We start from the raw sequence: 144179 nt of genomic DNA on the forward strand, positions 1-144179 counted from the left end.
GCCCTATAGCACCCCGTAGCAGGCTATACCAGCTATTAAAGGCCTGCTCCAGCATTAAAGGTTCGAGCCAAAGGCGAGGGCCTTTAACAAGGGGGCGGGACTTTAATAGCCGGTATAGCCCAGCTACAAAGGGCTATAAGGCTATTATTAAATTCTGCCACTAGAGGGTAGAATGTTCTAACAAATAAATCAAAGACATATCAGAGCCCGATGGGGTTTAAATCCCCTCAGGCTCCGGGAGGCCTTTGTGAAAACAACATTGGAATGTTGCTTTGCGAGTCTTTACCGGCCCTTAGAAGCACGGTGCACTCCATTGTCTTCAATGGAGTGCTCCACATTCCAATGTTCTAATATACCATAAAGTGCAAAACTGAAGTTATCTGAATGCAGTGGAGAAGTTAACCGCATGCGTGCGGGCGGAATTCCGCCCGTACGCTGGGATTTACTCATTCCCATGTTTCATGACGAGCTGGGCTCGTCATGAGCGTGCCAGGAGGCTACCTCATGACGAGCCCAGCTCGTCATGAGCGTCGAAGGGGTTAAAATAGTGCAGAATGTGAAGTGGCACCAGGGTCCATGGCTGCTCGGGCCAACAGAACTCTAATTAAGGCAGTTTTAAACATCAAAATAAGGGATTGGTGGATCAATTTTCAATGTTTGCATTGGAGTCCATGGTATCTTTGCTCCACCATTGATTGGATACAGTGATATATGGCGCCATAATTTATGCCTTCCTTGATATAAAAAGTAGATTGTTGCGCCTGTATTTGCAGATTTTTTAGTACGTATGGTCACAATGCAATACACAAAACGGTAAAATTCTAGATATTGGAAGCTACAGGGCCACTAGTGTACATAGTTCTTCTGCGTTTCAGAACTCATGAGGGAGTCTTTGAGGTGCACACAAGACAAAAAGAAATGCATTAAGACTCACAAAAAGGCGGAATCGGACAACTGCAAGTTTTCCAACAAATTACAGACTAACATTACAAATCTAGTGGTGTCACTGGGAGGAGTGGATGGTGGTGCCAGTAGAGCACCTGTAAATGTCTTACCGCACACCCCCACCCCCATGTGCACCATCACTGGCGATAGCTGCAGCCAGAAAAAACAAAACACTTCCCACTAAGGCTGGAAACAGAGACAATTGTTCCACGTTCACATTATACTTACTAGAGGTGGGAGAGCCAAGAAATTACAGGAAGAGTAGAGCCAGGTCCAAGGGTCTGGCTTGGCTTTTAGCGCCCGTGCACGAGCCAAGCTCTGTAACTTTTTGTCATGTAATGATATAACAACCATCACTTAAAAGTATGATAAAGGCTGTCTCTTCCAAAAAGAAATTTGGGGGTGTATTTTTTTAACAAGTGGCATGTTTTCACCTTAGAATATAATACTGTCACTATATAGAGAGGCATTGACAATTTTTAAATGTGAACTCAGAAACATTCATGCCGGACCCTGCCCAGAGGACAATGCCTTTGCAGAAATTAAAGAAGTATATTGTAACGTGTACCTATATGTGACCCAGTTTCTGATTAGAGCAACATTATAGTCTAGTAAATGAAATACAACGTCTCGTCAGGGGTAGTAAGCGCTATATAAATGCAATTACAATACAAGAAAGGGTTTTAGACAGGGAACATCCTGTACTCACGCATTTTAAGGTGCTCTCTTAAGTGATAAAAAGGGAGGCTCAGAGAAATAAATAGCCAACTTGGATCACACAACAAGCAGGAAAGGAGGGACTGTTCCCACCCAGATGTTCTAGTGTTGCATTGTGTATTTCTGCAAATAGAGCTCTACTGTTCTCCTGTTTTACATCAAGGATTACTGTGATTTTTTTACTCTTGTGGCTTGAGGATAGAGTGTGGGTGCAAGCAGAAGCCAAATGAATGCTCAGCTCATTTTGGGCTCGAAGGTCCAAGAAGACCTCAAGCTGAGCCACAGCTAGGCATCTGGCTCGAGTCTGGCTTTGGCTCCGAGTAGCTGGCCCACATTTATTACTTACTCTTGCACTCCCTACGAGTGTTTGCTTTCTCCAGGAATGTGCATTTCTGTAGTTTTTTCTTGCAACATTTTACTCATGTAAAGTGCGTAATGTGAAAAGAATTACTCCTACTTAGCTGTATGAGTTCAGGTTGTAGGTGGTCCGCGATTGAGGGCTGTAGACTTCTGGCCGAACATAGTGAAATTTCTCACAATGCCTGTCAATGGGCCATAAAGGGGTGTGGAATACATGTTCATCCAATCTTAGGCCTCTCTGCAGACCAATGGTCAGGTGTGCCAATTGTAATTATATGCAGAAGTGTATGAAGGAGGTACGCAGCTGTAAAAATATTGACAGGGTGAAAGTTAAAGAAAATGCAGTGCGTACAGTTGAGTGGTTGCATTGTGTGTGGGGGGGTCTAGTGGGGACTGGTGAAATTAAGGAGGTGTAAGGCAGTACATTCAGGAGAGAGTGAAAGGATGGTGCTGAAGAGGAAAGAGATGAGATACGAGATGTGCAGATGGACTGTTTCAGAAAGATATGAGGAGAAAAGTAGCATAAATGTCTAACAAAGAGCTGCAGAAGAGAGTAGTGTGAAGAGAACAGGAGTGACTGAGACTGCGAAAACCTTGCTCCTTCCACAGTAATGCTATGTTCACTCAATGATGGAAAATTACACCCTTTTCTCCACGTCTCCTTTATCTGCATGCCCTACACCTCATCTATTACTTCTTCAGCAATCTCTTTTCACTCCTCCCTGCAACCACTTCCTTGCGTCTTACCACCATACAACAAACATAAAACGCATCCACTCACCGGAAAGAACTGCAATTTCTTTTATTTTAACCTTGTCAGTATGTTGGCCACTGCATACCTTATTAAGACACATTTTCACAAAGTCACAATTGCAACTGAAATGTGTGACCACTGCTCTCTGCGCTCTGCAAAAAGGCCAAGGAGTGGATGTCCTTGTATTTTGAACACCTTTTTGACCCACTGACAGTGTCTTCCGCCAGAACTCCAAACCTTTCAATCGTGGCCCATTATAGGCATCTAGAGTCGACTCAGTCCAAAGCTTGCACTATACAAGAGTAAGGTGCTACATCTGGGAAACAGCTAACACTTTTTAGCAAATTCAAAATTACGTAAAATATGTGAAATATAAACAGAAACTACATCGGTGATCTGAATTACCTTAACGTTTTTTATATTCATTATTAGGAAATTATAGTTTTAACAGTAAAGTTACAGACGATGATATTAGGGCCCCACAGGTCACCGTTTTAGTGCCCATTCCTCATTACTGCCAGGTCTGAGACCAGGAGGGACCTGGCTCACTTAAAGCTGTGTTCCATAATCGCCCGGTGTGCGTTGCCTCGACAGTTTTGTTCGTGCCCCTGCCGAACCACCACAAGCATCATTTGTAAAGGCGTCAGTCACTATACAAGCCTAGAAGAGACCACTTATTGCACTTCCTTTAGTCCCAGTCCTTCACTGGGGCATTACTGCAGTAAACTGCTTTCTCGGTCTTACATTGCATTCAGCCCATGACCCCGGAGCTCGGGTCAATGTGAGATACTATGCTACTACCGGCACGGGGGGACAAACCCCACACTCCTCGCCTTTGAACGTCAGCAGCCGGTGACAGCAGCAGCTGCTCCGTGCACAGCTCTGCCGGCCGCCCTGCAGTTCCATGCCGCTGCGTGCACCACCTGCACGCCGGCTCCGGTGCCAAGCTGGCCATGGGACCCGGACAGGTCGCAGGAGGTAGGGAAGGCACGCTCGGGCAGGAGACAAGGGAACGGGTCACTGCCACAGCAACGGGTGATGCCTCCCGAGCCTGGGTCTGGCACCGCCTCGGGAGGAGGAGACGGAGACAGCCACGTTCACCACCCCAGGCCCCTCTACGCAGCAGGGTTTTACCTTGTCCCATTTCAGCCAGTCCTGGGCGGCCTGGTCCAGCGCAGCATCCCCGGTGCTCTTTCTCTTCTCCATGTTGCTTCTCTTACCAACCCTTCCACCCACGGACCGCTGTCAGTCGGAGGAAGAAGAAGGCTGCTGTTCCGGGGGGAGGGACAGTAACATCCAAGCCGCTGGGAGGGGTTATGCACAGCCCTGCCCAGCTCCGCCGCGCGAGCAGAGAGCGCGAGCATCCCACGGAGGAAGGAGGGTACTCGGGCCACGCTGAGAGCAGGGAGCACGCAGGAGAACATCCGAGAGAGCACAACTACTGTCTTAACAAGCTGAGGATCGCCGGGCGCGAAACTGTGCGGTGACACAGCACGAGAGCAAGTCGCCGTGAGCGTGAACGGAGGCTGAGGATCACCGAAGAAGAGTCTGCCTACTGCCGAGACTGACCCGAAGAGCCCGGTGAGTTTGGGGGGTCGTGTGTGTGTGTGGTGGGGGGTGTGTGAGTGTTGGGGGGGAGAGAGGATGCCTGTGTGTGCCTGTAGGTGCGCGTCCACGGTCTCTAGCGAGACCTAATTAACGGCACAAGCTGTTCACTGTGAAGCGCGTTCACAGACCTGGGTCGGCTCGTGCCCAGGTCTGTATCGGCTCGCTCACAGCTCTGACTCCCTTGGCAGGGAGGAAGGCGGCTATAAGTCTCGTTGGCGGCTGCGCTTCGCGCTGCAACGCCAGCAAGACCTAAAAAGCAAAGATTGAAGATGAAGTTTTCTTTTACAGGCTGTTCTTTAAGGTTGGATCAAGTGAACCATGCAACTTTATCGTTGATCTTCAATGAGCTAGGATGGGCCTGGGTTTTGATATTAGTGACTCCTCCCAGGCTAGCAACCTGGCCCAGATGTTTTTGTATTTGTAACCAGCCCCCTGCTTTTGACTGTTTTCACTCAATATGACCATTTGCTTGTTTAGTTTTAGTTCCTATCACAATAATCCCAAGCACCAGTGTTCAATTCACATAGGTTGATGTAGATGTATTCTTCCTTTTATTTAACGTGACTGTCAACCCATAGGGCACGCCTGTGAATTTTTATGAAGCACTTTCGGTAAAGAAATGCGTGATTGTGGACAATAAATTTGTGTGAATTTGACTGAAGTACACTAGTTTTGATGTGGGTTGGTAGCCACGTTAAATACATTTTGAAAGACACAATATATTTTTTTTGTGCATGCATCAACAGTTTGTTCACTATTGAATCATTAGCCCTGATAAACTATTTGGTATATCGACCATAGGCGAAGCATGTGTTGTATACATTTTATCGCTTTTCACATTTGATGTATTGGATGCATATGAAGAGTGAGAATAAAGGAAGAGTACATCAACATCAACCTATTGTAGGAATATTGTGCTTGAACACTGGTGCTTGGGATTATTGTGATTGTAACTGGGGAGCAGTGTGGAGGAGTGTGGCTCAATGGTTAGAGAGGCAGACCCTGATGCAGATTTCTGGCCAGGGACCAGGGTTAGATTCCCGCCTCGGCGAGGTCTCTGGCTCAATTTCCTCGGACCTGTTAATTCTCGCCTCAGTGCCTATTCTAATCACGGGCCCCACGCTGAAACTCTGGGCAATAGCTTGCTTAGACTCCACACCAGCCCCAACAGCACTAAGGATGCCAGGCTTCACCCTGGGGGTGCCCAGGAGTGGACACTTCACAGGGAAAGCCAGGAGGGGGTTCCACAGCGGTATGAGTATCAGCGCCAGGAAGCCGAATAGGCGACACCGCAAGGTGACCGTCTGGTGACAGTGCGCTCCATAAGTACCATGACATTTGACATTTACATTTGTATTCCTGTAGTAACAATTTGAAATGTTTGCTTTATTATCCTATGTGATTGTACATCGAGATTACCCTGCCACACCACTGTTTAATTTTAGTCTGTGTTTCTTTTATATTTCATGAAACAAGAGTTCAAACTTTGCACAAATGTGTATAGGTAATACAAGGCCCTGCCAGGGCAAGATGTTTTGTGATCCTAACCTTGTGGCTGTTTTATCCACAACTCAATATGACCAATTGCTTGTTTAGATAGTTTTAGTTTATGTTAATTTAAAAATGTATAGAACAGCTGTTCATACTTGACACAGCTGTGTGCAAGCAATACAAGCAATGAACTCAAGGATCTCCAAGGAGCCAGGATAGCCCATGGGTTTTGATAATGGTGACTCCACACCAGCCAGCAGCCCGGCCCAGATGTTTTTGTGTTCATGACCATCCCCCTGCTGGTGGCCGGTTTCACTACAACTTAATGCACTTGTTTAAATTTCATGAAACGACAATTCAGAGTGGGGTTGTCGGGTTCTAACCAGGATATAACATCCTGTCTGCATGTACGAAACCCTTTACTTATTAATGAAGTTTTCAAGAGACACATACTCTCCACTCCTATCACAGGGCAATGCAGGTCAGGGGCAGGAGGTTCTCTTTGCTTGAGTGCTTGCAATGTTCAACACTCCATCCATCATCCCCTTTGGTTTTGCTTTGTTCGCCCTAAGTTGGCAGGGTATGCCCAGATGTGGGTCCCTTGCTCACTTTGCCACTGGATTCAAGCAAGCCCGGCTGAAGATGGCTGATTAGCCAGAAACCGGTCCCAGGACTCTTGTTTCCGATCCAGGGAAGACATGGCTTGGCTGTTTGGGCTGGAGTGTTGCCTTGTGGATCAGGGTCAGACTGATTTTCATATGGCCATGTCTGAACTGGGGTGGTAGAGTGAGCTAAAGAATGATGATGGATTAAACCCAGATCAGTTGACTGGGGGTGAGTGATTGCAATGTTCAATGCTCCGTCCATCATCCCCTTTGGTTTTGCTTTGAGCTGCAAACGTTGCATGCTCTGTGGTGGGTGTATAGCCATGTATGTTTTCTTTCTGCTAGTGTGCATAGGTGACCCAAATGTCACTGTAGAAACTTTAATTTCAAATTAAGTGAGTTTGATCCGGCTAATTATGGCACTCCTTGTAGCTTTGGGTAGCTGTAGTTGACTGTCCAGTCGTAGATTCTTTTAGGAAGCTCCTCTTTGGCTTTTAGGAGGTAAGTATTGGCCATTGCAGAATTGACTGTCTTTTTAAAGGCCTTATATGACAGGGGCAGATCTCAGAAATTCCCAAGGTTCAAGTTTCCTAAGGCTTGAACTAGATACACTTTGAAGTTGCTTGTTTACGTACAGCTGCCCAGATTGTTGATTGCAAACCACAGGGTGTTGTTTTAAGTGTTGGGCTCTGCTGTTTTAATTTAAACCAGGACTAAACAAATGAGTCTTCCATGCGATTGATTGCCCCATAAAGCTTTTCTCCAGCCAGATTTGACTTAGAGAATAACTCTTTGCTAGATTTAGCACATAATGAAAGACTTTAGATTTTTAGTTGAAGCTTGTCCAATAGGGCTGAGTCACGGCCGAGAAGAGCCTCACTGCAGTAGGTTAAAGTTGGCACTAGTTTTGCCACTATTTCAGAGTGAATCAAGTGTTGGGCCTTTCAATTTCTGCCCCAGGGTGTTAAAAGTGACAGTTAAGGTGTTAATTTTGTTTGTGGTGGCGCAGGATATATTGTTGTGAGGTAACACTGAATACTACACAAGAATTTCCTAGGTCTACATATTTCTGTTTGAATGCATGCCTTTATTATTTCTAGGCCTAGCCAGAGTTCGTGAAGTTCCGCTATGTGGAACTCCACGAAGTGACAAGTGACAAAAAATCTCCAGTGCGATCAGCGGATTCAGTGAGGGGCGGTGTATATTAAAGTCACGCCATTCGGTGTGTTTTTCGGGGCCGGGTGTTTATCCTGCACTATAAAAAATGGCGAATGGCACCTTGCTCAGAGCAAGAGGGCTTATCTTCCTTGCTGGTGCTTGAGTACATTTTCTACTTGAGTGCCAGCTTTCTCCACGTTAATGGAAGAATTGCAATGTGAGCAGTGGCGACCAGCCACGACCACTCGCTTTGAGAAATCTGACAGCCTACATTGAGATGCATCCCCAGGAGGTTGATTTTCCTCCCTCGTGCTCACCAACTTGACGTTGACATGCGCGAGAAAGGAAAAATCTCGCCAATAGGTGGATTTTCCTTGTTGAGCTTAAAGTGTGGAAAGATCCACACACTCCACGAACGGAGTGGAGTTCAGTGCCCAGGCCTAACTATTTCTATGGTTTCCTATTTTCAGCAACCATTATGTTCACTTTTGATAAACAAAATTTTACTACACCCTGAAAGCCATGTCTAAAAGCAAGATATTTCAGATATGTGAGCTCAGCTAAAATTCTAGTAATCGGTCAAATGTTTCTGTAGAGATGTGAAATTGACACAAGTTATATGTACTTTTGTGAATGTGTAACTAAAACCAGAAGCATGCCATTCTAAAGAACTGTTTCTTGTCCTTAGGTACCAAATCTACTGCAGTGTAGATGGATCCCAGCTGTATGAACAGTCATAGTGACCATAATCAGTGCCTGTCTTTTGCTCTTTCATTCCATTCCCAGTTCACTGGGTTCACTGCTGCTCAGCAAAATATATTTGCAGGGCTGTTAGTGATGTCAGAGGATTACAATCTTTCCTGTTTCATCTAGTTCGCTAGGTGTTTGCAAATGTAATGCAATATCAAAAGGTAAACGTTCAATTAAGTAAATGTGTATCTGTAAGTTTACTTTTGAGTATGTTTACTACTTTTGGATATTCATAATAAAGTTACTCACACATTTAGACTTTAATGTCTCCACCCCAGGACACAGGAAATGGATCCAAATGCGTAACTTACTACAGTAAAAAGGAGCAGTAGTAAGTACAGCACCACACCAAACCTTCTGCTGACCCTGTAACATCCTCAAATAGAAAATAAAGAAGGGCAGGGCCTGACAATAAAGCCCCATAGTTTTATAATACATTTTTTAACTTTTAAATAAACACACAAATTAAATGGAATGGTAAATCATTATATTTGAAAAATAGATAAAATTTAGTGATAAATATTTGAATGCTATTTCTTATTCTAAAAATAAACTTCATGTTTTAAAGAAAAAATTAAATGAATTTCATTTACTTCCATACATAATATTTTGCAAATATTAATACATAGAAAGTAGATACAAACATTTTCCTTTAGGTGTGATGTAAGAAAAAAATGTAAGGTAATTTAATATATGTAAATTAATTAAATAATGAGCAGCACAGAGATATCTCTATAGGAAAGAATGTAACACTCTATTATACTTTTGAAAAAAAGAAAATATATTTAAATTATTCATATTAAACAAGGGTACCTATATGGTCTAACAATAGAACAATATAAACACACTGCCACAACATTAACAACAATTCACAAGTAATTTTTTTTATTAAGTTCAATTAAATTATAATTATTATATCATTCAAAATTGCACCTAAAAGGAAAATACTATGTTGGTTTATTGTGATTACAAATTATTCAAAGTGAATAATCATAAGTAAGTGCATTATATTCTAATCAAAATTAATGTTACATTACTTTTTAAATGCAGGAAATGGTTATTAAACAAAGTAACATTTCAAATGAAATGTTTTGTCGATATTATTTTAGTATTAAATTAAATGCATTTATATTTTTACTACTGTGAATTATTTATTTTGTTTTAACATTATTCATAAATATACTACAATGGTAAATTTCGAATTACAGTTTGTGTATATGAATGGAATTACTTTTTTTTGCGGGTGGGTGCACATTCCTCTCCAAACACCTCTTACTCCTCCCTTAAGCACTCACATTTTACAGGGGGGTGTTTGCCATTTTCCAGTGATTTGTCTCTGCCCTTACACATTTATTACTAAAATGTATACTGACTTGTTTGGAAACTGCTTTATTGGGCGGAGATCTCTGCGCAGAAAAGAAGGAAGAATTGGAGATGGACCTTGGCACAGAGGGTTTCGAATAGCATTTTGTAGCATGTTAGTAGTACCATTGCAGTTCTACAAACATACTACAAAATGCAGTATGTGAAAAGTCCTCAAAGAATTTAACTTCATATTTCATGTTTCTCTCCCTTTTCCCCCATCTGCGTATACCGGCCACGACGTAACATCTGCGTAGGCTGGTATAGGCGGAACGGGGCATGGGGTATCATCATCGCTCCTGCAGCAACACTGCTTGGAAAGAAGGTTTATGTTCTGAGTTCTGCTTATATATTGGTTGCTCTCATTAATGGAGTCACAGATGATTTGGGAGCACTTACCAGTTCTGGTCACCTGATTTCCATTCAATAAATAATGTGATAACATCTGCAATAAAAAGTTTATTGAAATATGTAAACATGTGTCTCTATATTACAAATATAATAATTACCACCTTAATAGAAACAATCATAATTATTTCTAAATGTCAATATTGTGATTGTGTTCTTTTGTTTGAGCACTCTTCAGACATCCTTCACATCAAAATAAAACAGCTTCATTACCCTTCATCACATACCCATGCAGTCCACACACAAAAGAGTCCTATTTTTGTTTCATTCATAGCTCCCTGCAGGTTACAGAAGTGACACTGGTTCTGCAACATATGTGATTTGATATTGTAGAGACAAAAATTGGCAAAAAATAGATGTTTACAATTTTTGGCAAAATACATATTTATATTGAAAAATGTAATGTTGATGTACACCATGATATATGTACATTTAATAAGAAACTTGCATCTTTGATGTTGAATTCACCCAGTTTGTGGGCCTCCCAGTGGAAGCCTGCCCAGAGAAATGTATTTATACTTGGCTTTATGGAATCCTACCAGCTGACCAGATGTGCCACTGCTTCCACTTTGAATGGGCCCAAAGAGCGTTAACTCAGTGTCCACCTCTGTGGGGCAAGCCTAGTGTAAACATCAACCGTTACCTCAATTACCATGAAAGAGACATGTTTCTACACATGGCCAGACTCAAAGGGGACACCTCATATAAGTCCTCAAATATCTTGATTTTTGAGGATTACGGTAGATCAGCCCACCCACAGCATAATCCTTTGAGCAAGTGTGAGACTTGTTATAATCAAAAGAGAGAGTAAGGGATTGTCCACTAACAAGTGAGACCAGGATAACTCCTATTCCCCTGGGGGGAATATTTTTGAAATAAAAGAAGGAGTATCCCCTACAGAATATAAGAAAAATAGTCTGGAGGGTAGACTTTTTGGCAAATAAGGAAAAAATATATCCTTTTATTTGAATAAAAGGATATATTTTTTCCTTATTTGCCAAAAAGTCTACCCTCCAGACTATTTTTCATATATTCTGTAGGGGATACTCCTTCTTTTGTTTAAAAAAAAAAACAAGTGTGAGACTTGCCATCCTTAGTGTGATCTATCCGGATCTTTTTGTTCTTAAATCTCCAGTTTTGCTGGCTTTAGGACTCTGTAGACTTTGTCACTGCTACCCAATGTTACAATGTATGTGCTCCTTCCATAAAACATGATAACATGATGACCCAATTGGCATATTTATTATACTTGTATGTCTTTAGTAAAGTGCAGCGCATATGCCAGGGCCTGTAACTGCTCCTAGTGGGCCCATAGCACTGATTGTGCCACCTTTTAAATACCATTTAAACATGCCTCAGACCTGCCATTGCATAGTCTGTGTATGCAGTTTTCGCCTGCCATATTGAACTGCCAAAACAAACCTTTTTCCAGGCCCAAACCATACATATAAGTCATCTAAAGGTAGGCCCTGGACAGCCAAGAAGGCAGGGTGCAATGTATGTACAGAGTAGGACACATATTGTTATGTTTTGCATGCTCTGGAAGTGAAAAACACTTAAATTCATTTTCATGACTGTCTCTCTCATACAATAATAATGGAGTTGCCTTATTACGTTTTATACATGTATTTTCCTAACTGGAAGAGATGACCGGTTCATGTCCAGTGTTTCTGCAATCCTAATTTAAAATCCTAATTCATGGCGAAGTTGGTTTTTAAATTGTAATTATTTAAAGGCTATCTATAGAAAGTTATACAAAAAATGGGAGGGGTTTGGTCCAGAAGGGGAAGGAGGGGGGTAGGACCCAAAAATCAGTAAAGAGAAAATTTACCCACACCTCCATTCATTTAGGATCGAATTTACGACTCTGAGTTGGGAATACACAAAACCCGAACTCGAAACGCGTCGGCATTATGAGATTTGAATCATAACTAGATTGCATAACACCTATGAATTTGGATCAGTAACTTATTGGGTGTCAAAAACTTGTTTTCGAGTTGTTCAGATTTAAATCACAATTTGATGAATTTGAATGTATATAAATAATTTGTTTGGATAACAACTTTTTGTGACATACTCACAATTTTGAATGTATCAATATTGATGTATTGTTTTTGTTATCTGTGTGTAATTTTATCATTAATTCTAGTAGAGATTTGTGTATAGTAGGTAACAATTGTGTTTTGTAATTATTAGGTTCACATCGATACGATTTTCTGTGTAATTGATGGTGTGTTTCGGATGTGGCCTCAAAAAGTATTGAAAAACTTTTTTCTACGAAATTAAAAATAAAATAGGCAGAAGTCATTGCCGCGAGAGACATAATTGATTTGGTCTTTCTTGGTTGTGATCGTAAATTCGATCCTAAATGAATGGAGTTGTGGGTAAATTTTCTCTTTACTGATCTATAGAAAGTTGGCATTTTCTTGCCTTAGTCATTTGGTGCCTGCAGCCTGTCTCTGGTCACATGACTGGGTGTAGTTGACAGTTGGCCTTTTTATATTACTTCTAGACAGCCACACACAATGGGAGCTTAGGTGTGACTGGAGGAGCCATCACTGACAGTATGGGAGAGAGAAGCTGGGCCAAGCCTCACTTAGATATGAATAGGCTTTGTCCTGTCTCCACACAACCGGCTGCATACATCCTGCAGTTAGTCTGGAAACAGGGCATGGGAGGCATGGCGTCTGTACACTTCGAGGGCATGCTTTGAAAAGCTTCTTACGCGCTTCAAAGGCACAACTGTGTATAAAAGATGGACCTAAGATGCCACCACCTCAGCACATTTTGTACCTGTGCATACTCTGTCAGGAATAAAGACTGCTGTGCTGGTTCAAGGAATTCCAATCTGCTGGACTTCTGCTCTAAACAAACTGTTGCTTTGCCTTCATCGTGCCTGAGGAAGAAGAATTAGACCTGCAACTTCATCTTGAACCCATGATCCCCAGAGTGGCTCACCAACAGCTCCCGGACCCATCTTCATTGACTTCCTTTCTCCCAAGGGGTGACTCTCAGGTCCTGGTCCCTTGGTGTGGCTTTTAGGCTCTTAAAATCAAGCCTTTGAGCTCCTTGCGACTGCAAAAGAGCCTGTATGTACAGCAAACGAGCAACTCACATGCAAATTCAGAGCAAGGAGCGACTAGCCTGTCTCTTCACACAGGAAGTCTCAATCACTGTGGAGAACTACCAATGCGAAGCTCTAGCCCACTCGGTTAATGATACATGATCTGCTCTACGTGCCACGCAGACGCAGATGTGAAGAGGTATCTTGGCAAACAACTTTGACAAGATAAAACTTCAGTGGACCTAATTTTGGACTGTATCAGAGCCACTCTCCATCACGGTCAGTCTGAATGTATGACTTTGACCACTTTTGGTACTATATTGCAGTTTATTTTTTAAACCTTCAGAACTCCGATTCTCAATGGGGTCGCAAAATGCAAGGCTCATGAATATTTATGAGCCACTCTCAATTTGCGACCCCATTGAGAATGGCTGGCCTGCTGGGCTCTGCAGACCTCCATGTCTGGGACTGCTTGTCAACAAAGCAGTTTTTTTGATTTTTAAATTCAGCCCGTTTTCCTTAAAGAAAAATGGGATGCATTTTTTACAAAAAAATTAAACGTTTATTTGGCATTTTTTAAGGGCAGGTAGTGGTCCCTGAGACTACTGCCTGCTCTTAAAAAATATTTTTAGAGACATTCACAAAGCCCTGTTTCCATGCACTCTTGTTTGTGTGCAATATAGTTTCATCAATTGTCTGTACAAATTTAGAAATCATTTAAATGGGAATGTATTGCCTGTAAATGACATTGTACTAACACACATTGGGGTCGATTCCGATCCTGGAAAAAAACTACCCGTATGATTCGTATCCGGAGCCATCTCCGTACGAATCGTACACATCCCGTACGACCTGGCGAGTACGATCCGGACCGGGCAACCAGTACGCGATTCGTACAGTCCACGTCAGGTAGGTAAGATTCGTACAGAAAAGCGCACAATCTCATACAAACCGTACGGGACGTACACCCCTGCGATCAAGGGGTGTACGTACAGTTCCTGGGGGGGGACGGTCCGTACCTGTTTCGAGGCGAACTCTGCTTTTACCTATGTTTTTGGCTCCCGTAAAAAAAGCATTGTACGGTGCGTACCCGGCACGAATCGTACTTGCCGGGTCGGGAATACCAGCCACGGAGCATCCGGATGTCACGTACGCGGGAGAATCGTATGGGGATTCGAGTCGTACTGTCTCTGTACGATTCGTACGGAGTTCAGCTCCTGGTACGAATCGTACTTTGTCATTCGTATAGGAACGTTGAAGGTGTACGATTTGTATGGGAAAAATGCTCCGTACGGCTATACGGAGCTGGTTTTCCCGAATCGGAATCGGCCCCATTGTGTTTATTACATTATAAAATTGCCCGCGTCATGTCCATTAACGCTAAGTGGTTTGTCAAACTTTGGTATACTAAAACGTGGGTCTTAGTTTTGGTAAGCACTGATGAAGACAATTCAATGGCAGCAAACCTTATGAGCAGTTAAGGGGTGACTCTACCATGCACTGTAAGACAACACTAAATGCTGGTATATTTTCTTTGGATGGTTTAATTCACTTGGGTACCCAGTAACACAAATGTCATTTCTTTTGCCCAAGACACACAAGGCGCATGGAGACCATGAAAAAGACCTATAGTGGCCAGCACTGGCTGTTTCACTGCACAGATAGTAAATTATGTAAAAAGGTTCTTGTTTCCATGTGTTGAAAATGGGAAACGATGTTCGCAATGCAAACAGAACTATGCAGGCACTACAATGAACACGTCATTACCACGCATTCCATTACAATGCAAGTTGTTACAATTACTTTCTTTAGGCAATTCCCTACTGTTGCACAGACTATAGTTGGAATAGTAAAATATACCAATCCAAAGTCCAGCGCTTCCCTTAGGCAAGTGGTTGTAACCACTTGTGTGGTAATGGCACGTTCGTTGTAATGGCATGCTTTGTAAAAGCATGTGTGAATGCATCTGTTGAAAATCAACTCCTTTACATCAGTGATTCCATGTATGTTCAGAACAGGTAAAATGATTTACTCTTTGTAGAGGAATATTGTCTTGTGATACTAGGTTTCATATTCATATATAAGTGTGTCGAGCATTCAGAAGGATTAACCAGTTGTATCTGTTTTACAAGATAGTTCAGCCCTATTCTACTTGCATAAATAGATATAAAAATCACCTTGCCTGCCCACTTGAAGTCTGAACACATTAATTAAGCAAAAATCAGGAAAAGAGTGATATTACCATGCATGTGGCAACAGATCTCTTAATCGCAGCGACGCCCTAATGCTATAACCCCTCTGCAATATATGGAGCTTTTTAGACCGTTGCACACATACAACAGTGTGACGCTTGTGACAGAAACCAAAATTGTGATGTCATTGCAGGTGTACAGTGCAATCATGAGAAGCAAATAAAAGGTTTTGAAAAGTGATACAAATATTATAAACTTCGCTGAGCTGGCCACTTGAGAATCCTCGCTTATTGCAGCCAATCACAAGAGAGAGGCTAAGGACACCAGAGGCCATTTGGTCTGTGTAGCCATACTTAATATGGGCAAACAAGATGGCGTCCGCAAAAGAAACATTTGGGGTATATTACCAAGCAATAGCGATAATTATCGCTATTGCTTGGTTAGAGAGAAAATTTTACCGCTAAGCTGCGGCGATTTTTACCGCAGATAAGCCTTGGTATTACCAAGGTTTATCGCAAATGCGATAAAAAACGGCCGCAATGCATGAATATCGCTGAAAAGTCCGCGATATTCATGCATTACCGAGCTAATGCTCTTAGCCATGTTATCCACCTACCATTGGATAACATGGCTAAGAACTGCTCAGGGCAGGTGTTAGCTTTTGGAGATATTTGCGCTTAGCGCGAATATCTCCAAAAGTTGGTAATAGGAGATAGCGATGTTAGCGACTGTTTGCAGTCGCTAACATCTCGGCACGCCCACTTTGCATGTCATTAGTGATAAATATCACTGACATGCAAAGTGGGGCCCAAGACGGTCGCTATCTCCTACTAGCTGTCGCTAACTGGTGTTAGCGACAGCTAGGTAATAGGGAGATAAGCCCCCTTGATAATATGCCCCATGGTGCCTTATGTCATGGTAATGAGAGCTTAAATGTGGTCTTTTTGTCGATCATGCTATGCTCCTTGATATGATGGATTGTGACCGTAACAACAATGTCTTTCTGTTTGATGCTTATGGACTATTGCTTCCACTTTTGGGATCATAATGTGGCTTGGGATCAATGATTTGAGACGAGGGGAAAGAATATTGTTTTTTGATTTGGGTATTTTGAAGGCCTGCCTCTAATTTGATTGAAGGGAATATAAAAGCCTTCTCAATGTTAATCATTTCAATATATGTTTCAACTCTGCTTACAGCATCAGGCAAGTGGAATACCTGGATTGATTATTATTTCATGGAAAAAGAATGGACACAAAGTGAAATGGTTGAATTTCAACTCTACCAATCTAGTATTACATGCTCACAATTATAATTCCCCAAACTAATGGAAAGACTGGCTATCAAAGGTTGCAGCTGTGAAACTTTAGTAGAGAGAGCTGAATTATGTACGCTGCCTCCTAGTAGCAACACTTTGATAGCACCTAAAAGTAAACAGCATTCGATGAAAGGCAAACAAAGATTCATCACAAAATTCATGAATAAGAACAAAGAATTACCAAATATTTGAAATACATATTGAAACAATGTATATTCTGATCCAAAGATACAGGAAGAGGTTTCCCAAGCTCCAATGTTCACATACAAGAGGTTGCCTCAATTGGTGAATTGATTACTTGTGGTCATTTTCTCTTTTAAGTTGGAAGGATAAAGATTATTAACATTAGATGTAGGACAATGAGTGTACAATCAAGTAAAACAGTGTGGTTAGAAGAAGTACAATAAAGTAACTATAGATAATAAAAGATTAAATGGAAAAAGATCAAATATCCTATGATTAATAAGTAGAAACATTATCAGTGCTAAAACGTAAGAGATAACGATGCATTAACATTGAAATATATAATATTTGTACATAACAGTAATAAGAAGTCTTGGAGCGTTTGGGTATCTCTTCAGTCCAAGGATTATGTGTGTTGCTAGATTGTGCTGAAGACTCCAGGAAAGTTGTCACAGGTAGCCAAAGGATGTCTCTTTTCATAGCAAGAGATATTGGGTTGGTATATTCTCTGTCGAGGCTAGCCTGTGAATATAACAAGCACCATAACACCTCGTTTGAAAAGATGTATTAGAGGAGTCTTTCCATATCTTGGTGATCTGTTGAAATGCAATTCAAAAAGTAAATCCAAATATCAACCTTATCATGATGAGAAGACCAATCCTCTGAGATACTGCCTTACAATATATTTTTAAATTAAAAGGGATTTGGGTGTTAAAAATAGTGTTTTTCTGTTTCCAGACTTTCAACTGAAATTGATATGCAGATGTGCATTCATATAGCATATACTTAAGGCTAGGTGAAGAGAGATTGCGAGACCAACAGGATGTGTGATCTATTTTATGTAAAGTGGTTGGAGTAATCAATAGCCTGTTATAAATAGAAAAAGAAGCCTGAATAGTATTAGCTTCTCTGGAGGATTTCCGTAAATTAAGCCAAATTCTATTCCATAAGGGAATTAGGATGGACATGTGCAAGTCACGTTCCCATTGTAATTCCACATCAGTCTTTTATTGATCTTCTGGAGGAGCAGTGAATATATTGTAATTTGTGATGCTGAGGAAAAGGATAGCAAAGATATCACCAATTTGTTGATATTGAGTAATCTTTCAAAAGCGGAAAGGAAGAAGGGTGTTGGGCTTATGCAAAAAAAAAAAGAGAATAGTCATTATTAAAAGTTGATTAATACATTTTAGGCCTTTTATTTGCTAGGACTTCAAAAATAGTTTTATTATTGATTTTAACATATTTATTAAGCCAGATTGAACAATGAAAGAATATAGGACTTAGACGCGTACATGTATTTTGTAGGATAAAAATTGACATAGTAAACAATCTCTGTAATGCTCTAGATCTTCGACTACATGCCCTCACCTCTGATAAATCCAGGCAGTCTTATTTCATGGAAGTACTATCAGAACCATTAAAGTTTGAATATTAGAGCATTGACATACATTCTAGAATATTGATGGGAATTATCTTGTGTTACACTGTAATTTGGGGATAAATGTGCCACCAACTGAGCTCCTATTAAAGTGTTACTGTTAAATAAGAAAACATACAAGGACCATGGAGGCAACAGGGAATAGAGATTACACCATATGGAAAGCTGGCTGTTTTGAAATTATGTATTAAGTCACCTGGACGAGTTACTACAGAAGAGGAACTACATGCATTTATGTAAATGTGAATTTAGCAGCGTACTAGGAACCTTGAAATTTGGCAGGAAAGCCATGATACCATGAGCAGTTTGCATAATTTTTTTAGCAGACCCCAGAAATTGGGTGTTTCCACGTGTGCATAGACACTACTATAGATTACATGCTGTTTTTTTGTCCTTTCTGGAATGTTGTAGAATGGACATTTGAATGGATTTTTGACAATATTGGCAATGTATGTAAAGGTAAATGTAACGGTATAAACTGTTTATATGTGGTTTTGCTACAATAAAGTGAATTAAAGTCCAGACGTTACTATGTAAACACAAGTGTTGTGTTATAATCCATTTTAGGAAATGTGCTTTGACTTTACATCTCTGTGATGTTTGCACTACTTAAAGTCCTCCTCTAAAATTGCTGAAAGTGCCATCCTGATTTGCATATGGCTGGGTACAAACTGGAATTACATGGGAAGCAAACAAACAATGTTTATATGTTCAGGTCTCTGTAGTGGGGTGAATATATGGCATTGTTCTGCATTGTGGCCATGAATTGTTCTTTTTGCATCTGTCACCCTGAGTGGGACAGCTGTGCCCAGATGTGGGTCCCATACATTCCCTGCCACTGGAGTCAAGCTATCCTGGCTCATGAGGGGTAAAACGCTTAAACCGGTCCTAAGACGCTTGTTTCCAGTCCAGGGAAGACCTGGCCTGGCAGTTCGGGTTGGACTTTTCCTATTGGATGCAGGGTCAAGAATGATTTGGATATGGCTGGATCCAAACTGGAATTGCATGGGGAGCAAAACAACGATAGATATAGGCCCAGATCTCGGTGCTGGGGTGCATGTATGACATTGTTCGGCATTCTGTCCATAAATAGTTTTTTTTTTAATTTGTCAATGGGAGTGAGACGGGCATGCCCAGTTGTGTGTCTTCTGTTTTACTTGCCATTAGAGTCAAGCTATCCTGGTGAAACTCCACAACCGGTCCTAAGATACTTAATTCTAGTCCAGGCAGGACCTCTCCTGGCAGTTCAGTCTGGACGGTTGCCATTGGGTGTAGGGTCTAGGCTGATTTCCATATGACTGGATCCAAACTGGAATGGCATGGGAAGCAAAACAAAACAATGAAGATAGGCCCAGATCTCTGTACTGGGGTGGATGTATGACATTGTTCTGCATTCTGTCCATCAACTGTTCCTATTGCATTTGTCACCCTGAGTGGAACGGTTATTACCAGACATGGGTCATGTGCTTTCCATATCACTATAGTCAAGCTATCCTGGCTGATGAGGGGTGGAAACTCAAAACCGGTCCTAGGATGCTTGTTTTCAGTCCAGGGGGCCTGAGCTGGCAGTTCCGGCTGGACTGTTCCCAGTGGGCCCAGGGTGAATGCTAATTTGCATATGACTAGGTCCAAACTAGAATGTAATTCGGAGGAAAAAAATAATGGGCATAGGCCCAGATGTCTGTACTCTGCATTCTGTCCATCAATTGTTCTGTTCGCATCCCTCTCATAGCAGCTGGCCAGAATGGGTCAGGAGGCCTTTTTCACATTTTACACGTTGCACCATGCACATTAAAGTTCAATAAATGCATTAACATTTCCTCTCCTGAAGATGAAGGGTATTTTTTCTGAGCCCAGTGCCCTTCTGATGCTGAAAAACAAAGATGGAGCTTGAATATTGAGATGTTCTGCTGCTATTGCTGTTTAACATGTTCAGTGAGGATTGGTACTTGCAAAGCAGTAGCCTGGCAGGAACATTGGTACTTGTTAACCCAAACAGTAAATAGGAAATGTACAACTGCAAGACCAGAACACATGGGACCATGTTTACCAAAATGTTGTGTCATGGTTGAATCACTTTTGTAACGCTTCCAAGACGCAAAGTGCCAGAAGATATGTGGGAAGTCCTGCAAGGGGTGATTTGCCCCCCATTGCATGGCTTTATAAAAAAAATGCAATGCAATGAAGTGGCTTGCACTCCAATGCATTACATGGGTGGAACATGGGAGTTTTGATGCATTCATCCATGAATTCCAGGCAATCCCAGATTTAGAAAGGTTTGTACACCTGGGATTGGGTGAAATTGCTATGCTTCACAAAGGATGGCGTAACAAGGAGAAACATATTTGTCCTCCTCATTATTTCATCTTTTTAAGGGTGCTGTAATCTGAAAAACACATGGGGCCCAGTTCCGATGTCCGCAGAAAGGGCTCCGACCATCGTTCGGAACCCTCCTGCCCGCATCAGAACATGCCATTCGGATTCCTTTCCAACAGAGCCATTCTGATGGGCTCGGTCAGAAAGGAATCTGACTTGGTTTTCCAAATGGCTTACAACCGGCTTGGAGAGCCCGTCTGCCATTCGGAAACCCTTTATTAGTCCCTCGACCTCCTCTTTCCAGCCGAGGAAAAACGATGGCAGTTTCCCACTGTCTTTTTGTGCTGGTCTTTCCTGCACAAAAAGGCAGTGGGAAATTGTCTTTGGGAGCCCCCAGTAGGGCCCCAATGGGTGTGAGGCCATCAAATGGTGGCCTTGGGGGAAGCTATGGTGCCCCCCTGTTGATTCCTGCACCAATCTACAGGCACCTTGAGGTGCCTGTCACAGGGTGCAGGGATGAACTGCACCACTGCAGTTAACAATGCGAGCATGCATTCCGTTCGGAATGCATGCTCCCTTTGTTAAGTATAGGACTGCGACCAAACAGGGTTCAGTCGCATTTTACTTGCAGGTCTGTAACTGTGAACAGGAGGTCGATCGGTTACAGTTCCTGACGGATGTCAGACGGACTATGGTCCTTCCGACATCGGAATCGGGCCCATAGAAAGAGAAAAATGTCTCAAAAGATTGTTTTTGTGCAGAAAGGTATACCTCCTTGCACAACAACAATTCTCCTTATAATGTAGGCACCCTTACACCATGGTACAAGGACGCCTGCATTGGCTCTAGGTTGCCTTAAATGCACCAGCGCAAGGAGAGGGGAGAAATGCTCCATATCTTAGAAAATGTGGCCCCTCCCTTTCATGCAAGATAGCGCCTCAACATTGATTGCTTTCGAGCCTGGCGTAAATAATTTTGTAAACATGCCCCGTGGTTCCATTAATGGACTATCAAAGGGCAGATGGTAGCTGAACATCTACTGCATATCTGCTATGGATGCCATGGTCATTTAATGTCATATGCGTATACTGGATGTAATGTGCAGTTTACTAGTTCTCAGAATGGCATATGGAAGGTGAGGGAGTACCATCTTGCAAGTCTTCAACTCTGATGGCATGGACAGTGAATTCACACTATGGAACACTGCAAAAATACATCACCTGGTACATAGCATGTGAATTGAACTAAAAAACAAAGACATGCTAAACAACACCATATTGGAATAAAGCTGCCTATAGTATTAGGGAAAATTTGAGCCTGTAAGAATTGCAAACATTCATGATAGATTTATCAATTAGGTCTTCATATATTTTTCACTTACATACATCTGCATTTCCAAAACGTTTACTGGAGCCTTTTGACTTGCAATACTTGTAATGTTTTCTTTTAGGTTTGTTTGCTTTTTCTTTTGTTTTTGTTTAAAGGTGTTACTGTTCACAGACATAAGTGCTTGCTCCTTGTTTTTGTGTGACTCTCGTATGTCCAAAGACAAAGACTACTATTATTCTGGGTCCATTTTCCAATTTTGCAACACTGCTGACTTAGGCAATGTTTGGTCACATAAATATTGTTGAAGGTGGACTATTCCTAATTGGATGCAATCTATAACAGATACTTTTGTTAAATGTTACTATTTCCACTATCTTTTTAGTCTTAAAAGACAAATTAGATAAACAAATTTGCCCCAACACTGAATTGCAGAATGTGTGAAACTCCTGATGACTGTGTAGCTAAAATGTCTCTTATGCTGGATACCTTCAACATCAGGATTCCTCCTCAACTTGTCAACAAATGACAGCAGAATTATTGATAAACTGAAGAAGAATTGTTATAAATACTACTAGAGAACAAACGGCATATTATTATTTAAAGAAACATGGGTTGAATATTTTACAACTACATGCTACTAACACTTCTAGATGTCCCAGTTCTTACCCCTTCATTCACGACTCCTTCACTATTTCCAATTATTGTCATGAGTTTTCCAACCAGTACAAAAGGCTAATGAGGGATGTAAACAAGACATATGGCTGCACACTGATATCAAAAATGAATAAAGATGTTGTCAATAGGTTTCATAATTACTGGGACAATTTTCTGATGAAGAAGAGCTATCGGCACTGCCAAGTGGAAAGATTCATATTCTCATCTCACCAGCAAAAAGTTTTTCATATAAAGAGCAATGTTTTTCTTTACCTAAGTTTTCATTGAGTGATATATACAAATCTGGGCTTGTTCTCAAAGTTCAGAATCCTGCACAACTGGATTTTTTTTTTTACGCACTCACTTCCACCTGACTAACCACCTTGCCTCACCACTTTTATAGCAATATAAACTTGAGGGGCTCCAGTTACTTGATTCCACCCCAATGAAGTCACTTACTGCCAAACATAGTGCTAAATAAACCTATTTCCAAAATACTCTATTTGGGCAGACCTCAAAAGAAACAACTTTCAGATCCCAATCGTCTGAATCTGGATAAATATTAAACCAAGTTATTCCAAAGCATGTGCACATCAATGGGGAATTTCCTAATGACATCCTTGATATCAAATCTGTGAGACGAAAAAAGTTAAAGAACTTCCTATGTCAAATGTATTTCTAAAATATCTAAATATTCTTAAATCAATACAAAAAGATAAATGTGTACTTCACTTTTGAAAGGAATCATATAACGTGTAATCTTTTTTTCTCTTCAGATACAGAAGAATGCATAAAATGTCCAGATGACAAATGGCCTAATAGTAAACATGACCAGTGCATCCCAAAAGTGATAGAATTCCTTTCTTTTGATGAGCCCCTTGGACTTACACTCTCCTTTGCTGCTGCCTTCTTGGCTCTCACAGCTGCTTGCGTGCTAGGAATCTTTCTTAAATATGGTTCCACTCCTATTGTCAAAGCCAACAACCAAAGACTCAGTTACCTGCTTCTCCTCTTCTTAAAGCTCTGTTTCCTCTGTTCCTTCATATTTATCGGTCGACCCACAAAACTGTCATGCATGCTGCGCCAAACTATCTTTGGTATTATTTTTTCCATCAGTGTCTCCATGGTGCTTGCCAAGACTATACTTACTGTTATTGCTTTTAAAGCCAAACGTCCCAACAGCCGGGCTAGAAAGTTGTTGGGAGGAAAAACTCCAAGTTGTATAGTCTCTCTTTGCTCTCTGATACAAGTTGTTATTTGTGCTCTTTGGTTGGTGAAATCCCCTCCATTTCCAGAGCCTGACCTTAAGTCATATAATGAAAAGATAATTGTTGAATGTAATGAAGGCAAACATTTCTTCTACTTCATGCTGGGATACATGGGTCTCCTGGCCACAGTCAGCTTTATAGTGGCCTTTGTCTCAAGGGATCTCCCTGGAACCTTCAACGAGGCCAAGCTGATCACCTTCAGTATGGTGGTGTTTGTCAGTGTGTGGATCTCTTTCATCCCGGCGTACCTGAGCACACAAGGGAAGTACATGGTGGCCGTGGAGGTGTTTGCCATCCTGTGCTCCAGTGCTGGGCTGCTGGGGTGCATATTCTTTCCCAAGTGCTATATCATTCTGTTCAGGCCCGATATGAACAACAGACATAATATTATTGGAAGAAAAACTGTTGGTACTATCAGAAAACAACATGAGCACAAAAGAAGAAGGAGTTAGCTGGTGAAGGCATGGGCAGAATAAGCCTAAACTACATACTAACAATATCAATAATAATAATAACGCTGCAAGAGGGATTGTGACTACAGACTCAGATAAATCAGTCTATCCGTAGACTAGAATCCAGTAATGCAACCCCTCAGTGGACCTTTCACAAGGTAATAGAAGGCAGGAGGAAGATATTGATGAGTATGCCTAACAACATGTCATACAAATGTATACCACAGCACATTTAGATGTGACTAATGCAAACAGAGCCTTCAGCAATCTTTCAACATTGAACATTTCTAAATTGGGGTTGTGCAATGTTGTGATACTACATGATAACTAAATTCACTTTGCAAGGATTTAAGAAAAACTGGGCAAATTACAGGCTCCTGCCAGCAGTGGAAAATGTCTCCACTGCCAGCAGAATCCAGCCCGGGCAACGGTAGAGCTGACTATTTAGTAGATGCTTGCAATTTGTCATAAATTAGTGTTTTTGTGCAAAAAGGTGTGTTGTTGTGTAGCTTACATTTAGTTTTCATTTAATTTTAGGTTTTAACTTAGCATTGTTTTCTAATGGTAGTTTACACATGTTTTTCCTAATGTGACAATATGCCCTGCACACTTTTATTTCTGATAGTCATTGTCGTCCTGTAGTCTGCACATTTAGTTCCAGGGTCGCACAACTCAGAACACAAAGCTTTGTTTAATCTTTTTTGTTTTGGTTGTAGGGAACAACTATTTCTGTCCAGACTCATTATAGATTCTGTTCTATACCTCTGAGACAGTGTGATAAGATTGACACTTTATTATTTAGACAGTGTCCATGCGAAGGTTGGTGAGAGATCCCCTTTCTGTCAGGGTCATCAAAAAAGCTTCTGTGAAATGTAGTTCCGCTGCACCTGACCTTCATGCTGAGAAGAAAGGTAAACTTGTGAGAGAGGTATACAGGCATGCAACCTCAGACAGTGATCTATTTGTTAACACTCTGAGACAGGCGTCCTGACATACAGCACCAAGGTATGGGGTTAGCTCATTTCAAAAAGCCCGCAGATGGGTACTCTCGACATGCTCTCTTTAGCATAGAGAAATTAGTAATAGATATGAGTATTGTTAGTAACATTATGAACAATTAACATGGTTGAATTGTTTGGGTTTTTCACCATTCTAATAATGTTTATAACAATGATGTGTCTCATCTTTCTGATATTTGCAGTTCATGTTTTATTTACAAAGATTAGGGCTTTTTAATAAACGCTTAAAAATGTATTCTTGTACCTTTACTTTATGACACCTTAGGCATCCAAGAATGACAAATGAAAGGGTTAGATCTGATTCCATGCATTCCTTAGGAAATAAGGGGCATATGTACAAGAAAATGCCCGAGCCCTGTGCTATTCCAAATGTGACCGCGCTGTACCCTGACATTTTTTAAACTCAGAGATGCGCCATATTTACTAAAATATGGTGCACCCCTGTGTTTCTCCTGGTGCAAAAAAAACTGCCTTGGGCCAGACAAAGTACCCTGCCGCCATGTTGCGAGGGTCCTGTGCTGCAGGGACACCGTTCTCCGCGTAAACCATAAATAATGGCGATTTGCTCTTTCTATGTGTGCTTCAGAATGCAGCATACAACACATAGAAAAATGCCCCGTTAGGTAGGGATAGTCTATCACAATTAAAATATCAAGGTGTCTCCCCTCTAAATAATCCATTGTTTCCTGTGATTAAACCAGATCATTCTTATTGTATAGACTTAGACTACAGACAATTAAACAGTCACACATGCACTTGTGCTGTACAAAATTAATTGAGCACAGGCTTAACATCATTGTTTGGAAAAGATACTGAACTACATTGCCTGATAATTTTATGACAAATTGATTCAAAGGAGTTGTCATAGGTTGATGAAATTTTCCTCAAATATGATGATTTAAGCACACATTTGGCAAGAGTGGATTGTATTTTTTGGGATTTGCTGACTATATAGCTATAAATTCCATTTTCCAAAACCTAAAATTTACTTTCTTATGGTCCTGTTTTTGGGATACAAGTTATCAAATGAAGGTAAATGTCTATCACCACATTTCCAAGAGAAATGTGCTCACTTGCACATACCAAATACATTGTAAAAGCTTCAACCATTTGCAGGATTTCTAAACCGTGGTAGAACTTACATACTAGACCATGCACAATGGGTTAAACTGTTGTACAATTTAATTTGTTCAGATTTGTCCAATACACATTGGACTACTGAACACACCACTATTCTCAGAAATGACAAACAGAAGTGCTTGTTTCTAAACACATACATTCTCATAATAATACAACCAAATTAGTGATCTGCATAATTGCAGGTTCCAGTGGCTACACATACCTTTTATTCAACAAAGGAGAAACAGTGCCAAATTGCTTATAAATGACATTAATATTTCACTGAGTAAATGGATTTTGCGTCAACAAAAAAAACTAAAAGTAAATGTCCATTGGCTCAAGAAATGCATAATTTAGGTATCTCTTGTTTCAGCTTTAGAGGCTGCCACCAAGGCCTGCATTCCTTCTAGGAAAGCCTTACATAAAAGTTTGATCCAGGCTACGTCCTTGACAGTCTCTAGTGTATATTATGTTTTTCCAGTATGAACAAGATTACCATGTGCCCAGTGCAACTATTCCTTAAATGTATAGAGTTTCATAACATATACTGATGAATGTATGATGTTACAATGCATACATTTACAACGCATCCCTTTACAATGCAGTTTTTACACTGCAACATCTCTTACAACGCATACATTTACATTGCATGCCCTTACAACAAATTGTTTAAAACTACATTTACAACGCATTCCATTTAATTAATATAGACCTTTACAATGCATACCATTAAACCCCATACCATTACATTGCATTTAAGGTATGTGTTGGATAGTGTAGGGGTAAAAATTACTATTCTAAGTCCAGGGGGAGCAATAGTAGGGAAAGTGTTGGGTAGTGTAGGGGTAGAAAATACCATTTTAACTCCAGGGGGTGCAATAGTATGGTAAGTGTTAGTTAGTGTAGGGGTACTATGCGTTGTAATGTTATGCGTTGTAATGACATGCGATGTAATGCCTGCATTGTAGTGACATGCGTTGTAGTGTCAAGCTTTGTAGTGACCTGCAATGTAAAGGCTGCGTTGTTGTGACATGCGTTGTAAAGGCTGTTTGTTTTCATATACTGATGGTGATGAACATGGTTGGTACTAAGTACAAGTACTCAGCTACATTTGATGTAGTAAAAGGTGCCATAAAATATGGTGTATTTCAGGCTCCATAAACACATATAGAACCTTTAGGTAACTCCACCGCTCACCTATAATTGGAAGCTCTGGTTCCGGTTTTGTAGAATATGGATTCCGAATTCCCCCACATTTATAGTGAGTGATTCCTATTACAACATCTAGGCCATTAATTAAATGTACCCTATTGGTGATTGAATAGATTCACTTCTTCAAAAGAAATAATTATAAAGCATAGGTTTTTATGGGGGTAGGTGGAGGCCCTCAAGGATACTCTGCTATGGGCTCATGGAATTCATACATATTGTTGCACACATTGCAGGGAATTAAATGGCTGATGACACTGCCATGGCAGTTGTTCGGGCTGCTGTAGTAACTGTGATTCCTCGTTAACATATGAGCATTGAGGATTTTTGAAGTCTTCAGAAAATTCTGAGATGACTTTCTTCTCAAGGTGAATTCTCCAAGCGCCATGGGAAGAATTCACTTTGAGAAGAGAGTCATCTCAGAATTTTCTGGATACTGGGTACTCTACAGAGCTTTACTAAATTCCTCTACGCCCTTTATAGAGGATTTTTGTTTTTGACTAGCTGAAGCTTCTCGTGGGCTAAAGTTTTATAGCTTTTGTATCAAATGAGACATGAAGAAAACTGGCAAATCTAGTCTGCCAACCTGAAGTACAGTGGATGTCCTTTGATTCTGAGGCCTAATAAAACTTTATCACATGGGGTGCCTTAACTGGCAGCAGCCATCCCTCTCACATGCTCCCAAACCGGTCCCTGAGGGCAGTGCTGCATCCACCCGAGCAAGCTCTGGGTCGGGTAGCCTAGCCGCCTAAAATCACATCCCAAACAGGCATACAGCTCTGCAAATATATCTACTCCACATGAGTGAGTATCGGTTTCCAGCCGACACCAAAGCAGGACACACTAACTTGTCACTGGCCGCAGCAGCGCTAGTGACTAGCCAATAGCACAGGTGATTCGCTAACCAGGAATATTTTTATTTGGTGCCCGTGCCTATTTACCATTCTAGTATGATATTAAAGGATGATCAGTTGCTGCAGTGTGGCTTTTATTTGATTTTACAGCAAGCTTCTCCAAAATCCCACCAATTCCACTTCACTTTTCCCCAACTTGGTACATTTTGGGTTCAGTCATCTGTTTAGATCAAGATAACCACACGTGCCTTCGTATCAGTCTTCAGGAGACAAGGCCAGGAGCAGTTCACTTATAGGGAAATATAAGATTACACTTTATATAATCTATCCTGTGCTGTGATAGACTTTTTGTGATGATCCGTGGCGCAGAAGCCTGCGTGATATTTATCAGGCAGCACTAAGCCACTTTTTTTGGCTTAATGCCGCCTGATCAATATCAGTCCCATTAAGGCAGTGTTCTGCGTTAAAGCGGCATGCAATGGGTGTTAATGGGGGCGTTCCCAGCAACACCCATGGCCTTTTGACTCTGCCCCTGATTTACGAGAAATCGTAAACCTGAGGCAGCGCCAAAAGCTTACGCTATGGAGGTGCAACGGGGAGAAATATCTTTATTTCTTCTCTTTTTTCCTTTTTCTATGTGTGCTGCATTCTGCAGCACACATAGAAAGAGGAAAAGCCTCTTGTGATGATTTTTTCTCAGAAAGGTTTCCCTGTCGGTACAGAAATAATCATCCCGGCAACGCAGGCACCCTTGCACCATTGTGTAAAGGTGCCTGTGCTGGTGCAGGCAGCCAATTAAGCGCTGCCGCAGGAGAAAAGGACAGGAATTCACCATATCTTATAGATACGGCACATTCCTGCCCTTTTCTTTTGTTGTAGGGAAGCTCAGCAGGAAGGGCGGCTGCTCTTCCCTACGGCAAAACCATAAATGAGGCCCCTTGAATCTAAATGGGGACATTTATGGAATGGTGTTTTCTATTTAGGAAATAAACCCTTGACAAAGATCTCATTGTATATCAGCACTGAGAGGGGGAGAGATAAAGAGTAGGTCACATGGAGCACCAAAAGACAAAGGGATCCCATTCATGATTCTGTGAGCTGAAGTATTCCTTAGCTGAGCGACAATTGGACGCTGGTTTACAGGTCAGTTCCCTGCGGAGCAAGCTTATCTCACGATGACATAGCCTCATGCCTTCAATGAGTTTACTTTCCTCTCCAGTCAGTTTCAACCCTCAAAAGATGCTAATCTTTAACAAGTCATTTTTCTGTGAGAAAAGGTATGCATATTTGAAGCACCGGATGTCTGTGAGTCTCTGATGTGCTATGCAAATTCTGCACCAGCGAGCTTGGAAGAACAGGTCAGATTGGAAATATGTTGGCAATGTCAGTCCAGTGAAGTATTCGAAATAAATTGTCCACCTGCCTCTAAGGAAATGTGTTAAAGTAAGAATGCGAAGCAACAATGTCCTCAAGTGGCCATTTGAAGAACATTATGAGGTCGCCTAACTGCAATTGTTAGTATCAAAGTACATAATGGGCCGTGAACTTCGCCCGCTCATGGAAGTCTGTGGAATTTCGCTAAGTTTTCCTACAACTTTGCAGAATTCCATGACGTGAAACTCTGCAAGCTCTACCCAGGCCTAATAATCGGAGGTGCTGGGCGAGAAAAGTGAGTAAAGTGGGACTAAGTGCCTGATTTGATTTCAACTTAAAGTTTGGCATATGGGATACTCTGTGACGCACGTGCCAAATATAATGTATGTAGCCCGTTGCTTTCTCTGTAGTGCTGCGCATCAAGGCAGGAGATAGTGGGCCGTTTGCAGCACAAGAGGCTGGACTTCATCCACCTTTAACATTAGACAGAATCTATGCTGACAATGTGGGAAAATTCCTCATATGTTTCTTCCCCAAATCTAGGGCAGCACCTGCTCCATGTTCATTCTGTATCTGTTTGAGTACATCTGCTAAGACATTCTGTGACAGATAGTATAAAAAGTAGCAGAAATTGTCCCCCAGGTGGTACAGTCTCCAATACCAGAAACCATTCCATTAGGTAAGCACATAAACACTGTGTTCCGGGTACATGGAACATAGTGATCGGCCGTGAGGAGTTCTAGCATACACGCTTTAGATCTCAAATTGAATAAACGACCACTCAAACATGGATTTCCCTCACGGCACCTCCAACCCTAAGAATAACCATTACCATGGTTACTTATCGTTTTTGTCCAGCACTCCAGGACTTCGTTTGGGCCAGCCGAGTGAATATTATTACCGGAAGAGCTGCATTTTTAGAGACAGTAACAACTGCTGAAATTGTTTAGCCCAACCAGATTGGAATTATCACCGGCTGAGTGACTACAACGACTCTTACTCCTTCATGCAGCCCTGAGGAAGTTGCAGAATTAATTTCCACATGTGACAAAACACATGTTGGCTGGTTTCTTTTTTGGCTCAATGTAAACTGAATTAAAGACAAAGTAACATCCTACCTACAAGAATATATTTCATTGTTTCTATTATGATTAAGATCTTGTTGTTATATATATACTGTTTGATTACTCTTATGTGTGCCTAGGTTTTGTCAGAAATCTGTAACTGTCAGGGATTTTCCCATATGAAATTGAGGGGTATAGGGCTTATCCCCTCACCTAGCAGCACCATACAAATATTTTTTCCAATGTACACGTGCGCTAACTAGCAGAGCGCCTATCTCTCTCTGGCCACTAAAAACCCTTCGTCAGAGACCCACATCTCTGGTCAGCGTGTCAGCTGGAAAGTCACGGTCTCCTCTGTCTGCCTAAGAAAGACATGATGTATATATACCCACAGATTTACCCAGGGGTCCTACCTCGCTGTGTTACTGCGTCAGCCTAAAGGTTGATGTTAGGCTTGAAATTTATACATAGATATTATACAAGAGATGTTCATCCTGCCATCAGTCTTGCTGTGCTTCCAAGAAGCCTCATACATAATGTATGAGTTTTGAACTAGGGAAAAACCCGTGTTCTGAATGCAGTGTTGTATCTAGGTAATAGGTCAGGCCCTATGAACCGTTTTGTATGTAAAGTAGGGAAGGATATAGGTGAAAGGTTGCAGCGTCACCTGCGCCTATGTAGGGTACCTACAGTATGCAGCATCCTCCTCCACAACTAAGATAAGAAGACCGCCCATATTAGGAAGACCATGTTGCATAAAATGTGCATAAATGGCCATTCTGCAGTTTAACTGAATGGCTAAAGGCTGCTCAGCCATCATAAAAACAGAAATGGAATCAAAGTGGAATACAAACTGGTTTCAAACCTTTTAATATACAAGTTTGAAAAACTAACAGATATAGATACTTCACAAACAGTGAGGAGGATACATCACCAACACCACAGATGTCTCTGGTAAAAAGTGCAAGGGTACTGTGGATGTGCAAAACACTACTCAGGAGACCTGCAAATAAATACCAGACCAATGCTGGTGGTGCCATGATGCAGGGATTCTGCTCCGGAACAGATTTATGCTTGGAACCATAGAACATCAGCACGTAGAGACTGAATCACCATACCTCATCAGTATCTTTGATCCTGAATATAGTACCTGACTTGCCCCCTAACCTTTCCAGAGAGTCAAGTGATTTGACACCCCAGAACACAACCCCCCTGGCCCTCATAGGGATCCCGGTAGCAGGTCACCCCCTATTATTCTCCTACTCATACTTGTCCACCATAAAATAGAAAAGAGATATGAAGGAAGTTTAGAATATTTATTTAAACTATTATACTCTGATATGCAATAAGTGAGTCACAACTACAAAACAAATACAGGTCAGTTATGTCATAAGCATGATTAGCAGACCACATACAATAAAAATCCCTGTTGTATTGTCTGACAGATTTACTTAAACCCACCCTCACTACAGAAGCTAAGTGATTTTAGAGTATAGATCTCTAGGCTCAGTGGTGGACCCCATGACTTTGCATACATAGATAGTTGCTCTACATATCAGCTGTTGCAGCACTCTTATCTCAATACCGTTGCTCTTTCTGTATTTTTGAGATCAAAAAATTTGTAGGTTCAAAAACAACAGCTTGCTTTCTCTATTTTGTCTAAGTGCTAGTGCCTGACCACAGAGAATAAGACGGAGCAATGTATTTTCACCATGCCTAGGTTGTTTCGACTAAATCCCAGAAAAATAACAAAATACAGAAACATGTGCTTCTTATGGGCTGATTACGATGTAGTTTGGAAACTGTTCCGAATGAATCGTTTCCGTACTAATTGGGTCCTGCGAGTCCAAACAACTGATTACGATGCTTCCCAACATCATTCGGTCGGACTGTCATTGACTTCGATGGGAGCCTGTATTCTGAATGAGAACACAGGCTCCCATAGAAAAAAGGGGTGGTTGGGGAAACCCTTGCACCCTCTAGCGTGTACCACATGGTGCCTGCCACATTGTGCATGGTTGAGAAGAGGGGTCCCTTGAGTCACACCCACCTGCCCCAATCAGATGCATCCGGTTGAAGGGGGTCCGCAACGGGCCCCAAAAGACAGATTCTAACAGATGCTTCATGTTGGGCAGTACAATTATGAACGGCTGTCCGAATCAATCATCCTAATCGCTCATTCGGTAACCGCATCCATCGAGCTGTGGGATTCGGCTACAAAGGCCTCGGGCTGTCCGAATGCCTTTTGGAACCGATTCAGACTACCTGAACGGTTTCCAGGCATCGTAAGGTCATTGGGAAATGTGCACAATTTGTTCAGAAAGAAGGGTTCTGAATCAGATTCTGCAATACCGAATCCCATCCATAGCCTTTCTGAACGGCATTGTAATTAACTGCAATGTGTGAAATTACAATGTAGTACTAAAACTAGTGTGATATTTATTAGTGTGTGCAAAGCAAACGCAGCCTAAAATGTGCATAATTAGGCAAATATAGGGAAAAAGACAATAGGAAATATAGGAAACACATGACAATGGAGCATTTCTGCTGTCTCCTTTTAAAGCAACACTGTGCAACAAGTTACATTGCTGCGCCCCATTGTGTGAAAAAAACATGAAATGTGGCACTAGCTGTCTGTCCTTCTGCCCCTTCAGAGTATAACTGTCATGGGACTAAAGAGAATAATGCTGCCAATGCTGCCCAGTCACTTCCTCATGATAACAAGAGTACCAATGACAGGCGACACAGAAAAACAATAGAAGGCAGCAACATCTTGTGTGTGTTTGATAAAGAATCTCGTAAGGTGACACACTTGTGAGCACCTGCAGATACATTCTCTGCAATATAAACATGCAGGCATCATGAAGATATGTGCTCATCATTACTACATTTACACTACATGTATGCTTCACAACTACAGAAGGATCACAAACAAAACATCATATGGGCAATAGCCAATCGATCACAAATCAGGTATTGGCTGAGCAATGCCTGATGGGTCACAAATCAGGCATCAACAGGGTAATACAGTGAAATATAAATCCCTAGACAATTATGGAGTTACTATTGTTACAAATCTCCAAATATATACATCAATTAGATACACATTAGTTGTGAAATCAGTGTAACATTCAAGTAAAAAAAAAAATAATAATAATTTTAATTTGAGGTAGTTAAAACATAGTTTATTACAATGTTGAAGTCAATTCATGAAATATTTCTTCATACTATATTTTGTATGTAGTTAACATGTGAGTTCATGACAATACAAACACTTGGTTACAAAAAAACAAACAGTTATCTTCAACCAATTACATAAAATGCACCGACTTAAACCGTGGCAACAAAACAGGTTTTTGTCTTCTACGCGTGTTTCGAAGCAATCTGCCCCTTTGTCAGGAAATGTCACACATTTACCTAAAACATCATTGTTTTTATGTAACCAAGTATCTGTTTTTTAACCCCTTCGCTGCGGGGGTAATTCCACCACGGCGCGGGGGGGGGGGTGCACGGCCCTGCAGTGCTCGTTACGAGCCCAGCTCGTCGTGAGGCACAGTGGAGCTGTGCTCATGACGCATGGAAGGGGTTAATGGATCCACATGTTAACTACATACGAAATATAGTATGAAGAGTTATTTTATGAATTGACTTTTTTTTTTAATGTTACACTCAGTTCACAAATAAAGTGTATCTAATTGATGTATGTATTTAGAGATTTTAACACTAGGAACTCTATATGCCTAGGGATTTATATTTCACTGCATTAGTGCCCTGCCATAGGAATTGCTGTATCAATTCGACAGGGGGTCCTTGTTATTTTCACTAGATCAACTGGGTAATAGCCAATGGGTTACAAACTAGGCATCCTTTGGGCAATAGCCTATGGTTTGCAAATCAATCATTGGCTGGCAATAGTCGATGGGTAACACATCAGGCATCACCTGGGCAGTAGCCTATGGGTCACAAATCAGGCATCGTCTGGGTAATAGCCAATCGATCAAAAAGCAGACATTGTTTGGACAATATCTGATGGATTACAAATCAGGCATTAGCTGGACACTTACAGATGGGTGATAAACCAGTCATCGTCAGGGCAATAGCCGATGGATCACTAATCAGGCATTAAACATGCTAAACAAATCAGTAATATAGTAGCATCAAAACATGTATCATGGATATCCAAACATGTTTAAAAAACATCAAACCTTTATAAGAACAAGAACACATCATTAATATTTTCAAATCAGTATTAACTCACAATGAAGACACCTTAAAATGATATCCTTCCACCAACCAAAAAGAGTCCATTGATGAACGTGTGCTAGGAATTTCACATACAAAGTAAATACTGAACTTTCAAAATAAATGAGATTAGAAAGTCCACAAATGGAATTAAGGATGCTGAAGAAGCCCCTCTTCCTATGGAATAAATCCTTTTAGTGTCAAAAGAACCTTGTTGTAACTTTGGATGAGCTGCCAGCTGCATTCTAGCGTGACTAAATATGTGAAAGGAGTCTGCAACAAGATAAAAAAGACTCCAGCCTTGTTTTGTGGCTGTTTAATCTGCCACCCTCGGCTGATCGAACTACCTGTGCACCACAATAACACTGGCAGGCAGTAATGTTTAAACTCATTGCATTCTAATTTTATTTATTTATTTTAGAAACCAGAAAAGTAGAAACAGGCTAAATATTGGTGCATACACAGGGTTATTCTTCATAAAGTTCAGTAAGTATAATATGGGTCTTCTGTGTACTTCATTGCACAACTTTATTTTTTTTTGTTTAATGTGCAACAGTATTTATATTCAATGCACAATGTTCTTGATAACAGGGTATTTAAAAAAATATTTGCAGTACTCGACAATTGTACAAGACTTTTGTAACTACGACTTTATCAGTAAAACTTGTTTCTTCTCAATCTCACAAATTCGTCATGAAATGGGCAACAGCACATCAAACAGAAATGAAGCTTTGACAACATTGGCATTGGAATACCAGATGGATCATGAATCAGGCATCAGACTTGAAACAGCACATGGATCCTAAATCAGGTATTAAATGGATAGTAGCTGATGAATCTCAAACCAGGCATCCGCTGGTTAGTAGCAAATGGATTATGACTTGGGCATCAGTTGGTTCATAACAAATGGATCATGAACCAGGCTTTGGCACGGGAATACCAGATAGATCCCTAAAAATCATCTTCTATGGAATACCAGATGGATCCCAAATCAGGCATACATGTGGTTTTAGAGATTTATCACAGATTAAGGATCCGCTTGTAAATGGTAGTTGGATGAAGAATCAGGCTTTGATTGGGGATTAGCAGATGGATCGCAAATAAGGCAATGTTTGGGCATTAGCCTGTGGATCACAAATAAGGCCTTGGCTGGAGACTAACAGATGGATCACAAATCAGGTATCATCTGTCAATTAGCAGATGAATGAAGAGCTGGTCATTGGTTGGGAATTTGGAAATTGATCACAAATTAGGCATCAGCTAGATTATAGCAGATGATTGAAGGATCATGCATCAGTTGAGGATTAGCAAATGGACCACGTATAAGGCATTGGCTGGGGAATAGCAGACGGACCATGAATAACGCATTGGCTGGAGATTATTAGATGCAACATGAATAATGCATCGGCTGGGGATTAGCCAAAGACTCCGAAAAAAATGCATTAGCTGGGAATTAGCAGATGGATCACAAATCAGGCATAATTTGGGGATTATCAGATGTTTCCCAAATCAGGCATTGGATGTGGATTAGGAAATTAATCAGGAATTGGCAGGGTATTATCAGATTAATGAAAAATCATGCCTTGGTTGGGGATTAGGAGATTGAACACTAATTAGGCATCAACTAGATGATAGCAGAGGACTGTAGGATCAGAAATTGGCTAAGGAATACCAGATGGATCATGAAAGAGGTAGTGGCTGGGGATTGCCAAATGGATCCAAAATCAGGCATAAGCTGGGGATTAGCAGATGAACCAAGAATAAGGCATTGGCTGGGGATTAGCAAATGCACCACAAATAAGGCATTCCCTGGGTATTAGCAGATAGAACATGAATAAGGCATTGGTTGTGGAAGAGCAGGTTTTATTGTGGACATATGAGTACTAGGAAGATGAGCTGCCCATTAAAAAAACAATGATGGAAACAGAAGTAAAGAACCTACTAAGAATGCAAGAAAAACAAATGCTCAAGTGGGGAAAACAGAGTGTGAGCTGGATTGATAGTGAGTGGGCCCACCAAATAGAATGTCTCTTGCCATCTAGGAATGGGCTAACTTGTGTCTGCAGTGCCTGGCTCAAGTTCTCTTGACCCGCCCCACACCGTCATGAGCTGCCCTAGGGGCTGGCTAATGGATACGCCCTCACGCTCTGCTCCAAAGACTCTTACATTGGAACTGCAAGAACCAACCTGCATTTCCTGACATGTACTCTTTTCCATATCTCTACCAAAGCTCAACGTTTAAAACACAACGCAGGAGAAGTGTCTTCTTGGGTATAGATTTCTACTGCTCAAGGAGGTATCCCATTTAGTGTTATTACTACTTACTTTTCATTTCTGTGAATACTTTTGCGTAGGGTTGCAGAATGTTTGTTGTAGGTCTCACAATAAAACACTTTTTCTTTATATTGACCATTTTATTATAAATCATTGTAATGAACCTCAGAGTCTGTTAAAAACATGAATTAAAGCGTGATACATAGAGTCCCTGTAATAATTAGCAAGCATAGCGCTATTGCTTTTCTGTCCTTATTTGCACTATACCTGGAGGTGCGTGTGAAACAAAAAACAGAAGTTTCTATTGACTTCTAACAATAGCCTTCTATCAGCATTTATGTCTCTTTCCAATTCCCCTTTCTCCCATGAAGTTCTCTCTGTTCTCCTGTCCTAAAGATGATCATTGGAGCTCCAGAAGAGTGAGATAGATAAGGGTCCAGACATTCTGAATCATAGAGGCGGTCAGTGATGCTGAATCAACAGATGTTTGCACAATGATTTACTTCCCACGTGATGAGCACTCCCTCCTACGTCAGAAGCTTCCTTTGGAGTGGGTGGTAAGTGACACCGCCATGCCCGCAAGTAGACCTCTTTCTGGAATGAATCAGTGAATATGATGGATTTCTTAAGTGAGGCCCTGGTACTTGAGTATTCTAGAGAGCTGCTAAAAATGAGCATGTTAAGGAGAAACTTCCCCTATTCCACATGGATGAGACGTCTCATCTTGACAGAGGGAAATCTTTACAACATTTGTGATCAATGTTTCTATGGTCACTTTATGTAGCATACATGCACTTGCTAGGTCTTGGAGAGGGAAACAAACTTTACAACGCAACTTTTACAACACACTACCATTACAATGAAACTTTTACAACGCAACATCCATTACAACGCATGCATTTACAACACAACCATTACAACGCATGACACTACAACGCACACCACTACAACGCATGCCATTACAACTCAGTCATTACAACGCATACCATTACAACGCATAATATTACCATCCAACACTTACCCTACTGTTGCACCCCCTGGAGTTAGAATAGTAATTTTTACCCCTATACTATCCAACACTTACCCTACTGTTGCACCCCCTGGAGTTAGAATAGCAAATTTTACCCCTACACTATCCAATACTTACCAAACATGCAATGTAATGTAATGCGTTGTAATGGTATGTGATGTAAAGGTATTATGCGTTGTAATGGAATGCGTTGTAAATGTCGTTTTTAAAATTTCGTTGTAATGGCATGCGTTGTAATGGAATGCGTTGTAATGGATGTTGCGTTGTAAAAAATGTATTGTAAAGGTATTCGTTGTAAAAGTGTGCATTGTAATGTCATACATCCGTTGATGCTGGCAATTGTGGCAAAGTGGTCGGTGAGGGCAGTATTTGAGGTGTCATGCCATGTATGTAAGGCAGAAGATTATTAGTCAGTGTACTGGACAATTTCGAATACGGTTTCTGTTAAATGAAGGGGCATCAACTTCATCACCTCATATTCAACCTTTGTGGCTGAAATTTTTTTATGTAGACAGGCTACTGTGGCAGTTTGAAAACTGCAAAAATGTTGTGACAGCAGTTTCAAAAACGCTGAAGGAGGAATGTCAGTCATAGTGTGTCAACAGCGCTGATGCATGGTAGTCAGATTACCAAAGAACAAGCTGTGAGACCACCTTAGTTTTTCCAAGCTGGGGTAACTCTTGTGAGAAAAAGTGTTTTGAAGTGGTCTGTGGTGTACTTCAGTTCTCCCAGAGCTCCATCCAGACCCTGATCACTGGTGCAGCATTGATTCTCTAACCCTTCCTTAGTGAACAACATCAGGAGATGTGCCTTAGTATAATAGTTCTGAGATTTCAGTGGACATGTTTAATCCTGGTCTTGGTAGATGTTGGCATGGATAGCAGAAGGAGGCAGTTTTAGGAAATTCACTTACATCTGGTCATGGATGACAACTGGAGTTGTCCAAGTCCAAAACTAAAGGTTCAACCACAAAGTTTGTTAAATGCAACAATCTTTGCAAAAAGGCACCTGTGCAGGAAAAAGTCTTCCAAATGCTTTTACTGAACAGCATTTTTCTTCAAAGTTCTTTTGCAAAAAAAAACCTTCCAGCTAAAAGTGTGTTGTGTGTAGCCTGTTGAAGGAGGTGCTGTTAAACATTTATACACCATTAATGACAGTTAGGCACTTCCCAACTGTTGAAGTGTTGTTATCGTTAGTGACTTTGTAATCCATCTGATTTTTTCTACATATAAATGTAGGAGTCCATATTAGTTTGAAATAAATAATGATGATAGAAAGGGGATTGGGAGGATGCCTGTGGTTCGTTATGAAAGGAGGGAGCATGATTTGACATAATTGACCATTTTCATTCTTTTTTAAAGTTTTCCTTGGAATGAATGTAGAGGGGTGATTGGCTCCAGGATGACATATCCTAACTTCTCTAACCTGTCCAGGACAAAACAAGACTGAGGACCGCCTTATTTTGTGAAGCAAAATGATGACCTACCAGCACTATGATAATGTTGCTCTTATTTGTTAAATCCGGGATGCCACACCATAAGACGCTTCATAAAGCTGAGTCTCTTTCGACCAACATACAGAAGGATTGTGTTAGACAAGTGTCGGAAAGTACCCTTTTTGTACAGTCACCCCCACACTTTTTTCCCCAATGTTGATGGTTTTGACTTTGAAAGTGCACTGGAGCTTGGTATTCAAACCCCAGGGCCAGTACCCTCTCCCTAAAATACATAAACATGTAAAATTGTAATCCCGAATTGCCAAGGACTTTAACCCCCTTATAGGTTCCTGGGAAGTAGTACCAGCGAAAACCGGGGCATGGGATTTAAAGGGGTCAACATGGCCTTCAGCAGAAATTGTGCCACCCGTAGTGTCCCAAGTAAAGAAATGACGGCGGTCCTGCCATTGTGCACTGCATGAGCAGTGCAAACTGCTCAAACTTCTACAGAAGTGCCATTTATGCCAATCACCCCTAAAGGCATCAAATAACTTGTCCCATCAAATCTGACTTTTTCCCAAAGTCAGATGTGATGTGGCATGCACCCAGGTGGATAGCTTAGAAATTGCCCACCTGGTTGCTCCAGTCTTTCCTGTTTCTTGCCTGACAGCTTGCAGCTGCTGCCGCCAAGGGATGTGACCAAGGGGGATGTGAACACTCCCAGTAGTCAGAAAGAAAAGGCTGCCTGGGTAGCAGGTGTCACCTCCATCCCTGAAAGGATGGCTAATGAAGTGACACATCAAGTTACCTCCGTAAAGCAACTAGGCTGCCTCCTAAAGGAGAAAACAGCCAATCCCTGGTCCCGAGGCATGTTTGTACCCAGGCAGGTGGGACAAGTAGGTTGTCAGGAGGCATACATCCCCAGAAGGCTAAACACATCCCTACCATGGGCAACCTGGTCTGTACAGCCAAAGATGGCTTCTGCAATTTTTAAAAGTGGCAGAATAGAGGGACCTGGGTAGAAAATGTGGTACACACCACCAGATGTGATCACCTCAGGGGTAGAATATTCAGTGGGGCTAGTAGCCTACTGGTTATTTGCAACCACACTCTTAACACCCTTAAACCCTAGCACTAGAGCCTCAGACCTGCTTGAACTGCAACCCAGGACAAACAAGAGACCCGGGTCTGAGACTTCCGGACCTGCACAATGCAAAGGGGCAATAACATGCACCCGTGGCAACCGCCCAGCAACTGCATGATTGCTACTCGTCCCAGACCGGGGACCAGTTCCATGGTCACTGCAGGATTGTTTTGGTATATAGGAGTCTAATCACAAAAGCATTTACAAATCTAGGAAGCAGCATTACAGGAGTACGCTTTCACATACTCTTCCACAGCTTTAAACATCCAACGCTCTATTAGAAAGAATGCAAATAGGATACAGCCATTTATATTTGAACTACCTGTATACGAACATTCCCTGATGATTCACATTTTAGATGTTTAGAAACTAATTCACAAAAAGGCATGTAAGTGCGCCTAAAAATACTTCAGGAGTAGTAATTTACTCTAATATGCCTTTGTGAATATGCCCCACTGTGTCAAGAACGCCTTCCTGCTAAGGCGGAACACGGTGGCATCCTGCTGACCTGTACTCTTCCAGACGTATGCACTGTACAGTGATTCACGTCATCATTCTAAATTTGAAGGTTCTAATGAGCCATTTCAACCAGAGCTTATCTGTATTATGTTGAATGTGTGTTCTGTTGGGTAGAAATCCAGATATTCTGCTTGCTAAGGCTAGAAAGATGTGTAAATATAATGGGTGTGATTCGCAAAGTCTAACAGCCAGATTCATGAAAGGAAATCCGGCTCGCAAAGGGCCAGATTCTGAGAATCTGGCCCTTTGCGAGCGCAATTTTTGCATTTGGGATTCATCATCCCAAATGCAAAAATCGTAAAATGCGAAATCGCTATATTGCGAAGAATTGCATTTAAGGAATCTCTATTTGAGATTCCTTAAATGCAATTCATGAACCAATTTTGATTTGCGAAGTCTGACTTCGTGGTAAATAGCGAAAACTTTGGACATGTGTGTGCGCAACATCAGTCTACATTTATATTTCAGGGGTGCTACAGGGTGTCCTTAGGACACCCCTGGCACCCTTGAAATCGCATACTTATTTGCGATTAGCAAATTGCTAATCGCAAAAAAGGAAGCTGTAGATATCGTAATTTTTTTTGCGATTTCTACATGAATCCCGTTTTGCGAGTCTTTAATAGCGATTCCTTAATAATCGCTATTAAGGACTCGCGAAACGTGACATTGATGAATCTGGCTGTAACTGTACAATTTCTTGGTATTCACAGAGGTCATTTACGAGTCGTATATTTACTTCTGTAATTGAACAGGAGTCTCCGGCTTTGGCAGTACTTTCTGTACCTGGGCCATACTCCCCGGCTCAGGCCGCATGAAGTGTAAGCAATGGGTCCATAGTCAATTACAAAGTACCAGACTGGCCAGGGGGGCAGCAGAGTATTAGGAGGGGTACTTATCACAGAAGGCACAGTAATCACAGAGTAGGAATACCGCCAAACAAGTGAAAAGCATGGTGACCTGCAATCAGATGACATGAGTTGGAGTCACCCAGTTACTTGCAGGCAAGGATGGTGCCTAACACTGTATATACACATTTTAGGAGCATGGCAGGGAGGGGGATAGTGATGGAAGATGGCTGTCTGATTACAAACTGCACATCTTTTAAATGCCAATATTTTACCTATTACACCTCTCTTAGAGAGTCCAGTGTTTTTGTTGGGGCTCGGGGACCCCTGCTATTTATAGTTTATAAGAGTTTATGAAGATCCCAGGAGTTCCAGACACTGTATGTCTGTCCATGATGTAAAATGAAACTGTGTGAAGAAATGTATACCCTTAATCCATTTGTGTGAAATATTATTTCCAGCTAAAGCTGTTCACTTATATCGTTAGAGTTCACCAAGAGCAGTCCTTTTTACTAGACATTCATCTGGACCACTGATGCCCTGGTGTTATCTTCCAAATAGCCCTTTTGGATTCCTGACAAGGGGGCACTGGTACCCCTAAGTCATCCTATCCCCTCAGCTGTCCTAAGTCAGCAGCCATTGTGTTTATGGCACAAACTCTAGTGCTCACCTTGATGTTACAGGAGGTCCTGACCCTCTGGAGCTCCACCCCCTGCATGTGCAGCACCTGCTCGTGCAGGACATTGTTCTCCATGCCTGTGAGATGCAAAAGAGCTGTGACGAGGTATGGTATGGCATTGGTACCTGCACAATGCAGGCTAATACAGAGCATTCCAAAAATGCTTCATCCTAGGAGGATGTGACACAGGAAGTGAGCAGAGAAGATTGTACCATACTTCAGGGTACCTGACTGCTACATTCCTGCAGACCGTGATGCCTAAGGAGGAACAATTCCTTGTGCAACGCAGGGTAATGAGGCTGCTGAGCTTGTGGACTACCTACTCACTAGGTATTCCTAGGAGGCAACAAAAGAGATGGTGCTTCTATGAGGTCATCTGTGGCACCCTCCCGGGTCCGTTGCACAGACAAGGTTTGTGCAGTTGCATGCGCTTTTCCGCACAAAATAACTCAGCACAGGACTTGGATTGCCAAGTGGGGGTTGGTAGCAGGGACTTGCATTCAACCTGTTGCCCACACATTGCATGGCCAGGAGAGGGTGGCCACAAAGCCTTTGGGCATAGGCAGCAGGGGATGTCCCCAGGGCCACACCCACAACCAGGCCGGGCACTCAACCTAGCCTAGGTTCCCACTCCCCAGTCCTCATCATAGAACGGGGCTGGTTTTCCTATGTTTAGATATAGTCTGTTTCCCTTCTCTAAATTTTAACTGTACGTTTTATGAATTGTATGTAGCAATGTATTCTCTTATTATAATGTGTTTTTTTAAGACCTTGTATTTAACTGTATGTAATATGCTTTTTATGGTATTTATGAAATAGCGGAATAAAGGACTTTGATTGATTGACCTTCCTCTTGAGGCAACCCACCACAGACAGCCTCTTGCTCTTCTTCTAGTGCAACAGATTGCTCACAAGTAAGCAATTTAATTAACTTAGTGGACTTACTTTTTCTGTTTTTTGAGACTTTTTCAAATGCATTTTAATGTAAACTTTTTTAACTGTTTTTTCATTCACCCTGTTTTTAACTTTTTCTGAAAATGTCTTACCATTTTCTTTCCAGTGTCTGTTGGTGGTGGAGAAGGTGGTGTGGTTAGTTTACTCACTCAACCAATTGTTTGGTTTTAGAGAAAAGCAGCCTGTGGCAAACATTTGGAGATGTGGGTTGGACTGCTCTTGATTTTATCTTGCTACTTCATGGTCCATAGTTTCTTCCTCATCCTGGCTTCCTGAGAAAAATTTTAAAGGGAAGAATGGCTTACAGAAGTTTTATATTCCAGTTACTCTGAATGAATACACTCTTTGAGGCCTCTCTATAACACCTGATCACAAGGAGTGCATTCATCTCACATGAATTCAATTTGGGCTGTTGGACTTCATCTGGATGTTCTTGCTATCTCTACATCTTCTGTCTCTACAACAAGAGCCTGATAGAAGTTCCAGGAGTTTCAGATTGAGCCTGTTGTTTCTTGGCTCTGCTGGATATTTTCCTGGGATAGCTTTTCTTAAGCAGGTTTGTTATGATGAATCAAGAGAGTACCTGTCTATTGAGAGGGTGAAACAAAATGATGTTAGCACGAGGGGGGGGTCCTTTCTACTTAAGGGTAGGAGCTTGTGCTTTGAAGGTCTCATCTGTGTTTCACCAGTCAGACCTCGCTTTCCTGTTTTCTGGATGCTTAGGGAAAGTGGTTCCATTTGATGTCAGAAGGTGGGACTTCTCTTCTAAATATAACAGAACCAGGAGTGTCCAGTTTTATATGAAAACAAACTGTGGGTGGTGTTTGAAAGAAGGCCCAAGGTAAGAGCACTAAAACAGACATATAAGTGCATGATATTTTTTTACAGCAATAAAGAAGCATAGGACTATTTTGGGAATTGTGACTCTTGCGCCACTGGACTATGAATGAATTAATTTAATTTGTATTGCAGAGTTACTTAAAACCATTTGCAATATAACATATACATAAAATGTTTGTTAAAAAAACAGAATTACAGTTCATACAAAATGAGTTCACTTTGGGCTCATCTAATTCCAATAGTAAAAGAAAAAATAATATACATTTACATTTAAAAGGAAAAAGGTTACCAGTTCAACATTATAGCAAAATTAATATGTCTTCCTAAGGTGAGTATTTAAAGCAGGCAGCTGCAAGACTAATTACTGGAGGCTGACTTTTTATCAGACAAAGGGCCTTCGTAGTTGCCAAGACCATCTCCTTCAATAAGCCTAAGACGCAGCTCAGCCGTATATCTCCCAAATCTAGCCAAGTCTGACGGTAGGGTGCAAGAAAATAAAACGACAGCCGCTTCTTCCACTGTCCGGGCCCCATTGCGTAGCCATATTTGTTTTAAAAGCTTCTGACGGGGCTGTAGCATGCCAGGACAACAACAAATCAAATGTGGCAGGGACTCTGATTCAAAGCTGCAGATTCTACATTTGATTTTAAGTTCAAGGGATTTCCACCCTGGATTTAATTCTTTATAGTTTGGCCCACCGAATTGTGATGTATTCCTATAGGTTCTGTATCGATCCCCCTATTCCTGACCCTGTTCTGGTTAACAAGTTAACTAGCAGCCATCCCATGATGCAGAAACCATTATCTGATTACGCCAGACCACGGCACAGGAGCGCGTTATCTGATTAGGTCATAACGCTTGCCATCTAATTAGACAAGCGATATTCCTCCAGCCCCTGATAAGGCATACGGAGTTCTCAAAACAAATCAAACCTATGACAACCTGGGAAAAACCCTGCGGCCATTGTTTTGATTTCATCGAGAACTTCAGCAAAAGAATGTGCTAACGACCAAGTCGTATGACATCCTTATTGACGTATCTATGTCCATCCTTACGTCAATCTCGGCACCTTACAGGTATAAATATTATCGGTATTGCCTTAAGCAAACACACGCGGTGGTGACGAGATCGGAGCAGCCAGACTTGCCGAAGCCCAGAGCAGAGCAGACCCCGCTGGCGCAGCCCCGCCTTCCTGACGCGCTGAGAACGAGACGCTGCTTTCTCCTGCGGAGAAATCCAGCTCCGGCGCTTCCGGTAGCCCTCGCAGGCAGCCTGGAATATCGAGACCAGAGACGAGAGATACCATCCCTCATTCATCCTAAATTCCAGGTACAGAACTGAATAACCCCTCGCAGAGAATTCTTGAGTCAGTCACTTGGCAAAACAAACTTAACTTAAACTGCTAACTTTCTATTCCCGCCCACGTATTAGGCTTAGGTCAGGTACACCGGGGTAGGCGTAGTTAGAAACACCAGTTGAGTACGATTAGTCAAATGTATATATGTATGTATCTATTTTATCAATTTTAAACCACCTTATGGCTTAGAAACCATATAAATGTTTTTACAGTATTATTTTATACTTCTGCTTTTATTGTATGCACTTTACTTAACCATAAGTATTGCGATAATATCGATCCATTTCTCTTGTATGAGAAAAGAGACTGATCAATAAATACCATCTTTTATTGAACACGCCCGTCTCTTCCTTTTCTCTACAATCTGGTGAGACTAAGAATGCACGTACTGACTGAGTAAAATAAGTTGACTTTTGTTTTCACACGACTCTAGAGATACACTCTTGATTAGGGGAGAGCAAAGTTGTCATGTTCTATGGTTGTCAGAAACTAAATCCCTTCTTGTCTATCCAGGGAGGTTCAACTCCTCCTTGCCTATTTGAGAAAGTTTCTAGTGAACTCTGAGCTAGCTGGCAAACCCAAAACTTTAAGTCTAATATCGACAGTAGAAGACCTAGTTAACGTCTGGTCTAGGCCTACACTATTGAAGGTATTATTCCAATGCGCAGAGCCTATTGGGATAATAGGAACTACACTACATGGCGCCCAAACGTTTGGAAAGGCGATAAAACTAACGCAAGACATTAGAGTAACTCAGTCGTGCTTTTTCACTCAGACCCCTTTTTCCCATAATACTCCAAAGACGTCTGGAGTGGGTGAAAGGTCATATCCGCCAAACCTCGCAGGAGGAAACTCCTATGTATGGTTCTTGGTTTAGTCAACGTTGAAGGATACACTGTTCCAAAATATTGTGCATCTAATCTTTGTTTCCATAAGAAACCTGATCTGCAAACAAACAAAATAACCTTCCTGACAGTAGAATGTCAGATACTGAAGAAGAAAGAGAGATAGCTAGAGTAGCAGCTGAACTCGTAGCAGCTGATAATACTATGCAAGAAGCAGACCCGGATTTAATACTCATCCCGGTCAACATAAGGAAATCTATAACTTTAAAACGTATAGAAAATGGACTGACACCTAGAGGTGGCACAGTCATATTCGTAACAGAGGCACACGAATATCGGCAGACAGAGGTATTCTATTCATGGATAAACTTTCCAGCAGCAAACGCTTTTTTGTGCTTTTCTCCCCACAGCTTGACTAAGGTACGGCTGGGATTGATGCTCTACATATGCTGTAACCATTTCGTAGTCTGCTAAATGATGATAAATTGCGGGGCATATTATCAAGGGGGTTTATCTCCGCTTTTATGGCTTTAAAAGCCAAGAAAGCGGAGATAAAATGATCTCCCTATTACCTAGCTGTCGCTAACACCGGTTAGCGACAGCTAGTAGGAGATAGCGACCATCTTGGGCCCCTCTTTGCATGTCAGTGAAATTTATCGCTAATGACATGCAAAGTGGGCGTGCCAAGATGTTAGCGACTGGAAACAGTCGCTAACATCGCTATCTCCTATTACCAACTTTTGGAGATATTCGTGCTAAGCGCGAATATCTCCAAAATCTAACACCTGCCCCTGAGCAGTTCTTAGCCATGTTATCCAATGGGAGGTGGATAACAGAGCTAAGAGCATTAGCTCGGTAATGCATGAATATCGCTGACTTTTCAGCGATATTCATGCATTTCGGCCGATTTTTATCGCTTAGGAACCTTGCTATTATCAAGGGTTATCTCCTAAGCGATAAAAATCGCCGCAGCTCGGCGAAAAAAATATTGCCGCTAAGCCAACATAGCGATAATTATCGCTAGTTGTTGGTAATATGCCCCTGTGTTTTTAATGGCCAGATTGTTTCTCTCTTTCTGATCCCAATTTTGTATTTCTAAACCCAGTTTTTCTACTGCGTCCTCCATATAATGTTGCCATGGGTTGCTTGACCGCCTCCCCCCCCCGTGGATCGGTTCCAGCAAGCTCTTTAAGCTTCCTGCAGGGTCTGTAAGTACTTGGTAGTAGTATTTCGCCTACATACCCAAACATTGTTTATTTTGTTGCCTCATACCAAATTCCAAGCAAATCAGGCTGTTGCTGGTGTATTTTGGCAACTTGAAAATGCGTTTGTATGCCTGGCATTGTGCTTTTTCTAACATCGATTCCATTTTACCTAGGTACCCCGCAATTGCCCTGATTTTGGCTTATAATACTTTTCTGATGGCAACTGTCGTTGGGCCTTGCATTATCTTCTGTAGTTTGCCCAGGGAATAGATTGTTGACTGTACTTTGGCTTTCATTTTATACAGATGTAGCGTCGCTTTACCTGTTTTGCTTAGCCAGCACCCAATGTGGTTATAAGATTTTGCAGCCGAAATAATCTCTTTGCCCACGTGTCATTTATAGTAATGCTTTTTTTGGACAATGACCGGAAATTACTACTTTAGTCTTTTGAGCATTTATTATTAATTCATTTCTTTCATTATAATTGTTAAGGGCGTTTAGGCCCCTTTGAAGTCCAATTTTCGTGTGGTCCATCACCACTAAATCGTTGGCGTATTGTAGTATTTGAAGTTTGTTGGCTCCGATTTTGGGGACTGCAAGATTGGCATTGTGAAGCATCTTTCCCATATCTTCAGTACATAGGTTGAACAATGTAGGGGCAAGTAGGCATCCCTGTTTTGGTCCATGATTTGTGAAGTACTTATTTGTTGTGGTGTTGTCTGCTAGTTTTACTTTAATCCAAGTATCACTGTACAGCGAAATTATGGCATTAACCCCTTGCATGCTGATGACGGCCCCCGTCCGTCATGCACTGCGGTGCTCGTGTGGTTATGACAGCTGGGGGCTGTCATAAAGCCGCCCACTTGCGATTTGGCCGCACAGGCACAGAATCGCAGCCGCATGCAAGGGGTTAAGGAGACCTACTGGAATTTGCCAGTTGTGCAATTTATCCCGAAGCTTATATCAAGGCACCACATCAAAAGCAGTGGAGTAGTCTCCAAAGCACGCAAATACAGTTTTTTTGTTTCTTACATTTGCTTGCTGGCTTAGGTACGACATGGCCACAATATTATCAACTGCAGAGCAGCCTCTGCGAAATCCAGTTTAATATGGAGGGATGATTTCATTCTCTTTGATCCATCAATTTAATTCTATCAACAGGGTACTTGCGTAGGCTTTTCCTTTAACATCCAAGAGGGCAATTAATCTATAATTTTTCGGAACTGTATTATCTCCTCTCTTGCACCACTATGATGACAGGGCATTCTTCCTGTGGTTCCTTGAAAGCGTTCCCCAAACGCCGTCATTCTTTAAAAAGTCAAGTTTGATTGAGAGACCAATTCTTCTAATTAGTTTGCAAGTAGTCGTAATGGTATTGGTCACAATCCTAGACTCACATTTTCATTTTTGCACATTTTCAGCCCTCTAAGTTTGATTAGTTTCTGCAGATGTTTTCATCTCCATTTAAATAGCTCTTCTCTATCAGAAGCAATTTCCACTGTACAGGTTAGCAACATACGAGATTGTAGAGTTTTCTTGAGTTTAGGAAAGCTAAACCTTTGGTTTCTTTACAATTGCTTCTGTTCAAGAAGTACAGGAGGTTAGAAAACAAGTGGAAGAGAGGTAAGAAGAAACTGAACAACTGGAAGGTGTTAAAATTGGGGCATATTTACAAGCCCCTAGCACAACCACAACATCACTTTTCACGATGTTGTGGTCGCTACAGTGTTAAGCCACGTAATATGGCTTAGTGCTGTCTTGTATATAGGACCCCCTTTCACACTTTAAGTAGAGTGAAAGGGGTGGCAATGCTTGTTGTGGTGGGCGTTCCACTGAAACACCTTTTGATTTTGAGGCTGCCACCTATTTAATAGAGGGGCTTAAATGGGCGGAAGCGCTAAAATAAAGACCCGTGAAAACCTGGTCTTACCCTGGCAAAATGAGGAAAATACTTTATTTCTCCTCGCTGTTTTTGTTTCTATGTGTGCTGCATTGTGCAACACATATAAAAACATCAAAACACTTTGTACGATAAGGTGTCCCTTTCTGCACATAAACAATCTGTTTAAAAACGAAGAGTTGCAACTTCTGTGTGTACTGAACAAAGCAGCACACATAGAAGTTATGAATCAGCATTTAGGATTGCTTATCTGGAGGAAGGTACACCTTCATGCACATAAACAATTATTCCCTACAACGAAGGCACCCTTGCACGATGGTGCAAGGGTGCTTGTGTTGGGGCTAAGCAGCTGAAATTAGCACCAGCACAGGGGGAAACGCAGGGCTGCACTCTTAAATACAGTGCAGCCCTGTGTTCACGAAGTAGCGGAGGGCTGAGTTAAGTCAAGAAGGCTAACACTGCGCTCCATCACTTCTTTGTAAATATGTCCCTCAGTGTTCCAAGTTATCAGCAGAATGTATCCGTTGGATACTTTTCACCATTCCATCTGGTGAAACACTTTGGAGTACTGCTATGTATCATTTTAGGACCCTATTGAAATTTTCCAGATTCATGCCCTTATATAGGTATAAATCAATCATGGTATTTGTAAATCACTATGAGGCATATGTTGTAGTATCGTGTCTCAGCAAGGCCTAGTTATGCCGCTAAAAACCCTCAAACCTTTAGAATTGAAGTTGGCACGTAAACTGGATTAGAAAAGACAAGTTTATTAAGACATGATGAGGTGGAACCACATCCATACAGTACTCTTAGGCAATGCATAAAGCACACTAAATGGAAGGCACATAGTCCTTTTATACCCGCACAGGGGTTCAAAAAGTAGGCGGTACATACACAAGACGACTTTTATGTACATATAAGGACATTTTCAGCGCACATTCAACAAGTGGGAGGAGCTAATGGTTTGACCAGTTTGGGGTAAACCCATATCGACAGTGATTTATTGGAAACAGATGTGGCTCAACTGAGCATGCATGTATTTGGCAGAGGCTAAATATAGCTTGTTTCTAGGCAGAATATACAAGCAGCTAGCAGAGAGGTAGGACAAAGCACATAATGAGCACAAGGTAGTGCATGGCATACAAAATGGCTGACAACAATACAAAATGGCTCCCAAGAAAAGGGCAAGATAGCATTGAAAAACAGATTGGCTGCAGCAAATGCTAACCTACTCGCTGTCAATTTACGACAATGTAGGAAGCTGTTTGCGATTTGTAAACGCCGGAATTGGTAGGTATGGGCCACATAGCAAAATAAAGAATAGCAAAAATTGCGATTCCTTATTTTGCTCAAGCATTTAAGTGCTATGTAGGGGTGCCTTGCAAATTTAGAATTTAGCTTAAGGAATCACAAAATACCACCTACTCCAAGTAGATGGTATTTTGCGATTTCCTGTCAAAATGCATTTTTTTTTAATTCAAATTGCCATGTGGTGCACAGACATGCCCTTAGGGCATGTATGTGAGCCACATGTACTTACAGGCACATTCCAGGGGTGCAACAGGTGTCCTTTGGACATGCTGAATATAGAACAGTGAGCAACCCAAAATACCCTTGAGGGCTTGGGTTATTAAGTAGAAAGGTATAAGTGCCTTCAAGGGAATTTGTTTAAATAAAAACTTAGTGATTTAGACTAACTTAATAGGATAAATTAATGATCCTTGCAGAAATAATTCATCAAAGTGGAATATTGATTATATATAGCCGCAGCTAATCAAAACACATGTACAAATAGAATTTATCAAGTAGTAAAAAGGTCATTGATTTCATATACAGATATAGACAATTCAAAATTGATTAGGTCTGCAGGTACAAGAAAGATGTATTGATATATGACTCAACAGAACCTAAAAACACCTATCCACAATCTAAATAAATGAGACAAAGCGAGGATGAGGTGGAAGTCGACATTTTGGTCTCCTACATAACACTTTCTGAGACCATCTTCAGGACCGGTGTCAATTGTATACTGTATAAAACCAAGTGTAATCTCAAAGCCAGATGCTGGAAATCATTAGTTTTCAAATGCGACCACAATTCCGTATGGAGGAGAGATACAGCTACTCCTAATATCGAGAGGAACCACCACCTATGTTAATTCGGGTAGAGAAGCCGCAAATGTCGAGGCTAAACACCGAGGATCTTAAAATCCATGTGGGAAACGCGTAATCCAGAAAAAACGTTGCGTTAATATCGTGAGTCACGGAATAGAGATGAGCATTAAATGAATCTAGATTCAAAATAGGTCCGGTGCAACAGGGGGTCGATTGAAATCATACAGGTCTTCCAATATTTGGTGTGAATCTTCAGTATCACCATGTAGTAGGCAATAGAAAACCAGGCGGCAAGCTTGCTGCCTACTACATGGTGATACTGAAGATTCACACCAGATTCACCCTGCGCAGTGCATTATTAAACGCGCCAAAATCAGAGGTGCCCACAGCTGCATATGTGTTATGTCTAGAACGTGCGCTGATCAGACCGAACAACAACCACTGTGTTGAAATAACCTTGAAGGCCTCGGCACTCACTGTTCAGACACAGCTTACCAAGCAAAGCTGATACAATAGGAAAACATATTCTCGTGTGAAGCAAAATATTCTACTAAACATTTAGAATATTGTGTGCCGTGTGCAAAAGCAGTACCAAGGACAAAATGGCGTTTAAACTTCTAATAAGCTCATGCTAACTTAACACAGTGTAAAGGCAAGGCCCATCTCCATGGCACTACCATTGTTAAAGCTGGGGGGGTGGAGGCAATGTAGACCTTCTTTTTTATACTTACAATTTTTAGATAGTACCTTATCTGTATGTGTCATGACTGGATAAGGAAAAGTTTAAATAGTTAAACTTATTCAGAAAACAAACTGAATGTATTAATCTTGTAGGTTAACCGGCCTTTCCTAAATGTACTCTATGGTGATGAAGTTATATGGAATAAGCTGTTTTATATCGAGCTGTGGAATTTATATGCTCTTTTAACCTTATTGTATATATGAAATGTTTTTATCTTTTGAATCTGCTTGCTTTAGTGATTTTAAACGTCTAAAATCGAATAATGCTTATTTTGAATTTGAACTTGATTTGTTTGTGTGTCACTTCTCCTTCTGGTATCCTTTCACTCCTTCACCAGCCTCCCTCCTTAGATACCTTATAATCTTTTTATCACCTTTTTCCTCAATCGCATCTCTGAAATCTTCAAAAGTCTCTTTCCATGCAGTCCTTCTATTGCCAATATTGTGTTTTTTGGCAGTATCAAATGCCGTTGGCGATTTTAAGAATGCATCAGCTATATATACATTGGACAACAGTAGTGGGCTCTCAGACAATTCATTTTCAACTTGATAAGGCAGAACTTCTGTAGTGCCTTGTGGTGTGGTGACTGCTGGGGTCATCATTACTAACAATTGCCGCTTGGATCTTGCCTTGCTCTCCTTTGGAGCTCTATACTTGATGGCTGTCTGGGAAGTTGTTCTGGGGCCCTGCGCTGCAGCTTTGGTCGGGGGCCACTTCTTCTGGGACAACTCACCATGCATAATCCCGGAACCTCAGCTGGTGTCACTACAAAGCACATTGTGGCACAACTATTGATGAATGGCTTTGTCAAGTAAACATTGTATTCTTCTAGTTCATGAAAGCAGATAGTGTTATGATTTTTGGTCAGGTTTGTGCTTACATGTTTCTTCACAACCGCCTGGTTAATCTCAAATTTGTAGCAAATTAATTTCAACTTTATTTTTACTGAAGTATCATGCTGCTCTTGTAACCTGGTTGCATACACATTTAGCGCTCCTACTCTGTATGGCATATGGCATTAATTTGCAAACTGGCTCAGTTCCTTTTATTTGTGGCCATTTCGTTTCGTTCCTGGCCGCCGACATAAAGACTTTCACTCTCACTTTCTTTATCTTGAAGTGTTTATAGAGCTGGTGTTGCACTGAGACTTCACCGGTGCCAGCTCCACTTCGACAGCAGCACAAATGGCATGCACACGCAGTTTACAAGACATTGGCAAACGCTTTGGAACGCCGTTTATAGTGTACAAGCTTCAGATTCCCTATCTCATCACCAGTTGAAGTGTCCTGCCAGCCTAGGTACTCTCTAGTGTGTATGCCGCAAATGGAGACTAGTTGTACACATTTTTATTCTGTCGCGTGCCAGTCAGAACTCAACATTCTAAGCCTGCCTTCAACTCATCCCTCAAACGCTTACGTCAGTAGCCCTATGCTGTAAAGCAAAAACCAAAAAAGTTCCAGCTAACTTTTATTACAAGACACTACTGAAGGATGAATCAGACAGGCCAGAAGGGCCAAATATAGAATTTTCAAGATAAGAACTATTGGTGTTGCCCTTGCATGATAGAAAGGTATCTTGGAATTTGCTTTCTAAAATTGAAAAGTCATTTCAAGATTACTAGTCATGTGTGTGCATGCGTTGTGATCCATGCACATGCTTGAAGTTGATAAAGAACCATTGGCAAATCAACTGCATAACTTTTTTAAGCTTTGACCTTTTGGTTTGCCAATGACTGTGTAATGCCAATATGAGTAGCCCCTGTTTTGAAATTATAGGTGAGTAAAACTCAGATCTGAGACTACGTACAAACTCTTCTGAAGTTTATGGTATCTAACATTATATTTCACCTCCTAGCCTCTTTTCCTTCTACATTCCCCCCCTCTTCGCCATCCCTACACCTCCTGAAGCATCAACATGCTGTTATATGTTTTTATCTTCATAGCGCTTGGTAAAGGGACATAGACCTGTTGCACTATTATATTTGTATGGGTATCTCTCATTGTTCTCTGTAAGGCACAGTAAAGTAAATGCCAATCTAATCAAAAAAGAGTGATTGAAAAATGTTGAATAAATAAATAAATACTGACAATAATACATAATGATTCACTAAGTGTATCATCAATAATTATTCCCACACATTGGAAACTTGGCACCACTTCAAGATGTACATTATGTAAATGAGAATTACATTCAAAATTTGTCTCGCAAAATGGTCAGATTTGGGTATTATTCACAGTCACTTTGGGGTCACCCGTGGTGGAATAAAGTAGCAATACATATATTTTTCTGATTTCTGAATTACAGACCTTTGCCTTCATTACAGCTGCTGCCTTCAGCTGTGATTATCAGAAACCATACTTTCCCTAGTGATTTTTAATGCCAGAGTGGAAGGCCCCAGGGTTTCAGCATAAACATACTGCTGTAATGACAGCTCTCCCACCCCCATCTAGACCTGATGCCAGCTGATCCTGGGCATATATTATAAAGGATGCCCACCTTCAGAGACAGCACCCAGAGGTGTCCCTGAACAATGCCAGCATGTATATGTGAGTGTAGTTGCCTCCAGGATCTTGAGGGGAGTGCTGTTGCTGCAGGGGGCCGCCACGGATTTCTGTAGCGACAGCCACGTCGCCAGATGTTGATGATAAACCAGATCTTACCATGTGGGTCTCAGAAGTGGCTTGTTAGTTCAATGGCTTCTCACCTCCCCATAGCCCTGCTCCTCCTTGCCTTTGGGAGGGGTCGTGCTCTAGAGAAAGGCTGCAGACTGCAGGCCTGGACCCAAGGTTCCTACTCCCGGGGCGGAGATGTGCTCCTGGGCGGAGTGTTCATTGTTCACTCGGAATCCACTTCCCGTGGGCTCACATTCCAGGAGCATCCACCGCTGGCGTCCTGTGACGGGTAAGGGCAGCAGGCCACATGGTCCATGGCTGGGCTGTAGCTGGGAACTGTAGTGGCAAGAAGCAATCCAAGCAATGTGAAGTGTCTCCAATCCGCATCTTGGCTCTAGTGAGTTAAGGCCAGAGCTACTTATCCAGAGTGCCCTAGCTTTAGGTGTGAGGGGGTTGTTGGGGGGAGGTTTGGGGTGTTACATCCCCCAATAAATGTATTTTGTGATTAATAGTTGGGTACAGGTGCTGTCAGTTGGGTATGGTGAGGTGTCTGCCATAGTTCACCAAGAATGTTCACACACAGACAAAACCGCACACACTCCTTATCCCTGTTTAGAAGTCTTCATAAATGTAGAGAAAAAAAATCAAACCTGTTTCAAATCATTAGACAATGCAACAATGCTGTATTTAAAAAGCAGATGTAACTAAAAAGAGCACATTTTGATAATAAATGTTTATTAGCAGACAATAGCAATCTTAAGAGGCATTGCATAGCTTCATACACACGTTGAACCCAATCATCACAGTCAGTCTCTCTCTCTCTTAGTCAGTCTCTCTCTCTCTGACGTCCTTCTGTCAGTCAGTCAGTTTCTCTGCCAGTCAGTCAGTCTCTCTGTAAGTCAGTCTCTCTCTCTCTCTCAGTCAGTCTCTTTCCCAGTCAGTCTCAGTCAAATAATCTCTCTCGCTCAGTCAGTCTCTCCCAGTCAGTCAGTCTCTCTCTCTCTCACTCTGTCAGTCTTCCTCTCTCTCTGTCAGTCTCTCTCTCTATTAGTCTGCCTCTCTCTCAGCCAGTCAGTCTCTCTCTATCAGTCAGTCTCTATCTGTCACTCTCTCTCTCTCTCTCTCTCTCTCTTTCTCTGTCAGTCTCTCTCTCTATCTCTCACTCTGTCAGTCTGTCTCTCGTAGTTAGTCTTTCTCAGTCTCAGTCAGTCAGTCCCACTCTCTCAGTCAGTCAGTCTCTCTCCTAGTCAGTCAGTCTCTCTCTTAGTCAGTCTCTCTCTAAGTCAGTCAGTCTCTCTCTGTCAGTCAGTCTCTCTCAGTCAGTCTCAGTCAGTCAGTCTCTCTCCCTCTCTGTCAGTCTCCCTCTCTCTATCAGTCAATCTCTCTCTCTGTCAGTCAGTCTCTCTCTGTCATTCCCTTTATCACTCTCAGTCAGTCAGTCTCTCTCTCAGTCAGTCTCTCTCTCTGTCAGTCTGTCTCTCTCTATCAGTCTGTCTCTCTCTCAGTCAGTCTCTCTCTGTCATTCTCTCTCTCTGTCAGTCTTTCTCTCTGTCAATCGGTCTCTCTCAGTCAGTCTCTCTCTCTCTATCAGTCAGTCTCTCTCTCTTTCTCTGTCTGTCTCTCTCTCTCTATCAGTCTGTCTCTCTCTATCAGTCAGTCTCTCTCTCAGCCTGTCAGTCTCTCTCTATCAGTCAGTCTCTCTCTGTCAGTCAGGCTCTGTCTGTCTGTGTCTCTCTCTCTCTCTCTCTCTCTCTCTCTCTCTCTGTCAGTCTCTCTCTCTGTCAGGTTCTCTCTCTCTATCTCTGTCAGTCAGGCTCTCTCAGTCAGCCAGTCAGTTTCTCTTGGTCAGTCTCAATCAGGCAGTCTCTATATCAGTCAGTCAGTCTCACTTTCTCAGTCAGTCTCTCTTAGTCAGTTAGTCTCTCTCTCTCAGCCAGTCTCTTTCTAAGTCAGTCAGTCTGTCTCAGTCAGTCAGTCTCTCTCTCTCTCAGTCAGTCGCCCTCTCTCTGTCAGTCAGTCGCTCGCTCTCTCTGCCAGTCTCTCTCAGTCAGTCACTCTCTCTCTCTCAGTCATTCAGGCTCTCTCTCAATCAGTCTCTCTCATAGTCAGTCAGTCAGTCAGTCTCTCTATCTCTCTGTCAGTCAATATCTCTGCCAGTCAGCCAGTCTCTCTCTCTCAGTCAGTCTCTCTCTTTCTGTCAGTCAGTCTCTTTCTGTCTCAGTCAGTCTCTCTCTGTCAGTCAGTATCTCAGCCTCATAGTCAGTCAGTCCCTCTCTCTTCTCTCTGTCCACTCTCCTTCCACTCACTCTCCCTCAAATGTCTCTCTCCTCTCTCGTCTCTCTCTCTCTCCACTTTCTCTCTCTCTCAACTGTCTCTCTCCACTTTCTCTCTCTCCACTCGCTCTCTCCACTCTCTCTCTCTCTCAATCTCGCTCCATTCTCTCTCTCCCGCTCTCTGGGGTGCCTTACATGCAAGGTCTGCAGGCCAGCATGGAAGGCCTGCCAGGCCCCTGGCGGCCCGCGGGCCGTACTATGACTGCCACGGTTCTAGACCTTTGAAATGTTGGTGATCCCAGAATTCCATAAACTACAAGCAGTCCAAAGTAAATCTACTTGTGTCCCTGCTGTGGCGACACTACATAAGGGACAAGAGCCTTTGTGGTTTTGGCCGGACACTGCTTCTTCTGTCTGGACTATATAATTCATGCCGGAGGAAGGGGAAAATGTCCGCACCATCAGCCATTGGTTCTCATTAGTGTCATTTACATGTAGCTCAGTCTTTCATAGGTTGACTGTGACTGCTAATCATTGTGCCTGTGCTCCAGTACAGGCCACTTTATTGTAACAGGAAGTAGATGAGGATGGGAGTCCTTCTTCCTTTTCCTTGTGTTCTGAAGCGAGGTGGACAACATGTAAAAATATCAGAAAGTCCATGATTATTCCATTGTCAGGCATCTTCAGTCCCATCATTTGCTGGTTCTGGCTGCCAATTAGGTAGAAGAAAAGAAATTCTATAACTGAACAAAAAACAGGATGACCTTTCATTGTTCAAGGAAACTTTCTTCATTGGTCAGCTTTGGGAGATTTTGTAATCCATTGGGATTGTCTGAGGAAATACTGCTCAGCATTTCATTGGATCTGGAATGCTCGAGCACTTGCTGGATGCAGTGACCTACACTGAGAGTAGGACTCCCTCAAACTTCCATGACTGACATCTAGGGATAACAGGAGCTGGGCGTGATCAGCATACATGCACAATCTGAGGCTTTTCTTGGAGAGGGCCATTGCTGAAGGCGCCATATACTTTTTGAAAATATACGCAAAGCTAGTACTGGAAAACTTCTGGGCAGAAAAGCAATCCAGGTTAGCTGCTCCATAGACCAATTCCACCAATACCAACAGCCTGAGGCCAGTGACCGAATGCGTGAAAGGTAGCGGAAACCCCATAGGATGGGTCGACTGTTTCCATCCCACTTTCATAGACCGGATCTCATGGGATGGGTCGACTGCCTCTATCCCACTGCCAGAGACCAGATCCCATTGGATAGGTGGACTCCTTCTATCCCACTGCCAGAGACCAGATCCCATTGGATAGGTGGACTCCTTCTATCCCACTGCCAGAGACCAGATCCCATTGGATAGGTGGACTCCTTCTATCCCACTGCCAGAGACCAGATCCCATTGGATAGGTGGACTCCTTCTATCCCACTGCCAGAGACCAGATCCCATTGGATAGTTGGACTCCTTCTATTCCACTGCCAGAGAACAGATCCCATTGGATAGGTGGACTCCTTCTATTCCACTGCCAGAGAACAGATCCCATTGGATAGGTGGACTCCTTCTATCCCACTGCCAGAGACTGACCAGTCCTATAAGCCATACCTGGCAGACGACTGACAGCCCAGCATACTCCCACCATGTTAAAGAAGGCATGGAGTGGTGAGCTCTGCGCAATCATGCAATGCACCACACATTTTTAGAAAATTAGCCGTTTACCTCAAGCATCGAATTAGGATTTGAAAGTAAAACACTTGTTTTCAAGAAAGAAACACATTTAGATTGTGTCAAATATGTGGAAAATCGCACAAAAACCATAGGATCCAGAAACAGAAAAGACATCATTCCAACCTGAAATCATTTTTTTTTTAATCTCTGAACTGTTTAAGAATGTCCAGACAACCACATTGTTCGTGCAAAATACCTTGTGTCATAATTACCTTGAATGGGACTCCCCCACCCAACAGACACCATGGCCCTCCCAAGAGTCTCATCAATTTTACAGGAACAACTGTAGCCCTTCAACGTCCCTCTTGCCCTCACTGCTCAGATATCAAGTTGAAATACTCCTGAATTACTTTACAGAGTGGCCCATTTTGCACATTACCTGTTTGAGTGACCTATGCCACTTACTAAGCCTACTACTGCCTTATTATGCACACCTCCAGTATGTTATGGGTGCTTTATCTCACATTTGAGTTAGTTAAATTGTTAATGTTAATATTACTAACCCAATTAATGAAAAATCAAAACTAGAGCTGATTTTAACATGTTGATCTAAATATTTAAATAGGTGGGATGCCTGGACATAGTAAAGCTTAGGTGAATCTGCAAACACTGTGTCCATTGCACTGTCCAGCTTAAAATGTGTTTGTAAAATGTATTCATTCCGTATTAATTGCATCACCAATCCAGATTTAACTTGGTTTTATGTCCATGAAAACAACTTGGCGGATATGTACAACAGAAGTGGCAGAGTGAGGCATTAGACGTCATGGCTTAACGCCTCACTTCGCTACTTCAGAAACGCATGCTTATTTACAACAATATGGTGCAGCCTTGCATTTCCCCCTGTGTTGGCGCTACACTTAGCAGTGTAGCGCCAATGCAGGATCCCTTGCATTAGAGTGCAAGGGTGTCTGCGTGCAAGGAAACATTGTTTATGTACAGGAAGGCCTCCCTCTCTGTCCATGAACAATCTTGAAAGGCTATTTCATTTTGTCACTTCTATGTGTGTTGCTTAATGCAAAAGACATGGAAGTCACAAAATGTCATTTTTTAAGGGTTGTTTGTGTGCAGGAATGGGGACCTTCCTGTACATAAACAATAAAAGGCTTTTTGCTTTTTTCATGTGTGCTGCACAAAGCAGCATACATGGAAAAAGCAAAAACGAGGAGAAATATTCCTTTTCTCCTCGTTTCGCCAACTTAAGGCTAGGTCTTAATTTTGGTATTGCCTCCTATTTACGCTGCCCTTGGAAGTAGGGGCAGCATCCAAATCTATGCGTGTTGCAATTGAACACCCACTGCAACACCCACTGCCCACCCATTTCTTGCAAAGCATAGCGTGAAAGGGGGACTTATTTACATGGCAGCGATAAGCCACATTAAATAGCTTAAAACTGCCTTGCAAATCAGGTGAAGCCGCTATTGCATTTTCCACAGAAATGTCAGGTGTTTGCATAGCAATAGGGGCTTGTATATATGGCCCCTAATGTCGTCAAAGAGTGAGATCTGAATTCTTCTGCGGCCACAGTGCACATGAAACTAACCCCCAGTTGCTTCACCCTGCAGGTTCCATGTCCGCTACTACCGGGACGTCCTGGCAATGGTCTTCGCCGTAGAAGAAATTAACCAAACTCCAGACCTGCTGCCAAACATCACCCTTGGGTTCCAGATCTATGATTCCTGCTTTTCGCAGATCAAAGCCATCGGAGGGGTCCTGGATCTGCTCTCGGGGAACCAGCGGCCAGTCCCGGGGTACCATTGCCAATCCGGGGCAATGCCTGCTGGAGTCATTGGAGAACTCATGTCCTCCATTTCAGTCCCAATGGCCAGGATTTTAGGTCTGTTCCATGTTCCACAGGTACACAGAACACAACTCTGGGATTGAGATGCTTGGTGGGTGGGTGCACAAATGATGGGTGGACTAACATTAAGACCAAGATGGTTAGAAGAAACAGTAAATAAATCAAGAAGAGCATGTGGTCAAGCAAGAGCATTCAGGATGTTGGAATCCCTGATCCTCTAAATTTGGCCATAATAATTGTGGGTGCCAGCAGCATATCCATCACCAAGATAGCTGCAGGTGAATGGGTGGATACCGTCCACCACCAAGGTCCTCTACTGCTGGCTTCAAGCGAATGGTTGGCGGAGGAGGCACAGCTCTACCCTCCACCTGAAATAGTGCTTGTTGGACCCTTGCAGACTGGTATTGAGAACAGACCCACTTCTAAATTTTGAATAAAGAGTGTCACGGTTTCATAGGCCCAGTTCTACTTGGGATCTGCAGCCTGAAGAACAACAACTGTGTAGGCGTATTTTAAGGAGGTTTCTGGTTAGCACCACCACTTAAGCGGGTAGGTCAGATGGCAAACAGGGCAGATCACTGTCACTATTGTTTCTTGTTCCAGCCTTTAAACCATTAGATACTTACATCAGGATGCAGGGAAGCTGGGCAGTTGTGAATGGAAGAGGGTGCTGTGTGTGGAGGATAGGCTTTGAAGACCTTTTGAAGCTTCCTTGTCTATCCTTGTTAAAAAAAAACACAAATTAGCATACTGCCCCCTGACACAAAAGAGGGCTGCTTTGTGTGAAGCTGGTCTCCTTGTGAAAGGGAAGCATGACAATAACTCAAAGTATAGTCAGCCAGTGGGTGAAGGGTGCTGACCAATTGCCACATGATGCATGCTGTAGCAGCTGAATAAAAATGTGAATGACACAACTACTGACTAATGGATGAGGTTGTGCGGAAATCCCCAATAAGTAACTATGTTATATATGTAATTTTAATATGAATCAAAAAATCTTTGCTAACACCAGGACTGAAAAGGCCAATCATTCTGGCATTCGCTGCCATCACCTGACCTTTACTAATGCTTTTTGCATAATACTCAGAGACACAGAGATAGGATTTGATGGGTAGATAGATCATGTTATACATGACACCGTTAGTGTTGTATTCCCCCAGACATATTGCGTTCATTCACAGTTTTCCTCTGAACTTGATTTTGCTTACATTAGGACTCTTTGCACTTTACCCCTGCTAACCAGTAGTAAAGTGTGTGTGCTCTCTTCCTTAAAGCCAATTTCTATTAACCCAATTTGCAATTTTTACTTACTCATATGTCCATAGTATATGGTAGTATATGTACCCAGGGCCTGTAAGTTAAATGCTAAAAGTGTGCTGCAGCACTCATTGTGCCACCGTCTAAAGTAGCACTGCAAGACATGTCTCAGGACTGCCACTGCTGCTTGTTGTGCACTTTCATCTACCATGTCGACCTGGCAAAAAAATAATGTTGCCAAGCTTCAACCTTCCTTTCTAATGACCATAAGGCATCCCTGAGTTAATCCTTGAAGGTTCATATGGCAGAGTGTATGGAATCTAAAACGTAGGACATTTGTACTTAGGTTTTACATGTCCTAGCAGTGAAGAATTGTTAAAGCCATTTTTCAGTATATCATTGCTACCTCTCCCATAGACTAATACTGGGTTACCTTAGTACCCCTGATAATTGACAACATTAGTTTGGGGGCAGATAGAGAAATACTTCTTCCCCTCATCTGAATTGTAATGTAAAATCCTCGTTAATGGTAAACTTAGATTTTATGTTAGTCACAAAAGGAGGAGGTAGCACACTGCTTGGCATACCAGCACATAATTAGCTTATATGCATTTTAGTAAATGTTGTGCATGAAAACAGTCTTCGGTATTCACTATTGTTGGTGTAACCAGTGCTGTGTATCCATGGACCCATGCTTCCCGGCTGCTGTCCTTCTTCAGCAGAGAGTAACAAGTGAAATATGTGAGTGCTGACAATGCTGCTCACCGTCTTCTCAGTGTTAGTGCCACTCCCAGGGCACAGGTGCATCCCAGAGCTCATCAGTCCAATGACCCGGCAAGGAGCCAATCACAAAAGGAAGAGGGAGCGCGCTGCCTCACATACCAGCCCACAGGCCAGATGCATTGTGGTAGGTGAAATGCATGATATCACACACTTCAGTTGAAATCCTTTTTATTATTCACCATTGTTGGTGTAGTACATGCTGCTATTGAAATCCACAGCACCAAAATTTGTGAATACTGGAGACCTTCAACTGACGTGTTCTTATCAAGCACTGCATTTGCCACTGTGCATCCGGCCTAATGGTGTGCTGATCAGTGGCGTAACATTAGCCCCCGCAGCCCTTGCGCTGCGGTTGAGCCTCTCCAGCACTGTGCACAGGCAGCAGGTGCCTACATGAAAGCTCCTCAATGGGCCGGGCCCCCTGCAGGTACTCAGCAGGGGAGCCCCCCCTCAAGTTTTGTTATGACAATGGAATGCTTTGTACTTTCTGTCTACATAGTTGCACTGTAAATATTTTTATATCTCTTAGAATTATTCTCAAAGCGCTGTGTGCTCTCGAATCAGACTTGTATTCACATCTCTATTGCAAATATGATAATTGTGTCCTATTGCACCTACACTCACTTTATCACACCTTCATAGAGCCATGGCAACTTGTCCATGTCTTTCCAGAGAGAGTTAAACACTTACGGCCACATGCATCAAACGATTTTGGCGTCGCAAACGGTGCGAATTGGAAAATTCGGCCGTTTAAGGAATCGCATTTGTGTGATTCCTTAAATGCAATGCATGAATGTTTTCAAAATTGTGAATTCTGAAATAGGAGGTGCAAATTAACACGAGGTTGACCCTCGTGTTAATTTGCGAAATCTTTCAAAAATGCTCAAATAAGTATTTTTGAAAGTGTCATGTTACACACACACACATGTCCTTTGGACATGTGTGTGTGAAACTTGCACTTAAAAAAACATTTCAAGGGTCCCCCCTCAGCACCCTTGAAATGCATCAACAAATTGCGATTCGCAAAAAAAAAATTTGCAAAAAGGCATTGAGTCCTATGGGCCTCTAGGCCTAGGAATCAATGTAATGCCATTCCTTAATTGCGATTCGCAATTAAGGAATCGCAAATACCGAAAAATAAGAAATCCCAAAAAAATGTAGGATTTGTTGATGCATAGGATTTTGCAATTCCTAAATTGCGATTCCTTAATTTTCGCAATTTAGGAATCGCAAAATCATACAATGATGCATGTGGCCGTTTGTGAGTCAAGGAGTTGATTCTGGACCCCAGAATCCCCAGTTTTAGAGTGCTGATGGACCATCACCAGCAGTAGGAAAATAAAGGTTCCTTTCCCCAAAGAAATGTCCTCAGGCACCTTACATCCTTTTATGAAATTAGGGGCATACTATCAAGCCTCTTTTCGCCGGGTCATCGGCACTTTTCTGCCAATAACGCGGCGATATTTGCATCGCCCTATTATCAAGGCAGCCTTAAGTCAATTAACGTGGTGTTAAGCCACGTTAATTGACTTCACGTTGCCTTATTAATAGGGCCCCTTTCACGAAAAACTCATCGTGAAAGGGGGCGTGCAGTGGGTGTTCACTTCGACGCTGCCACCTATTATCGAGAGAGGCAATAAGAGGTCGCAGCGCCGAACTAAAGAACAGGAAAGATCTGTTCATAAGGAGGCGAAACGTTTTTGCTTTTTCCCTGTGTGCTGCCTTGTGCAGCACACATGGAAAAGGCTAAATGCCAAGGTTTGTTTATGTACAGGAAGGTGTCCCTTCCTCTACATAAACAAACCTCTTTTTTAAAATGCCAATTTGTAACTTAAATGTGTGCTGCATGAAGCAGCACACATGTAAGTTACAAAATGGCATTTAAGCTTTTTTTATGTGCAGGAAGGAACTTCTTCCTGTACATAAACTAACCTTCCTTGCCTGTGCTGGCGTTAAGTTGTAAAACCTATCGCCATCGCAGGGGGAAACGCTGGGCTGCACCATATCCTTGGTAATATGGTGCAGCCTAGCGTTTCCGAAGTGGCGATGAGAGGCATTAAGCCAAGGCGGCTAACAGCTCTCTTCGCCACTTTGTTGGTAATATGCCCCTTAGTCTCTATATCTTTCCATATAGTGCTTATATGCTAGCTAATGAAGATAACTTTATGAAGTTAACATGTTTTATTCTATCTTATATGTTCTAATGCTGCTGCTGTTGTACCGTATATTTGAGCTTAGTATAATTTTGAAAGGGTGTGACAATAGAATTGTTGACCAACTACAATGTTTATGTTTACAAGAAAATGGACATCCATGCTCCACTAGGGAATGCTCCAAAGTTGGAAACCAACAATATGTTGCTTAACAGGAGAAACTAGGGGACATATTTATAAAATAGTGGCGCAGTGCATCACTGAGAAAGGGCAAAAATACACTGAATTTAAGGCATCAGCTCATTCCTGACTATTCCCTATGCACTGATGAAAAATCTGCTGCCGAGCACCAATCCAGGCATCCCTGCACCAGGATGCAAGGGTGCCCGCATTGCATGCAGGATTTGTTTTGTAAAGAAAGATACAACTTCTTGCACAAAAGCAACCCTGAGAGGCATTTTCCTCTTTCTATGTGTGCTGCAGAATACTGTACACATGGCAATAGGAAGTAACAAGGAAATATAATTATATTTCTCCTCATTACACCTCTCCTGTGGAGGCGTATCTTTTTTTGGAGGAATTCCCATGTTTACAAAGTCGTGTAAATCTGGCAAGGCATCAAAAACCATAGGAGTTGCATGGCAAAACCCATGCAATGCCCGTGGAATGCTTTCCCACTGCAAAGTAAAGCAGCGATTTGCTCTACTCCAGATTTTTGGAGCCGCTCAAAGCCACGCGTAGTGATTTTGCTTGGCTTCAAAAATCTGACTTAAGGGTTGCATCGCTCTTGCACCTCATTGCAATTCGAATCATAAATATGGCCCCAGATGTTTGGAGTAAGCTGCCCTTGGAGCAAGAATGAGTGGCTGGAAGAATGTATGTAGTTTGTGATCTGAGGAAAAAGTGTAGGTTTCAGCTCTCAAACATCAAATATATATTATATATGAAGCTTATTGTCAGGATTCTTTGGTCCTGCTGTTGAGTGGCACTACTTCTCTTCTCTGAGCCTGCAGCCATGGTGAACTTTAGTTTGGAACTTGTGGTGAACTTCAGTGTTCATTCACAGACTTTACAAATCCTTTTGGAAATCAGATCCCCCTACAGATCCCATTCCATAGTTTATCTATCAACTTGTGATGCATTGTGGTACTTGTATACCTTACTTGAGTGGGAAAGACTTTTGGCGAATGTTATTATTCGCTTAAATCGGTGTTATCCCTTCCAGCATGCCCATACGCAGTTTGGTGCTTTCGGCATTTTTCTTGCTTCCCAGTCTCATGTTTCTTTCTGTCTATTGTTTCTAACTTAATATCCTTATGTCTATGATTTCCTTAGTGGGCTTCTGACAGCATATCCACTGATTTGGCTATGGTTTCGATTGCCTGCTTGTTCTGATTTGCGGTTCATATGTTTTTCTTTGTATCTACAGTACTTGTTCCAGTGCTTGTTGGGTACAGCTTTGAGTTCATTGCTCTGAGCCCTAGTTGAAGTTTCCATTGACCAATGGTGCATTATTTGTCCCAGGGCCTCTTGAGTGGGACCTGCTCTTGATCCCTGAAGCCCTGTTCATAATTCCTTGTCTTTGTCTCCTCACTGCCTCCTTGCTGTCCTGTCATCTGGTTATTCTTTCCACTCTGGTTTTCTGTTCCATTTCAGCATACTATGTGACCTCTTTCTTGGTCTTCATTCTGATCAGGTCCATTGGAGTCTTACCTTAATGTATTAGCATTTGTCTGGCTATGTGCCCCTTGTTTTATCCCTGTTCACATCATATAAATATGTATTGCTTTTCAGTGTTTCATTCTTTGTGATTCTGATTGACTAAGTCATTCATTTTGAGTTGCTCAAGTTGATTGGTTCTACATGTCAATGTTTAGTACATAAAAATGCATTAAAACAAATTTTACCTTTCCTTAAATCATCCCCTTGTTGGCCTTTGACCTGTAGTAACTTTCTAAAAGTGTAATTCAAAAATAATAATTTAGAATCAGACTTTACCATTAAAATAAGTTTGAAATATGATTACATTGAGTAGAAGAAGCCAGTCTGTAGATGTGCCCAAACTGAAGTTATGCATAATAAGGAGTTATAATGTAACTCAGCACCTTTCTATAGGAGAGGCAGCCTTGCTGCTGAGAAAAATAACTTTGTATGTTTTTCACTTCCTGGATGTATAAAAACGTAACTATGCTTGTTCTACTTTTTATATACGATTGATCTTTCCTATTAGTTATGAAGGCTTACTATTGTACAATTCAGGGATAGGACTTGTGCCAGATTCCTCCAGATATTTGTCTTCACTGAAACATATGATGCCTCTTTAATCTGTGTCTTGCTTCTTTAAACCAAAATGCTACATAAAGTTGTTAAAAAAGGAAGGTTTTGACCTTGAAAATGGTTTGGTTTGGCAGGTCACAATTGTAGCTTAACACTACATACAGAGGTTCCGAATCCAGGTGTGAAGACATGTTTTACAGTGTACTCTAGTGGGTCCTGGACCCTACTGGTAATATTTCAATGATGGGCCTTCAGTAAGGGTAATACCATATACTAGGGACCCATAAATGAAAGGTTCCATTCACATGTATGTCAGGTTTACCATGTTTAAGAGGGAGAGCAAAGGGAATTTACCAGTAGTTAGAAGGGGTAAAGTGAATGAATGAATGAAACAGACTTGTAGAGCACAACAAATGGCAATGGCGTTAAGGCGCTGATACCGGATTAATCTTTGGAAAGGGGCACTGAGAATGAACTAACTGTTGACCATTACAGAGTGAACACCCAGGTCTTTAAAGCCTTGCAAAATAGGGCGTGAGATTGAAGACTGGAAATTAAAGGGGGAGCGAGTTCCACCATATTGGGCTCATCCACCCAGAAAGCTCTGCCTCCCCATTTCCTATACCTAGGAATAGTTAAGAGATCTTTTTCGGAGGATCCCAACAATGTTGGAAAAGATTCCTGAGTTGTTTAGAACCTCTGTTGTCAAGGGCATTATGAAACATGCAGAGAGCCTTAAAGGTAATTTGCTTGGACATAGGAAGCCAGTGAAGTTTCCAGATCCCCTCAGAAACCGACTAGTATTTCAGGATGTAAAGAATCAGTTTTGCTGCAACATTCTGAACAAGCTGCAGTTTGGCAAGGACAGTCTTATTAATGTCCAGGTAGAGGGCATTACAGTAATCTACCCTGGACATGATGAGTGCCAGACCCACTTGTTTACGTGCCTGAAGGGTGAAGAAATTAAACACTTTCTTTAGGGATTTAATTATCCAAAAACAGGTGGAGACTGTCCTGTTAACCTGTGATTCAAAAGATAGATTTGTATTGACCAGTACTCCAACATTTTTTGCAGAGTCTGTTGGAGTGGGTAAGGCCCCCAACTTGTCCGGCTACCACCGATTGAACCACACAGAGGGTTGTCCACCAAAAATCAGGACCTCCTTCTTGTCCCCATTCAGGTAGTTTCTCTCCATCCATATGGCCACAGACTGCATACAGTTTTTAAAGTTGGAGGCAGTTGCATCGCATGAATGTCCCTCGAGATAACCATGATGATTTGGGTGTCATTATCATAGGAGAGGGCATGGATCCACAAAAGATCTAATCAATTTTTTCCAGTGGAGAGATAATACAGGTAGAAGAGGGTTGGGCTCACAGATGAGCCCAGTGGGACCTCACATCGTTATGGGCTCCGAGCAAAACTGATCCACCTTGACCTGTCACTAAAAAAATGTGCCAAAAGTTTAAGTGCCAAGTCTGCAACCCCCAGCTGCTGCAGCCACTGGATAGGATGGGTCGGGAGATCGTGTCAAAGGTTGCAGATAGGTCCAGAAGGATAAACATGGCATCCTCCCTGGTAAGGGAAGAGGTGCGGCACTGCCATTGTGCAACATTACGTCCATCATCTTGTTTGTTTTGCTGTTCACCCTATGTGGGAAGGGTATGCCCAGACGTGGGTCCCGTACTCACTACGCCACTGGAGTCAAGCTATCCTGGCTGAAGACGGCTGATAGCAAGAAACCGGTCCTAGGATGCTTGATTCCGGGAAACATCCTTTACAACGCAACTTTTACCACGCAGTGCCTTTACGACGCAACTTTTACAACGCAAACCATTACAACGCATTGCGCTGGGGGGCGCTCTAGGATACGGAATAGGTTTAATTTACTGTTCAACACCTTCTCTACTATCCACGGGGACTGGAGTTGGAATAGTAAATTAAACTATGCACTATCCAGCGCCCCAAAGCACTATGCGTTGTAATGGTATGCGTTGTAAAAACCGCGTTGTAAAAGCATGCGATGTAAAAGTATGTGTTGTAATGTCATACATCCCTTGATTCCGGTCCAGGGAAGACATGGCTTGGCAGTTCGGGCTGGACTGTTCCCATGAGGCACAGGGTGAAGACTGATTTGTATATGGCCATGTCTGAACTGGGGTGGCTTGGTGAGCAAAATAACAATGGATTAAACCCAGATCTGTGACTGGGGGTGAATGTTTTGCCATTGTGCAACATTCTGTCCATCATCTTGTTTGTTTGACTGACACTGGATGCTAGGTCTCACGGTTCGATCCCCGGCACTGGCGGCAGGTCAGCCCAGCACCATGTGACTCTGGGCAATATCTCGCTTAATCTTCCCGACGGCCCCCAGTTCCGGGATTCCTCTGGGTAGCTGTGCTCTTTACAAACACTGGATTTACATTTAAACACTGAGGTGTGGATTTTATTGACTGCAGATTCTAGTGCTTTCTCTGTCCCATGGTTACTCCAAAAGCCAAATTGGGAGGCATCTAGGAGTTGGGATTGTTCAAGAGAGCTCATAACCTGCAGGTCCAGATGTTTCTCAAGGATTTTAGTGAGTACAGGCAGGAAGGAAATGTGGCAATAGTCTTTGGGTTCTGTAGGATCCAAATTGGCCTTTTTGAGCAAAGGCTTAACTACCACCTTCTTCCAGTTTAGAGGAAAGCACTCAGTTTCAATCACCTTGTTCAGAGTTTCAGTAGGATGAGGGACTGTACACTTAGCTCCTAACTGCAATATGTTGTGGGGACAGGGATCTAATGGGGAGCCCAATTTAACACCAAATAGATAATGTTCTGTCTGCTGTTGTGTTAACAGAGTAAAACATGAAAGGCTTTCTGTAGGGTTGTCTAAGGTGGACAGATTCGATTGAAGGCCATATATGGCCTGAGACTCTACATTCAAGGCATTTGAGAGCTACGAGTTGTGAAGGTCCAGATATTTGTATATCTTCGTCACTTTGGAATAGAGGTAGTTAGCCAGTCAACAGCAGAACACCTGGGAATTCTCTTTGAACAATGGGGCTAAAGAAACAGATAAGAGGTTGATTAACTTAAAAAGACATTTTGTGCATTTCGTAGATGCAAGCTCATTGGTACAGTACCACAACTTTTTCTCCTTTGTGGCTGTTTTATATTTGTCCAATATGGCCTTATAGCTTGGCAGGATGGAGATAGGATTTCCACCTTACTCGTTTCTGGCGACGACAACCCTGCCTAAAAAGTCTCAGGGGCATATTACCAAGGGCAAGTATCGCCGCTTTCTCGGCGAATTGTGCCGAGAAAGCGGCGATACTGCCAGAGCCCAATTAACAAGGGCATTTTAAAGCCTGCCCCAAGCCCACTTTGCATGTCAGCGATAAACATCGCTAATGACATGCAAAGTAGGCATTCCCACATCCAACCACATGAAAAATGTGGTTGGAGGTGGGAACACCCTATTACCAAGGAAGGCGATGGGTGGAAAAGACCTGCGATGAACTCATTTATCGCAGGTCTCCCAACGCCTGCTCTGACCAGGCGTTAGGCATTGATAACATGGGGGTGTGGATCATAAAGCGGAATCCACCCCCCCATATTATCAAGGCACACATTAGCGCATGAAAACAACGTTTGTTTTCATGCGCTAATGTGCCATATCGGCGACTATCGCCGGATTTCTATTCCCCTGCCTGATGCGCATTGATAATAGCGCGCTAAAAAGGTGATGAAATCCGGCGATAGCCGGCTATACGGGAATGTGCGTTGTGCATTTCCCAACGCACTCCTCGGTAATATGCCCCTTAGTTTTTCTGAAAACCTTGTTGATATGGGTATCTTTCTTCATGGGTGAATTGCCTTGAGTGGGGCAACTATATCCATAGATACTGTGAGCCATGAAGAAAATTATGTGGCCACCAACAGCAACCTTATAATCAGTCCATGTACAGTTGTTCAGGGTCTGGGATAAGGTATCTGCACTGAGCCCTTTCGAGTACTTTTAAATAATGTGTTTTTGCTATTCGTAGTACGTCTATGGAAAGAGGACCAGGAGAAGAAAAAGAGAACAGCATAATGGTCAGTAAGGGAGAAAGGATTAACAACTTTGAGCCGGGCGTCATAGTAAAAATGCCATCCAAGGTGTGGCCGGCTTTGTGAGTGGCAGTCATAACTATTTAGTACAGTCCACAGCATGACATTTTCTTGAAAGCAAAATTGTCCTTTAGATGAAGTTGAAATATCCTACCACTGTGAGATTGCTTTTACCCAAATGAGGTTCTAGTACAAACTTGGAAAACAAAGGTTGATCTGAATCCAGTTGGCCTGTAAGCTAGAATACCTGAAAAATATTAATTTGGGCCATTTTTCATAGAAAAAAGTAGTGCTTCGCAAAGCTCTGAGTTGTGTTCTGGGTTAAACAAACTAGTACACTTGCATTTATTTAGAACTGCTAGCCCCCCCGCCTATTTTATCTGCTCTGTCGTGTTGTTCAATCAGGTATGGAGGGACGGCATCCACCAGTTCAGGGCCAGAGCTATCCTTATGCCAAGTTTCTGTGACAAAGACCCAGCCAGGCTCATGAACAGTAACAAACTCTGCTGTTTTAACTTTGTTTTTGATAAGGGAATGAGCACTGATCAGAAATCCCACATGATCATGGCCCATTAATCAAAGGGGGGAATGCAGGGCAAGTTCCTGGGCCAAAGTATAAGAAGATATTGAGGGACTGAACTGAAATTGGCACTAGGGGCATTTATTAGTCTTGTTATAGTAAAGTGAGTTAAAACTAAGGGAAGAACAAACTGGTCCATTGTGGTGACTAATCAGATTTAGAAGCTGGTTCTGGTATAAGAGAGCCCACTGGCCTCTTTGCTTATAAAAAGGACCATGGGTTCTGGTGCATTCATGGTGAGGACAGGCACAGATGGGCGTGCTGGTGTCATGTCCGCTGTGCATCTGCTCATGCATCTAATATGTATGCCTTCACCCCTGTGCACCACTACCCAGCTAACCCGGCCGTGAGTATTTTAACTCGGAGGAAAGTGTGCAATAGCTACCTCCAGGCAATCTCCATACAGGCGAGATGGAACGGAGAAGGACAACCAGGTAGGAATTGAAAATGTAAGAAAATAAGATTGCAATTAAAAGAAAGCAATTTAAAAATCATCTGAGAAAGCAGTTAAATGATTGAAACTGTAGCAGCCTGCTACAAGACTGTCCCTGCATAGAATCCTCATGCCAGCAAAATCGGGTTCACCTAAAGAAGACAAAAATCTAGGGTGATCCTGCAGAACAGATTCCATTTACATATATCTGCACATTATAAACACACCATAAACCTAAACACTTATATTATTACCTGCAATTCTAAGGTATATGGATTATAATTAATTAATAATTGTAGTCTAAAATAGAACTCCTATGAGAACGAATAGGGGATTAGTACAGGTGAATACCAACAGTGTAAACAATATAAAAACACTAAACATTGTATGTGCAGACTAGACGGACTGATTGTCAGCCTCAAATATGCAAAAGTTCATCGACAGATGGATGGTCAGCATGAATGTCCTTTGGAATTTATAGAGCGCAACTGATCACCCCAGAGGTTATGCGGGCGCTAAGGTGCTGCTGGTCTCAGTCAAAAAGCCAGGTCTTGAGTTCCCTTCTCAATTCCACCAGAGAGGCTGATGTTTGTAGATGGAGAGGTTGGTCATTCCATTCCTTGGCGGCGAGGTAGAAGAAGGAACAACCTCCACTGTGATTATGGCAAATGCGTGGATCCCTGTATCATGCTGTCCTTTTTCTTAAGTTCGCTGGTCAAGACATGGTTGTTATAATAGATCCAGACAGTAAAAGAGAATTGCTAGATATCAGGAGTCCTTAAGTCGGAATATGACAATATGGGAAATGCACCTGGAGAAATACCGGTGAGAGGGCAGCCACTGGAACTAATGAGTATTGGAAAGACAGACATATAGCAACTGAATTTTTATAGTCATTTCTTGGTAAAAAAGCAAAAAAAACAATGACATGCAGCATCTCTTCAAATTATGATCACGTAAAGCATGAACACATTAGAACTTAATACAAACTAGTTGGTATACACGGTCTTCAGGTATATATGTCAGAGGTTATACATAATGGGTGAAAAGCACAGGAACCCTCCAGAGATATATGGTCATTCAAGAGCTGTCCAAGGACTTGGGAGTTAAAGTTAAATAGAGTCTGCAAATTCAGTCTCTACTGAGTTAACATTTTGACCTTAGTGGCCTTAAATGTATACAGGATCATTAGGCATATTTTCACATCAGAAAGATAGCTGCCATTATTATTGTGTTACATTAAGAGTTGATATTTTATATTTCTATTATACACCAGTTTGAATAGCCTAAACCAGTCCCCAAGGTCACTTAACGGAGCTAAAAAACAAGCAAAAGACAGGGAAGGGAATGTGCTAACCCAATGTAAATAGGGTTGGGTTCAGCCAGGTCTAGGAAGTCCTACATCTGGCAGTAAGAAATCCCTGTCCATGGAGTGGAAGATTTAACTTTCTTGACCTGATCACATTCCCTATTGAGTGGAATCATTTCACCTGCCTGATTATGCATTCTTTGTGCAATGTTTGTAATTTGTGCAATGTTTTAAGGAGGCTGTTTTCTACTGAATTGCAATGGCTCAGATGTGTATTCAGTGGTTAATATGTAGGACTAGGAGTTGTTTCTTAAGGATACAGAGAGTTGAATGGTTGTTTCCTTGACCAGCACATTGATTTAAGGTTGAAGACTGAATCTAAAATGACCATCATGTTTGGACTGTATTTTCAGTGGGGTGCCCATACTCATCAAAGTGGCTCAACACTGACCCACCACTTAAAATGCAGATCCAGTCTTGATTCAACTCAAACAAAAGACTATTTCTGCACCCAGTTGGTGATTTGATCTAACTGCTTTGTGAAGTGTGCAGAGGGTCATTCCTGATTGCCTCCCTGTACCTAAAGCCTCTCTAAGAGAATGTTGGGATGCACTGTGTCCAATGCTAACATCAAGGCTTTTAACTTACCTTCAATGGTGACAAGGAGGCCTTCTTTGTAATGCCAGAAACCGGTCCCCGGAAGCTTGTTTCCTTCCCAGTGTAAGAATTGGCTTTTGTAGTCTGGTCTGCCCTGTTCCCATGATGCACTGGGCCAGGGACAGACTAATTTGCATACAGCCAGGTTCTGAAACTGGGATGGTGCAATGAGCTAAAAAACGGTGTTGGATCTAGCCCTGATCTCTTGACTGGGTGAGAGTACTCTGCTTAATTCAGAGACTCTGTCCATCACCACCCCTTGTTGTAAATAATTTTGTCCACCCTAAGCGTGGAAGGGTATACTCAGATGTGAGTCCCTTGCTCATTGCACCATCAGGATTCAAGCAAGCCGGGCCGAAGACGGCTGTAATGCCAGAAACCGGTCCCCGGAAGCTTGTTTCCTTCCCAGTGTAAGAATTGGCTTTTGTAGTCTGGTCTGCCCTGTTCCCATGATGCACTGGGCCAGGGACAGACTAATTTGCATACAGCCAGGTTCTGAAACTGGGATGGTGCAATGAGCTAAAAAACGGTGTTGGATCTAGCCCTGATCTCTTGACTGGGTGAGAGTGCTCTGCTTAATTCAGAGACTCTGTCCATCACCACCCCTTGTTGTAAATAATTTTGTCCACCCTAAGCGTGGAAGGGTATACTCAGATGTGAGTCCCTTGCTCATTGCACCATCAGGATTCAAGCAAGCCGGGCCGAAGACGGCTGTAATGCCAGAAACCGGTCCCCGGAAGCTTGTTTCCTTCCCAGTGTAAGAATTGGCTTTTGTAGTCTGGTCTGCCCTGTTCCCATGATGCACTGGGCCAGGGACAGACTAATTTGCATACAGCCAGGTTCTGAAACTGGGATGGTGCAATGAGCTAAAAAACGGTGTTGGATCTAGCCCTGATCTCTTGACTGGGTGAGAGTACTCTGCTTAATTCAGAGACTCTGTCCATCACCATCCCTTGTTGTAAATAATTTTGTCCACCCTAAGCGTGGAAGGGTATACTCAGATGTGAGTCCCTTGCTCATTGCACCATCAGGATTCAAGCAAGCCGGGCCGAAGACGGCTGTAATGCCAGAAACCGGTCCCCGGAAGCTTGTTTCCTTCCCAGTGTAAGAATTGGCTTTTGTAGTCTGGTCTGCCCTGTTCCCATGATGCACTGGGCCAGGGACAGACTAATTTGCATACAGCCAGGTTCTGAAACTGGGATGGTGCAATGAGCTAAAAAACGGTGTTGGATCTAACCCTGATCTCTTGACTGGGTGAGAGTACTCTGCTTAATTCAGAGACTCTGTCCATCACCACCCCTTGTTGTAAATAATTTTGTCCACCCTAAGCGTGGAAGGGTATACTCAGATGTGAGTCCCTTGCTCATTGCACCATCAGGATTCAAGCAAGCCGGGCCGAAGACGGCTGTAATGCCAGAAACCGGTCCCCGGAAGCTTGTTTCCTTCCCAGTGTAAGAATTGGCTTTTGTAGTCTGATCTGCCCTGTTCCCATGATGCACTGGGCCAGGGACAGACTAATTTGCATACAGCCAGGTTCTGAAACTGGGATGGTGCAATGAGCTAAAAAACGGTGTTGGATCTAGCCCTGATCTCTTCACTGGGTGAGAGTACTCTGCTTAATTCAGAGACTCTGTCCATCACCACCCCTTGTTGTAAATAATTTTGTCCACCCTAAGCGTGGAAGGGTATACTCAGATGTGAGTCCCTTGCTCATTGCACCATCAGGATTCAAACAAGCCGGGCCGAAGACGGCTGTAATGCCAGAAACCGGTCCCCGGAAGCTTGTTTCCTTCCCAGTGTAAGAATTGGCTTTTGTAGTCTGGTCTGCCCTGTTCCCATGATGCACTGGGCCAGGGACAGACTAATTTGCATACAGCCAGGTTCTGAAACTGGGATGGTGCAATGAGCTAAAAAACGGTGTTGGATCTAGCCCTGATCTCTTGACTGGGTGAGAGTACTCAGCTTAATTCAGAGACTCTGTCCATCACCACCCCTTGTTGTAAATAATTTTGTCCACCCTAAGCGTGGAAGGGTATACTCAGATGTGAGTCCCTTGCTCATTGCACCATCAGGATTCAAGCAAGCCGGGCCGAAGACGGCTGTAATGCCAGAAACCGGTCCCCGGAAGCTTGTTTCCTTCCCAGTGTAAGAATTGGCTTTTGTAGTCTGGTCTGCCCTGTTCCCATGATGCACTGGGCCAGGGACAGACTAATTTGCATACAGCCAGGTTCTGAAACTGGGATGGTGCAATGAGCTAAAAAACGGTGTTGGATCTAGCCCTGATCTCTTGACTGGGTGAGAGTACTCTGCTTAATTCAGAGACTCTGTCCATCACCACCCCTTGTTGTAAATAATTTTGTCCACCCTAAGCGTGGAAGGGTATACTCAGATGTGAGTCCCTTGCTCCTTGCACCATCAGGATTCAAGCAAGCCGGGCCGAAGACGGCTGTAATGCCAGAAACCGGTCCCCGGAAGCTTGTTTCCTTCCCAGTGTAAGAATTGGCTTTTGTAGTCTGGTCTGCCCTGTTCCCATGATGCACTGGGCCAGGGACAGACTAATTTGCATACAGCCAGGTTCTGAAACTGGGATGGTGCAATGAGCTAAAAAACGGTGTTGGATCTAGCCCTGATCTCTTGACTGGGTGAGAGTACTCTGCTTAATTCAGAGACTCTGTCCATCACCACCCCTTGTTGTAAATAATTTTGTCCACCCTAAGCGTGGAAGGGTATACTCAGATGTGAGTCCCTTGCTCATTGCACCATCAGGATTCAAGCAAGCCGGGCCGAAGACGGCTGTAATGCCAGAAACTTGTCCCCGGAAGCTTGTTTCCTTCCCAGTGTAAGAATTGGCTTTTGTAGTCTGGTCTGCCCTGTTCCCATGATGCACTGGGCCAGGGACAGACTAATTTGCATACAGCCAGGTTCTGAAACTGGGATGGTGCAATGAGCTAAAAAACGGTGTTGGATCTAGCCCTGATCTCTTGACTGGGTGAGAGTACTCTGCTTAATTCAGTGACTCTGTCCATCACCACCCCTTGTTGTAAATAATTTTGTCCACCCTAAGCGTGGAAGGGTATACTCAGATGTGAGTCCCTTGCTCATTGCACCATCAGGATTCAAGCAAGCCGGGCCGAAGACGGCTGTAATGCCAGAAACCGGTCCCCGGAAGCTTGTTTCCTTCCCAGTGTAAGAATTGGCTTTTGTAGTCTGGTCTGCCCTGTTCCCATGATGCACTGGGCCAGGGACAGACTAATTTGCATACAGCCAGGTTCTGAAACTGGGATGGTGCAATGAGCTAAAAAACGGTGTTGGATCTAGCCCTGATCTCTTGACTGGGTGAGAGTACTCTGCTTAATTCAGAGACTCTGTCCATCACCACCCCTTGTTGTAAATAATTTTGTCCACCCTAAGCGTGGAAGGGTATACTCAGATGTGAGTCCCTTGCTCATTGCACCATCAGGATTCAAGCAAGCCGGGCCGAAGACGGCTGTAATGCCAGAAACCGGTCCCCGGAAGCTTGTTTCCTTCCCAGTGTAAGAATTGGCTTTTGTAGTCTGGTCTGCCCTGTTCCCATGATGCACTGGGCCAGGGACAGACTAATTTGCATACAGCCAGGTTCTGAAACTGGGATGGTGGAATGAGCTAAAAAACGGTGTTGGATCTAGCCCTGATCTCTTGACTGGGTGAGAGTACTCTGCTTAATTCAGAGACTCTGTCCATCACCACCCCTTGTTGTAAATAATTTTGTCCACCCTAAGCGTGGAAGGGTATACTCAGATGTGAGTCCCTTGCTCATTGCACCATCAGGATTCAAGCAAGCCGGGCCGAAGACGGCTGTAATGCCAGAAACCGGTCCCCGGAAGCTTGTTTCCTTCCCAGTGTAAGAATTGGCTTTTGTAGTCTGGTCTGCCCTGTTCCCATGATGCACTGGGCCAGGGACAGACTAATTTGCATACAGCCAGGTTCTGAAACTGGGATGGTGCAATGAGCTAAAAAACGGTGTTGGATCTAGCCCTGATCTCTTGACTGGGTGAGAGTACTCTGCTTAATTCAGAGACTCTGTCCATCACCACCCCTTGTTGTAAATAATTTTGTCCACCCTAAGCGTGGAAGGGTATACTCAGATGTGAGTCCCTTGCTCATTGCACCATCAGGATTCAAGCAAGCCGGGCCGAAGACGGCTGTAATGCCAGAAACCGGTCCCCCGAAGCTTGTTTCCTTCCCAGTGTAAGAATTGGCTTTTGTAGTCTGGTCTGCCCTGTTCCCATGATGCACTGGGCCAGGGACAGACTAATTTGCATACAGCCAGGTTCTGAAACTGGGATGGTGCAATGAGCTAAAAAACGGTGTTGGATCTAGCCCTGATCTCTTGACTGGGTGAGAGTACTCTGCTTAATTCAGAGACTCTGTCCATCACCTCCCCTTGTTGTAAATAATTTTGTCCACCCTAAGCGTGGAAGGGTATACTCAGATGTGAGTCCCTTGCTCATTGCACCATCAGGATTCAAGCAAGCCGGGCCGAAGACGGCTGTAATGCCAGAAACCGGTCCCCGGAAGCTTGTTTCCTTCCCAGTGTAAGAATTGGCTTTTGTAGTCTGGTCTGCCCTGTTCCCATGATGCACTGGGCCAGGGACAGACTAATTTGCATACAGCCAGGTTCTGAAACTGGGATGGTGCAATGAGCTAAAAAACGGTGTTGGATCTAGCCCTGATCTCTTGACTGGGTGAGAGTACTCTGCTTAATTCAGAGACTCTGTCCATCACCACCCCTTGTTGTAAATAATTTTGTCCACCCTAAGCGTGGAAGGGTATACTCAGATGTGAGTCCCTTGCTCATTGCACCATCAGGATTCAAGCAAGCCGGGCCGAAGACGGCTGTAATGCCAGAAACCGGTCCCCGGAAGCTTGTTTCCTTCCCAGTGTAAGAATTGGCTTTTGTAGTCTGGTCTGCCCTGTTCCCATGATGCACTGGGCCAGGGACAGACTAATTTGCATACAGCCAGGTTCTGAAACTGGGATGGTGCAATGAGCTAAAAAACGGTGTTGGATCTAGCCCTGATCTCTTGACTGGGTGAGAGTACTCTGCTTAATTCAGAGACTCTGTCCATCACCACCCCTTGTTGTAAATAATTTTGTCCACCCTAAGCGTGGAAGGGTATACTCAGATGTGAGTCCCTTGCTCATTGCACCATCAGGATTCAAGCAAGCCGGGCCGAAGACGGCTGTAATGCCAGAAACCGGTCCCCGGAAGCTTGTTTCCTTCCCAGTGTAAGAATTGGCTTTTGTAGTCTGGTCTGCCCTGTTCCCATGATGCACTGGGCCAGGGACAGACTAATTTGCATGCAGCCAGGTTCTGAAACTGGGATGGTGCAATGAGCTAAAAAACGGTGTTGGATCTAGCCCTGATCTCTTGACTGGGTGAGAGTACTCTCTTTAATTCAGAGACTCTGTCCATCACCACCCCTTGTTGTAAATAATTTTGTCCACCCTAAGCGTGGAAGGGTATACTCAGATGTGAGTCCCTTGCTCATTGCACCATCAGGATTCAAGCAAGCCGGGCCGAAGACGGCTGTAATGCCAGAAACCGGTCCCCGGAAGCTTGTTTCCTTCCCAGTGTAAGATTTGGCTTTTGTAGTCTGGTCTGCCCTGTTCCCATGATGCACTGGGCCAGGGACAAACTAATTTGCATACAGCCAGGTTCTGAAACTGGGATGGTGCAATGAGCTAAAAAACGGTGTTGGATCTAGCCCTGATCTCTTGACTGGGTGAGAGTACTCTGCTTAATTCAGAGACTCTGTCCATCACCACCCCTTGTTGTAAATAATTTTGTCCACCCTAAGCGTGGAAGGGTATACTCAGATGTGAGTCCCTTGCTCATTGCACCATCAGGATTCAAGCAAGCCGGTCCGAAGACGGCTGTAATGCCAGAAACTGGTCCCCGGAAGCTTGTTTCCTTCCCAGTGTAAGAATTGGCTTTTGTAGTCTGGTCTGCCCTGTTCCCATGATGCACTGGGCCAGGGACAGACTAATTTGCATACAGCCAGGTTCTGAAACTGGGATGGTGCAATGAGCTAAAAAACGGTGTTGGATCTAGCCCCGATCTCTTGACTGGGTGAGAGTACTCTGCTTAATTCAGAGACTCTGTCCATCACCACCCCTTGTTGTAAATAATTTTGTCCACCCTAAGCGTGGAAGGGTATACTCAGATGTGAGTCCCTTGCTCATTGCACCATCAGGATTCAAGCAAGCCGGGCCGAAGACGGCTGTAATGCCAGAAACCGGTCCCCGGAAGCTTGTTTCCTTCCCAGTGTAAGAATTGGCTTTTGTAGTCTGGTCTGCCCTGTTCCCATGATGCACTGGGCCAGGGACAGACTAATTTGCATACAGCCAGGTTCTGAAACTGGGATGGTGCAATGAGCTAAAAAACGGTGTTGGATCTAGCCCTGATCTCTTGACTGGGTGAGAGTACTCTGCTTAATTCAGAGACTCTGTCCATCACCACCCCTTGTTGTAAATAATTTTGTCCACCCTAAGCGTGGAAGGGTATACTCAGATGTGAGTCCCTTGCTCATTGCACCATCAGGATTCAAGCAAGCCGGGCCGAAGACGGCTGTAATTCCAGAAACCGGTCCCCGGAAGCTTGTTTCCTTCCCAGTGTAAGAATTGGCTTTTGTAGTCTGGTCTGCCCTGTTCCCATGATGCACTGGGCCAGGGACAGACTAATTTGCATACAGCCAGGTTCTGAAACTGGGATGGTGCAATGAGCTAAAAAACGGTGTTGGATCTAGCCCTGATCTCTTGACTGGGTGAAAGTACTCTGCTTAATTCAGAGACTCTGTCCATCACCACCCCTTGTTGTAAATAATTTTGTCCACCCTAAGCGTGGAAGGGTATACTCAGATGTGAGTCCCTTGCTCATTGCACCATCAGGATTCAAGCAAGCCGGGCCGAAGACGGCTGTAATGCCAGAAACCGGTCCCCGGAAGCTTGTTTCCTTCCCAGTGTAAGAATTGGCTTTTGTAGTCTGGTCTGCCCTGTTCCCATGATGCACTGGGCCAGGGACAGACTAATTTGCATACAGCCAGGTTCTGAAAGTGGGATGGTGCAATGAGCTAAAAAACGGTGTTGGATCTAGCCCTGATCTCTTGACTGGGTGAGAGTACTCTGCTTAATTCAGAGACTCTGTCCATCACCACCTCTTGTTGTAAATAATTTTGTCCACCCTAAGCGTGGAAGGGTATACTCAGATGTGAGACCCTTGCTCATTGCACCATCAGGATTCAAGCAAGCCGGGCCGAAGACGGCTGTAATGCCAGAAACCGGTCCCCGGAAGCTTGTTTCCTTCCCAGTGTAAGAATTGGCTTTTGTAGTCTGGTCCGCCCTGTTCCCATGATGCACTGGGCCAGGGACAGACTAATTTGCATACAGCCAGGTTCTGAAACTGGGATGGTGCAATGAGCTAAAAAACGGTGTTGGATCTAGCCCTGATCTCTTGACTGGGTGAGAGTACTCTGCTTAATTCAGAGACTCTGTCCATCACCACCCCTTGTTGTAAATAATTTTGTCCACCCTAAGCGTGGAAGGGTATACTCAGATGTGAGTCCCTTGCTCATTGCACCATCAGGATTCAAGCAAGCCGGGCCGAAGACGGCTGTAATGCCAGAAACCGGTCCCCGGAAGCTTGTTTCCTTCCCAGTGTAAGAATTGGCTTTTGTAGTCTGGTCTGCCCTGTTCCCATGATGCACTGGGCCAGGGACAGACTAATTTGCATACAGCCAGGTTCTGAAACTGGGATGGTGCAATGAGCTAAAAAACGGTGTTGGATCTAGCCCTGATCTCTTGACTGGGTGAAAGTACTCTGCTTAATTCAGAGACTCTGTCCATCACCACCCCTTGTTGTAAATAATTTTGTCCACCCTAAGCGTGGAAGGGTATACTCAGATGTGAGTCCCTTGCTCATTGCACCATCAGGATTCAAGCAAGCCGGGCCGAAGACGGCTGTAATGCCAGAAACCGGTCCCCGGAAGCTTGTTTCCTTCCCAGTGTAAGAATTGGCTTTTGTAGTCTGGTCTGCCCTGTTCCCATGATGCACTGGGCCAGGGACAGACTAATTTGCATACAGCCAGGTTCTGAAAGTGGGATGGTGCAATGAGCTAAAAAACGGTGTTGGATCTAGCCCTGATCTCTTGACTGGGTGAGAGTACTCTGCTTAATTCAGAGACTCTGTCCATCACCACCTCTTGTTGTAAATAATTTTGTCCACCCTAAGCGTGGAAGGGTATACTCAGATGTGAGACCCTTGCTCATTGCACCATCAGGATTCAAGCAAGCCGGGCCGAAGACGGCTGTAATGCCAGAAACCGGTCCCCGGAAGCTTGTTTCCTTCCCAGTGTAAGAATTGGCTTTTGTAGTCTGGTCCGCCCTGTTCCCATGATGCACTGGGCCAGGGACAGACTAATTTGCATACAGCCAGGTTCTGAAACTGGGATGGTGCAATGAGCTAAAAAACGGTGTTGGATCTAGCCCTGATCTCTTGACTGGGTGAGAGTACTCTGCTTAATTCAGAGACTCTGTCCATCACCACCCCTTGTTGTAAATAATTTTGTCCACCCTAAGCGTGGAAGGGTATACTCAGATGTGAGTCCCTTGCTCATTGCACCATCAGGATTCAAGCAAGCCGGGCCGAAGACGGCTGTAATGCCAGAAACCGGTCCCCGGAAGCTTGTTTCCTTCCCAGTGTAAGAATTGGCTTTTGTAGTCTGGTCTGCCCTGTTCCCATGATGCACTGGGCCAGGGACAGACTAATTTGCATACAGCCAGGTTCTGAAACTGGGATGGTGCAATGAGCTAAAAAACGGTGTTGGATCTAGCCCTGATCTCTTGACTGGGTGAGAGTACTCTGCTTAATTCAGAGACTCTGTCCATCACCACCCCTTGTTGTAAATAATTTTGTCCACCCTAAGCGTGGAAGGGTATACTCAGATGTGAGTCCCTTGCTCATTGCACCATCAGCATTCAAGCAAGCTGGGCCGAAGACGGCTGTAATGCCAGAAACCGGTCCCCGGAAGCTTGTTTCCTTCCCAGTGTAAGAATTGGCTTTTGTAGTCTGGTCTGCCCTGTTCCCATGATGCACTGGGCCAGGGACAGACTAATTTGCATACAGCCAGGTTCTGAAACTGGGATGGTGCAATGAGCTAAAAAACGGTGTTGGATCTAGCCCTGATCTCTTGACTGGGTGAGAGTACTCTGCTTAATTCAGAGACTCTGTCCATCACCACCCCTTGTTGTAAATAATTTTGTCCACCCTAAGCGTGGAAGGGTATACTCAGATGTGAGTCCCTTGCTCATTGCACCATCAGGATTCAAGCAAGCCGGGCCGAAGACGGCTGTAATGCCAGAAACCGGTCCCCGGAAGCTTGTTTCCTTCCCAGTGTAAGAATTGGCTTTTGTAGTCTGGTCTGCCCTGTTCCCATGATGCACTGGGCCAGGGACAGACTAATTTGCATACAGCCAGGTTCTGAAACTGGGATGGTGCAATGAGCTAAAAAACGGTGTTGGATCTAGCCCTGATCTCTTGACTGGGTGAGAGTACTCTGCTTAATTCAGAGACTCTGTCCATCACCACCCCTTGTTGTAAATAATTTTGTCCACCCTAAGCGTGGAAGGGTATACTCAGATGTGAGTCCCTTGCTCATTGCACCATCAGGATTCAAGCAAGCCGGGCCGAAGACGGCTGTAATGCCAGAAACCGGTCCCCGGAAGCTTGTTTCCTTCCCAGTGTAAGAATTGGCTTTTGTAGTCTGGTCTGCCCTGTTCCCATGATGCACTGGGCCAGGGACAGACTAATTTGCATACAGCCAGGTTCTGAAACTGGGATGGTGCAATGAGCTAAAAAACGGTGTTGGATCTAGCCCTGATCTCTTGACTGGGTGAGAGTACTCTGCTTAATTCAGAGACTCTGTCCATCACCACCCCTTGTTGTAAATAATTTTGTCCACCCTAAGCGTGGAAGGGTATACTCAGATGTGAGTCCCTTGCTCATTGCACCATCAGGATTCAAGCAAGCCGGGCCGAAGACGGCTGTAATGCCAGAAACCGGTCCCCGGAAGCTTGTTTCCTTCCCAGTGTAAGAATTGGCTTTTGTAGTCTGGTCTGCCCTGTTCCCATGATGCACTGGGCCAGGGACAGACTAATTTGCATACAGCCAGGTTCTGAAACTGGGATGGTGCAATGAGCTAAAAAACGGTGTTGGATCTAGCCCTGATCTCTTGACTGGGTGAGAGTACTCTGCTTAATTCAGAGACTCTGTCCATCACCTCCCCTTGTTGTAAATAATTTTGTCCACCCTAAGCGTGGAAGGGTATACTCAGATGTGAGTCCCTTGCTCATTGCACCATCAGGATTCAAGCAAGCCGTGCCGAAGACGGCTGTAATGCCAGAAACCGGTCCCCGGAAGCTTGTTTCCTTCCCAGTGTAAGAATTGGCTTTTGTAGTCTGGTCTGCCCTGTTCCCATGATGCACTGGGCCAGGGACAGACTAATTTGCATACAGCCAGGTTCTGAAACTGGGATGGTGCAATGAGCTAAAAAACGGTGTTGGATCTAGCCCTGATCTCTTGACTGGGTGAGAGTACTCTGCTTAATTCAGAGACTCTGTCCATCACCACCCCTTGTTGTAAATAATTTTGTCCACCCTAAGCGTGGAAGGGTATACTCAGATGTGAGTCCCTTGCTCATTGCACCATCAGGATTCAAGCAAGCCGGGCCGAAGACGGCTGTAATGCCAGAAACCGGTCCCCGGAAGCTTGTTTCCTTCCCAGTGTAAGAATTGGCTTTTGTAGTCTGGTCTGCCCTGTTCCCATGATGCACTGGGCCAGGGACAGACTAATTTGCATACAGCCAGGTTCTGAAACTGGGATGGTGCAATGAGCTAAAAAACGGTGTTGGATCTAGCCCTGATCTCTTGACTGGGTGAGAGTACTCTGCTTAATTCAGAGACTCTGTCCATCACCACCCCTTGTTGTAAATAATTTTGTCCACCCTAAGCGTGGAAGGGTATACTCAGATGTGAGTCCCTTGCTCATTGCACCATCAGGATTCAAGCAAGCCGGGCCGAAGACGGCTGTAATGCCAGAAACCGGTCCCCGGAAGCTTGTTTCCTTCCCAGTGTAAGAATTGGCTTTTGTAGTCTGGTCTGCCCTGTTCCCATGATGCACTGGGCCAGGGACAGACTAATTTGCATACAGCCAGGTTCTGAAACTGGGATGGTGCAATGAGCTAAAAAACGGTGTTGGATCTAGCCCTGATCTCTTGACTGGGTGAGAGTACTCTGCTTAATTCAGAGACTCTGTCCATCACCTCCCCTTGTTGTAAATAATTTTGTCCACCCTAAGCGTGGAAGGGTATACTCAGATGTGAGTCCCTTGCTCATTGCACCATCAGGATTCAAGCAAGCCGGGCCGAAGACGGCTGTAATGCCAGAAACCGGTCCCCGGAAGCTTGTTTCCTTCCCAGTGTAAGAATTGGCTTTTGTAGTCTGGTCTGCCCTGTTCCCATGATGCACTGGGCCAGGGACAGACTAATTTGCATACAGCCAGGTTCTGAAACTGGGATGGTGCAATGAGCTAAAAAACGGTGTTGGATCTAGCCCTGATCTCTTGACTGGGTGAGAGTACTCTGCTTAATTCAGAGACTCTGTCCATCACCACCCCTTGTTGTAAATAATTTTGTCCACCCTAAGCGTGGAAGGGTATACTCAGATGTGAGTCCCTTGCTCATTGCACCATCAGGATTCAAGCAAGCCGGGCCGAAGACGGCTGTAATGCCAGAAACCGGTCCCCGGAAGCTTGTTTCCTTCCCAGTGTAAGAATTGGCTTTTGTAGTCTGGTCTGCCCTGTTCCCATGATGCACTGGGCCAGGGACAGACTAATTTGCATACAGCCAGGTTCTGAAACTGGGATGGTGCAATGAGCTAAAAAACGGTGTTGGATCTAGCCCTGATCTCTTGACTGGGTGAGAGTACTCTGCTTAATTCAGAGACTCTGTCCATCACCACCCCTTGTTGTAAATAATTTTGTCCACCCTAAGCGTGGAAGGGTATACTCAGATGTGAGTCCCTTGCTCATTGCACCATCAGGATTCAAGCAAGCCGGGCCGAAGACGGCTGTAATGCCAGAAACCGGTCCCCGGAAGCTTGTTTCCTTCCCAGTGTAAGAATTGGCTTTTGTAGTCTGGTCTGCCCTGTTCCCATGATGCACTGGGCCAGGGACAGACTAATTTGCATACAGCCAGGTTCTGAAACTGGGATGGTGCAATGAGCTAAAAAACGGTGTTGGATCTAGCCCTGATCTCTTGACTGGGTGAGAGTACTCTGCTTAATTCAGAGACTCTGTCCATCACCACCCCTTGTTGTAAATAATTTTGTCCACCCTAAGCGTGGAAGGGTATACTCAGATGTGAGTCCCTTGCTCATTGCACCATCAGGATTCAAGCAAGCCGGTCCGAAGACGGCTGTAATGCCAGAAACTGGTCCCCGGAAGCTTGTTTCCTTCCCAGTGTAAGAATTGGCTTTTGTAGTCTGGTCTGCCCTGTTCCCATGATGCACTGGGCCAGGGACAGACTAATTTGCATACAGCCAGGTTCTGAAACTGGGATGGTGCAATGAGCTAAAAAACGGTGTTGGATCTAGCCCCGATCTCTTGACTGGGTGAGAGTACTCTGCTTAATTCAGAGACTCTGTCCATCACCACCCCTTGTTGTAAATAATTTTGTCCACCCTAAGCGTGGAAGGGTATACTCAGATGTGAGTCCCTTGCTCATTGCACCATCAGGATTCAAGCAAGCCGGGCCGAAGACGGCTGTAATGCCAGAAACCGGTCCCCGGAAGCTTGTTTCCTTCCCAGTGTAAGAATTGGCTTTTGTAGTCTGGTCTGCCCTGTTCCCATGATGCACTGGGCCAGGGACAGACTAATTTGCATACAGCCAGGTTCTGAAACTGGGATGGTGCAATGAGCTAAAAAACGGTGTTGGATCTAGCCCTGATCTCTTGACTGGGTGAAAGTACTCTGCTTAATTCAGAGACTCTGTCCATCACCACCCCTTGTAAATAATTTTGTCCACCCTAAGCGTGGAAGGGTATACTCAGATGTGAGTCCCTTGCTCATTGCACCATCAGGATTCAAGCAAGCCGGGCCGAAGACGGCTGTAATGCCAGAAACCGGTCCCCGGAAGCTTGTTTCCTTCCCAGTGTAAGAATTGGCTTTTGTAGTCTGGTCTGCCCTGTTCCCATGATGCACTGGGCCAGGGACAGACTAATTTGCATACAGCCAGGTTCTGAAACTGGGATGGTGCAATGAGCTAAAAAACGGTGTTGGATCTAGCCCTGATCTCTTGACTGGGTGAGAGTACTCTGCTTAATTCAGAGACTCTGTCCATCACCACCCCTTGTTGTAAATAATTTTGTCCACCCTAAGCGTGGAAGGGTATACTCAGATGTGAGTCCCTTGCTCATTGCACCATCAGGATTCAAGCAAGCCGAGCCGAAGACGGCTGTAATGCCAGAAACCGGTCCCTGGAAGCTTGTTTCCTTCCCAGTGTAAGAATTGGCTTTTGTAGTCTGGTCTGCCCTGTTCCCATGATGCACTGGGCCAGGGACAGACTAATTTGCATACAGCCAGGTTCTGAAACTGGGATGGTGCAATGAGCTAAAAAACGGTGTTGGATCTAGCCCTGATCTCTTGACTGGGTGAGAGTACTCTGCTTAATTCAGAGACTCTGTCCATCACCACCCCTTGTTGTAAATAATTTTGCCCACCCTAAGCGTGGAAGGGTATACTCAGATGTGAGTCCCTTGCTCATTGCACCATCAGGATTCAAGCAAGCTGGGCCGAAGACGGCTGTAATGCCAGAAACCGGTCCCCGGAAGCTTGTTTCCTTCCCAGTGTAAGAATTGGCTTTTATAGTCTGGTCTGCCCTGTTCCCATGATGCACTGGGCCATGGACAGACTAATTTGCATACAGCCAGGTTCTGAAACTGGGATGGTGCAATGAGCTGAAAAACGGTGTTGGATCTAGCCCCGATCTCTTGACTGGGTGAGAGTACTCTGCTTAATTCAGAGACTCTGTCCATCACCACCCCTTGTTGTAAATAATTTTGTCCACCCTAAGCGTGGAAGGGTATACTCAGATGTGAGTCCCTTGCTCATTGCACCATCAGGATTCAAGCAAGCCGGGCCGAAGACGGCTGTAATCCCAGAAACCGGTCCCCGGAAGCTTGTTTCCTTCCCAGTGTAAGAATTGGCTTTTGTAGTCTGGTCTGCCCTGTTCCCATGATGCACTGGGCCAGGGACAGACTAATTTGCATACAGCCAGGTTCTGAAACTGGGATGGTGCAATGAGCTAAAAAATGGTGTTGGATCTAGCCCTGATCTCTTGACTGGGTGAGAGTACTCTGCTTAATTCAGAGACTCTGTCCATCACCACCCCTTGTTGTAAATAATTTTGTCCACCCTAAGCGTGGAAGGGTATATTCAGATGTGAGTCCCTTGCTCATTGCACCATCAGGATTCAAGCAAGCCGGGCCGAAGACGGCAGTAATGCCAGAAACCGGTCCCCGGAAGCTTGTTTCCTTCCCAGTGTAAGAATGGGCTTTTGTAGTCTGGTCTGCCCTGTTCCCATGATGCACTGGGCCAGGGACAGACTAATTTGCATACAGCCAGGTTCTGAAACTGGGATGGTGCAATGAGCTAAAAAACGGTGTTGGATCTAGCCCTGATCTCTTGACTGGGTGAGAGTACTCTGCTTAATTCAGAGACTCTGTCCATCACCACCCCTTGTTGTAAAAAACTTCTTTTATATTTGCCAGAGTTGGTTCTGTGACTCACAAGGGTTTGTAGAGAGGATTATGTATGATATCCTGTTTGATGATGAATACATATTGGACTATTTAAGCATCTTGTAATTAAATTCTTCTTATATTGTAATTTCAATTTACATAGGCAACATCCAACATAAATATTGTCTTCCCTTTGTTGTCAAGTATTACTCTTAAAAATCATCAGTCTTTTTCCAGCTTCTTCTCTTAAGACAGAACCACTGGTGCAGTTTGACACCTCTTTGCCCCATGACTTAAATGACCCTCCAGCAGTAACTTCAATGCATTTTATGGGAAGATGCCCTCTTTGCCTGGTTGTGTTTAACTATTTGCATGGAACATGTTCTAATGCACAACAACACATACTCATCAAGAGGCAATGCATACTTATAAATCTCACTTTTACTTCATGGATCCATGCAATAGCTTTTTTGTTATCCACAAATATATATTTACTAAACACATCTCATTTTCCGCAGGTCAGCTATGGGTCTGTGCTCTCCACACTAAGTGACAAGGTCCAGTTCCCATCTTTCCTACGTACGGTGCCCAGCAGCTCCTTCCAGAACATTGCTCTAGCCCGGTTAATGGGTCACTTCGGTTGGACCTGGATTGGGATGATCATCTCTGATGATGACCTGGGAGTGAAGGGAGGACAAGACATGAAGAGGGAAATTGAGCAACATGGGGGATGTGTGGCTTTCATGGAAAAGGTCCACCTCATGTATGCCATAGAGAAGCTCCAACATATCGTCGAAGTTACCGAGTGGCACGGTGTGAAAGTGATCATTGTTCACAGCTCGGAAGTCCATGTCAAGATGCTCATGGAAGTCTTTCTTGCATTAAAGGTGATGGATAAAGTATTTGTCTTCTCCGCATCTTTCACTCTGACACCCGGACTCTTCTCTAAAGAAACCTGGAGATTATTCAATGGTTCCCTAGGACTTTCTCCACATGTAGCAAAGATGGAACATTTTCAGGAGTTTCTTACTCGCCTTCATCCTTCAAGAGATCCAAAGGATATCTTTATTAAACCCTTCTGGGAGAAAGTGTTTGGCTGCAAGTGGCTGGAATCTAAGGAGGTGGAGACAACAGCCACGGTACAGAAGAACAACATGTCAGTTCCGTGCGCAGAGAACCAAACCTTGGCCAGTATGGTCACCGAGGTGTTTGAACTGTATGACCTGAGTTACACTTACCACACCTACCTGGCAGTGCATGCCTTGGCTCATTCTTTGAATTCTTTGACGTCTTGTAAACCTGATCATGCTCCTCTCAGTGAAGCCTGTGTGGATGTCAGCAATATTCAACCCTGGCAGGTAAATGACCAAAAACCATTAATCCCTTTCAGTCCAGGAACAGAAATATAATAACGGCTCTCCAGTGTGGCACCCACTGCACACATACCTGTTTGAATGGCGAAGGAATGAAGAGGAATATGAAGATTGTTCACATTTTTTAATTGCTCAATGTGTAGTCTCGAATGCCAAGAATCTGTAAAGATGCATAGGGGCAGCAGCTGCGGCGCAAAAGATGCACCATGGAGCGGGGTATTTACAATGTGACGCATCTCCCAGATGCGTCACGTTGTAAAGCCCTGCGCCAGAAGGAAGTGTTCCTGTGCATGGGGGGGTGGGGCGTTCCGGCGCAGGAACGCCTCCTAAAAGTGGCTGAGTGAATTTCACACAATTTCACTCGGTCACTTTTGGGCCCATGCTGCGTCAAAACCCTGCGCCTGCTTGAAGCAGGCGTAAGGATTGACACAGCATTGTGGAGATAGGGCCCCCCAGAGCAATGCTGGAGCTGCCTCGTGCTTGCAACGCAACTCCAGCAATGCGTCGCTTTTACGGCACAGATGCGTGACACATCTGTGCCATTTATCCCCCATGGTGCGCCGCATTGTCAATGCGGCACATCCAGGGTGGCGTAGTTGCGGCGCACGATAACTCTTGCATCCCTGCTGATATGCAAGGATGCGCCAGTTATTGTAAATCTCCCCCTTAGTGTTTGTGGTCTGCCTGTACAATAACAACAATTTCTTTATATCAGTGAATCATGGTAGCATCAATAGTTACGGCGTATCAGTAATTTGGTGGCTAATATCACTCACGTAATGCTCATATCTAGCTATATATGTCATGAGTGATGTAATAAATTATGTCATAGCCATATCATGAGTGATGAAAAATGTGATTTCATAAGCAGTGCATGGCGGATTCACAAGTTACAGTAGCTGTGCTAACTGTAACTGGTGAATTTATGTTTTTATTTTTAATCAAAACCGTTAAGTTGGCACTGACATATTCATCTAACTATACCATCCTTCAACCTTTCATTTTATCAGTGAATATCTAGGGAGTTTTTTTACCTGATTAATATTTTATTCCTATACTAGCAGCCCGTCCCGACGTTGTCCGGGTATGAATTGCTGCCGGCCAGTAGTATATTGTTTTGTAGGATTTCGTTTAGATAGCATTTTTTATCTGTGACAGGCCTGTGAAACGCTCTGATTCACAGTGCACTGCTGATGCACTTAAGAGTGCGCGTTCAGTAGTGTGTGAACTCAAGTTTCCCTACTTTATTTTTCCTTGCAATATTATATAGCGCGAACTCGACAATATGGCATGAGCACAATTTACATTACAGAAGAACACATTGTGGTAGGCACGGGGAGACAAAACGATTTGCCTGGAATCACAGGATGTTGAGTAAGCATGGGCGAATTTTGCGAATTCGCGATCCGTGAATTTGCGGATTTGCGAATTCGCGATCCGCAAAATTCGCGAATTTGCGTTTTTTTTTATTTTTGCGTGTTCGCGGGGCTCTTGGCGTGTTCGCGGGGTGCTTTGCGTGTTAGCGGGTTTTTTTTTGTGCGAGACCGCGATGCGCCCTCTGGTTCATCACTGCCACCCTCTCGGTTTTTTTTGTGCTCTTCTGCCCTCTGCCCCACTCGTTTTTGTGCCCTTGTGCCCCTTGCCCCGCTCGTTTTTGTGCCATTCTGCCCTCTGCCCCACTCATTGTTGTGCCCTTGTGCCCCTTGCCCCACCCGTTTTTGTGCCATTCTGCCCTCTGCCCCACTCGTTGTTGTGCCCTTGTGCCCCTTGCCCCACTCGTTTTTGTGCCATTCTGCCCTCTGCCCCACTCGTTGTTGTGCCCTTGTGCCCCTTGCCTCACTCGTTTTTGTGCCATTCTGCCCTCTGCCCCACTCGTTGTTGTGCCCTTGTGCCGCTTGCCCCACTTGTTTTTGTGCCATTCTGCCCTCTGCACCAATCGTTGTTGTGCCCTCGTGCCCCTTGCCCCACTCGTTTTTGTGCCATTCTGCCCTCTGCCCCACTCATTGTTGTGCCCTTGTGCCCCTTGCCCCACTCATTTTTGTGCCATTCTGCCCTATGCCCCAATCGTTGTTGTGCCCTTGTGCCCCTTGCCCCACTCCTTTTTGTGCCATTCTGCCCTCTGCCACACTCGTTGTTGTGCCCTTGTGCCCCTTGCCCCACTCGTTTTTGTGCCATGCTGCCCTCTGCCCCACTCGTTGTTGTGCCTTTGTGCCCCTTGCCCCACTCGTTTTTGTGCCATTCTGCCCTCTGCCCCAATTGTTGTTGTGCCCTTGTGCCCCTTGCCCAACTCGTTTTTGTGCCATTCTGCCCTCTGCACCACTCATTGTTGTGCCCTTGTGCCCCTTGCCCCACTCGTTTTTGTGCCATTCTGCCCTCTGCCCCACTCGTTGTTGTGCCCTTGTGCCCCTTGCCCCACTCATTTTTGTGCCATTCTGCCCTCTGCCACACTCGTTGTTGTGCCCTTGTGCCCCTTGCCCCACTCGTTTTGGTGCCATTCTGCCCTCTGCCCCACTCGTTGCTCTGCCCTTCTGCCCTTTGCCCCACTCTGTGACCTTCTGCCCTCTGCCCCACTCCTGTTTTATTTTAGAATGGCGCCGGTAAGCTGCCAGCGCCATTCTAAAATAGTTACTAAGTTAGCTTCATCAGGAAGCACTAATAGATAAAATAAAGCAGGTGCTCGAGCACCTGCATTTTATCTATTAGTGCTTCCTGTTGAAGCTAACTTAGTAACTATTTTAGAATGGTGCTGGCAGCTTGCCAGCGTCGTTCTAAAATAGTTACAAGCTTGAAGCTTGAACTTTTGCCCCCCGGATCCGTTCCGCTCGCGGATTCGCGGATTTTCGGCAAATTCGCGGGAATTCGCGGATCGAGAATTTGCCGAAAATCCGCAAAATCCGCGAGCGGAACGGATTTTGCGCCCATACTTAATGTTGAGCTGATGCCGAGATTCGAACATAGCTCCCCAGCTCTAAAGTTCGCGATTCTAGAACTTGTGGCGGGAGGTGTGCCTAAAAGTGTTCGTCATGCTGGCGATCAATGAGAGAGACCTGTGCATTTTTCAAATAGGTGGTGAAAAAATATGAGTATGTTGCTGGAGATGTGGGCCGCCGTGCCACGAATGTACATACCGGGGGAGGGTACTTACGAAAGTACCAGGACTCCGCAATGCCATTATAACGCATGGCATTATATTTTATATGCTTTTACCACGCATACATTTACCTAAGTATGGGTATAGGAGAATATGTTTTGGGGTGTTTGGGTATTTTAAGGGTTCAGATATAGTTTTGGGTTATGGGGTACAGGGGTAGTTTTAAGGTTTAGGGATAGGTATGGGTTTTAGGGTACAGGGGTATTTTTAGGGTTCAGGGGTAGGTTTGGGTTTTGAGGTACCGGGGTATTTATAGGGTTCAGGGCCAGGTTTGAGTTTTGGGGTACAGGGGTATTTTTAGGGTTTAGGGATAGGTTTGGGTTTTGGAGTACATGGTATATTTATAGGGTTAAGATGGGTTATTATTTAAGGGTGTTGGGGTATTTTAAGGAGTAAGGGTGGGTTATGATTATGGAGTGCAGGGGTATTTAAAGGGAGCAGGGTGGACACCCGGAGCTGGAATGTACAGAACCTGGAAGAAAAAACAATGAAATATTGGGCACAACGCTCTCTTTTTTTTCCGTAATCCCGCGCCCCGCCCATGCCCACGCCCCCAGCACATGCCCACAGCACACAATATGATCCATGGCATGAAGGGCGGAACGTACCATACGCCCCCAGCGTTTGTCACGCCCCCAGCACACGCCCACAGCACAACGCGGACACGCCCACAAGGGACTACTTTGGTGGCACGGTTCTTTTACCTTTTAAATGTATATGGTGGTAGTCTGCATAGCCCATGTCCTTCTGCTGCAACTGCTGTGGTTCCTGAGATTACCCGCCTCAAAGGTTTGGGCTCTCTCTTTATTATATTAGTATGGATGTAAAGCCAAACCCCCAATACGCATGGCCAACCGCCCCTTGCCCGCAACCAATCTCTTGCTACCCACAGTCTTCAGCCATGTGCAGCGGTGGAGTCAGCGACAGGTCCCAGTGCCCAATCTCCCTGTAGACAGCAATCCCTGTGCTGTCTTCAGCAGTGCACGGCCGTAGGTTGGCCACAGGGTCAGGTCACTGGGATCTCCTTACCCAGGGCATTTTTATTTAAAGGTGGCAGGGGTTACACTGTTGATTGTGCTGTGCTTACCCTATGCACTTACCCTGCATAGTCAGCTAGCTGCCCCTTCCACATGCCATCTGTTGTCTGAGCCCAGTGCATTTGCCTCTGTGTATGCTCCAGCCCCCTTCTTTTAGCCAACATTGTCCGTTGTGCTGCCACTAACCCTCCCGCTTTCCATATTTGTTCTGTTGTGCTGCCACCACCCCTCTGACCTTCTCTGAGTGGTCAGCATGCTGTCATTGCACCTGATCACCTTCCAGCTTTCCTCCATGTATGTCCCCTATCCCCTCCCTCCTGCCCTACATGGTGCATTGTCCTTTCACTGCCATTGATGGTTTGCTATGTTGCCACAACCTCTCTCATCTGTTCTGCATGGTTCTTTTGCCACCCTTTTCACTCTCTTCCCGCACTCCATAGTCCATTGTTCTGCCCCTGCCCCTCCCACCTGAACTGCATGATTCTTTAAAATTAAATTAAATTCTGATTTTTAAAGTGCACTTCTACCCGTGGGTTTCAAGGTGCTGACAGGGTGGTTCCAAGTAGAGAATAACTACAGCCCTAGGGAAGCAGGAGAGGTGGAAAAGCATAAAGAACTACTGGTTGAATAATCAAGTTTTAAGGACTTTCTGTAACGTGTAAAGATTTTTTTAAGTTTTGAGTGTTAGTGGTATCATATTCCAGAGTTTGGTAGTGGCCACTGCAAAACTCTTGCCACCCAGGTAGATCTTTTAAACTTGGGAACAACCAAGTTAGCCTGGGAGGTCAACCTTAATGATCTGGCAAGCATGTGATGATGGAAAAGTTGCCTAAGTGAAGCTGGGCCTTCAGAGACGAGGGGGCAGATTTACAATTACTGGCGCATCCCTGCATATCAGCAGGGATGCACCAGTAATTGTGTGCCGCAGCTCCGCCAACCCGGATGCACCACATTTACAATGTGGCGCACCATGGGGCAAAACGGCACAGAAGCGTCAGGCATCTGTGCCATAAAAGCAACGCATTGCTGGTGTTCGCGTAGCAAGCGCGACGCAGCTCCAGCAATGCTCTGGGGGGCCCTATCTTGTGAATGCTGCGTCAATCCTTACGCCTGCTTCAGGCAGGCGCAGTGTTTTGACGCAGCATCGGCCCCAAAGTGACTGAGTGAAATCTTGTAGATTTCACTCAGCCACTTTTAGGAGGCGTTCCTACGTCGGAATGCCCCCTCCTGTGCAGGAACGCCTCCTACTGGCACAGGGCTTTACAACCTGACGCATCTCCCAGATGCATCACGTTGTAAATACCCCGCACCATGGTGCATCTTTTGCACCGCTGCTGCGTGACAAAAGTGGTGCAACGGTGGCATAAAACAGGCACAAGGGGCTTGTAAATCTGCCCCAACGTCCTTAAGGCTACACTCAGGGACTTGAACATAACCCTCTTTTTGACCGGGAGCCAGTAGAGTAGGGTGAGAGACTTGAACACGACTGATATTTTGAAATTCCCCAGAGCAGTCTGGTGGCCGCATTTTGGACCATTTGTAGTTTATCCCGGGCTTTGGTATGAGCAGTCAGGAAGAACTCATTTCTGTAATCTATTTTAGAATAAATCAGTGTTGTGATCACTGCTTTGCGTAGGTCCAGAGGGATACAATGGAGGTTATGGCATTGGCATGACCAACAAAAGAAAGTTTTTCATCAAACTGTACTCCCAGGTTTTTCACCTTTGTCGCGGGGATAGGGAGGGTACCCAATTCTTGAGCCCACCTGCAAGGGGACCAAAAGGATGGTTGCTTGCCAAAGAGTAGCACCTGTCAGAGTACAGTTTCAGACAATTGTTGGACATCCACCTCCAAATCTGTACCATGCAGCAGTCTCTGTGTGTCGTCAGCATCGGAGACAACCGAGAAACCAAGGTTTTTGATTAGAGGAGCCAAAGGTGTAATGTACAGATTAACCCCTTGGACGCTCATGACGAGCTCAGCTCGTCATGGAGTGCCCATTCATTTCAATGGAATTTACATGAAGAGCCTGCAAGTGCCTTAGCATCCAAGTGGTTAAGAAGGGTGGAACTCAATGCGGAGCCTTGTGGAACGCCACAGGGAAGGGTGAAAGATGTAGATCTCTGACCCTTACATTCCACATACTGTAGTCTGTCAGTGAGAAATGAGTTGAGGAGTTTAAGAGCAGTAACTCTACCTCCGGCTGATAAGGAGTTGATGGGTAACAGTATCGATTGCTGCCAAAAGGTCTAACAATATTAGAGCAGCGTTCCCTCCTTTGTCTAAAGTTGTTCTGACATATTCTGGGGCTGTGATCAGGGCTGTCTCAGTGCTATGTTGGCTTCTAAAGGCAAACTGAGAGGGATCCAGTAAGTTGTGAGCCTGCATGAATAGAGAGAGCACAATATTTATAGCTTTCTCTACCAGTTTGGCCGGGAAGGGAAGTGAGATTGGCCTGTGATTGTTGGGATTATCAGCATCCAGATATATATTTTTTTAAATGAAGAGGATTGATGCAACTTTCCAATTTTTAGGGAAATATTCTGATTGGAGCATTAGATTAAAGATCTCCGGGAGATGTTCAGGAACTACGAATGAAGCTAGATGTATAACTCTCGGCGGACATGGATCAAAAGGTGACCCTGATTTATTTTGCCTAAACCAGTTGGATACTTAGTCTATTGTAAGAGGGGAGAAAGCTGAGAGCATGGAATTAATGGATTGGGAAGGTGTTAATATTTCGGTCCCAGGAATAGTGGCTTCCCTGATAACCTTTCCTGCCTTGAAACCACTGCCCTCAATTGAGTGGGCTTGTTGTTACCCCCTGCTGCCAGTGGGTTGCCATTCGAACCCAGCCCCCCAGTGCTTGGGCTTGAGGTTAAGGCATTAAAGATCACTTTGTCCTGACCCTCTTGCATGATCAGCATGGGCAGCGTGATGCTTCCTCTTTTGCTCCCACCTGCCCCCTGTTGTGCAACTCCAAGCTCCTCCTCCCTCCCTCCCTCTCCTCAGTGTACCAATGAGCAACCAGAGCATTAACCTTCTGAATGGTATCATGATGGCAATCAAGCATGCCATTCCTTTGTCATAAATACAGGATATTAGCCCTGTAGTTCTTCATTAAATCACTCTGGTAAATTGCTGATCACCGGGGAATTAATTGGGTGGCTGCTGCTGGTATTGAAAGTACATGTTTTATTCTGCATCTCAGAATAATTTAATGAAATGGATGAGGAAGATCTTTGAGAACTCATACAAAATCCATTCTAAATCTGCTTTCTGTAGCACTAACCTTAATTTCTATGACAAAACAAACCGCTCCCCCCAATTTTGTACATTTCTAAAAGAAATGTTTTATCCTTTTCAGCGCCTATGACGAGGTCAGCTCGTCATGAGCCACGGCGCTCCGGTGCTCATGACGAGCTGAGCTCGTCATGACCGCGCCCGTTCCGTGGAACGCTCACACGCTGGGCTGATTCCCCTGTGGTGCTGAACATTCCATTGGAACAGGCGCGGTCATGACGAGCTCAGCTCATCATGAGCACCGGAGCGCCGTGGCTCATGACGAGCTGACCTCGTCATGAGCATGGGGGTGCTGTATGCGCCCCCAGCACAGTGGGGGAATCCCTCCAGCGGCGAAGGGGTTAAGTTTTACAGCTTTTATTCATTCAAGATTGTTTCGGGTCGGTTATACTTTTGTCATAAGTAAGACTGTCTCTGTCCTCTGCATGGAGAAGACACAGCGGTCCTCATACTCCTTGATCTCTCTGCAGCATTTGACACAGTCTTCCACCCCATCATCATCCAAAGCCTAAATGACATGGGAATCCAAAAACACACTCGGAAGGATCTGCTCCTCCCTGAGCGGAAGGGCTCAGTCAGCCAACCTCGCACCGTACACCTCGGACACCAGCAAACTCATATGCAGAGTTATTCAAGGATCCTCCTTGAGCCCTACCCTTTTCAATTCATACATGGTCCCTCTAGCCAGCATCTTCCATTATTATGACATCATCAATGTCTTCTCCTATGCCAATGATACGCATCTCATTCTCACCCTCAAAGACAAGACACCCAGAACCTGGATCAAGTACAATGCCCACTGGATAAACATTATGGGCCATATGTATAATGTTTCCATGCAACACAGCAAGATAAGGTCAAGAAATACTGATATTGGAGAGAATAATTATTGTTTGCTCGGTTTCTCCTTCGCCATCTTCTGAAAATGTTTTTTGCTGCAGAGGGATTGCAGAATTACTACATGGCTTCCAACTCAAAGACTGATTCTGTTAGCGTTCTATGCCTCAGCCCCTTTTTGATTTTTCCAGATTTGATTGTGCCTGCACGAATCTCGCGCGGAGCACATCAACTTTTGTTCGACTGAGAGGAGCAGTCTCTTGTTTTCGCAACTGTCATTCTGTCAGGAATTTCAGTCATTCTCTTTTTTGTTTGACCTATTCTTGTAGGCTGGTTTGCACAATGAGGAGTAGTCTCCTCTTTTATCCACAGTTATTTCCTGTGAGAGCATGTCAAGTGTTTTGAGTGCCAGCACAAGAAGAGCATCCTGAGGGCAATAAATGGTCAGTTTTCTAGTGGACTGTCAGAAAATTCTGAACTACATAATTTCAAGTCTCAAGTAAGGCTTTTCTAAACATTTTCTCTGACACAGTAATTGCATGAGGAAAAAATATGAAGCAAGACTAAGACAAGACATAAAGGCACATTTGGAAAAGTATCCTGAAATATTCTTCATCTTCATCTGCCAAAAGGTCACTATCCTACACAGGTCTCTACCTACTCTTCTCACTGATGAGTCCTCCATGTGGCTCAGGCATTGACAGAATGAGTCAATAGTCTGACTTATCCTCTTTCTAAAATGCATGTGGATGTGTGTGTGTGTGTGTGTGTGTGTGTGTGAGTGTGTGTGTGTGTGTGTGTGTGTGCGTGTGTGGGTGTGTGTGCGTGTGCGTGTGTGTGTGTGTGTGTGTGTGTGTGTGTGTGTGAACAGAGTACTTCTGATAGACCTAGCACTGGAAGTTCAGCAGAGCTATCTTCTAACCTGCTCTTCTTCCTCTCAGCTGATGTGTTTGAGCCCCAGGTACCCCCAGATGTAATTCACCCCTAGCAGAAGGTAAAATAGAAATGAGATGTGAGTCCCTAAACAGGTGTGCATCTTATCTCATCAATCTCTTGTGCTCTGATTGATTAGGTGCTTCACCATGTAAAGCATGTAAACCTGTCCATCACAAACGGTGACAGAGTGTACTTTGATGTGAATGGAGATGCCCTGAGTACCTATGACATCCTCAATGTACAGATCCCCACCGCGGGTGACTTCAGACTGGTGAAGGTGGGCAGCTTTGACCCAGCAAAGGATGAGGCTGTCACTGTCAACACAGACGCCATTTTATGGGCAGAGAACAACAAGGTGAGCAGTCAATGAGTTCACAAATGTGTTGTTTAAAGTCATGTCATGCATATTGCTGTTCCTGAATCATAAAGATTGGTCCATCAGTAGGTCTAACTTGTTTTGTTTTACTGACTTGCCCCTGACTTACTCCTGAATTTAAGGAGTGCTGCTGAATTTCAGGAGTGCTGCTAGAGTAATTCAGAGAAAAAGCTGCATGCATTTGATTCAGAGTGTAGGAACTTATTGTACCAATGCAAGCAACCTATTTCAAACAAGCATTGGCAAAAACCAATCTTACTGATGCTAAACAGGAACACAAAGTATAAAAAATATAAAAAATAATGAGCAGGGATCTAGAGCAATCGGAAGAGAAGGACAACACTGAAAGGCTCCCGTGAGTCTTAAAAGACACATGATATACAAAGCAGTATGCACAAAAGTAGTCCCCTCATGTGAACACCCTACGCATGCTCCGCAAGATCTTCCGATGGATCCCGACCGAAACCAGGAAGACGGTCACCCAGGCACTCGTCACCAGCCGACTGGACTACGGAAACACCCTCTACGCCGGAACCACAGCCAAGCTACAGGGGAGACTCCAACGCATCCAGAAGGACTCCGCCCGACTCATCTTGGACATCCCCCGACGCAGCCACATCTCCGGCCACCTGAGGGACCTGCACTGGCTCCCCGTCAACAAACACAACACTCCTGAGGCGGAAGCCGGGAGCAGATCTAATTTTAAAATTGTAGAGTGTCACTTTTGATTGTATTCTCATTTAAAACTTACCTTTATTTGAGCACTTGCTGCATTGACAACCCTCCCTGGCTAAACGCTGCACAGCGGATCTTAACGCTGAGAGCAGACCTTGGAGCAAAACAAACATCCTTGAGCGCCATTGCCGGCGTGCACCGAGGCCACGCCCCTGCAAGGCCACGCCCCCTCTAGGCCACGCCCCGCACCAATATATTGGCGTTGACTACTAGCGCTTGCTTAGAAACAGTACTCCTGAGGCGGAAGCCGGGAGCAGATCTAATTTTAAAATTGTAGAGTGTCACTTTTGATTGTATTCTCGTTTAAAACGTACCTTTATTTGAGCACTTGTTGCATTGACAACCCTCCCTGGCTAAAGGCTGCACAGCGGATCCTAACGCTGAGAGCAGACCTTGGAGCAAAACAAGGATCCTCGGACGCCATCGCCGGCGTGCACCGAGGCCACGCCCCTCTAGGCCACGCCCCCGCACCAATATATAGGCGTTGACTACTAGCGCTTGCTTAGAAACAGTACTCCTGAGGCGGAAGCCGGGAGCAGATCTAATTTTAAAATTGTAGAGTGTCACTTTTGATTGTATTCTCGTTTAAAACTTACTGTTATTTGAGCACTTGCTGCATCGACAACCCTCCCTGGCTAAACGCTGCACAGCGGATCCTAACGCTGAGAGCAGACCTTGGAGCAAAACAAACATCCTCGGACGCCATCGCCGGCGTGCACCGAGGCCACGCCCCCTCGATGCCACGCTCCCTCTAGGCCACTCCCCCCGCACCAATATATAGGCGTTGACTACTAGCGCTTGCTTAGAAACAGTACTCCTGAGGCGGAAGCCGGGAGCAGATCTAATTTTAAAATTGTAGAGTGTCACTTTTGATTGTATTCTCGTTTAAAACTTACCTTTATTTGAGCACTTGCTGCATTGACAACCCTCCCTGGCTAAACGCTGCACAGCGGATCCTAACGCTGAGAGCAGACCTTGGAGCAAAACAAACATCCTCGAGCGCCATCGCCGGCGTGCACCGAGGCCACGCCCCTCAAGGCCACGCCCCCTCTAGGCCACGCCCCCGCACCAATATATAGGCGTTGACTACTAGCGCTTGCTTAGAAACAGTACTCCTGAGGCGGAAGCCGGGAGCAGATCTAATTTTAAAATTGTAGAGTGTCACTTTTGATTGTATTCTCGTTTAAAACGTACCTTTATTTGAGCACTTGTTGCATTGACAACCCTCCCTGGCTAAACGCTGCACAGCGGATCCTAACGCTGAGAGCAGACCTTGGAGCAAAACAAACATCCTCGGACGCCATCACCGGCGTGCACCGAGGCCACGCCCCCTCGAGGCCACGCTCCCTCTAGGCCACTCCCCCCGCACCAATATATAGGCGTTGACTACTAGCGCTTGCTTAGAAACAGTACTCCTGAGGCGGAAGCCGGGAGCAGATCTAATTTTAAAATTGTAGAGTGTCACTTTTGATTGTATTCTCGTTTAAAACTTACCTTTATTTGAGCACTTGTTGCATTGACAACCCTCCCTGGCTAAACGCTGCACAGCGGATCCTAACGCTGAGAGCAGACCTTGGAGCAAAACAAACATCCTCGGACGCCATCGCCGGCATGCACCGAGGCCACGCCCCCTCGAGGCCACACCCCCTCCCCGAACTTCCTCTACACCAATAAATATGTGCCTCTGGAGGAAGCGCAGCGGGCGCGCCGGCAGCGCGCCGAAGGCGCGCCTAAGGCAAGCCCGTCTGCGCCCGTCCGCGACAGGCCGGACCAGGGGCCACAACCCCTGTTTCCCCAATTAGTGATGTATTAGGTAAATCTGCTCTGGTATACTCCCGCGAAGAGTTGCTCAATCTCAATACTCCCAGTCCATCACATCATCCTCACTGTGCTATAGTAAGTCCTTTAGACACCATGGGCCCTTTTAGCTGTCTGAATTGTAGATGGAACAGTAATAACACGGAGTGTCTTATATCTGAAATAACTCTCACTCAGGATTTCTCTTGCATCTATGTTAATGCTAGGTCCCTTCCAAAACATTCTATTGAAATATGGGATATGCTACAGGAGATTAAACCTGACTTTGCTTTTATCAGGGAGACCTGGCTTAGTGAGCACAATACCCCTGATATCACGGCTGCACTACCCAGTGGGTATAAAATTATCAATTTAAATCGATCAATTAAGAGGGGTGGTGGAGTGGCTATGATTTTTAAAGACACTTTTACCTGTCGTCAAGAAACAGTTACGCAACTAGGCAAGCATGAAGTCCTGATCTTCTCCATCTCTATCAATATGCAGGCGATCCTTGGAGGTGCAATTATTTATAATCCCCCTAGTAGTACGATTGATTTTAGCACTCAACTCCTGGAACAAATTCTTCCTGTTTGTCTTAAACATAAAAACATTATAGTCCTTGGTGACTTCAATGTTCATTTTGACCTTCATGACAATCCCCTAACTAAACGCCTTGCAACCGATATGGAAATCATGCAACTGACACAGAAAATAGCATACCCCACACATAGAGCAGGGCATATGCTAGATCTTATCTTCACTAATATACCTAATATTATCATTACAAATATAACCCCTTTGACTTGGACGAATCACTATAGGATCGAATTTAATTTGAACCTACCTATAAAGAATAAAAGACCTTTCGTTCAGTCGACAAATTCCACAAAATGTTGGAAAAAATTCTCTGTGGAAAAATTTAAAGAAGACTTTGATTATAATTTTAGTCCTGGAACTTCCAGTGAGGAAGAAATTCGTCAATTGCTTAGCAACATTGAGATGGATGATTGGATCATTGTTCACTATCCCGTACTATAGATCGACCTAAACGAAAAATCCCAGAGAAATGGTACGGCTCAGATATAAAAGCTGTAAAAAGAAAATGTACCACATTGGAACACAAATGGAGACTAAGTAAAACGCTCAAAGACAGAGCCACTTATAAACATCAGCTGAAAGTATATAACACAGCTATACGCAAAGCAAAGAAAGACTATTTTTCCCAAATACTAGACAACAAAAACTCCTCGAAGGAGCTTTTTAAAATAGTAAAAGAACTCTGTAACCCACCGTGTCTCACCTCAAACTTGACTCCCTCACATGAAAACTGCTCCAAAATTAGTTATTTTTTTTGTGAAAAAATTGATAAAATCTATGCTTCCTTTGTAAATAATAGCCAGGACCATGTAGAGTATCATGTTGATTCTACTCTGCAGGCCAGCTGCTCTACTTTTGGCCCTTTTTCTGAAGAAGAAGTTAGCAAAGCTATGTTAGAAATCAAATCAGGATCACCATGGGATGTCTGTCCACACTATATCTTCTCCCAGCTTACACCCGTAATATATCCAGCAGTTACAAAAGTTCTTAATCTTTCCTTGGACCAAGCTGAATTCCCAGAAGTCTGGAAAAATGCAGCTGTAATACCACTATTAAAAAAAGCTGGCGCGGACATAAACGATCCAGCCAATTACCGTCCCATCTCACAGCTTCCCTATCTATCAAAGGTTTTAGAACGATTGGTAACTAAACAGTTGTCAAGCTTTCTGGAAACCAATAATCTGCTGGATGTCTCTCAGACTGGTTTTAGATCGAATAACAGTACTGAGACAACACTCCTGGCTGTGATGGACGATATTCGAATGCAGATTGATAAAGGCAAATCAGTCTCCCTGATATTACTTGATTTATCAGCGGCGTTTGATACCGTTTCCCACAAACTGCTAATAAATATGCTAGGTGCTAAAGGAATTCATGGTAAAGCCCTGAACTGGCTGGAGTCTTTTCTATCGAATAGATCCCAGTCCATCTGTTTAGGAAACTTTACCTCCACTCCTCGGAAGATCAAATATGGGGTGCCACAGGGAGCAACATTGAACCCAACATTGTTCAATGTTTATGTTTCTTCATTGACATCTATAGGCAATAAATGGGGTATCAATATCTGCTCTTATGCTGATGATACTCAGTTGATGGTAACCCTCAATGGTGAAGAGGACGCCAAAAACAGGTTACATAACTGCCTGTCAGAGCTATCTAACTGGATGCATGGGCACTACCTGAAATTAAATGCTGACAAGTCAGAAATTCTTTTATTCGGCGGATCCAAACAGCTTTGGGACAGCTCTTGGTGGCCAAATACTTTAGGTACTCCACCAAACCCAACCCTGACCGCTAGAAACCTGGGAAGCCATATGGACACCACTTTATCTATGAAGCATCATGTTACCACAATCTGTGGCAAAGGATTCGCCATACTAAAAATGCTGAAACGTGTTTTTCCCTGGATTCCGATGGAATGTAGACAGATTTTAGTTCAATCTTTACTGACTAGTAGGTTGGACTATGGCAACTCGCTGTTTGTTGGTATGGCGGATTATTTATTTTCAAAACTACAGCTGGTCCAGAACGCGGCAGCCAAAGCTGTCTGTGATAAGAAAAAGTACGATTCTGCTACAAACTGCCTGAGAACGTTACATTGGCTGCCTATGAGGCAAAGAGCAGTATTTAAAATGTTGTGCATTGCTCATAAAACTTTGCATAATACTGGCCCCTACATCTTGCGGAACAGAATCAAGCTCTATGCCCCAGTTCGGAATTTACGTTCACAAGCCACAGCTAAAGCAGTCACCACACAAATAAAACTATCCAGGATGGGCGGGCGTGCCTTTTCGCACCTTGCCGCTAAGTGTTGGAATGACTTGCCTATCGATCTTCGATGTACTGATTGTTACCTCACTTTCAGGAAAAAACTAAAAACTGCATTATTCCCTAAATAGAATATATAGTAGTCCTTGGTAATTTGTTTATGGTTTACTGTTTAAATTTAGCGCCGTGATATCCTTGTTGGATGAGTGTCGCGCTTTAGAAGTACATATAATAATAACAATAACAACAAGAGGATCACGTTCAGGCTCCTCACCCACGCACACAAGTCTCTTCACGACCTGGACCCCAAGTACCTCAACGACCGCCTGACCTTCTACACGCCCACCCGCCAGCTACGATCTACTAGCCTCGCCCTGCCGCTGTACCACGCATCCGAAGAGCCACCGCCGGAGGCAGATCCTTCTCCTACCTGGCGGCCAAGACACGGAACTCCCTCCCCATCCACCTTCGGCTGACCCAAGACCATCTTGCCTTCAGGAGACAACTCAAGACCTGGCTGTTCGAGCAGTATCCGACCCCTTCCCCCAAGCGCCTTGAGACCCTCCCGGGTGAGTAGCGCGCTATACAAGTGTTATGATTGATTGATTGATTGATTGAACTATGTATGGCTAAAACACATCCAATAAAGAAACCTTATAAAAGAGCTGTAGTTCAGGGGTGAAACAAAAACAGAATAAGAAGTAAAGCAGTGAATGCAAAGCACAACATTATAACAGGTAAAAAAGACATCCAGGGAACGAGCATAAAATAAATGGGAAAGTATGCAATACAATGCTGTCTGCATCGGACAGGAAATGCTAACTTTATGGCTCATAGTCTGATGCCTACAGTTTTAATACAAGGCTGGAGGCTCCTATTGTGCATTATTTTCTTGTGTTACTTTGAGAAGCAGCAAAGATAAAGAAACTACTTTCCCTATGAGACACAGGGAAAATAACCATGGAGTGACATCATTATGATAATAACCAATGAACCATGACCGATAGTAATGTTGGACCTGACCGCAAGCAACAAGCCCTGTTTTCTTGCTGCTCTCAGTCAAGATAAGTACTCGGCATTGTTGTTCTCGTAATTCTTAGGCCTTAACTCAATGTCTTTCTTAATGTTCATTTTACAATAATGTGTTTTTCTATGCCCTCAATCATGTTGCGCTGTCCATGCGTTGTCATTGAGTTTTCAGTTTCTCCCGTTTCATTTCTCCTAAACCATTTACCTCTGCCAGGCTTTCATAGTATATTGGTCACGTCCCTGGTGGCTTTCATTGCCTGAAAAATATGTGGCACTCAGGGCTTTGACACTCCTCTCTGCCCGCCTTTCTTACGGTGAGTTGCATCTGAGGAAGACATATTTGCATCTTCTCTCACACTACTGCCAACCCCCTTCTCTATCACTCTCTGTGTTTTTCCTTCAGATGCCTGTTACAAAGATGAATGCTGAGTAGACCAGGTGATGTTGAATAAGATCTCTACTTTATTCTTAAGATCTCTTCATAGTTACTGGTGACCAGATGTAAGTTAGATCCTTTAAAGTGCCCCACCAGGAGCAAGCTCTCCACTGCTCAGCTCATCCACACCAACTGCTTCACTCTTCCAATACAAACACAATCAACATTCCATCTGACCTCATCATAGGCTGAGCAGCAAGGAGAGAACTACTGTAGGGAGAGTGCATTAAGTAAAGGTACATTACAACAATGGCCCTAATAGTTTGGATTCTATTTTTGTTAACCACCAAGCAGCAAACATTGACTTTCATGTCTTTCTGCTGACTAATTAAGTTTAAAGAAATTAATTTTGTATTTGACTACAACAAGTTATAACATAATAATAAACTATTTAAATATTTTTTATCCACTATTCAGTTTTGGTTGGAGAGCATTTACAATTATTTGTTTATTTATATGGTCTACCTCCAATCCTTTTATTTACCAGATAACCATACTTTAATGTAATGATACTTTATTTTATAATAACACACATTTGTAGAATATGTCACAAAATTTGCATTTGAGTGAGGATGAGGATAAAGAATATTTTAGGGACAATCTAAATGATGTCAATAAAAGAAAAGCCCAGCAAGCTGTCACTGATTCTAAGGTAGATGTTACTAAACTCTTGAAGCCTTTATGCAAACAATGTTTTGCCAAGGGATGAATCTGGCCGTAAAAGGGGCAAAAAATAGCCACCTGTAAGTCCATGCTAAGCAGAAATGTCCCTCTTCAATCTTCTGGTCCTCACCCCCAAGCAGTTTCTAAATTAGTGACTATATATTAACCTTCCCAATTGATGTAAAACATCTGGGGCCTCATTTATGAAAAGTGGCGCATCGCTGCATAAAAACAGCGATGCGTCACTTTTCATTTCCCCTCCTTGCAATACCAATGATGCGTCATATTTACAGTATGGCGCATCATGTGACAAGGAGTTACAGATATGTCAGTATTTTTGACGTATATGTAGGCACAAAAGTGGCGCATTGCTGGAGTGTGTCACAAAAGTGTCGGAACTCCAGCAATGTGTCCTTTCACATGGGGCAAGCCCCATGTGAAAGGGCCTGCGTCAGTCTTACCCCTGCTGTAAGGCAGGCATAAGAAATTTACGCATTTGAGTGCTAGAAGTGGCGCAGTGAAACCTCATAGATTTCACTGCGTCACTTCTACAACCCTTCCTTGCATCAATACGCCCCCCTTGCATACATTATACCTGGCGCAGGTATTATGTGGCGCAGGAGTTTACAAAGTGACGCATCTACCTAGATGCATCACTTTGTAAATATGGCGCAACAAGGCGCATTTTTTACGCCACTGATGCATCACAAAAAGTGACGCACCGGCGGCGTAAAAGTGACGCACAGCCTCATAAATGAGGCCCCTGAAGTTTACAGATGATGATGAGAATTATTTTGATAATCAGAGTAATGATGATAAAGACCTATATTTTTTCTGGCAAGGACCTCCAGATTAGGGGTATAATTCACCCAATGACTCGAGTCAGTATCCCAAGAAATTGAGGAAACTCTGAATGTTCTTGCCCCACCCTAGCAAGCAAACAACATCCCAGCCACACCTGTCCTGGACTCTAATACGCTCCTCTTGTTCACTATGTTTGGTATAGACACTAAAAAGGGGTTCACAGAGCCTGGTCTAATTGTCATAATAGGGTTCTAGTTTTAGCACGGCCCTCAACTTAAATCTTGGACTTGGATGAAGAGGCAAGAGCTGAAGCCTCCCAGGTGAACCTGGAAATACTACCAAATTAGGCACAAATGGCAATATCCATGTTAGGAAATGCACATGGAGCCATCTTGCAATAAAGGAGTAAAAGGCTCCTATTTAAATATTGACTCAAAATGTGGCCGTCTTTCCTCAAAGGAAGAGGATCAAAAAGCAAAAGGCTTATAATAAGTGACTCGTTGATCAAATACGTGGCAAATGTTGCTTCTATCAAATTTTCTTCAAAGCGGATCTTTGATCCTATTGTTTTGTTCAGGGTGTGAAAAGTTAGGACTTGCTTTGCTGTCCAGTTTCTCTTGTGAGAGGTTGTTATTGTTGAGGTTCCTTTGGCTAGGTCCAGATATTTAAACTCCAGTTCTACACTCAATGAGGAGAGGTTTCCGGAACAGGGGTCATCAAAAGAGAGGGGTCCAAAATACAGGTAACAAATTTACATTCTCACCATCATCCTATGATCGGACAATTGAAAACATTCTTTGAGCATGGGAAACAAATCACTGGAGATCCTTGGGTTCTTTGAACATTTTGCATAGACCTCTATAAATTCACCTATCAACTAAGTCTTTCACATCCCCTCATTGTTCTTGAAGAACAAACAGTGAGCCCTTCCAATTCACTTTATTTTATTTTATTTTTTTAGACTCATTAATTTGTTGAAACTCACTACATAGTCCTGCATGCCAACACAACATTACATGCTACTCATTAATCCCATTTGCCTATGTTTTTTTATTCTTCCCTATAGTGTAACTACACGGGGTCCCTCCCATATTCTTGTCAGTTTTAACATTGTAGTTGATGGAACTAGGTGAGTTTGTTTTTATCGGCACAGAATGATTGCGCGCAATGGATATCCAGTGGACTTCTGTCTATCAAAGTGCGATTTCCTGCAATTGTTTTTAGGTGAATTATCGCATTCTTGAACGGTGAGTTCTGGAATGAACGTTAAAATAATATTGTATACCGATTGGGTCAACATATGGCTCCAAGGTCGAACATGTGTGCCTTGGGAAATGAGAGTTATGAGAGGGAACTTCGAGTGTCGGAGCACAAAGATCCGAGAGGTACCCCAGCACGAGTAATTTTATCCCATTCTCTTTGTGCTTTCCCCTACAGATAATCAAAAGTGAGTTACTTAGGGCCACCCTCCTCTTGCAAGTAACAGATTCCAGGGACCCCGTACCCAAGTCCAGAGGGTAACACTTTTTGGGATCCGAAGGGTCCAGAGGAATGCTGGTGTGACCCAACACAGTGGGCACTTTCAACATGGCCAAAACGTGTTGATGCTTTAGCAGTAAAGAGGAGTGAAGGAAAACTTTAACATCTCCTATCACCACCATAATTCACATTTTTAGATCTAGCCGGTGGGTCCAGGAATAAATTGTCGAGAAGAAACACCACTGAGCTAGTTTTAACTTTCACTGCACTTTTCTTTCGGTATAATCTTTTATGTTTTTATTATCTTCCCCTCCCTTTGCTCCACCCCAGGCGTTGGTCTGTGCAGGGGCGTATTTAAACAATCCCGATGATGAAGCATATCACAGTTTTGTGAGTGAGGGCAATATTTTTTCACAAAGCATGTGCTACTTTTGGATTATCATTCCCTACTCCGCGGTGTGTGTTAAAGCTAAATCGATGCTCTACTCACATTTCTTCAGTTTTTAAGTGTCAACTGGTCATTAATTACCTTTTTGTAATTATGTTTTCTTGTGTAATTATATATGTAACTTTATGAATGATGGATCTCCCCTCTATTGGCGTCCTTATGATGTCACAACTGCCCAGTTATATGACCCCCCTGACAGTCACATACCCAACCGGAATGGAACATTTTGCTGCACACAGAGAAAGAGAAAAACACCTCACAGGATTGTTTTTGTGCAGGAAGCTGTCCTTTCCTGAACAAAAACAATTCTGCATGCAACACAGGCACCCTTGCTCCATGGTGCAAGCATGCCTATGTTGGTGCTAAGTTGCCAAAATGGCGGCAGCGCAAGGGAAACATACAGAAATGTACATGTATTTATATAGCGCAAATCACCAACACAGTATCTAAGCGCTTGCTTAGGGAACCCGTCCTGGTATTCCCCTGTGAGATACCCCGGCAGGGTGTCCACAAGGTGAAAGCCAGGCATCCCACCGTGAGGGGCCGTAGTGGAGATTAAGCAAGCTATTGCCCAGAGTCGCAGAGTGTGACCCCATGAGTCGAGTAGGCACCGGAACGAGAATTGTCGAGTCCATGGAATTTTGAGCCCGAGACCCACTGAGGCAGGGAATCGAACCCTGGTCCACGGCCGATCTCAGCTTCTGGGTCTGCCGCCTCTAACCACTGAGCCACGCTTCTCCACTAGAAATGCACTGTATTGCTTTCACTTTGGAGTAGGGCAGCATAGCAAGGAGCTAACATCCCATAAAAGAGGCCCTCATGGCCCAATCTATGAGTAATGATGTAGTAATGGATGCAAACACACCCATTGCGACTTGGAGTGGCTGAAAACTGGTTTTGGTGACAGGAATGTTTTTTATAAGTGAGTAGGTGGGACACCCACTCTTTAAAGAGTAACATTAATGCTTAGTCTGTCTCTTCTTCATATTCTCTGAGGCTCAAGGATCAATACTCTCTGTGTGCTCTTTGTGCAGCTTCCACGCTCTGTCTGTAATGAAATGTGTCTGCCTGGACATAGAAAGGCGATGAGAGAAGGGAGGCCTGCCTGCTGCTTTGAGTGCATTTCCTGTTCCCAAGGAGAGGTCACAAATCAGGGTGAGTTTTGGCATACAATTCACCTTTTGAGAAACATATTAAAAAATATAGATTATAGAGTTGAATGAGATTGAACCTACATGCTGTAATGGTTTATGTTTGGAATACATTACAATGTATAGAAATGTGTGTGCATTAACATAAATAAGTATATGTGGGTGATTTATTCTATCACCCACATGTTTTTTATTTAACACAATCTCTTGAACATATTATTTTTCACGACTCAGTTCTACTATGAATTGAAAGACCATCAGCAGTGAGAGCTGAGGACCATGGTGTGTTGCGAAGGGGCTGGATATGCGAAGCTGGCTCTGTGTCAGTGAGGCCGACACAGGATAAGGACAGGCCATGTGCCCAGAAGGTGTTGCACTCTGAGACGGCCATAGGCAGCTGGTTCAGTAGCGCAAGCATAGCATAAGGTCTGCATCCAGAGGCAGTGAAGTAAGAGACTCATGCACCTCTCTTGGACTGCAGAACGGGGTTGGGTGTGCAGGAGGTTGGACACGTTAACGTGTGCCAACCCTCTATGGACAGCAATGTGAGGTGAACCTTAGATTGGCTGCACTGCATGGTCAAAAGGCAGGACCTTGCCATAGGGCATGCTTCCTTATAGCCCCTGGTGAACATGGTCATAGACCTTGCACAGCAGGGACTGGTCATGTGAGAGGTTGGGCATTCATTCCAAACCATATTCCTGATGCCTTATGAGAGGTTGAGTGCACTCATTGGCCAAAGGCCAGTCTTTTCAGCCAATGTTTGTGAAGCACAACTGAAAGTGTTTGCCACAGGGTTGGGGGCCCAGTAGAATGTGCCCAATGACAAGCATGGCCAAAGTATACAGTATATTTATGTATTAATGAATGCAAGGGATTTTATAGAACGTTCGGCTACTCAGAGAGTGTACCGGCGCTAGGAGTGTGGTACGCACCAATACATGGAAGAACCCCTGTTTTAAGCCTCCTCTGAAGGAAGCATCCAGAAGTCCAAAGCAAGCTGGTTCCAAGCTTTGGCCGCTAAGAACAAAAATGCTTTGCCAACCCTCCTCAAATGCTTACTGCAAGGGACAGCCAATATGGCTGCGGATGCCGTCCACAAGACTCTGGAAGGACAGTGGATGTGGAGAAGTGTGGCTCACTGGTTAGAGGAGGCAGACCCTGAAGCAGAGGTCAGACCTGGGACCAGGGTTCAATTCCCGACGCGGCAGGGTCTTGAGCCCAAATGTCCACGGACTTGATAATTCTCGCTTCGGTGCCTACTCGAATCACGGGTTCACACACTGCAACTCTGGGCAATAGCTTGCTTAATCTCCACTACAGCCCCCCCCGCAGCGGGATGCCTGGCTTTCACCTTGGGGATGCCCAGTACGGGGGTATCTCACAGGGAAAAAGCCAGGACGGGTTCCCAAAGCAAGCGCCTTGAGACCTTGAGGTGACATTTGACATGACAGTAAGGGAGGAACATATCGTCAAGAGAACCTGGGCTAAGAATGAAACAATGCCTAATGGACCAGAAATGGAGGCCGATTCACAGAACTAACTTACGACAAAATCCTAAAGTTACTCATTTTGGTATTCACAGAAGGCATTTCGTTGTCCTAAGTTAGTATTTTGTCTTAAGTTACGATTTTGTCCTAAATTAGGATTTTTTCTTAAATTAGCATTTTGTCTTAAGTTAGAATTTTGTCTTAAGACAAACTTAAGTTAAGCTTCAGTTTAACTTAAGACAAAATCCTAACTAAAGAAAAAATCCTAATTTAGGACAAAATCCAATGCCAAATACATACAAGTGTCAGACATGCATTGACTCACTGCAGAGGCCCGTTGTGTTTAGCAGCAGTACTGTAAGCAATTACAGGGGTGATTGGCCAGAAGTGTTTGACCTTCTGCAGGAGACCCTGGTGTGTTGTTTGTCCTGCGAGGGCTGCCTTCATGAGTATATGGCACACAGACCGCTGTGTGTGAACGTGCCACCCCCTTTTGTACCGCTTTGTTCGCCATAAGTTGGCAGGGTATGCTCAGACGTGAGTCCCTTGCTCACTTTGCCACTGGATTCAAGCAAGCCTGGCTGAAGACGGCTGGAATGCCAGAAACCGGTCCTAGGAAGCTTGTTTCTGGTCCAGGGAAGGCATGGCTTGGCAGTAAGGGCTGGACTGTTCCCATGAGGCACAGGGTCAGACTGATTTGCATATGGCCATGTCTGAACTGGGGTGGCAGAGTGGGCTAAAGAACGGTGATGGATTAAACCCAGATCATTTGACTGGGCATGAGTGTTTGATTGGTTCAGATGCTCCGTCCAGCACCACCCCCTTTTGTACCGATTTGTTTGCCATAAGTTGGCAGGGTATGCTCAGACGTGAGTCCCTTGCTCACTTTGCCACTGAATTCAAGCAAGCCTGGCTGAAGACAGCTCGAATGCCAGAAACCGGTCCTAGGAAGCTTGAATCCGGTCCAGGGAAGGCATGGCTTGGCAGTTCGGGCTGGACTGTTCCCATGAGGCACAAGGTCAGATTGATTTGCATATGCCCATGTCTGAACTGGGGTGGCAGAGTGGGCTAAAGAACGGTGATGGGTTAAACCCAGATCTTTTGACTGGGTGTGAGTGTTTGATTGGTTCAGATGCTCTGGCCATCACCACCCCCTTTTGTACCGCTTTGTTTGCCATAAGTTGGCAGGGTATGCTCAGACGTGAGTCCCTTGCTCACTTTGCCACTGAATTCAAGCAAGCCTGGCTGAAGACGGCTGGAATGCCAGAACCCGGTCCTAGGAAGCTTGTATCCGGTCCAGGAAAGGCATGGCTTGGCAGTTCGGGCTGGACTGTTCCCATGAGGCACAGGGTCAGACTGATTTGCATATGGCCATGTCTGAACTGGGGTGGCAGAGTGGGCTAAAGAACGGTGATGGATTAAACCCAGATCTTTTGACTGGGCGTGAGTGTTTGATTTTTTCAGATGCTCCGTCCATCACCACCCCCTTTTGTACCGCTTTGTTTGCCATAAGTTGGCAGGGTATGTTCAGACTTGAGTCCCTTGCTCATTTTGCCACTGAATTCAAGCAAGCCTGTCTGAAGACAGCTGGAATGCCAGAAACCGATCCTAGGAAGCTTGTATCCGGTCCAGGGAAGGCATGGCTTGGCAGTTCGGGCTGGACTGTTCCCATTGAGGCACAAGGTCAGATTGATTTGCATATGGCCCTGTCTGAACTGTGATGGCAGAGTGGGCTAAAGAACGGTGATGGATTAAACCCAGATCTTTTGACTGGATGTGAGTGTTTGATTGGTTCAGATGCTCCGTCCATCACCACCCCCTTTTGTACCGCTATTTGCATGGTGCACATAGCGCATCAAAGCCTCACGTTGTGGCTCTGGCTTCGGGCTCTCGTGTCTACACAGAAACTCTGTACACACACATAATACCCGACCCTCACCTCCTATTTACGGTTCCATAATTCACAAGGGCCCCAGGACCGGTGACTGCGGTTTGCTCTATTGCTGTGTCCGCAGAACTGCCGGGCCATCCCACGGACCTGGTGTGGTGTGCCACAGACCCAAAAACGTGTGACGTTGGTTTGTACTAGTGCAGTGGCAGCAGAACTGCTGGGACACCCCACAGACCTGGTGTAGCATTGCATGTGGGCCCAGAATCAGTGTGATTGGATGTATCTCATTTTCACGCATGCTTTTACAACGCATGCCTTTACCACGCAACTTTTACAACGCAAATCGTTACAACAACTTGCGTTGGGGGTGCTGGATAGTGAATAGTTTAATTTACTATTCCAACTCCAGTCCCCGTGGATAGTAGGGAAGGTTTTGGATAGTAAATTAACTATTCCCTATCCTAGAGCGCCCCCCCGAGCAAGTCGTTGTAACGACTTGCGTTGTAAAAGTTGCGTGGTAAAGGTACTGCGTTGTAAAAGTTGCGTTGTAAACGCTATTTCCCATGTGATTCCAGCTGCACTAGTTCAGGTGCAGTTAGGACAACCCACAGGTCTGGTGTGGTGTGGCATGGGCCCCAGGACTGGTGTGATTTCGGCTTGCACTAGTGCTGTTACCGGAGAACCACAGAGACACCCCAAAGACCTGGTGTGCATGCGCAGCCAGCTTGACTCACTGGTAGGGGTCGTGGGGGAAGGGGGAGGGGTTTAAAATTTAACATTTAAAAAAATTTACCTTACCAGGTCAGAGGGTCCTGTGCCGCCACAGATTCTGGCCGAGTCCGGTCCCGCATTTTCCCAACAGGAAGCAGCCATAGGAAGCCTCCCTACCCTAAGCCAATCACAGCGCTGCAATAGCAGCGTTGTGATTGGTGTGGATGGCGCCCAGCCGGGTGCCTGTAGGAAGACCATTTTCTCTATGTAGGCTGCATGCAGCTTACATTGAGAAAAGGCAGAGAGTGCCCCAGTGAGGGCCCACAGCATTGGGCAACCACTCCTCCCCGACCCGCCCACCGACCCACCCCCAACAATGCATGCCCTTCTGCTTTCTCTTTAAAATACCACTTTTTGTTCCTGCTTCTCGCACTGCAAGAAAGCAGTGGGGTGACGCCCCTCCACCCTAATGGAGGAGCTGCCCCTAGTGACGGGATGAAACCATGATTGACTAGGATGCAGCAACATACCCTATTCTAAATAATCTGAGAGTTGGATATTTACCCGTTTTTCCAGCATTTAACCTGGCAACAAAGAGATGAACCTGCAGTTGCCAAAGATGTTTGGATCTATAGAGGGCTTCTTAAGCAAGATACCAAGCAGCTGGCATAATGCAATGCTGGAAGGTAAATATTGAAAACTCTATTGATTAACTCATCTGCAACTGCTAGCATTTCAGGAGGGCAGGAGTCAAGCGTGGAACCAGATCTGCAATTCATAACTGCCTCAGTGGATTGCTCCAGGAAAATTAGTCTGAACTAAGCAAAATGACTGTCAATATAATCCTGTCGCACAAGAGGCAGAGCCACCTTTGACATAGGAAGAATCGTTTAAATATCACATATCTTAGCCCCTGCAAGTCCTAGTGCAGGCTTTTGGGAGAAAAAAGGATTTAGCGACCTGAAGAATAAAACAAAAACTACTGGCAGCTACATAATTTATTTCCTCAAAATATATGATCTGTTCCCATTTGATTGAGACGTGAATAGTCCTAATGGCAGATTTATATCCAATTTTACTCTCCTTGGAGTAGCCTCTATTCCAAGTTTTTTTCTAATTTGTTACATACTCTCCTTTCGGCAGCCAGAGAAGAGGCGAACCAAGGGTGGACACCCCTCACTGCCTCTCTTACTTTAACTGCTGTGGGAATACAGCCTCAGCTGCCCAGCCTATCCAAGAAGTAATTGTCTCTTTTGTGTCCTCCCCAACCAGGGAGAATGTAAATGACCACACCTTGAGGTGCAGCTGGCACACACAAGCAGTTTACTGACCTGGGAAAACTCTCAGGGAGAGCAATATTGATTCTTCAGGGCATGCATCCCCTACTCGTCGCCATTTGTCACATCCTCCATACCCCGGGAGCATGTAAATGACCACGCCACACACAGAGCTAAGTAGTCTTTATTCTTCAGCATGCAGCATCATAACTTTATTGATCACTCTCAAATACCTCCCAACAGATTAGGCACTTTCTAAGGGGTCCACCGAGGACCACAAGGGTCCTGCTGCACATGATCATGAAATTACAGCCTCCACGCGTAAATCTATATTATTATAAAAGGGAGGGAAGGTTTTAGCTAAGAGCTTAGACCAATCAGTGGCCTGAACTTTATCCCACTCACTGAAGAATATCTGTGCAAACTGCCCTTATTCGGAAGGGACCCTATACGAGACACCAGTGGCACGCTAAAAATGCCCGCCATTTACTGAACATATCACGATGGGCCCGATTGGACTCCCAATACTAGACGTATAAGAAAGAGAGACGCTATTGGGGATACACCACATTGCCTTGACTATATTCTTGTGATACAGATGACAAATATTGAAGACTGTTGTACAATTTATCACAAACTTGAAAGTAACACCAACTATGAGAAGGACTAGGAAACACGTTTTGTTTAATGTCCTCCTTGTCTGGTGTATCCCTGCCCAAGCGACGCAAGCTTTACCCATCACATTTCAATTGACTTTAGAGCCCTGAAGAAGTCACGTGTGTGACGAAACGCGTTGGCAGCTAGCAATTTCCTGAAATCTTAAGTCTTTCGAATAAAAGTTTTTCTAATACGACTTTGAAGATCTGGACTTCGCCTCTTTTTGGAAAGCGTTTGTGTTATATATTTGAAAAATACGATTGCGTTACTTTTGCAACAATCACAATTTGTATATAATTGCCCGTGTGCGGGTCACTGTATTTCTTAAGTGTATGTGATGATCTGTATCATCATTTAGAGGGCGTTTAGGGGTCACGCCCTCGACCTATATGCACAGGGTTTGAGAAATTTGACAACAGACTATACACAGGGAAATAGTGTGCAGGTAGAAAATAGCTCTGATCCCAGTCCTGTTGTGCTGTTGGTGGTCACTAAAAGAACTTTCTATGACCTTAAGTTTTACAATTTGCCCTCGTCCATTTTCTGACATCAATATGTGATCAATAATTGAAGATTGTCTATGACCATCATAAGTTGATACCAGGGCTTGTCCTTAAACATTAAAAAATATGTCCTTCAACAGAAGACTGCTCTAGCAACTCTAGATTGATTGTTTCTCCATACAAATTATGTGAAAAATGGGGATAGGTTTACCATGTCCATCCCTATAACTGTAATTCTTCCAATCCAGAATACCACATTTCTTACAATTAAATTCACCAGCCCAAACAAAAAAACAATCTCAACTAATGTGATTTGTAAATGTCAATAACACCTTCTCTAAGGTCATTGCTGCCTTATTTCTCAAATTATCTAAAATATTAATATAAAAATGTATCATTAGTATACACTGATTATAAATAGTTTGAAATCTCAAAAATTAAAAAAATTGCGAATTAGTACAAACCTTTTTTAAACACAGGGGAGATGTAACTGAAGCCAAGGCAGCAAGTCCTCCTTTAGCCCTTCCATTCCGAGATGGAGTAGCAACCGTAGAGAAGCCATCAATATAGAAGTCATCAGTGTGCCAGGTTTCTTGTAGCAAAATGATTAGTCAATGTTTGATAGATTCAAGCCGCCCTTTGTCATTCATCTTGTTTTTTATGCTGCATATATTCCATGTTGCGACAGTCATGTTTGTATATGGTAATGACTTATTTGATTGAATGATTTGGTCTTGTATAGGTTTTCCATTGTTATTTTTGCCTTGATCAACAATACTTGTGGGATCTGTATCCTTTTGTAGTCAATCAAGGTCACTGCATCTTCTCAGGGGGAAGAATGTGTTGGTCAGTGGGAGGGGAGTATGCCGATAAACTAGGATAGGCCCATTATAAGAATAGGTGAATTGCTCTGTGCCAGGTTTACCCCAATGGAACTGCGATGACAATGCTTTATCTGTCATTTGGGCTTGGCATCAACTTACTCTTCACCCTCATTTTTTTAACTTTCTCAACTCTCATATACATTGTTTCTCTCGCCTCCATGCAACCTTATTCCCTTTCCAGAAATATTCTGAATGTTTTGTATATATTTATCAGTGGAAATCCAACCATGCTATACATCTATCTGTTAGGACAGATTTTGTCGCCACTTTTGAAAAATAAGGCAGCATAAATGATCATAACAATTCAATTTAAAATACTGTGATGTTGTTAAATGTTTGATGATATAGAATTCTGGAATTTGTGCTAATTCCATTATTATCTTTCGAAGCAACATATCATAAACAGGAATGTATACCAGCAAAAGATTGTTAAAGATGTTTTACATTGAAAATATAAAAGTACCCAATAACTTCAGTCATCCTTTCATATAAAAGACATTTTGATAAATGTTAATGTTCCTTAATGATTTTATTTCTTGTTATTAATGAAACATAAGCTGCTAGAAAAGCCAATTTAACCTCTTTTCTCATTTAGATACAAATGAATGTATGCAGTGCCCTGATGACCAGTGGTCTAATGAGAAACGTGATCAATGCATCCAAAAAGAGACTGAGTTCCTCTCATTTAAAGAGCCTTTGGGACAGATGCTCTCTATCTGTGCGGCTATCTTGACCTTCCTTGCTGCTTCCATCCTTTGTGTCTTCATAAATAACCGAGAGTCTCCCATTGTCAAAGCCAACAACCGAGGACTCAGCTACCTGCTCCTCCTATCCCTCATGTTCTGCTTTCTCTGCTCCTTTATATTTATTGAGGATCCCGGGACGCTCACTTGCATGCTGCGACAAACAGTCTTTGGTGTAATATTTTCACTGAGTGTCTCCTCTGTCCTAGCAAAAACCATAATTGTTGTCATTGCGTTCAAGACAATAAATCCCTGTAGCCCTGCAAGGAAATGGCTTGGATCAAAGACACCGTGCTGTGTAGTCTTCATCAGTTCTATAATACAAGGTCTAATCTGTGTTCTTTGGCTCATGAAATCTCCTCCATTTCCAGAACTCAACATGAAGTCTTACAATGAGAAGATAATCTTTGAGTGTAATGAAGGAGACACCATCTTCTTCTACTGCATGCTGGGATACATGGGCCTCCTGGCCACTGTCAGCTTTATAGTGGCCTTCCTTGCAAGGAATCTCCCTGGAAGCTTCAACGAGGCTAAGCTGATCACCTTCAGTATGGTGGTGTTTGTCAGTGTGTGGATTTCTTTCATCCCAGCATACCTGAGCACACGTGGGAAGTACATGGTAGCCGTGGAGGTGTTTGCAATCCTATGCTCCAGTGCTGGACTGCTGGGGTGTATATTCTTTCCTAAGTGTTATATTATACTGCTGAGGCCAGACAAAAACACCAAAAAATATTTAGTTGGAAAAGCTCATTTTAAAAACAAATAGGCATTTTCCATAGCAACATATTGGTTATGTACACTGTATAAAAGACATGGGCTTGAAGGTCATTAAAGAAGAAGTATTCTCAAATTGCCATCTTAAGAAAGATATCTGTGGTCGGAAGCTTGTGGCTAAGTCCAATATACAGTCCATTTCAATAAATGTATATCTCTACTCCTTGTCTTTTCTGTAATCAAAAGTACCATCATGAAACCTTCAGCCATTAGACCACTCTTGGTTGAATACTCAATCTGCTTATTCTCCACCCATGCATTTTTACTATCCACATCCTCAAAAGTAAAAAGTAAAAATAGCATAACTGGGATTAGAAAGCAGTGTTATATAAACAAAGCTTCTGTTACACTGAAGTAAAACAATATGAATATAGTATGAAATACATATACACTACCTGCAAACAGACCTGTTTCAACCACAGCTGTATAATAAATAATTTGGGCTAATTACTACAATATTTACTTTATGTTAGTTAGAAAAATCCCTTTTCTATGACGACAGTGAAGGCTTATTCTTAGACCTTAAAGCCTTAGGGTAGTCTTCCCTTCCCTTCCCTTCCTTTTTGCATCCGCCCTCCTATTTTTCTGAAATCAGTATTGTTGGCAGTTGGACTCTGTAAACTTTATCATTGCTAGCTAGTGCTAAAATGCTTGCCCTTACTCCCTAAAACATGGTATAATTGGCTTATGCCTGATTGGCATATTTAATTCACGTATATGTCCCTGGTGAAGCGATAGATCATATACTCGGGTCTGGTCAATTAAATGCTACTAGTGGACCTGCGGTATAAAAGGGGGTGGTGATGGACGGAGCATCTGAACCAATCAAACACTCACACCCAGTCAACAGATCTGGATTTGATTCATCACCGTTCTTTAGCCCACTCTGCCACCCCAGTTCAGACATGACCATATGCAAATCAGTCTGACCCTGTGCCTCATGGGAACAGTCCAGCACGAACTGCCAAGCCATGCCTTCCCTGGACCGGAATCAAGCTTCCTAGGACCGGTTTTGTAGTGTAGTTCCTATTTTCCCAATAGGTTCTGCGCATTGGAATAATATAAACAGCAGTGTAGACGTAGGACTGAGGTCGACTAGGTCTCTACTGACTATATTAGACTTAATTAGTTTTGCCAGCTAGCTCAGAGGTCACTAGAAACTTTCTCGAATGTGCAGGAAAGAGTTAACTCTCCTGTTTTAGACAAGAAGGGATTAGCTTCTGACAACCACATAAACATGACAACTTTGCTCACTCATAATAAAGAGTGTATCTCTAGAGTTGTGTGAAAACAATAGACGGTTATTTCACTCAGTCAGTCGTGCATACTTAGTTTCACCAGAGTGCAGAGAAATAGAGAGACGGGCGTTTTCAGTAAAAGGTGCTATTTATTGAGCAGTCTTCTTTCTCATGCAAGAGAAATGAATTGCCACAATTGCAATACTTATCATGAAGTAAAGTGCGTACAGTAAAAGTAGTATTATGAAATAATACTGTAAAAGCATTGATATGGTTTCTTAGCCATATGATACTGTAAAACAAATAAAATGTATACAAACATAAAAACATTGACTAACGTACTCAACTGGTGCTTCTAAGATACGCCTACCCCGGTGTACCTGACCTAAGCCTAATACGTGGGAAGGAGTAAGTAAGTTGCAGTTTAAGTTAAGTTGGTTTTTGCCAAGAATCTGAATCAAGAATTCTCTTAAGGGTTTAATCAGCTCCGTACCTTGGTTCTAGAATGAAGGAGGTCTTGTATCTCTCTCTCAGAACTCGATCTCCCAGCAACCTGTAAGGGTGACTGGAAACACCGGAGCTGGAGTTTCTCGGCTGGAGAAAAAGACAGCTTCTCTCTCAGTGCGTCAAAATGGGAGGGTCGGCTTCCTTCGGCTCTCGCATCAGCTGGGCTTCGGGCAAGTAGATAGCCGCTCTGCTCCAAACTACCGTGTGTTTGCTTAAGGCAACGTTGGCATATTTATACCTGAAAGGTGCCGAGTTTGACGTAAGGTTGGTTATAAGACGTCACTAAGAACTAACAGTTCTTTCTGGACTCCATGAGTTCTTGTGCAAATCAAAACAAAAGCAGGGGGATTTCCCGGGCTGCTGGAGGCTTGGTTTGTTTAAAGAACGCGTTATACTTTCTAGGAGTCCATGGGAGTAGCCTTTGCACCGCATTGGCTATTACTAAAAAAAGATATGATTCTCATGCCTTTATAAGGATATTATTTGTTATAACCTTATAAGGGCATAAATCGGGAATATCGGATTAGGGTCCTAGATAGAATAACGACACCCATTCCACGTATTAATGTCCATCATTACTAAATACTAAGTAATACTAAACATATAACGATGCATGTGTGTTTTCCAACCCACCCCAAAATACATAAATTGCATTTGAAATGGTATATGGTATATACACGAAATGAGTATTTATACTGTACGCTTTTCAAGCAGTGTTATCATTCAGGAAATCCATATATAAATATTGGCTGAATGTATTGCGAAAATTACATTTGAAATGGCTCTGAATACAGAAAAGAAGTTCGAGACCATTCCATCACATATTTATACAATACTGTACATGTGCTAGAGGCTGAGGTAAAATATTGTCTCTAGTATCTCTAAAATAGAAGCTCTGTTCTCTGAGAATAGTTCTACTTTAAGCAGAGTACCATGTGCCAGAAAAAAAGTTAATATTTTGGAAATGGAAAAAATAATTTCGCTTTCAGGGGAAAAAAAAGTTCCAATTGTTTTCAGTAGTGTTGTTTATCAAAACTGAAGGCCGAATTCAGAGTTCAGGGAACGCTGTGTGCTCGTTGTTTTAAAAGTTATTCTCGTTGTTAGGAAAGAACATCATATCAGACAGGCTTGCGAAAAATTGGTCTACAGCTTCAGGTGAAAGTTCGACCAAGTTCGAAAATGCTGAAATTGTGCATATGTGAGAATGATTGCTATCATCGTTGTCTGGATCAGCAATGCTCACAGAAGGTTGTATCTGTTTGGTGCTGCTTTCCTCTCGTACTTCAACGCCACCTACTCGTAATGGTGAAGTCTCAATGAATGCCGTCATCAGAATAGGTAGCCGCTGGGGACAACACGTTGCATGAGTCGTTACCGGACCTAGCAAAGTATCGATATTCATTGGTACTGCTGCTGGTAGTGTAAGACAGACGTCCAATACGCATTCTTCTCCACATAGCAGACATCGAAGCACAGGTAAGATGCAATCTTGCTAGATTGGTCTGAATGAAAGAAACCAAGTTGTATTCAGATCTCTTAGCCGGGCTAATCCGAGGACTTTAGTGATTCGGTCTCGGTAGCGTATTGCTAGGATCGTTTCTCCCATCGTAGCTGGAGTTTTGTCTGTGGCTTGGCTTGCCATATCAGAGCAGAAGGATCAAAAATAAAATTCCTGCTACGAGTCCCAAAAGAAGAGGCAGGCCGTCAAAAAAGGAATGCACAAAATTCGGGAAAATGCCCAGAACTGTTTCAAAGGATGCTAACAGTCCCGAAAAAATTGTCTTAAATACATGTGCGATGCCACTGGTATCAGACATGTTTAAAATTTGACCTAACATTTCTGCTAAATGGACGGGGCAATTTGTTGATAATAGGGTATGTATCTCTGCTGCTGTCCTTGCAACTTGTAGGTCATACGTCTCTTTGGACGAGGTTAAAGGCACAGTTATCTGTAAAAGAATAGACTTCATTCTGCTTAAAGTATCAATTCAAATAGAAGAGATATTCAAAGAAGGCCATATTGCCGCCTCCATGTCTGGATTGCTGTTTGGATACAATACTTGCATACAGCAAGTGACCATGGAAGTAACGCTCACGAGATAGGCTTTTCCTGGCACCATGCCACAACAGCTGTGGTCACTTATTAGAACGTAGCTGCCATTGGAAAGCTGTCTGAAAAATGGCTCTATCTGTGTTGCAGTAGTGCCATGCAGGTGACATGAAAGGTTATTTGATGGCCCTTCGCAGGCTCCATGCAAGTTAATACCTTGACACAGAAGTGTACCGCTTAGTGATTTTTTACAATTGTTACCACTAAGGAATACCTCTTTTTTTCCTTCACTATAACATTTGTGTGTATAAGGTAAATTCCATGTTGACTTGATGTATCCTTTACCCAACTTTTCATACAGGCCTGCTGGTATATATTTTTGGCAATACTTAAACTGGAAAGTTGTTATTGGAATTGTAATTGTTCCGTGTATTATCCATTCAATGACAGGTCTCTCTGACATTGTCAATGGTAATCTCTCAAGTTTTTCAATGCTCAGAATCGTATAGTCTGCTCCTTTTTGTGCCAAACTGATTTGTTTATCAGTAAGGTTAAAGATAGAAAATAATGACGTTATGTTGATTAGACGCCATGGCACGAAGCCTGAACGCAGATTTTGCAACGTCCAGCCAAGTTGTACAATAGAACGCAATTGGGACTGACCATGTTGTAACATTAATAAGTCCTGCTCTATGATATCAATAGCAGATGATACAATGCTGTCCAGTGAATATATTCTGGAGGACAGAGTCGTTAACCCATTGTCCACTACAGAAAGTGATTTTTCCAAATTCATAGGATCAATTTCTAGTATTTTTTCGGCTGTTTCAATTTGCGTTAAGTTCCAAGCTTCGTTGTAAGCAGGGTATATACCGGCGTATATGAAACGTTTTTGACGCTGTTTACGAGGTCCCAGTATGAAATCTCACAAGTCAGCACCGTCTTTAAGTAAAGTCAAGTGTTGCTTAATTTCAGCCAGTGTGGATTTCTGTAGCCACTCAAGGCATAGTTTCCCTACACTGTATGTTGTAACTATCCCTGGATGTTGTCTCTGGGAATATCTTGGGTCTGGCCTGTTCTGTTTGTTTTGTTCAGGAATCTATCTTGACAGTTATTTGTGTCTGTGGGCCAGATCAACCATTTTTTCCAATCAGGATGTGTTCTGTTTTGGTGTAAAATATGGGATACGTCTATCTCCACATCTGTAGTGCTATTACTATCAGGTATGGGCTTTAGAATAGACGGTTTATTTAAGTCTTTTATCTTGGCTAAACCAAGACAGGTTGTTTGCTGAATTGTGTCATTCCGGAATATTATCTGTTCTGGGATCATGCAGGCTCTAAATAATGCTTCTAGACCTTGTACCTGCCAGTCTTTTGAACCCCAGATGGTTTTTGTTTCAATGTTGTTTTTCCAAAATTCAAAATCAAATGTAGACATTTTGTCATAACATTTTTCAGAATAAATAAATTTAGTATTTGTCAACATTATTTTCATTTCTGTCTTATTTAACATTTTAAAATAAAACGTTTCTGGATCACTGTTGTTAAACCCTGAGAAGTATTGGAATTTCTCATAAAATGTTTTTGAGCTGCCTTTTGGCGGAGTTGGATAATGTTCCCATTGATTATAATTAAAAACATTTCTAGGTTGAGCAGATCTATGCAAATAGTGATGACCATAGTGGTTAAAACAGTACAGTTCTTCATAGTTCGATGAACCCTGTAAGTAATCATGTTCTGTGAATTTAGCTGACATTACTAAATCTGACATCATATTATTAATATTTTCAAAGTCCCAATCATCAGAGAAAGTACTTGGTGTCACAAAGTCACTTAAGGAAACCTTAAACTGTGGATATTTCAAGAGCTCAATCGGGCCATAGATTTCATAATCCGTTTTGTCACATGCTACCCCACCGGGTATTGGATTGGCTGTGATGTTCACTGATGACAGTTCTCTTTTCTCGATGTGAGAGGATCTGTGAGGCTTTAGGACCAAGTTGATGTTCTGAATTGCTGTAACCATTGTACTATATTTTCCATCAATAAATCTACCCAAACATAAAACCATGATGAACAAAAGTAGGAGGAAAAGTACACCTAACACAATCCAAAATTCAATCCATGGTGAAATCAGATATGTTTCTTTTAGTTGGTGAAAAAGTTCCGTCATTTTTACTTTGAAAGTTTTTGTTGCTGGCGTTTCTTCATGCTCGCTTGGATCTTCAGAAAAGTCATCAAAATTGATGAAGTAGCCAGATGCAGTTCTGTCAATTGTTGGAATTGCTTCCGGATTCTCATTAGTCTTTGCATTTTTCTTTGTTTCATTAGTATAGTCTGAGGCTACATCGTTGTAGACAGGTGTTTCTTGATGAACTGTTGCAATTTGGGTTTCAAGAGGCACAAGTTCCATGGCTTTGTTGCATAGTCCTTTTTTATTCACTGTAGGTTTATCAAATGTGATTAGTCTCTCAGTTTGAACCTCTTGGATTGTAGCGATATTTGGTCTTCTGCTATTTCTTGGGAGTCCACTGGGCCTACTACTTATTTTTGGCCACATGATTGTGGTTTTACCAGGTCGATGGATACAACTCTGTTCTCCTTTTTACCAGCAAGGGGCAGTAGTACTACTGATCTTGTTCTGCTGACAGCTAAGACAGGTACTGCTTTTCTGTAAGAAGGCCCAAATTCCTTCTTCACCGCGATCTTCTCTCTGACGAGATCCCCAATGTTTGGAATCCAGACAGGCCTTGCTGGGACAGGTGGTTTTTCTTCAGTGGTCGTTGGATTTAACTTTATGTTACTTAGACTTCTTCTTGTTTCATTTAAGTCCTGTAAAACAGCCAAACGGTCTTTGATATCAAAGGCTTTTTCTTTCACCACTGAAGTGTGACAATCTAAGTCCTGGATGTGCATTCCAGTGCCGAACAATAGTTTGTAAGGAGTTTTACCTTTTAGAGAATTTCTTGGCAGATTGTTAAGACTACGTAGGACACTTGTTAGATGTTTGACCCACCCATCACCCGAACCTAATACCCTCGCCGTTATAGATTGCTTTATGTCATGGTTTTTTCTTTCCACTACCGCATTTACCTCAGGATGGAAGGGAGAAGAGTACCGCAATGCAATGCCCATGCTGGTCATGGCCTCCTTGTAAGCTCGAGAGCTAAACGCAGGACCCTGGTCAGAATGTAGCATGCCAATTGCGTATGTGCCGATAAAAACTCGCAAATCTTTTATAACAGTTCTGGCGTCAGCCGAGCGCTGGGGCCTACATCTTAAGTGAATCTAATCTTTATAATTATGGGGACGCATTTCTCCGGCTGGATTTCTGCGTATAGATAGCGTGATGCTTTCTAATAAAGGAGTCCTGGCAGTGGTCTGGTCTGGTTCACAACTGCGATCTCTGTTGCAGTCTGGACAATCCTTTGCAAATTTGTAATTTTACAGGCTCATCCCCGGCCACCAGTATTCTGATTGTAATTCTTTTAGAGATTTCACGATCTCTTGGTGCCTTGAACCCTGTCCCATGTGTGCTTCTTGAATCAAGTAAGCCCTCCGTTTCTTGTTTGGAATTACTCTATCCCCCACTCCAGGGATTTGAGCAAAAGGAACGGAGTTTGCATCAATTATGTATGCATTATTGAGTGGATAGTTGAGAGGTAATGCTGCATAATCGCCTTTTAATGAGGCTTTTATTGCCAACATTGTTTCTCCGTCTATTTGTTTTTTAGTACGCTTTTTTGTGACTACGGTAGCCGGTTGAACCGCTGCCGCTGTGGCTCTATTAGACAATGAATTCCCTGCAACGTGAACGCCATCATGCTGATGACTCAGTGTATGTATCACATGAGTCTTTCGTAGTTCTTTCTGCAAAAGAACTACTTGTTCCCAGAGCTTTTTATGCTTTATTGTGGCACCTGTGTCATCTTTGTAACCGTTTTTGATCCATGTCTGCATATCATTATTGTAAGACCTGACGCAGAAATGCGAATCGCATACTATTAGTGTCGGGAATTCACGATCGGCATTTTCAAGCGCCATCTTTAAAGATCTTATTTGAGCTCGCTGAGCTGTACATTTTCTGAGTGATTCAGTTTTGGTGATTATCGGTCTGAATTTATCAAAGCGCCAGCGACCTTTAACAATCGCACACGCTGCGTTGTAGGATTTTTTTCTCTACATCGTAGTGTTGTGCAAATCTGTCATTGTAGATTACACAGCTGTACTGTTCTAGAGGCAGAGTTTCGATTGACAGAGGATATTCATGATCGTATTCTAGATCTTCTAGTTTTTTCATTTTCGGGTCAAAATAGTGCTTCACGTCTTCTGCAGCAAGAGAATTTTCCCATTGTATTCATTTTGGATCTAATGCCACTGCATTTAGATTGCGTGGGCTTGTTAATGCCTCTAGGGCTGATTCTGCTGTTAAAAAAGATATCCTCCTGCCTTGGGCTAGGGCTCTTTCTTTTGCTACAGCAGTTTGAACCGCTATTAGAATCTTTTCAGTAGAACTGAATTTAATTTCAGCTTGTGTGTACAAGTGTGATTTGTAAGCTATTGGTACCGTTTCTCCCTCATTAGAGGTCAGGTACGTGAATCCGCATCTTCCTGGGATGACTCGGATTACAAGGTTAGGTACGTTTTCGCGTGTTTGCAATTTTGTTTTAGCTAAATGATCTTAACATTTCTGTGTGTTTCTGAGTCCAATTGATTTGTTTGAAATCAGGTTTTATTAATTCATAGAGAGGTTTAACCCTCTCTGCATAATTTAGAATGTATGTTCTTGCGAAATTCAGGAAACCTAGAATTGATTGTAAGTTCTTCAGCGTTTTTGGAGCTTGGAGTACAGCACACTTCTCTAAGAAGTTGTCTGCTAGGCTTTTGCCTTCACTTGATAATTCATATCCTAAAAACAGGACAGTTAGATGAGCAATTCGTGACTTTTTAAAGTTGAATTTGTACCCTTCAGCTGCGAACCCAAGTATTATGGTGTTCACTCTTTTCAAGTGTGTCTCCAGGTCGTCATCTGTGAGATAGATGTCATCGACATAGGATAATGCCTCATCATCATATATTTGTAGTAACTCTGTTACCCTTGCTGAGAATAATCCTGGGCTGTTCTTGAATCCCTGTGGGAGTCGACAGAATTGTTCTTGCAACCCCATTATTGAGAAAGCGGTCAAATAACTGCTTTCAGGTGCAATGTTTTGACAAAAGAATCCATTAGAGATATATAATGTTGTTTTATATTTTTTTGCGCACAATGTTATTCATTAGTGCTGCACTGTGTTAGTTTTTTACTGCAAATGTTTTGCAACAGGAGTTTAGGTGTCTGTAGTCCAAAACTAGACGATATGAATCATCTGGCTTGGAGACAGGAAACAAAGGATTGTTCATTTGTGAGGTGCATGTTTCAATCACCCCCTGGTATTCAAGTTGATCTAAGATCTCCCTGACTTGCTTTTTAGCTTCTTGCTTAACAGGATACTGCCTCTGTGCAGTAGGTTGATTTTTTAACTGGATTTTGTGAGGACATGATTTGTATATAATGCAGGAGCTTGGGCTACTGCCCATTTTCTTGCAAATGTGTATTTCTTATGAATTGGAATATGATTTGATAAGGCAGGCATAATCATTTCTTCGCCATGAGGGCACTCCCTGACAAACTCTGGTGGCCAGTCTTTCTCAGCTAACAGGATGTCATAGCCTTTCCAAAGGTTATACCAAAAGAGACCCCTTACTTTCCTAGTTTTGTCCCCCTCTATACGCAATGTTATTTCGTATAATTCATGGGGTTTGCTAACCCTGGTGTCTGCAGTTTCCACCTGAATGTATTCATTCGTGTCCACTGTCTCCAGACGATTCATCAGGATCTTGCGAGCTATGGTTACTTCTGCTGCGCTGTCTAGCATTGTCTGGGCCCACTCTCCATTTTTCAGTTGTGTCCTCAGTATCCTTGGCATGTTTTATTCTAATACTGGCTACCTTCTTTTTTGGAAATTGTAACTTTTTACTTTGATGAGCAGGTTCCTTGTCTTTGGACTTGACGTGCTCTTCTTTGTGTTCTGACCAGCCTTTTCTTTCAGATTTCTGTGAGGAAGTCTGAAAAGATCGAGAGGGACGTGTATCAACATCTTGATATCTATCAGGTTTTCTCAATTTATCCCTATCTCTAAGGTTGTATCTTTTCTCAGACGGCTCCCTCTGGGGAGACGCTCCTCCTCGTTCCGGAGATCTATCTCTCCGTTGAGGAGACCTTTCTCTGGACTGGAATCGTTTTTCATTGGGAGTGGATTGTTTATTACCATCCCAACTCTTTTTTGGAGTGTTTAGATTATTGTTAATAAATGTTTTTTCAGGATTTTCAGTTAGTTGGGAGTTTGCTGGTTTCCCACCCAAACTATCTCTACCTAGTTCTTCATAGGATTTTTCTATGATTCTGGCAAGTTCAAAAGGTTGTTCTGCTATATCTGTTTCTTTCAATTTCTGTAGGTATGCTACATCGTCCATTGCCAATTGAACTAATTCTCTATATGCCTTTGTTAATTCTTTTAGTTTAACTAAGAGTTCTTCGCTCGACATCTTTTCAATGTCGGGATGTGGTGTGCAGCTGGCTAGAACCGGCCTTGTGGCTCCTGGTCTACCTAGAGGACCTGGTGATGTGATTTTGATGTTTTAGGGTGCCATTAAACCAGAGCAGGTGCTTTTGGTAAGTTAGTGGGATTTCAACGTCCTCGAAAGGTGCGTATTCATCAGAAGGGTCCTCTATTTTGTAATAGTGGAAGTCTTGTGTTACAGCGTTTGCTGCTGGAAAATGTATCCATGAATAGAATACCTCTGTCTGCCGATATTCGTGGGCCTCTAACACAAATATGACTGTACCACCTCTTAGTTCTTCTTACATTGACCGGAATGATTATAGTATTCGGGTCATTTTCTTGTTGACTTGTGTCATCCGCTAGGAGTTGAGCTGCTATTCTAGCTCTTTCCCTTTCCTCTGCACTATCCGACATTTTTTACTGACAGAAAGTTTTGTTGCAGAGCAAGTTTCAAGGAAACAAAGATTAGGTGCACAATATTTTGGAACACTGTATCCTTCAACGTTGACTAAACCAAAAACTATACATAGGAATCTCTTCCTACTAAGTTCCGGCGGATATCAACCTTTTACCCACTCCAGACGTCTATTGGTGTTTTTACGGGAAAAAGGGGTCTGTGTGAAAAGCCCGACTGAGTTACTCTAATGTCTTGTGTTAGATTATCGCCTTACCAAAGGTTGGGCGCCATGTAGTGTAGTTCCTATTTTCCCAACATGCTCTGCGCATTGGAATAATATAAACAGCAGTGTAGACGTAGGACTGAGGTCATCTAGGTCTCTACTGACTATATTAGACTTAATTAGTTTTGCCAGCTAGCTCAGAGGACACTAGAAACTTTCTCGAATGAACAGGAATGAGTTAACTTTCCTGATTAGACAAGAAGGGATTAGTTTCTGACAACGGCATAAACATGACAACTTGGCTCCCTCAGAATAAAGAGTATATCTCTAGAGTCGTGTGAAAACAATAGACAGCTATTTCACTCAGTCAATCGTGCGTACTTAGTTTCACCAGAGTGCAGAGCGTTTTCAATAAAAGGTGTTATTTATTGAGCAGTCTTCTTTCTCATGCAAGAGAAATGAATTGCCACAATTGCAATACTTATCATGAAGTAAAGTGCGTACAGTAAAAGTAGTATTACGAAATAATACTGTAAAGGCATTGATATGGTTTCTTAGCCATATGATTAAGGGTGGGCGTAGTACGCGTAGTCGCGCTACGCGAAGCTACGCGAAGACTTTCTTGCACTACGCGAGCTTCGCGAGCATGCGTAGTAGCTTGCTGAACACGTTCGCGAGCCGTTTTTCTTGCTCGGGAGCGCGTTGTGCGTGTTCGGGGCGCTGTCTGCGTGTTCGGGGTATTGTAGCATGCAACCTTACCCATGTGGTGGACTATGGGCGCGGCCATCTTATTTTTTCAATTGTCCCGCCCGCTCGCGTCCCCTATTTCCTCTTCCGGGTCGCGTATAACGTGTTCGCGTGGTGCACGTCTCGTTCGGGAACACAACTACTTGTTTACGCCGACAAAGTGCGTGTTCGCGTGAAATCGCGCACAAACTTACCCACGTGGTCGCGATGGGAGCGGCCATCTTGTTTTTCACACTCAATGCTATGGTTCTGGGCCTAGTTTTCTATCCACCTTTTATCTTTGCAATCTTTACCTATTTTCACAGTTTTTCTTACTTTTTTTACTTATCATCTATCTCTCTCTGTCCCTAAGCTTATATTTTGCATTTTATTTCTACTTTTCCACCTTTATTTTTTTACTTTTCTACTGTTTTATTTTACTTCTTTATTTAAGCTCATACTTCTTCCCCCTAACTTTTCCTTTTGTTCTAACTTTTCTTTTCCACCTCCACCTCCACCCCAGAACCATGGCAAAGGGGAGCAGCAGAACCGGCTCGAAGGGCAAGGCGCCTGCGCCCAAGAGCCGACCTTCAGGGGTGAAGGCCCGGAATCTTTTCGGGGAGGCGCCCTTGGTTTTTTTTAGCCAGCGCCACCTCCCCTTGACCTTGGCAGCAGGCGGCAGGCCAGGCTCTGGTTACCTCCCAGAGGAGCGTCACCACCGGTGGGCAGTCTACCGTCGCTCGGATATCTGGCGCACCCACCAGCAGCTGGCCCACCGGTGGGCAGACATTCTGGACAGGGACCAGGACCTGTTGGAGCTGCTAGGTGTCGAGGTCGTGGGGCTTTGTGAGTAGCTAGTAATATTAATATTTTAATATATATTCTGGTATTTTAAGTATTGTGTATAATTCTTGGACGAATAAGTAACACGATTACTGGTGCGCTTAGTTACATTGCAGATCAATTCCTTCTCAAAATCTTCTGTTATTGTATGACACACGTACTGCTCGCCACCTCTTACTGGTTTGTAACTTTGCGCTAGCTTGGGCTGGTGATTATTGTTGTTAGAGTTTTTAGAGCACTGAAGTTAGTTAATGCTATTGCTAGAGTCTAGTCCTTACATTGTCCTTTAGTGAAATAGTGGTGGATGGATAGTATTAGTTCATATTTTTTTTAACGGTCTGCATGACGCCTCCTCTGTCACTGAATGCTTAGTTAGTTCTTCTTATTCATCCCACCCCTCCATAGAACCAGTTTGAAGTTTGTTTACTGAGTGGTAGGCTTAGCAGCAATAGCATGGTCATGTCAGTCAGTAGCAGTTCATATGACGCAAGCAACCAACAATTCCGTGTATGCACAAATGTATGCATATGTCCTCCATCTCATCTATGCATGTTTGAGGGCAAAAATAAAATGGAAATGGCGACTTACTGAAAAATCGGCCCGTCTGGATTCTGGAATAGGTGGTGTAGGTCAGGTGGTACTGGCTTTGTGAGTATATTCTGCAATCAGAATGTTTATGGAACATTTGATTAGTGTTCTATAAGTAGACGGTCTGTGAATCCTGCAAGCCAGTAGTCATTTATACTTCGAAGTTAATTTTATTGGAATTGTTGCTTACTAAAATGTTTGAGAGGATTTTTTGAATGATGTCCTTGTTTCACAGCACTCAATGTTTCTCTTTCTTTATTATTTCTTACATGATCAGCACCACCCAGGGGCAATAAGACGGGGTCCGAGTCGGCGGGAAAACCACAAGAGGAGCGCTCCTCTACCGAGGATCCTGCTGCTGGCCCCAGTAAGTCCTACAGTGCTTATATTATTAACAATTATATTTCCCTAACTTTTAACGCACTTTATTTTTTCCAAACTATTAATTACGCTTCCTCCTAATTCAATTTTTGACAATAGCTTCTTTGATCTTCTTTATCTGTTTTCCAAATTCTGGGTATCCCTGCCTTTCAGTTCCTTCAAACTGCCTCTGCTATGACTCTCTGTACTTCTATTAGACTGTCTGTAGCAAAGCTTGCCCTGTTGGCCACTCTTTAGTTAAGGTTTTCTTTTGAATAAAGCTGTGATAGAATAGCTGTAGCCACTTGGTCCACTTTTGCGTTGTCCTCTGTAATCTCTAGTCTATGTCAATTCCCACCAACAAAATGCGCAACCAGATGTTTGCCTACTAATTTTTGTTTGGTTAGTAGTATACTACTACTACTGTTGTGGTTATTATTCTTTGCACATACAGAACTATGCACAAGAAAATAGGATGTTGGTGATAGGGAGGTTGGACCTTACTTTTTACAGCTTACACCCTAGTCACAGAACTCAATCAGAAGAACCCACAATCCAATGACCGTCTACCTACCTAAGTGTCTCAGTCATAGTCATTTGTCCCACTCCCGACCCCCATTTGAAGATAGTTAGATATATATACCCAATGATTTTATCACACAACCCAGAACAGAGTTAAAGAACACCCTTTCGCTCACTCACTCGTTTCAGTCCACAACACCCCAGACACTCAAAAAATAATAACCACAGAGTCAATGTGCAAGTTCAAAAACTTTATTTTTTTAATAACAAGCTTTGTATTGGTAACTTGTAACTTGTAAGTATTTCCATGAAAAACACCCAGCTCCACCATGCAAAATGAAGATTAAATACTATACATTTTGTACATCTAGTGCACGATAGAGAAATGTGTGAATTGTGTGAGACCCCTCAGCGTTGAACGTATACTGGTTACACATGCATCTTTCGAAAGCTCTGCAAATCTCTGGTTCGTAGAAGGCAATCTTCTCATCTGCCTATGAGAAAAATTTTGCATATTAGACAGTGAATACAACTATGCCAGTTTTTTATCAGTCATGGCAAAAAGTGCAACATCGATAAGCAAAAGGGACTAACAATATTGGTTTGTCAACCTCTTTAGTTGTATGCAACACTCATGTGGCCTCATAGGTGTCTTTCTTACTGTGCAACAAGCTGTGAGGTAACATGGGCAAAGCAGTAGACCCGGATCTAAAATGGTTATATGGCTCAGGCTAACTTTCCAAAGACGAGATTAGGAGTAGAGATTAGATGACCCTAGGGACCATCTAATAAATTAAAACTAAACTCGGTCTAATGTGTCTGCTGTACAGTAGGACGCAATTTGGACTAGTTACAATGATTTATGTTGTATGTAACTGTTTTTTCAATCTTTCTTTCTGGTGAAAAAAGTACAACTAGTAAAATAGGGGGAGATGTGCAGGCATCTAAAAAGGTGTACTTGCTTTTATAGCTGCACAATCACTTCCAACCACCAGTGCTGACGGGGCCAGCGGCGATGCGATTGCCACCCAGGAGGGGACAGTGGCTGCGGCACCTGCAAGAGCATCAGTGGGGGAGGAAAGTTCAGCGGTGGGCGGTGGTAAGTTATATTCATTACTTATTTGCATTACTAGGTGGAAGGGGAACATTTCCCTCACTGTGCTATGAGACTTAAGAAAGTATGAATTTGAAGTTGTACTCGACAATATACAATGGTTGAAGAAGACACCCTTTGCAGCATTAACAGTGTGAGTTGAGTAAACAAGGCCTCTTCTAGCAGACTCCAACTCAGCTGTGAAAGATATGGAGAAGACTAAAAGTCAGATCAGATGACCTTGAGGGATGTGTTGAACAAAAAGTGAAAGAAGTGAACTAGGGTGGAAGGAGGAAGGACGAAAGAGATGTAATAAGACTACCATAGAAGGATACTTTGGTAGGTTCATGCACGTGGCTGATATCAATCCGATATATGGGTTGTTGAAGGATGGGTAGAACTGGAAGGTGAAAGAAAATGCAGGCCTCGTTGGGCAAAACAACAATATGGGTGCATGGATATAGTGGATAGCAAGAATCATGAGCGGAGTTTGTGTCAATGAAACCCAAGCCAAGGAAGGAGTGGATGCATGGGTGGTTGCTGGTGAAAGTGAAACCAGCTAATGCGATAATAAAGAATGATAGACATTTACTTTTAAAGGGTGGATGCCCCCTAAATGTTTTGTATTCCTCATAGGTGGAGACTGTCACTGGAAGCAGAGTCTTACTTTGAAAATATAAAAGGAGATACCAAAAAAGACGGGTGTTCTTCTGTGTACTCAAGTCCACCCATAGTACCAGGGCAAGTATAATGCCGGAAAAAAATTCAACAAATGCTACAGGCAAGGGAAACATGAGGATAGATTAGATAGATACTAAAAGTTGACACCAATTGTATGTACTGCGCTTGGTAGTGCTACTATGCCATAATGTACTGTTGAATTAATTTTGAAGAGTTTCACTTACAATTCTGTTTCTTTTTTTAAAGATACTCATACTCCTTCCCAAAAACCATCAAGGAAGGAGTTGGCAGCCAGGGCCCGGCAACGGAAACTGCGGGCCATTGTGGAAGAGTACCGCCATCTGGTGGCCGAGGAGGAGGAGGAGGAAGAGGCGGCGGCACCAGCTGCTGCCTCTTCCACTGCGTCTGGCACCAGCAAGGCCCCACCTGCAGGAGTACGGCGCCGCGGCCACGCAGCCGCTCACCGTCGGCATTTAACATCTGCCACCCCCTCACAGCATGGATGCAAATGTAGGTGCCGTGCATTTCGGCAACAACTTCTCCTCCGGGTAGCCAAGCTGGAGGACCAATTAGAGGAGCGCGTAAAGATCATTGTGGACAAACACCTCAAAGCTCGCCACTTGTAATGGACCCTGTTGATTTGCCCCTTTTTTAATACTTTTGTTGGTGGGTGGGATTTGGGTGTTGGGGTTATGTTTGTGGGACATTCTTTGGACTTGGACATTGGTTGGGGTTAGGGTGGGGATATGGGTGGGATAGGAGGACTAGGATATTTTTTTACATGAATAAATGTTATTTATTTTCAACTTACACATATTCACGTATTTCTTATACATGATATGAATATGACTTTTGCCTAGGCTGTATGCCCTCTGAGAAACCATAATACCTGCTGTAGCGGGCTGAAAGGTAGCAAAGAAAAGTAAGCAATAGTTTAAGTGAACAATCAATTAACAAACACAAGCGTAAAATAAATGAAGAGGAAAAAGGAATCCCAAAAAATTACTTAAATGATACTAAAGTTAATGTATGGCAACATTCATTTCATATCCCTGTCTTTCTCTTCCTGGTGACTGTCAGATCACAGATGCAGCAGTCTAGTTGTCAGGGAAGAGGAGCTCATCCTCAAACCCTGGTGGTTCTTCTGACAGAAGTAGGTCATGTAACCCACTAGTTATATCTTCGGACTCGCTCTCCTCTTCCTGCTGTGATTCAGGTATTTTGTAGTCTGGTGGTATGAAGTGCTGATTCATTTTGATCATGGTTAACCTCCCCACGCTTTTGGGTGAGAGACTGGTCCTTCTCACAGTTAAAATGGCACCAGCAGCACTGAAAACACGCTCTGAAGAGACACTTGCAACAGGGCAAGCCAGATACTTTATCCCCAGCCTGCTGAGCACTGGCCAGTCATTTCTTTTCCTATACCAATATACCAATGGGCTTTGCTCCATGAACATCTCTGTTGTGTCATCCAGATAGGCCTGGACCATCCGCTCAATGTTCAGTGGTGCTCCGGTTTGCTTGTCCTCTTTTTGCTTTGTGACAGCAACGGACTTACCCATCCCTTTCTGTAGAAACCAAGCAGCTATTTTTTTGGTTGTGTCTGATGAATCAGATCCTGTTGGTGCTGTTGTTATTGGTAGTGTTGGTGACTGCTGGGAAGCAAACGCACTGCTCTCATGCTGTGAAGAGGAACATGACTCTGTAGGATGCTCAGTAGTACTTGCACTGTCCAGGGATGGCACTGGCAGGCCTCTAATTGAGAGCCGTTCGTTTTCTAAATCAGTGGCTTCCTCAGCTATTACAGTTTTATACTTGGCAACATCCCCTTTTGAAAAAGGAATTACTGCATTACTGTTCACAAATAATTTGTACCATAGATCCAAAATGGTGGCAGTAATGTAATGTTGATGTGACACAATCTTATTTTGAATCCTTGTATTCTCAGATAAGCGGCCGGCTAGGACATTCGCCAAATAACATGCATCAACTTTTCCTTCAACACCTTCGTATGTTTCAGACACCTCCTTCAGCCCTTGCTCTAGCATGTACAACAATGGGACAGCTTGGCCCATAGTACAGTCCTCCCTGATGACTGCACGTGTGAAGACCTCAAAAGGAAGTAGCATCTCTGTCAGGCATTTAATGAGGTCCCATTGCCACATCTCAACGGTCATGGCTTTAACAGCAGGATCCCCTGATCTTCTTGTCATGACATAAGCATTAAGTGGTATGTACTGCTCAAACAGCCGATCAAGCATGTAATAGGTAGAGTTCCAACGTGATGGGACCTCCTGGATGAGTGCTTTCACTGGCATTTTATGGTCACGTTGAATGACCTGTAGCTGCTTCCGGGCTTTAAAAGAATGGTTGAAATGCGTGCAGATTCTTCTGCAAATGGTCAATAAGTTGCTGACTTTGCTTTCATGTTTCAGAAAGTCCTGCACAACAATGTTAATGCAGTGTGCCAAACACGGGACCCTGAAATAGTCACCATCTTGCATGGCCTTAACTACATTTCTACCATTGTCGGTGGCAACAAAACCAATGTTAAGGCCTCTTGGTCGCAGCCATTCAAATAGTCACCATCTTGCATGGCCTTAACTACATTTCTACCTTTGTCGGTGGCAACAAAACCAATGTTAAGGCCTCTTGGTTGCAGCCATTCAAAGACCTTGGTGTTAAACTCAGCCAAAATGTTTGCAGCAGTATGCGATTTCTCAATAGCAAACATGACCACAGTTGCATGTCTGCGAGTAGCTTTAAAAATCTCAGCAGTGTCAATGCCTGCAGATACCTTGTCTCTAACACCTGAAAAAGAGATCCAGTGTGCAGTGATGCACATGTAATCAGTGGCTTGGCAACTGGTCCACATGTCTGTTGTCAGGTGGATACTATGAACAGCACTCTGCTGCAAGGCTTTTCCAAGCAATTCCAGCACGTCGTGGTGTAGTGCTGGAACAGCAACTCTGGCAAAATAGTAGCGGCTGGGAACATTCCATTTTGGGCAGAAGGTTGTCACAAATTCCAGGAAACCCACCCGTTCAACAAAAGAAAAGGGGAGAAGGTCCAGTGCTAACATTTTAGCAAGCTTAGCTTTATAAAAACGTGCTATTGGGTGGTTGCGCTCATACTTTCCCTCCTGCCTAAACATGCTAATAATGGTACGCTGCTTGGTATTTTCTTCAGTTATGCTCAATGCAGTACTTCGCGTCGCAGACTTCGCACCCGTACTCCTTGGTGTCTCCGGGTTACTCTTACTCTGGTGCCACTGAGATGTTGCTGATGCGGAAGATGTGGGCTCTACCACTGCAGTGCTGGGGACAGGGGTACTTTGTGTACCACTACCAGATAGAATGTCTCCCTCTTCTTCCTGTTCGACCTGAGTGGACCTTTTCCTGTTTCCCCACCAACATTAATGGTTCCTGCTTTCATGCTACGTAGGTGGTCCTCCCACTTGATTGCGTGGTGTTTTTTTAAATGGGTCATTTGGCCTCCGATATCATAGTTTGTACCAAGCTTACCACGACTAACAGAAGAATGACAAATGGAGCATATAGCAACGTTCTCCTCATTTGCGCTAACTGTAAAGAAGTCCCACACTGGGGAGCTTAACCTTTGTCTCCTGCTAGAGGTGCCACTTCCAAAGCCAGATGAACTGGAGGTTGTGTGTTGAAATTCACTTTGTGGCTGTGCAGTAGTACTATGACCTACTTCTGCTGAGGTGGAACTTGTGCTGGATGTAGGACGCTGTAATGTAAAAAGGGAAGCTGGAGGTAGAGTTGGTTTTGGTGTGGCCTGTGTTGGAGGTATGCGTGCTACACCCCTACTAGTCGCAGCCATTCTCGCTAGGGTTAAAATGTTGGTCTCCATGTTCTCAGGCCCAGGAGTAATGCTTGTGAAGACTGGGTCTGACTCGTCATCATCACCATCATTATCCGGCTGTTCAACATCGCACTCCATAAGTGTAAGGCTTCCTGGAACCTTCCTTTTCCCTAGCCTGGTCTTCTTGGGAAGTCTCTCCCTCTCATGCTCCTATTATTGTGGCTCTCAATTGAGATCAAGATCATCAGAAGGGATGCTTGGCGAAGAACTCAATGGACTAACCCTCCTTTTCCTTGTTGGGGATTTAGAAAATAATAGATGTCCTGCATCAGGTGCTTCCTCTTCTTGCTCTGCATCAGGCTCAATTTCTTGAACTTCCCCGACTTCGGGAGGAACAACAACTACTATTGCAGGTGCTGGCTGTTGAACAACAACTGTTGTAGGCGGTGGTTGTGGTTGTTGTTTTCGAGGAACATCTACTATTTAGGGCGGTGGTTGTGGAACAGCTACTATTGCAGGCGGTGGTTGTGGCTGTTCTTTTCTTTGAGCATCTACTATTGTGGGCGGTGGTTGTTGAACAACTACTATTGCGGGCGGTGGCTCAGGGTGAACATCTAGTATTGCGGGCGGTGGTTGTGGATGCTGTTTTGGAACATCTACTATTGCGGGCGGTGGTTGTTGTTCACCACTTTTCTGCTATGTTCCCTCTTGCATGGATTGTGTACTACTTTGAGATAGCACTAAGTTTAGGTCAGGCTCAGTATCACTGCTTTCCACCATTAGGCTGGCTACCTCTTCCCCACTCATGTGCTTGGGCCTGGGTTGGTGGCCTGGGCCCACTGATGCGGAGGTGCTGGCCCCAGCAAGGACCCCGGTCATCGCTGCTGTAGGCGTACTTTTTTTTCCCAAAAAAGGTTTTCGGGTCAACACCAGACTTAAGTGTCACTTCCTTCTTCTGTTCTTCCTTCTTCTCAGCAGCTTTCTTGGTCTTGGAGGACCTGGTACCTGCTTTCTTTGGGCCCATCTTCTTCAGATGTCAGCACTGCAGCAGCACTCAGTTGCACAAGTTGCTGAGAATGATAGATGGTCAGGTGAGTGACACCACACATGACCTAGTACAGAAGGACGTCTGTCTGGCAGTAGAACAGGCGATGAATGATGACGGACACCTCCTCTCAGTCTTCAGTCTTTTGTGCACCTACAAGCAAAGAAGGCAGAATAACATCAGTCGAATGTGGAATTTGTTTAGCTTTAATTTTAATTACTACTAGAAGTATTAGTACACTCAGAAAGAGTAAGAATAGCAAAAAGCAAATGTAGTGGAAGTGGAACTTGTTTATCCTTAATTTGTGCATCGTTTAGGATGGATGCAGCATCAGTGACCTGCAGCAGATAGCAATGGGGATGTGAATAGTAGTAAGCCAACAGGAACAACGGCAAGACACAAGCTAATTTGTCAAAAACAAAACAGCACACTACCACCACAGCTCCCAGCCACATCGGACAAAAGGACAATGCTTGGCTTGACAAAATGGCCGTCCCCGCACACATGGTCAGTCCACCCTCAAACAACAAAGTACATAGAGGACAGAAACAGTAAGTGGTCCATGCTCCAAAAACTACAAGCAAATGACAACATGAGGAGTTTCTTTAGCAAAATGAACAGCATCTACATTTTCGGGAAGGTTTTAGGCAACTCGAGAGATATTGCTCGCGAGAATGCAAATTCGGCATGTTCGGCAGCGCGAACTGTACAAAACGTCGTTATCGCATGCCCGAGCACACACATTGAGCGCGCGAACAAGACAATAACTGTAAGGTCGCATTGTCACACTATGCAAAGTTACCAAAACTATGCGAGCTGAATTCTAGGGTTACCTAGTGCGCAGAAAAAATCATATTATTCAACACACTCCCAAAACCTGCAATTCAACACCAAACACACATTTTGCAAATCAATCCAAAGCCATCCATTACCTACATGATGTTACACTTACAACTTAGTTAAAAAAAAACATTTACAGTACACCAATTCTCAAACTTACTTGTAAAAGAAAAGTTCAAATCCAAAAGTCCTCAATAAATCCAATCAAATGCTATGATGCAGCAGACATACACAAAGAGTGATCCTTCCAACTCCAAATCCAAATGAAAGTGAACAGCACATGGACAAAGCACTGGGAGGAGCCTGGTGGACAGGAAGAGGAAGTTTGAGACTCAGGGGCACTTCCTTTCTCTTGAAAAAAAAAAGTAGAAACAAAAAGAGGACTCCTTGCCCAAAAAAATACAGCCAAATCACAATCTGAGGGGTTTTCCTGAACAAAATGATAATTTTTCATAAGGTTTTAACATGCTCGAGAGATATTCTGTGCGTGTTCGGAAACGCGACCTTACCAACAAGCCGCTGCAAATAAGATTGCGCGTCCTAATGACGTATTCGCGCGTCCGAATGACGTTATCGCGTTCTCACAGTCGGGTTGGATTGTGCGGCGGGATTCCAAACATAGTAGTGAACGCGAGCGGGAGAGAAAAGCGAGAGAGCGAACGCAGAACCACGGCAAGTTATTACCGCGCATGTAAGAATGCTATTGAGCGCGCGAGGAAGAAAAACTACTACGCACGCTGTAGATTGCGAAGTAGTCGACAGCTTCGCGCTCTCAGCGAAGTGCAAAGTTGCCGATAATTCGCAAACTCCACGAACGGAGCGTAGTTCTCTGCCTAGGGTTACTTATGATACTTTAAAATGGATAAAATATATACATACATAAAAACATTGACTAACGTACTCAACTGGTGCTTCTAAGGTACGCCTACCCCGGTGTAGCTGACCTAAGCCTAATATGTGGGAAGGAGTAAGTAAGTTGCAGTTTAAGTTAAGTTGGTTTTTGCCTAGAATCTGAATCAAGAATTCTCTTAAGGGTTTAATCAGCTCCGTACCTTGGTTCTAGAATGAAGGAGGTCTTGTATCTCTCTCTCAGTACTTGATCTTCCAGTGACTGGAAACACTGGAGCTGGATTTTCTCGGCTGGAGAAAAAGACAGCGTCTCTCTCAGTGCGTCAAAATGCGTCAAAATGGGAGGGTCGGCTTCCTTCGGCTCTCGCATCAGCTTCGGGCAAGTAGATAACCGCTCTGGTCCAAACCACTGTGTGTTTGCTTAAGGCAATGTTAGTTTATTTATACCTGAAAGGTGCCGAGTTTGATGTAAGGTTGGACTTAAGACGTCACTATGAACTAAC

General features: G+C 43.5%; 1 protein-coding gene across 1 annotated transcript; it reads left to right on the forward strand.

The window, feature by feature from the left end:
- Positions 1-53876: 53876 nt before the first annotated feature.
- On the forward strand, positions 53877-121277 carry LOC144774125 (extracellular calcium-sensing receptor-like). The gene is given in 6 exon segments (XM_078659149.1): positions 53877-53953; positions 61324-61615; positions 90454-91293; positions 100709-100942; positions 112239-112359; positions 120364-121277. Coding segments are annotated over 6 exon segments (2478 nt in total).
- Positions 121278-144179: the final 22902 nt, after the last annotated feature.

This window comes from Lissotriton helveticus, chromosome 8 (genome assembly GCF_964261635.1).
Source record: "Lissotriton helveticus chromosome 8, aLisHel1.1, whole genome shotgun sequence".
Lineage (NCBI taxonomy): Eukaryota > Metazoa > Chordata > Amphibia > Caudata > Salamandridae > Lissotriton > Lissotriton helveticus.